The sequence below is a fragment of the Lissotriton helveticus genome, chromosome 11, assembly GCF_964261635.1.
Source record: "Lissotriton helveticus chromosome 11, aLisHel1.1, whole genome shotgun sequence".
Lineage (NCBI taxonomy): Eukaryota > Metazoa > Chordata > Amphibia > Caudata > Salamandridae > Lissotriton > Lissotriton helveticus.
Window position 1 is genome coordinate 243,342,854 of NC_136072.1, and position 144,179 is coordinate 243,487,032.

The window sequence follows — 144,179 nt, forward strand, 5'->3', positions numbered from 1 at the left end:
TTTAGCAAGATTCAGGGAGGGTAAGAAAAGGACGCAAATGTACTATTTGTTTCCCACACAGATTTATATTTACCTAGAACAGTATGAAGACCAACCCTGGCCACGGGTCAGTTAAAAGGACAGTAGAAACCCCAAGGAATGCAGTTGCCAGTAGGCCAGCAGGTGCAGTATGGAAATCAGGACAGGGTAGACCAAATTTGGATCAGAACTGGACCACCAAAAGTTAAGACCAGCACCCGCAGTTCAGTTGCAACGCCTGCGCTACTCCCTCTCTGCAGCTATCAGTCAGAACCCCGATTTGGTTATCGATTTACCCAGCAAAGTGCTTTGTCAAGCACTTAAGATCCCAGAACCCCGATTGGGTCAGCGAGTATTCTGACAGAGTGCTCCGCAGCACCTCTGTTCTCGATCAGCTATTGAGTGCGTTGGGTCAGTGATAGGTCAGCTATTTGGACAAGTCGGACAATTTCTCTAGCTAAACCTAGGCTAGTTATACTATTTTCCAGGTCAGTGTACCACCCCCAATGTTGCAAGTGTAAGGATCCCCAAATTCGATTGGACTAGAGAAGAGGACAGGTCATCACACCCCCTAATATTTTAGAATTTCGCCGTCTCCTATTCAAATTAAGGTTCACGCCCATCAAATTCAGGCTCCCATGAAGTCTTCCACTCGCAAAACAATGGATGTTCTATTCAATACAACATTGTATGTGTCCAAAGTTCATTAGGTGTAGTTCCCAGGAGCATCTTCTCAGTCAGTCAGCTCCTTGGCTGGATTTCAAAGGTCACTGCTGTGGAGACTCGCATATCTCACGCAGACGCAGTTTCAAACAAGATGGAGGGCAGCAGGGAATAATAGGCCATGTTTCGAAGTGAAACATAAAATGAAAAAGAAACAGTTTTAGAACACAGAATACCATGAATCTCTCCCCTATTCCCATTACTTTATAATAAACTATAGCATTAGGATTAAGCAGAACGAACAGCTTAGCAAAAGCCGCAGTGCAAGCTTCTCGCATGTGAGAACACAAAGCAGCCATCTTAGCTCTAATGCGCAGATGCGAACAGCTTCCCTCCAAAGCTGCGAGTACGTCACGTCACATGGGTATGACGACGCATGCGCAGTAGAAATTCCCGCGTAGCAGCAGCCATTTTATTTGCAAGCGTATTAGGATTAGAAAACACATAAGCAAGCATCACTCGGACACCCGGAATGTAAGGGAAAAGGAAAGTTTAGTAGGACAAACATGTTGGTTACTTTTTAATACTGTTATTCGAGGTTCATGAATACAAGAAAGTCGCTTTACATCCGAATCCTTGCTCCATCACTGGTAATGACTTCATGTAGATGTTGAAAAGCATGGGCAAGATGATAGAACCTTGAAGGACCCCTGCTTTTGTGGAGTACAGTTTGGACGAGAAAGGTGGGGTATGGATGACATTAGTTCTGTTTCGAAGGTAGGATGCGATCCAGTCTAGAGCAGTTCCCTCCATGCCGGTTTCATAGAGTCTTTGTATCAGAGTGTCATGGTCAAATGTGTCAAAGGCAGCTGAGAGGTCCAAGAGGAGTAGCGCAGCAACCCCGTTGAGGTCAACTGTATTCTTTAGCTCATCCCAGATGGCAAGGAGGGCAGATTCAGTGCCTCTTCCTGGATGGAATCCTGTTTGGAAGTCTGAAAGTGTGTCATTCTCTTCAATGAGTTGTGACATCTGGGTGAACGCTGCTCTTTCTATCAGTTTGCCCAGGAACGGTCCATTTGTACTGGGTCTGTAGTTGTCAGGGTTCAGCGGGTCCAAGTTTGTTTTCTTCAGTAAAGGGCATAAGAATGACTTTTTGAGTTCTTCTGGAAATATTCCGGTAGTTAAGGAATCGTTGATGATTCTTCTAACTAGAGTGGCAGCAGAGGTTGTTAAAAGAATTGTCTTGAAAGTTTGTGGCAGACGGGGTCAGAAGGGCTGCCGGCAGGCCTGCTTGCTTTGACCAGGTCCATAGATTCATTGTGTGAGATGTGTTGGAAGGAACTGAGAAGCTTGATTAGAGCATTCTTGGATTGTTATTTTGTACAAGGGTTAGTGCTGGTGCTTTGTTTCTATTTTAAGTACGATCCCAACGTGTCTGCTTTGTCCGTGTAATAATTTGCCAGTTTGTCTGTGAAATCTTGAGTAACAGGATGAGTTCCTTCTAGGCAATTTGGTTTGCGAAATTCATTGAGTATTTTATAGAATTCTTTATTTGCACATTTAGCGTTTTGAATTCTGTCTGAATGGTGCCTTTTCTTAGCTTTTTTGATCGCCGACTTGTATAATCTGTTAATTTTCTGTAGGTGAAGTTTGTCTTGTTTGGTGTTTGTTTTGAGCCAGGTACGTTGCAGCTTTCTAATTTGTTGTTTTATGTCTTTTATTTCTATGTTTCTCCAAGGTGCTTTTTTTCTTTTGTTCTGTTGTATGGTTTTGAGCGGTATCAGGATGTCAAAAGCTTCCTGTAGCCACTCATATAGATTTTGAACAGAATTGATGGTTTCTAGATTTGTACTGGATGTTAGTTGTGTTTCCAAGTGTTTCAAATTGAGTTTGTTCCATGGTCGATAGGTGGATGGATGTAAGGTAGTTTTAGGTGAGTCGCTTAGCGTTGTTTTATGTTGGAAGACAAACAAGTGGTGGTCTGACCATGTGACTGGAGTTATGGTTTGAAAGGTAACTAGTTCAGTATTAGCAAAAATGAAATCTAGGATATGTCCAGCGGTGTGTGTCGGATTGTGGACAATCTGATGCAGGTTCAATGCGTCTAGCCCTTTGATTATTGTTTTTGGATGGGTCACATTGGGTTTAACAAACCAAATGTTAAGGTCACCCAGAACACATAGGTTGGAGTGTACTGTTATCAGGTTTGAAACTGTGTCTAGAAGTGCGTCTGGGAATGTTGCCTTGCTAGGTGGAGGTCTGTAAAGGAGCAGGAAGTTACACGAGGAAGATGGTGTAGGATTGCATCTTGTTAGAAGAGCCTCACAATTCTTTATGGAGATGTCGTCAATTTTAGTGATATGTATTGTTTGCCTGAATACAACAGCTAGACCACCTCCTTTTTTGGCTATACGATTTTGGGTGATTATTTGATAGCCTAGAGGAATGGCTTCATGCAGGACTGGAGCCATATCTTCTCCCAACCATGATTCGGTTCTGAATAGTATGTCTGGTTTTGCATCGGTGAGAAGGTCGTAGATGTGATGCTTGTTTTTTTAGAGGAATCGAGCATTTATTAGTAGATAGTGTAGAGAGTGGCCTTTGGTGATAGTGGGACTTTGTTTGGTAGAAGAGTGATCAGTATTGTGTGGGTTTGTAGCAGGTGTGTTTTAGTGCTGGTATTAGCTGTATTAGGATAGCAATTGTGTAGCTGTTCTGTATCGTGTTCCTTATTAAGCATGCTAAGAAGGCATTATGATGCGTCTGCTTGTGTATGTGTTGGAGATGGTGTTTGAGAGTGAGTTGGAGTGCTGTGTTGCTTTTGTGGTGTAACATTGTTGTGAAGTAGACATGGGGAAGCAAAGTTGTGAGGTGTGGCATGTTGCTTATATTTTTGCATGTGTTTAAAACGGAAGGTGTATGAGTCAGGGGAGGTGGTGCAGCATGTGGGTCATGTAGTAATGTTCCACTCAAAAACCACCGAAATCATCTGCGGCGTCCCACAGGGATCCTCCCTCAGCCCAACACTGTCCAATATCTACATAGCACCGCTCGCACACGTCGCACGACAACATAACCTCAACATAATCTCCTACACCGACGACACCCAGCTGATCATATCCCTCACCAAAGACCCCCACACAGCCAAAGCCAACCTCCACAGAGGAATGAAGGCCGTAGCTGACTGGTTGAAGGACAGCAGACTGAAGCTGAATTCAGACAAGACAGAGGTCCTCATCCTCGGACCCACCCCATCAGCCTGGGACGACACCTGGTGGCCCACATCGCTAGGCACAGCCCCATAACCCACAGACTACACACGCAACCTGGGGGTGAATCTCGACTCCACCCTCTCCATGACCAGGCAAGTCAACACCGTCGCCGCGTCCTGCTTCAACACCCTCCGAATGCTCCGCAGGATCTTCAAATGGATCCCCCCCGACACGAGAAAAACCGTCACCCAGGCCCTCATCACCAGAAGACTCGACTACGGGACGGGAACGCCCTCTACTCAGCAACAACAACCAAGCTCCTGAGACAACTACAACGAATCCAGAACGCCTCAGCATGACTGATCCTCAACGTTCCCCGACGCAGCCACATCACACCCCACATGAGAGGCCTGCACTGGCTCCCCATCAACAAGAGGATCACCTTCAAACTCCTCATCCACGCACACAAAGCACTACACAACACCGGACCCACATACCTCAACAACCGACTCAGCTTCTACACCCCCACCCGAAACCTTCGCTCAGCCAACCTCGCCCTCGCCACAGTTCCTCGTATCCGAAAGCCACCGCCGGCGGTAGATCCTTCTCCTACCTCGCCGCCAAGACCTGGAACGCTCTCCCTACCAGCCTACGACAGACTCAGGACCTGCTGGCCTTCAGGAAACTTCTCAAGACCTGGCTCTTTGATCAGTAGCAGCCCCCCCCCAGCACCTTGAGACCCTAACGGGTATGTAGCGCGCTTTAGAAATGCAGTGATTGATTGATTGATTGATTCTAAATTGTCCAATGGATGAGAGGCGGTTGGAAGAGAGGTGCTGTATTGCTGTATCTGTGTTAGGTGTGGTAGAAGAGTGAAAGCTTGGCATTGGAGTTTGTTCCTTTGTGTGGTTTGACAGGTAGGTATTTCTATTTTGTGATGGTAAGTATTATGAGGTGTTGCGCTTTGAAGATCTTGTTGTGCTGGTGTGTGTGATATGTTTTGCTTTTGAGTAGTGAAAAAGGGTGCTGATGTATATGTTTCATCCAATGGATTTGGTTGTGTAGTATTGTTTGTGAGAGGAGGTTGTGACGTAGAGGGGGTGGTGATGTGTTTATGAGTAGAGTGTATGTTGTGTGTAGGAGGGAATGAAGTTGAGGTGAGAGTGTTTATCTTAGACTGGTTTGTTGCAAGAGTTACAAAGTGTGGTGGTTTGCACTGTGTGTGTTGTGCGTTAGTGTTATTATGGTAGAAGGGAGAGGAGGGTATTTGTTGGACAACTGATGGAAGGATGATTATATGTTTGTTAGTGATAAAAGGTGGTCTGTTAGGTGTGATTACAGCCGGGAGACTGTGTCTGAATGGGATGTAGTTATGTATGGTGTTGATTGGCGTTGTGTTAGTGATGAGTGTATTGGTTAGTGGTATAAGATAGAGTTGTGTACTGTTTTAGGTGATGGTGGATATGTGTGGTAGTTGGGATAGTAGGGTGTATAGATGTGGTTTGGTTGGGTTTGTAGTGCATGCTGGTACATCTGTGCATAGTGATGTGCGTGGTATACATTTGGTGTGAGTGTGTTGCTCTGTTTGTGGATGTGGATGGTGTGTACAATTTCATTGTAGATTTTTAAACCCATTATGAGGTGCAGGAAAGTCAGCTTTATAGAATTAAAAATTATCTAACCAGAAGGGACAAAACAGAAGCTATACTAATTAGAATGTTAAAAACAGAACATATTTGCTTACCACCAGTGTCTGTACTTCAATTGAGCTGGAGTTTGGTTTTTTGATTGTTTTCATCTTCCTAGTGAATCAAGTAACTATTGACCTTATTTAGAGTTTGTCAGACAGCACACTCCATCAAAACGTGCCGGATATCCCGTCCACCATATTACATGTTCCATAAATTACCATTAATATCCAATATGGTGGACAGGGCATCCATGTTTGTGAAAGATGGCCCAATGTATATGTTGACAGTGTGTATACTCCATCGTAATGGCCAATGAGGTGACACACCACCAACATAATGGTCTGCACATCCGAATTAATTGTAGGTTTGGCTACAGTTGTAACTACTCTGTCACCGCCATAGCCAAACCTCTTTGACTGCCCAACTGAGTAAGGGCCTCCGGAGAAATGGCTAACCATTCAGGATGATTGCAAATGCCATTTTGTTACTGTTCATCACCTGATGGTAAGAGGCTGTATAAAGCATATAATGCTTCTCCCGCCATGGGAGATGACTTCCACGCAAGGGAAGCATTATTTTTTATTTTCAAAAAGGAAATCCCGGTTTGATTTTCTTTTAGAAAATAAAAAACAAATAATGTTTGAGCAGGGTTGCGTCATGCTAACACTGCCCTGCACAAAACAGCGGACTGCATTAACAGGATCTGCCATGACAGCAGCTCCTGTCAATGCCCTATAAATAACCTTCTGCTTGGTGGTCATTTATAAATTTGGTGAGCAGTCCCTGTGTCATAGGGCCATGGGTATTTACTCTGTCTCCATGGCGGAAAAGCAGGCGATCCACCAAGAATAACTGGTTCCCAGAATATCCCATTTGCCACTTTCACCAAACTCTAAATGAGGCCCTATATGTGTGCCTTGTCTTCAAAGGGCAGTAGTGGCTTACAAATCAAGTTCATATCAAAAAGCTTTTATTTTCCAAGAAGGTTCATGAGGGTCTCACATGTGATATGTTAGGTCCACATTTCATTAAGTTCTTGAAGGATTTGTTCAAATTCCTCAGAAGAAATCATTAGATGTTAATCTCTAACATGGAAAGAAATATGGAGATTTTTAAACAGGACAGCAGGTGCAGGAAAGTCAGTTTAAAATGAAAGAGTTATCCAACAAGATGGAGTAATTCAGAACATATTGTGCTTGATTACAACTGGTCGGTAAAATTGTTGTCCTTGATATGCGAACTGTTGGTAGAGAGATTGCAATTGCAAGTGATGTGGTATGCATCACAGCTGGTAATAACCAGGTGAAACAAAGTTTGCCCAGCCATTACATTTTGGCAGGTCAAAAAGTATTTACTAGGACATGCAGATTTTGGTGTGCTAAGCACCAAAACCAAAGTCACTCTCTCAAAATTGAGAATAGGTACATTTTATTAATTCGAATAAACTTTGTGTGACAGATTTTATTTGGTTTCAAGACACCCTAACTATCCATGCAGGACACTTGTCATCCAGCCAACAGTGATAAAAATGTCTCAAAAAGAGAAGGATTATGATTGCCACCAGTAGCTGTGTAGAATGAGGGAAATACCAAAATAAACGAATAAACTAAAAGACACTGCACAGAATAGTACATTTATTTCTGCATTTAATTAGTTGATGAGGTTATATATAGGAAAAACCTAAACAGGAAGAAGGGCTCACCTTGAACCACCACTTCTTTGGACTTAGTGCACAAGAATGAAATTTTGAAGTAGTATTTAACATTCCTATCTGGGTGAGAAAAGTAGAGCAGCCTACCGATCCCTAAAAAACATTATGAATGACAGCATATGGAAAATTAATGTGCTGGAGATATGAGTTAGTGATTGTAGAGGTAACCATTTATGGTAGTTTTTGATTTTCTTGAAATGCAATCCAGGAAGTCAGACGGTTAAAGAAATATTTGATTGATCCCTTTCCTAGGGTACCTTAATATGAATTTGAATGTATTATTCTACATATCACATTTAATGTACTGCCAACTTACCAAAGGCTCAAAGCTCTGAGAACAAATGGCGCTGGTACCACATATGTCTTTGACCTCAGAAAAATTAAATGTTCCCTCACTAATCAGAATTTGTGACCTGCATCACGAACATGGTTCTGAGGAACTGACACATTTGCCTACTGAGTTAACAAATATTTATACTATATTGATCCTGTGCTCAAGAGTTATAGGCTATTTCTTATATGTTAAGCCTTTTTTTTCTGGTATATAGGGATCATAGTATGTAACACAGGACAAACATTCTTTATTTTATAATCTAGACCCAGGACACAATATGAGAAATAGAACAGCGGTTTAACAGGTCCCAGTGTTATCAGGTATGTTCAGTATGTGAGGATCTGTATCGGACAAACATTTATCCCACAAATCTCACAAATTCCCATGAGACTCACAGTGATTCTTTTGCAGTGCTCTCAAACTGCTAAATCGTTGTGTGTCACAATGCGTGTGCCGTGATCCAGTACACGTTGACCTGACATCTGTTTGCCTATTTACATGGAAATTAGTTTACCCTTGGTATTGCTATCCATGTGTCCCATAATTCTGGCAACCTGGACATTAGCATTGAATGACTATATGACAGAGGTTTGTGTGCCAGATTGAGCTTTTGTCCTGAGGAGATCCATTTAAACAGTGGCTTGGGTCGAAAAGTTGACTTTCTCAGGGGTTGCCCTTGAAAGAAAAATTATTGAATATAAGGAACCACATTTATATCGGACCTTAAATCATGTGGAAACAGGGGCCACCCCTGGTTGTATCATATTGTTTATATTACTTTCACTTTTGGGCACTGCACCTGCTGCACCACTCTATACTGTTAGGCACTCTTGAAAGGTCTCTGTTGTGGAACTCAAGTGCCTGTGGATTTGCATTTCACATAAGGCAATTCCAGCAGATCGTCTCTACATTTCAGCTTTCCGAGTATGATACATTTATTAGTATTACATTCAGGTACACTAACACATTGTTGGAAAAGTCAGAATTGTGGTATGAGTCACCATAGGAAACAAAACAACTAGTGAAAGTTATTCCCAAAAATGTGTTTTGTATATTGTGGGAGAAATTCCATTTTTGCCAGAATATTCTACTCAAAACTGAGTCAAACCCATGTCTCATTGTCGAAGTATACGTGGTCTTCATACCATTGAAAAGTACTCATGTGTGGCGATTGGAAAAATTATGACCCACTCGCCACCGGGTCGGATGATCTGGGAACACAGTCTAAAGTATTGGAAGAAGTAGGAAACCTTGGAATGACTATAGGAACCAATGTTTTAAATAGCACAGCTTTGACTGGCCCGTCCCCCTCATGGTTCTCGGGGGTCATTGTACCTATTTATAAAAAAGGGGATAGGGCTGTCTCTAAAAATTACAGACCAATATTCCTGCTGGACACAACATCAAAGTTTAAGGGACGGCTTCTCCTCTCCAGATTAGACAGTTGGGCTTCTGCAAATAAGATCTTGATCCAGGTACAGTATGGCTTCCAGCAGGGGAGGGGTATTGTGGACCAATGCTTTAACTTGTCACTGACTATTGAAAAATATACCAGTATGAAAAATGGTAAACTATACATGGCGTTCATGGACCTGAGTGCGGCCTTCGACTGCGTGGTCCATGATAAATTATGGGATATAATGGAGAGGACGGGGTTTATCCCAGCTATCTTAAATTACATTAGGCAATCGTATCTAAATGCCATGGCTTCAGTGCAATATTCTAAACCGGGAAATTGTACACATCTCTTTAAAATTTCCAAAGGAGTCAGACAGGGCTGCGTACTGGCCCCTTTTCTCTTCTCCCTATATACAAACGGAGTAGAGAAGGCCCTAACAGTGGCTACTAGGGACGTTTCTCTTTATGAAAATCAAATGCTACTGATATTATCCTATGCAGACAATGCGGTTTTAATTGCAAGAACGGGGAAAGGACTACAAAGGCTTATAACAGCATATGTCTCTTTTATGGTATCACTACAGCTAAAAGTAAATCAATCTCGGTCCTTTATAATCATAGCTGGGGGCACTAAAAGAGATAAAATCCCGTATTGTAGCGCAGATGCAGGAAAAATTGAGGTTGTAGACTCTTTCCCCTATCTAGGTATTCTTTTTGATAAAGACCTGTCATGGGCAAAATTGATGGAAGGCAGGAGGATCGTGATGGAGAGGGGCATTGCTGCCGTAAAATCGTTTGCAAAGAAATCGGTGCCAAACCCCTACTGCCAATAAAAACATATATCAGGCTAGAGTAAAAGCGGCCGTGACTCATGGAGCTGGGGTCTGGGGTACGGTTGAAGCTACACCTCTACAAATCATTAAAAATAATGTTTTCAAATCTGTAGTCGGCCTCCCTCTCTCCTTTATAAATGTGATCTTACACACAGAACTAATCCTCCCTTAGATATCAGATTACATAAAACTAGTCCCACTCCTCCTATGGCATTCCAGTTGGAGGAGAGACAAATTACCTCTGAATCAAATGATAATTAAGAGTTGCATAGAGATGGAGAAATGGAAAAGATATAAGTGCCTAAGTTATGTGGAGACAGTTTTAAAAGAGATAGGTCTTCACAAACCTTTTAAAGATCCTTTTGTCTGTAAGAGGGTGTCCAAGCAGAAAGTCATTGCTATGTTTATGTTGATGGCTGAATATAAGCGTAGGGAATACCATAAAGAGAAACATGTAGCAGAGGTCTATTATCTTAACACACCCTCAATGGAGGGAGATTTCTCTTACCTGATCAACATAAACAGTTCACAACATAGATTCGTACTGTTAAGATTCCGTACCTACTTGATTCCCTTAATGCTTGGCTACCCTGAAAAAACGTATAACTACTCCAATCTAAGTTTGTGCCAGTGTGATAATGTATCCCTTCAGACTGAACTGTTTTTGGTTTTATTTTGCAAACTCTACGAGAGTGAACGGAAGGCCTACTTGAAGCCAATTTTAAAGAAAATGGGCTTTAAGCACTCCAAACACTCCAAGGTCCTTTGGTTTCCTTCTCTGTAGCAACTTTCCTATGGGCTTGCATGAGAAAAATGGAGGGCATAACATGCAGTAAATTGAGTTTGATTAGCAATCTCATTGTAACTAGACCCATGATATGAAATGTTTTTCTTCAATATTTTTATCTCTTTTTTGTCTTTTATACACTCTCATCTCAGCTTAGGATTGTGAAGAAATATTCGGAATTTTAAATGATAATATTTTGCAATAACTTTTTTTATAGATCAATTTGTATATGCTTTTATGGTTATTTTTTTTAATATGACCGAATGAAGATGACGATGATGATGATGACTATAGCAATCTTTGTCACTTATTTGTGTGGAAAACGTATTTTGCCCCTCTATTAACGATCCTCAAACATTTTTAAGTTATAAAGAATTCTTTGTTATGCTCATCAAAATCCTTTATTCCATTTGATATTGAATTTCCCCTTAAAGAAAAGTTGAGACACAGATATTGATTTTCAATCAATTTTATTACACTGAATTGTGCTCTGTTGCCTACACTTTCTTCTGGATATAGTCAGCAATATATTTGACTGCCAACATGGTCTCTTCACATGTAGGCTTGATCTGAGATTCGGGCAGGACGAATCCGTACCTTCCTGTGTCCCGGAGCTCAAAGGTGAAGGAATACCTGATGCCCTCATCATAGGCCCAGTCATCAGAGCCACCAGCAGCTGGATCTGCAATTGGGTAATAAAATAAATCATCAACAAATATGGAACTGGAGGACAGAAGATACATATTTCATAAAAACCTTTTAAAGCAGTCAATGTTAAAATAGAACGTATAATTTCAAAATATAACGCAAGTCAATCAAAATACGAAATTGTGGATGCACAAATAACTTAGAAAGAACATCAAACATTACAATTTCATCTAACCAAAAGTTTCGATAATGTGTTCTCTTGGCTGCTCCATGAATATCACATTTGGACAAGGCACCAATATTGATCACCCTCTTGTGATTGAGATCAATTGTGCTTTGCTTTTGTGTATGGCTGGACCATCAAATAATTACTTGAACTGCCCCCTTGTACTCAGAGATTACATTTATTTTTTCCTATTTGATTTATTAAACAAAAATGTTGTATTGATTATTGAAATACAAACAAGAGAATGCTAGTCCCATAAAGAGGAAATCTCAAACATTACCTCCAAATTCAATTTAATTCTTCATCTCGAAATTGAAAAGTTATTAAATAACAAGAGTTTTACTACACTGACTTTAAAGCAACCTAAAACCAGGAACACGTTGCCAGTACCACACTTTTCTAGAAGTAAATACACATGAAACAGTCACATCCATGTATAATAATTTTTCTTAAACGTTAAATAAAATTGTGTGCGTGCTCCTTCTGATGCAAATATTTTATGGGTTGTAATTAGTTTAGCCACACGGCTGTGTGCCTTAAAAGAAGTTTGTTTCAAGGGCTGCATTATCAGGGATGCTTTGAAAGTGGATAGACATCTTTTTGATCTAATAGAAAATGAACGATTTTGCTCTGGGCATTATGAATTAAGAGCTTTCATCACAGCCTAAGGCTGAAAATGATTGTTGTCTGAAACACAGACAAGCAGATAAGAGAAATTAAGAGTCAGTCAGTCAGAAGTACTTTATTCGGTTCATAGCAAAAACCATAAAAGTATACAAACGTCAGGAATCAAGCCCAAAATACAATACAAAGTTAAAAACAATCAATACATGCAATACAGTAAATTACATCCATTAGCAAACATTTATTAGACAAGTACAGAACAGGACATTGTGCGATAGATTTTAAAATCCACTATTTACAACATGTCCACTTAATTTTTTTCCTTAGCCCCATAGCTACAGTCAAAAAGTTCGCTACATCAAAAATTTCCCAAATGTTAGACAATAGCTGGAGGTGCATATGGGCCGGTTTAACTTGTCTGAACCCTTTATTTTTAATTAGGGGTCGGATAAACTTTTTTCTGATTGAGTTAAAATATTTACAAAAAAACATAAAGTGCGTGGTGTACATAATGGAGAATCCGTCACAGGGGCAGATCTCCAGGTCTGTGGATCTAGTCCAACCTAGACGTTCAGTAAGAAGGAGGTGAAATTTGTTCAACCTGAACTTGGCCAACAAAAATCTGTTGTTAGCGTTATTGACCGTTCTCAAGTATAGTTCTAAGTCACCGGAATTTATTAGTAGCTGGTGAGCCCTTACAGATGGTTTGGTCAGCTCCTTGTCTTCTCTGTCCAGATCCTTTCTGAGCTTGTACATTTCTTTTACCCTTTTCACATCCCCCTTAACTAGATTATGTGGCTGATCAAACAATTCTGGGCGAACTAATGCATCAGCTAATATTTTGACATAATTCAGCCAGTCATTGTAAGAGTCATTGCGTCATGGTAAGATGTCTTTGAAGGTGCCAGATTAATAAAGACCCTAGTCTAAGCGTCCTACTCAAGAACATTTCACAGTATCTAGGGATTCCCATCTAGCTTGTAGGCATTTTGTCTGATCAAAGTACTCCCAGCGCTGTAGCAGAAGCACTTCCTTCAATCTCGAATGCAGAGTGGGCCACCAGCATTTGTTGCATTTCAGAAGCAATCCCCCAAAGTGGGGATCTCTTTCCAAAGTAAAATAAAAAAAACACAATGTCCTTAATGTTCAGGGACTTTTCTCCCTGTTCCTCGGGACTCAGTGAGTTTTCCCTGCACCGATCTGCCATGCCTCGCGTGGTGAGCTACATAGGAGAAATCTTCACCCGAAGGACCCTCTAAATAGGGTAAACTTCCCAAAGCACTAGAGTTGGCGGACATATGACGTACAGTCTGCCACCAAAGATTATGTGTCAGCAAAGCCAGCAGAGGCCCTAATAGCACGCAATCTGTGTGTCGCCCACCTCTAGATGGGGTGGGTGAGCTCCAAGTTAGGCAAGTAGCAACCCTGCTGGTTTACAGTAAGATTTCCACTTACCTAAACTCTGAATGAACCCCTAAATCTATTGTAGTACCTCCTTATAATGTCACCACATGTAAAACAAGTTTGTAAGAAAGTTGTGTAGTTTGTTTCTTTTTTAATCTATAATATGCGATTTATACAGGTGTAATTTAGGTGTGTCAAGTTACAAGAGAAAATACACATTAAAAAGCTGTATTGTATGTTCTTGATAATGTGTTATAAAACTTACAGATTGTTGCGGCACCTGGACCGTAAGTGTATCTTGTGTTGTACATGCTGGACAGTTTTGCGACAGCAGCTTTGGAAATGGCGCTCTGAAATGAAAAAAAATATACATATTTTACAGCTGTATTAGCAATTTGTTTTCCATTTATCTCCCAGACAATAATCTCAATAACTGTTTATCCTATACTTCAGACACTCAGTAGGAAATATTATCATGGATGGTGATATTTCATACAATAATCTAGGGTCACCAAATGTCTATTACACATTATTCCCTATGCATAGTGACATTATACACAATATCATAGGGCCCACAAACTCTCAGAGCTTTTAAAAGGGATACATAAAATCTAGCCTCAACAGGGTTCAATAACATTATTTGATAATGATGTAACTGGTCTCTGTACAAAAAAATATAGTCTCCTAATGTGTACGCCTTTCAGTCATTTAAGTTAATGGGGCAGATTTATATATTTTTTTGAATAACGCAGCAGGGGGAAAAAGTAGCACAGAACAATATTTACAAAAAATGGGCTTCTGTTATTCTCATCAACTACTCTAGTGCAAAGAGAGTCTGCCTAGAGACATGGACAGCATTTGCACCATGGTTCAAAGGTCTGTGTGCAATGTCTAGCATATGTTCTGTACTGGAAATATACCAACCCAGTACACAATCCTATGTCAAGACAAATTCTGTATTATTTCACACATTCGATGTGTGTGGCACAGTGCAGCAAAAAGCAATGTGTGTAATCTTTCAAGAATTTGAAACATATAGTCAGCTTTGCACCTGCTTGAATGAGGTGTTATTCGTTGATACAAAGCCCACTCTGTCTACCTTACTAAGGCTTTGCGTCCAAAACTATGGGTGATTGCGCTGATCTGATAAAGCATCACCCATGTAACACCCCTGTAACGCAAAGTGACACTAAGCGAGGCAAAGCACAATTTGTGCCAAGAAAAGGGCTCCTTTCCAGTGTGAACAGATCCCAAGTGGGCAAGATATCAGTTGGTGTGCTGCAATCAAAGCTGGAGAAATGACAGTGTTTTTTGCTTACAATTTAAACCTGGGGTGTGCATAATGTGGGGCTCAAATGCACACATATTGATTTTTCCAGATCTGGAACCTGATTAAAGTTTGGTGAATGGGGTACTCCATCACAAATGTAACAGCTATCCTTCCTGCCGTATTACTAGTGCATTTTATCCCAAGGCGGTGACCGTCGGAGAAACCTATCAGGCCCTACGTTCATAACTTCTACACTACTTGAGACGTGTTAATCAGAGCTGATTTCTGTGTATCAGTTGCTGCTCTAGTTTTGCAATTTTCTAACACATACTTAAATGTTGCTTAATTTATTAGCCTCTGAAGGATTTAAAGCTGAACTGACCCTGCCCAAGTTCATAAAACCTTATGACCTAAAAGATCATACACTAATGTAACCTATGACGATTCAGTGGCATTTCTATTAATAATATCCATCCATACTTGTTTTTTTTTACATATGAAGCTTCTTTTACATGTATAGTCTGTGCAATTGCATAATAACACTTCTTTTAAAGGATTCCAAGAAATAGCTACAGGCTGATAACATCTCAGTTGCCATGAGGACACTCTAAAAATCATCTGCAAATGTGCATCAAGTTGCTTTTGTGAATCATAGTTTGTCAGCTTCTGTCTCTGTGTAAGATCAAACATTTGAACTTTTAGAGTAGGGTATCAGCTGCTGGGATACATGCATTCCATCTTTTCTCCATAGTTTGCTTCGCCTAACCAGTGCAATATGTTGCTTTCAATTGGTGCAAATGTTCGGTCAAATTTACTATTATTTCATACAATACCATGAAGCAACCAAAGTTGCTAAGCTCCGGTGCTTTGCAGAAAGGAAAGAGAACTGGTCGTTCCTTGCCATAGCACAATTTGGCTCCCTTGTACCATGCAAACACCGTTCAACCATAGTGCAACAGTGTGTGTACATAATGTCCAGCCTAGATTTCTGTACGGGAAAGATAGCCTCCGAGTGAACAACACTATGCTTAGACTAACTTTAAAACATTTCCCACTTTATTTGTGTGCTGTACAGTGCAGCACACATGCAAATTGAGAAAGGTTTGGAAAAAACTAACAGCCTGATTCATGAAGAAAAGAAACAGCGACTCTCAAATAGCGATTCACAGCGATTCGCAAATGGAAAGGCGCAGATCGGAATTTATCATAGATAGCGAGTAATCAAAGCGATTCGCACACGGGCGCTAAAATCGATAGCGAGAAAATGAAATCGCCGAAAAAGTCGCAAAAACCCAGATATTCCGTCTCTATTTAGCGCCACGCAAATCCACATTAGCGACATCTCGCCAGTAGCGAGAACTCACCAACGGGAAGTCGCTTTACGAGCGCCGTGATGACGTCGCAACCAGGAAGCAGGCAGTTGCCACACCCATTGTGAACTGCGAGGCCGACCGCGAGTCTGCAGCGAAACAGAGAGCTCCTACCGGGACACCTCCAAAGTAGCGCTAGTCACCCTTCAGCGACAGTAGCAATGACAGAGGAGACTGCACCAGGGCCCAGTGACACCGGGCGCAAGAGAAAGCTCAAGTTTACCGAGCCGGAGTTGGAGCACCTCATCGAGGGAGTGGTTGAAAACCACGCAAAACTCTTCGGAAAGGACTCCCGGAGGGTGCCAGAGATGGAGAGACGTCGCATCTGGCTAGCAATTTCTGCCAAAGTGAACGCTGTGGGCGTGACACACAGGTCACTGGACGAATTAAAGAAGAGGTGGTACGACCTCCGAGGTCGTGCCAAGGAAAGGGTGGCAGAGAGGCTGGGCGAGACATCTGGTACTGGGGGCGGAGACCCTACTGTCCCTCCCAATACCCCCATGGAGGACCGCGTGGAGGACACCCTCGAGACAGAGGCATGCATAGGTGTCACCAACCTGGACTCATCCCGACCCAGCCAAGACAGCCAAGGTAAGTGGCATGCGACTGCGACCCTGTCCCCTACCAATGGCCATGGCCCTATAGCCTCCCATATGCATTCCAAGTCATACAAACAATGCACATGAGATCATGGCCACAAGCAATGTCGGACATGTAGACTGCCCATAATGTAAAAGAACCCCAAAGCAGCCACACGTAACCCAAAATAAGCTATCGCTAAGCTGTACGTGTGACAGATACATGGCATTAATGTAAGTCCAATTCCCCTCACAGGTGGCGGCGACTACAGCAGCGACAGCGACATGCTGCGGATCGATGAGTCAGAAGAGGATGCGGAGGAGGTGCCAACACCAACACCTCCTGCACCATCAGGCGTAGCCCCACACACCGCAGCCAGGCCAACACCAACAGGTCCAGCACCATCATTGGCAGCACCAATCCCTGCAGCCAGGGCCAGACCAACAGCGCCAGCACCATCCGGCGCTGCACCTAACCCTGCAGCCAGGGCGAGACAAACAGCGCCAGCACCATCCGGCGCAGCACCTAACCCTGCAGGCAGGGCCAGACCAACAGCGCCAGCACCATCCGGCGCAGCACCTAACCCTGCAGGCAGGGCCAGACCAACAGCGCCAGCACCATCCGGCGCAGCACCCAACCCTGCAGGCAGGGCCAGACCAACAGCTTCAGCACCATCAGGTGCTGCACCTTTGCCAAGCACAACTCCACCACCCGTGGCACCATCTACTCCTGGTGCATCAACTGCGGTGACTGTGCACACACCCACTGTGGACAGCCAGCAGAGCAGCCATGTCAGGGCTTCCCACCATGACACATCACACAGCGGCAGTAGGGGGATGGCTGTGCGCATGCCAGGCATGAGCACTGAGCGCCGGATGCTACGCATTCACCAACAGCAGGCACGACGGCAAGGGGCCATCCAGCTGCAACTACATAAAATTGCCCGCAATGTGGCCAATGTGGGTGGTAGGATTGAGCGCATGGCGGCAGCCATGGAGGCCAATACTGCTGCAGTTATATCGCAGCGCAACTCCGCCCGCCGACGCCACCGGCAGCTCCTAACGCGCCTGACAGCCTACACCCGCTCGAACTACATAATGGGGAATGCCACCTCCCAGCTATCACGACGGTGCCTGGCGCAGCAGCAGCAGCTGATACAATGTGTCGAGGATATTGGACGGGTGCTGGAGCAGGTCACCACTGCCGTACTGGCACTCCATCCTACTGGTGAAGGCAATGTGGGGAGGGACGACACCAGTGAGTGCGCCTCCAGTGTCAGCAGCTTGTCTGCCTCAATGGTTGGCGTGTTACGCCGCAGCACCAGGCCCACTGCAGGGACACGTGCCGTCCCAGAGGAAGAGCCAGAGCGTCGTTTGGGGGCTGCGCGGCGGAGGCGCAATTGAGTTACTTGCAAGTTGCCTAGTTAATGCTGATGATACAAGCATGTCCAGTGGCTAGTTAGGAGCAGTATGGCGCAATACTGCTGCAAAATTATGAATGTAGACTTTACGTTATTATTGTGGATTTAACAATAATATTTATTCATGCAACATACATGGGCCTCCTGTCATTTTTTACATTGCCATGCAGGAGTGAATGTTGGGTGAGTGGATTGTGGCCTTCAGAAACTGTTCATAGTGATGTGGTTGCGCCGTCTGTGTCCTTCAGCAGGGTTCTCCCCGCGTGCATGCCGCACATGTGCTGGCGGACGGTCGTCCCCTTCAGACTCACTGCCAGAGATCTCGACTGGTATCCGGCGCTTGGTTGCAATGTTGTGTAACATAGCGCAGACAGCCACAATGCGGCAGCACACATCAGGACTGTAGTACATGGCCCCACCTGTCTTGTGCAGTATGCGGAACCGGCTCTTGAGTAGGCCGAATGTCCGTTCTATACAATTCCTTGTCCGTATGTGAGAAACATTGTACCGCCGTTGCTGTGGTGTAGCCGGGTTGAGGTATGGGGTGAGGAGGTATTCCCGGAGGGCGTAGCCGCTGTCACCTGCATGTGAGGGGCAGAGGGTGAGTGCCTGTGCTGCGCAGCTACATCATTGCAATGTGTAATTGTTGACAATGTGTACTTACCAAGTAGGTGTCCTTCCCCAAATTCTCCCCTGGCCAGTCGTGTGTGGAGGCCGCTGTGCCGGAATATAAAAGAGTCATGGGTACTCCCTGGGTACTGGGCCACGATGTCAGTTATGATAGTCTTGGCATTGCAGACCATCTGTATGTTGAGGGAGTGGTATGACTTCCGATTCCGGTACATGTACTCCGTCGCAGCTGGGGGGCAGATGGCAATGTGGGTGCAGTCTATGCATCCTATCACAGATGGGAAATGGGCCACATTGTAGAAGTTTAACTTTGTCAAGTCCAGTTCCTGTTGGCTGGTGGGGAATCTGATGTGTCGGTGTAGCTGGGTGAGCCTTGCGTCAACAAAACTCCGGAGGCAGCGTGACATGGTGGGCTGGGATATCCCCCCTGCTGCGGCTACTATCCCCTGGAAGCTACCAGAGGCCAGGAGGTGCAGGCTACACAATACCTGTACATGCGTAGGCACTGCATTGGTCCGCCTTGTTGGGTGCTGCATCAGGGGGTGAAGGTCGTGTATGAGTTGGATTATCATGGCCCCATTCAACCGGTACTTCGCATAGATCTGCTCCCTGGTTTGTCCCAGCAGGGTGATCCGCTGGCGGAATATCCTCTCCTGTATTCTGCGTCTCCTCCGTGCTGCTCGCTGTAGCCTTCGCCGCCTGACCACCATGTACATTCCTGGCATTGTGAGACACCAACTGCTGCTGCTGTGTCTCCTTATGTGTGTTTGGTCAGCCCTGTCCCTGTTCCTGATTGGCCAACTGTTTTTCAGAATTTTCGCTAATCACTTTTATGGTTACCACCTGCTTTGGGTTGTCCTTAATTTGCGCGGCGCTAATGGAGATTTTGAGGTTTTTCGCTATTAGAGCATTTTCATGAATTCCGATTGCGCTAGTATTGCGAATTCACTAAATTTATTCTCTAATTCCGTGCTTTGGCGCTAACCTACTGGGAATCTGAGAATTTATTAGCGAATTCGCAATCTTTGTTTTGCGCTTTGGTTATTTTCTTCATGAATGCCGATTTGGGTAATTGCGGGCGCAATGGCATTTTCGCAGCTATTGCGCCCGCAATTTAGCTTCATGAATCAGGCTGTAAATGTTTCTCCTACTTTTCCCTGGCCTCGAAGAGGCATTTTTGTGTGTGTAAAGAGCTGTCTACAAATGTTTGTAGATAGATTCATGGGCAAAAACCATGGTTGGTGGTATGGGAACCATATGTACCAGTCATGTGGCACCCTCTTGAAGCACTGCACTTAACATAAAGTACTTTGCGCCTCTTTTATGCAAAAATGTTTGCGTTGGAAAGTAGATTCCATATCAACACTTTGCACCGGTTTGCTTCACTTTTGGTGACTGTGCACTGGTGCAAAGTGATCATAGATCTGCCCAATTGTTCCTACACTGGTCAGCCAGTGAAAATATAATTTTAAACTAATCAGTTAGTGCAAAACTGCTGCAAATTGGCTGGATAGCAGTGCAAAAGTCATCAGTCTTCTATGCAGCACATGTAATCCGGCCCTAGCATATCGAAGTATTTTTAAAGAGTACAGAGCACTACTTTCATCTGTGCATTTGTCCTGATGGCGGGTTGCATGTACTGACATTGGCGTGGCTATGCTGTTGACCTCACCCTATGAAATGTTCATCTTATTAGAAATATTTTCTGGGCCTTGTTTCCTCCAAATCAATATGTTATTTCATTACCTGCATATTTTTAACTGCCTATAGAATACGTTATGGTTATTGCATGCCTGGATATACATGTTCTATGGTAGACTGTGCATATTTGTAATTTTGATCTACCACCTATTCTATGCTTCTTGATGTGACCTCTGCATGACCCCTGTGCTTATTATTTTGTAGCAATGCAGAACACTTTGCCCCTGAGTACAAGAAACCAGGTGCTAATCCCAAATCGAGTGGCATTTGCACATGTGTTAGTGGCCCATCTGCAAAGTGGGCACCCTATGCTATTTGTCCATAAAGGAGACCCGGTGTTTTCTCTCACTTGGTACCCCCTACCAACCCGCATTTCTCTCCCTTTCCACTGCTACTTTAGCCCCTGTTATGCATCCTGCTTGTCGTATAATGTCTTTTAATATTATATGGTAGGAAATTTGACCCCCCCCCCCCAATCTTACTGACCAAGCAACGTCCCTGTTCAAACGACTGGGATTGTGAATTTTAACAACATTTTGCATGTTTGCTCCCTGTAACTCCCTCTTTTCCACTTCAGCTCCTAGGTAAAAAAAAGAAAATCCACTGTGTAGATCTACTTTACTCATTTTTAAGAGCACTTTGCGCAAAAAAAAAACTCCACTCATCTAGCTATTGGAATTTTGGAACACAATTAAAGGTTCACATGAATGCGAAAAAAAAACTGTTATTTTGGTCCAGTATGGCAGTTCAACAAGTAAATGTTGCAGCACAGCGGAAAAGTGTACAATGAGTCCTTCTTGATGGTTGCTCTCTGTTTGTTAAAGACAGAATGGGATACAAATTGTTCTGACAAATCTGGCGAATTATTTCATGCCCTTGGCCTTTTAAAGAAAACTTTCAATTCAAATTACGTGCAGCTATGCGGAAACTAAGAGAAGATTCGATTAATTTATTGTAGGTTTCTTCTGAAAAGGAGTAATTTCTTCGAAACCCAGACTGCATACATGCTCAGAATATATACTTAAGAAATGTTTTTATTAGATTTCCAGGAATCCGTTAGTTTATTGTCACATCTGGTTCTGGGATGGATTCTGGTCCCCTTGCCAGGAAATGCTGTCATGCTACGTACATATTAAAGTTGAAGACTGGCCTGTGTCAGTGCTCGAGCTGCCTTTAACAAACATAGAAGGATTCATTTACTAGCCGAATTTAGTAAAACGCATCACACGTTCTAAAGAGGCGAGTATGCGAGTCCTTGGAAGACCAAATCATCCACGCTTTCTCTATGAAAAATTTCACCCATATATCTTCTTAAAGGATAAAAAAAACTCCCACATAATATTTTATTTTAATAATCTCTGTGCATGCCACTGGTCCTATTTGTATGGACATAAAACAGTTAATTATATAAATATGCATTCATATGATAAAAGTACGAACGTTATTGTTTTCTAACATATTTTGGCGGGCTTTTAGATCTTGCTGCTGGTGGTGAAACTCATGAAAATGACATTTGCACCCATTTGCAAGCACCGATTGGGAGTTGACCAGAAATAGCACTCACTCCTGTGTTTAGAGAGGGAAGCCTCAAGTTCCTACCTGATGGTAATTGCCTATATAAATCAGTTAGACTGGGGTAATCATGTATGCAAACCAATTGCAAGTAATATTTGAACACGTTAGTCTCTATTTTCTGATATAGGCAATATTTGGGTTGATAATATAGTCGACACATAGCCAACCCCTTTTGAGCATGGCTGTTATAGATGGGATATCCTATCTAAAAAAAAATTAAAAACAAGAAAATATTTAAAGGTAAGTTATGGGTTATTCTGCTCGTAACACTTTATGCTTGAGATAATTGAGCAATTCCTGCTAAACTACAGATTTCCTTAAATAGGATTATGAATATAAGTAGCACACTATTAAATTGGCCAGTCATGGTAGCCTACACAGACCATAGCTTGTGCTCCTAACATACAAACCATAACTAGTCCATCAAATGCACTGATTATGACCTGACAATAATTATACTGATAAATAGCAGACAATGGCAACCTAACATTATAAAATAGCAACACATATCCAAAGATAACATACCGCGCCCATAGTGATGCCATCCATAATGTCAATGGTTATGTGATATGTAATATCTTCAGTAATAATACTAATAATCCAGTATTTGTAAAGTGCGACCAAATCACCCCTAAGTGTCCCAAGGCGCTGGGGGCCGTCTGGGAGATTAAGGGCCAGATGTAGGTAAATTTTATTTTACCACCTCTTAAATACCGCATCATACCGACTCGGTATTTAAGAAGTGGTAAAATAAAAGTACCGAGATGTAGGTAAATGCAGATGTGCATTTACCGATTCGGAAACAATCGGTATTTACCGATGCGGTAAATACCGACCGGTAAATGCCCATGCATTCCTATGGGCTTTGAAGCCCATAGGAATGATTGGGCATTTACCGGTCGGTATTTACCGCATCGGTAAATACCGATTGACACAAGGGTGCAGGGGGTGTCACTTTGACACCCTCTGGCACCCCCAAAAGAGGCTCGGGTGCCATGTGGCAGGCATACCTGCCCTAAGGGCAGGTCTGCCTGTCATATGGCATAGGTGTGCATGCACACATGTGCATGCACACCAGAATCGGTATTTTACCATCAAATAGTATTTGATGGTAAAATACCGATTTTTTAATGCTTGTGGGACTCAGAAGAGTCCCACCTACATATCAATTTTCCCTATTCCTTAAAAATACCGACTCGGTATTTTACATAATCGGTAAATTTACCTATCGGTAAATTTACCGAGTCTATAAAATACAGGGCCCTACATCTCAAATTGCATTTACCGGTCGGTAACGGCCGAATTCGGCCGTTACCGACCGGTAAATGCCTACCTACATCTGGCCCTAAGTGAGCTATTGCCCAGAGCCACATGATGCTGAGCTGCCTCTAGTGTCGGGGAACGAACCGCAAGCCCCAATCACTGGAGTCAGCCGCTCTGGACAATGCACCACTCCTCTTCCTCCATGTAATTTGTCATGTCGTGTCACGTCATGTATTAGTGCAAACGCAGTGCATTTTGGGGGCATCTATGCTTTTATAGCTTGGGTGTGAGTAATGTTTCGGTCAGTCGCAACAGAAGCCACCATTGCTACTGGATAGTTTTAAGAATGAAGGGGGATTTTATCAAATCTAAAAATAACAATGACAAGTCTAAAAAAATGCATTCTGTACTCACCAGTTCAGCATTGTTGCTTGCAAGACTGTAAGTGTAGGAGTATGGGTACAGCAGCAGCTGACTGTAGGAATGAACAGTAATGTAGCCCCGGATGGTTGAGAGATGGCTACGAATGAAGTTAGCTAAAGCCTTTGTTTCCTTTTCTGATTCAGGTGCTGGTCCACAGTATGTCTCATCACATGGATTTTTAGAAGCACCAACAGCTGTAAAGAAAAATATACTTAACTCAACTAACAGTTTTTACAAGGTGTATGCTTGGAAAAAAACATATGTATAAGTGCAGTGACCCTATCCGTCCGCTCAGTCCCAATCTGTGGAGGCTCTATCCAGACGGACCCTATCATCAGTTAGGATGCCTGAGTTGTTACAAGGATGCCTGAAGCATGATAGCAAGTGAGAGCAGAAGTGGACTATATCTCAATAAATAAGGCACATTTCTGCTCTCTCCCTTCCACGCAATGGAGAGTAGTGAGTAGCCTTGTTGCGTTGCATGACAAGTTAGTACTATCATAAAATGTGCCTGTTCCAAGAGACTTGGAGTGTTGAACCGCTTCACCGGGTTGGTTTTGTAACTTACTTTGTGCCCGCTGTAAAAGCCATAAAAGGAAAGGGTCGTCCCTCTGGGGGGCTTCTTATCTGGGTGGGCATTTCCCTTAACTGCCTTATTACATCTAAGCATGTTAACAGCCCAGATATACTAGCAATTGTACTGAGAAACCATAGCAGGGGCTTATCCCTTGCCTTGTACAATGTCTATGCCAGAGGAACTAAAAATGGGTCGACGTCCCTAGTAATATCTACCCTTGAAATACAATTAGGAGACCACGCTGAAGGTGATTATACCCTAATAGCGGGCGATTTTAATTGTACATATGAACCACTCCCTATGGAGGATAGTTCAGACCTAAGCGAGGACGATAGCAGATGGGGCATTCCAGTACTATCTATTGCCCCGATAAAAAGATGGACACGAACTGCAGTTCAACTAAATGCTCTAACACTGGAGTTCGGCTTAAGAGCCACGAACGGCCGTACAGTTTCTGACCGCTTAGGTGCTCCCACTTTCAACAGGGTTGATCAAACCTCGAGAATTGACGATATCCTGTTGGACTTAAAGCTTTGGGGACTGGTCAAGGATATGGTTGTCCAACCCACCGTGGAGAGCGATCATAACTCGCTCTCCTTATCTTTATACAATCCCTGGCTTAGCAAAATAATCGCTCCCCTCCCCAAACACCCTCATAAAATCACTGTTGCATCCTGTGGACGACGTCTTAAGTGGAACAAAATCGCCACTGACGCTGCTAAACTTTCTACCATTAAGGGATTACTTCAGGCTTCTCAGACCGAATTAGATGCTACCATTCTGGCCCATTCAGCTGAAATGGCGACGTCTATCTTTGAGGAAACTGTTAAGTCTATAGGAGATGTATTCCAGGGTAAGGGGTTCGTAGGGGGCAATCCACTTCAGTGCAAACCCAAGGGAAAGCACGACTGGTATACCCCAGCATGTAGACGGGCAAAGTCACTTCTAATAGAGGCTGTTAAAGGGAAATCCCAACCCTTGATACAGTTAGCCAGGAAAGAGTATAGGTTCACGCTGTCACATGCAAAAAGAGAGTGTGAAGAGGAGTACTGGCGTACTCTTAAAGAGGCTAGCTCTAAGAGGGACTCAAAATGTTTCTGGGACACAATAAGAGCCAGAAACAGACCCGACTCTGATCTGATAACTTGCAATATCCCTTGTCAGGTGTGGGTTAACCATTTCTCAAAGTTATACACTGCTGCTGATCTAGGGGCAGGGAATTTACCTGAAATTGATTTAGACTGGGCGTCCCTTCATGAAAGTTCTGACTTCACAATAAAAGAAGTGGAGTATGCCATAAGTTCTATCAGGCCACAAAAAGCTGCTGGACCGGATGGCACCTTGCTGAGATCTGATATTCAGAAGTGGGGAAAATTCATCTACTGCCTCCTTGTTGCCATCTGTAGGGGTGCACCGATTCCCACATCATGGAAAGGGGAGGAGGTTGTCCCCATTTATAAAAAAGGCGGCAGAGATGATCCATCTAATTATAGGCCAATTAGTCTGTTGGATATCAGTCAAAAAGTAGTTGGCAAAGTCCTATTGATCAGAATATTGGACTGGATAGATCAAAATAATATCCTCTCCGATTACCAGGCAGGGTTCCGTGTGGGCACTGGTACAATCGAGCAAGCCTTTAGGCTAATGATGATATATTGGAAGGTGGTGGTTATAGGCAAGGGCAGTCTTTATCTCGCCTTTATCGATTTAAAGACTGCCTTTGACCTTGTACCGAGGGCGACCCTATGGGGTGTTTTGGCAGACATGGGGTTGCCGCACTACATCCTCTCATTGCTTATAAGGCTTCATGAAAATAGTTTTGCCCAGATAAGGTGGGGCCCAGAAGGTGAAAAAACCAGCAGCATCCCGGTAGAGAGGGGGGTCCGCCAGGGATGTGTCCTGGCTCCCACCCTTTTTTCCCTTTACATCAATGGGGTGGTTGAGCACCTTCGGAGACACCCTTCAGATGAACCATCCCTGGCTGGAGAGCGCATACCAACCCTTCTCTTCGCGGATGATACGCTTTTGATGTCGAAAACCCCGATTGGCCTCCAAAGACTTCTGAACAATTTTCAGTCCTTTTGCCTTGAATGGGGTTTGATTATTAATACCGAAAAGACAAAGTATCTTGTCCTGAATCCCCCCAAAAAAACAATTTGTCCTCCTACTTTGAATGGAGAACCCTTGGGGAAAGTAGAAGTTTTTGACTATCTAGGCATACGGTTGTCTCACAAAATGCAATGGGCCTCTCATTTGGATAAAATGTTGCTAACCCACAAACGTATAACTGGAGCTTTACTGAAAGAACAACGCTCTTGTGTTTTTAGACCTATATCTACTGTTCTCGAAATCTACGCAGCCAAAGGGGTCAGCTCTGCTCTTTATGGGGCTGAGTTATGGGGCTCAGATATTACCAATGAGTTGCCAAGATCTGAGAGGAAATTTTGCAGAGCAATTATGTCCCTCCCTCAAGGTACGCCTATGGTCCCACTAATGTTGGACTTAGGTTGTCGGCCAATTGAAGAAAAAGCTAAACTTCGCCCACTGCTGTTGTGGGCCCGCCTGTGGCGTGTACAGGAACTTGGTAAATATGCACAAGGCCTTTCAGAAATTATGTCACTTCCTGGATTGCAGAAAATTAAATGGTTGAGAGACATGAACATTTTGTTATCCAATATGGGTTTAAAAGAAGCATGGCTGAACAGAACCTCTCCACCTAAAGAAACTCTAAAAACCTTGTACTGGAATTGGATAGCGTCAAAAAGGGACACTAATGTCTGCTTGGGCAGATTAACGGAAGATTTCCTGAATTTTAAGGACTTGCCAGTGCGAGAATTGTACTTGGACATAATTGAGAATCCTTTTGACAGGGCCCTATATTTCAAATTTAGAGCAGCTACTCTTCCTTTGTATGCCTTTTCATCAAGGTGGAAACCACCCGTACAAACCACAAAGTATTGCCCAATGTGCACAGGCAGACCAGAGACAGTGGCGCATTTCTTATTTCAATGCGGAGAGTATACCTTGCCACGGAAGAAATGGCTTAAACATCTATGTCGCCAGCTGGGCACTAGGCATCATGCGGAGGCTATACGCATACTCAGGTCTGATTGCTGTACCTTATATGCTTGCACTCTTGCAAAATTTTTATCATGGGCTTGGTCCATTAGATCCAAGAGGCTTAAATCAATTGTTTAATCTGTTTTTTTAAAACTAACTGTATGTTAAATCTTTTGTGTCTTGACTATTTTGCCATTTTTTTCTTTTTTTTTATTATTATGAAATTGTGTATTTTAAAAGCTTTTATGATAACTTTTATCGAAATAAAGCCTTCTTGACTTGACTTGACTACTATCAGGCTCAAATGTTTGGTTGGTGCAGGAAGATCAGAAGGTTTTTAGGCATATCTAAATTGTCTTATTAGGTTGGAGACCACAGATACATCACTGTACAAGAGGCTTCTCTGAGTGACTAAGGCAGGGACAGGTAACCCATGTATAGTGAGCCATATCCAGGAATTGGGCACTTGTTGGTAGAATGAAGCCTCACAATAATGGGGGCCATATGTAGGCACACTCCGGGTTATGCGAGGAAACCACAGAAAAGTCACTCAGGAGATGCCTTCAGAAACTAGTAAGTAAATATAAGCCTTTTATGATAGAATTTTGGGGGAAAAAAACTACACCTAGTGGGGAAGTGGAAATAGAGAGGTCTCTTTTCCGGGCTCTAATCTGCAAAAAAAGAAATTAAGGCAAAGTTCATATCATGGGATGGGGCTCAGCATGTCAAAGTAGACATATATAATATTTCTGACCCTTAAAAACCTAAATCTGAGAATGTTGTGAGAAGGCATCCAACAATGTAGATGAGCTTGCATGCTCATTACATCCCATATCTACTTCAAGGTCAATAGTGTGGCCTTTCCCATAAACCTCATACAATAAGAGCTGTAATAAAGATAATTGCAAATATGAGAAATTAGAATAGTAGTTTTTTTCTTTCAGTTAAATCCACATTTACTTTTACCAAAAGAGGCTCAAAGTAACCTTAAAAAACCATACAACTCCTTATTTCCATTTATTCCATGTGCTCCCTTGATACAGACAAGCACTGGTCTTGTGCAACTTTTGCTCAGAATTGCTGCTTATAACTCTCTCTCACTGGTATTCCTCATTGAGTATTTTGATCGTTCCAAACTTAGCATATGTTTTCACTGTCTTAAAATAGTTCCCTTGCACCATAGACCATTTTAACTAGAGCAGCCAAATTAATTCAGTGTCCACTGTTCATCTTTCTTTGTCTTGAGTACTTACACTGCACAACATTTGCATTAGTAGACATTTTCGATATTCTCAATGACGTGAAAGGGATGAGCCCATGATGTGCTTTATGCAGGGAAATAGGAAGTTGTACGCTTTTTACCTGCTGGAGCAGGGCATTTCTACTCCTGCTTTTGCCCCACTTGCTTGAATAGATCTGTCCTAATCATTTATCCTTTAATGGCTACTTTGGACATCAACAAAACAGGATGTCACCAGAATCAGACACTTGTTTGAATTTTTAAGGGGCATGGAGGAACGCGAATAGATTGAGGGAGGACTCTTGTTTTCGTAGTGCTCTAAATTTTGGTACACTAAGAAACCCTGGCAGTCAGAATTACTTTTTCTGTTATAATTAAAAATATTGATATGAATGTAATTTATCCAAAGTACTTGAAATGTAGTATTCTGTATGGTTTTATTATTATTATCTGATTTTTAGACTTACGTTTAATTGCCAAGCAGCATATGCCACAGTGACACTTTAGACCAGCACTGTTTTTGGAGAAGTAGACATTGTATTTTTAAACTTGTAGTTTCACTGCTAGCATTGGACATATATGGCAAATTCAAAAATGTATTTTTGGCCAATTACACCTGGAATTCACAGACCAGTGTGGAGACATCCACAGTAGTAAATCCAATGCAAGGGATGGGAAATGAGCATTGCAAGGCATTGCTTTCATTGTATCTTTGTGAACCACAGTTAGATCTGGCATCTTTGGCGTGTTTCCCCTGTCCTTTTGCTTTCTGACCTCCTGGTTTTGACTCAGTTTTTGCTGGTTTAGTGTCCCTGCGCACGTTCTCACTGCTGTCCAATGTTAAAGTGCAAGTGCTCCTATTGTAAATTGTTTTAAGGATTGGTGTTTCCATGATTGGCATATTTGATTCACTGCTAATTCCCTAGTAAAGTGCACTGAGAGTGCCAGTGCCTGTAAATCAAATGCTGCTGCTGGGCCTGCAGCACCGATTGTGCCACCAGAACAAGCAGACTTTCAAAAGGTTCTCAGACCTGCCACAGCAGTGTCTGCTCACAGTTTTTACTGCCATGTCAACCTGTCAAGTGCACCCACATGCCAAGCTCTAACCTTCCCTTTTATTACTTGTAGGTCACCCCTAAGGTAGGCCCAAGGTACCCCTATGGGCAGGGTGCAGTGAATGTGAAAGGTAGGACAGGTAATGGTATGAGTGCCATGTCCTGATAGTGAAAAACACAGTGCATTTAGTTTTTCACTATTGAAAGGCTATCTGTCCCATAGGATAGAATGGGAGTTTGCTTATAATATCTTATGAGTATATCTTCCCATTGGGACAAGGTAGAGAAATGGAGTTTAGCATGCCTGAACTCCTAATATAGAAATGCGTCTTTTAGTAAAGATGATTTTTGTGTTCTGTGTTTCAAAATACCACTTTTAGAAAGTACATATTTTCTTGCTTATCCATCCTGTGTGCCTCTGCTGGGTTGTGGATTGACTGTCTGGCTTTAGAATGACAGGGGCTGGGGATGTGTATTCTGTTCAGACAGCCACTGGGGGGTTGAAGTGTGTCCTGCCTCTCCTGAATGAGTCGGGGCTGGTCTGAATAGACCTGGGCTGCATTTAGAGTAGTGGGAGGAGATTTCCTTGCACCTGAATGGTCTTGGTCTGTCTTGGACAATGCTGTCTCCAACCCTGCCAGGATTCAGGACCAGAGAGGACCGAACTGGTTTACGCTGATCACAGACACTCTCTGCCCAAATGAACAAAGAGAAACTGAGTATAAATAATGGGGTCCAGATCTCACAACTTTAGAACTCGCTTGGATTAAGGAAACTGCCAAGAAGAAGTGCTGGAAGAACTTTCAGGAGGAGTACTGCCCCTTTGTTGTGTTGTTGCTTTGCTGGGTTGGCCTGCAGTCGCTGCTTCTGCCTTGGGCAGTTAAAGGACTGCACTAAACTTTCTTCACTTGTCGCTGAGTATCTCCAAGGGCTTGATTTAGAACTTGCCTCCTGTTCACGAAGTTTCAGGGAAAGCAAAGATTTCACTTACCCTGGGTACTGACTCTAGAACCATGGGTTTCAGTTGCCACATAGGGGGAAGCAGCCAACACCATCACCGACTTCGCTGCTGGCTCCGTGTCCTGAAGACACTGCTGCATTTTGCACCTCAACCCTTGTCTCAACAATGATGACGACCACCACCAAGCCTTTGCCTGCACTGCGACCTGTGGGCACCGCACTCTGCATTGCCTCACTTCACTCCACCTCCCTGGTCTCACAGATATCGCTGCACGCTGACCATGACACCTGTGACTGCACCGTGTTTTGGGGCACCACTCGTAAGTCACAAAAAACACCACCCGTCCCATACCACAGCCTTGGCCAACCGATGCTTCTACCATCAGCCTGCACTGTGGCTTACACTGTGACCTGTCAGCACCGCATTGAGCACTGCCCTGCTTCGCACTGCAGCCCTGGTCTCGCCGATGCTGCTGGACGACCATCACCGAGCCACTGCCTGCACTGCGACTTGAGGGCATCGCACACCACACCACTATGCTTCTATCACAACCATGACGGTCGCCGCAACCTTCCACACCAACGTGATTGACCAGAACCAAAGGTACTGTTTACGAGTCTGCTGACACAGACACCGGCCTGCACCGATGCGGTTGTCCGGAACTGTTGGATTCTGTTGATTTCAGCACCATGGTAGCCCCAGACTGAGCTACCAGCTTAAAGTCCTTCTTGTAAAGTACATATTTTCCATTACTGTATGATGGTCTTTTATCGTTTTGGTCTTGTTTGCACAGATAAATATTGTATATTTTTCTAAAACTGGTGTGGTGTCGTTTGTAGTGTTTTCACTCCATTACTGTTTGTTATGTGCAAATGCTTCACACACTGCCTTTGAGATAAGCCTGACTGGTCATGCCAAGCTACCAAGGGGATGAGCAGCGGTTATTTCAACAGCCCCTTATCCTGACTAGGAAGAAGGGTCCATAGTTGGACGGGACTACAATGTGACTACTAGAGACTACCATTTCTAACAACCCCCAACAATGTGGGTTTAAGGTCTAGTCATAAACTGTAATCTGATTATTTTCCATCACAGAAATCATAGGAAAGTCAGTCAGCCAGCCAATCCAAACAACTGCAAGAAAAGGAGCCTACATCAAAGTATGGAAAATAATTAAGTCACTGTCGTATAACCAACTATGCCAGAAGCTCTGGCATAAAGTAAAAGCAAATAAATATTAACTAGCTGTTCGTTTGTTGTGGGACAGCACTTTGCCCCCAGAATCATTTAAAAAAGCAGTTAACACCATCCTGAAACAAAACAACTTTGCTAAAAGATAAAGAGGCCCTTTGAGCAAGATCCCTTGCATGCATGATCCTAGGAGAATACAAATCCCTTCAAATTCAGTCCTGCCCAGACGACGGGTGGCCATTGCCAATAAAATAACTTTTTATCAGACACATCTTTGGTTCCTTCCCAGGAGAAATGGCCTTTACAATTTGGGCTGAGCCATGGGTACCATTTCCCTGCAAGCATAACAATGCTTGTCTGAACCATACATTTGCCTTAACCACGCATTTGCGTGGGTAAAGCAGATAGCGGTCTAGTGTCCGGATGGGTAGGGAGAGAAAGAGCAGGCATCAGAACAGGACACTCTAGCATCAGTTAAACTAAAATCAAGAGAACTGCAGCATCTTTTTATTGTTTTATTAAAAACCTGTTTTTAAATGAGGCTTTAAAAACAGTGGCTAGCAATGTTTGTTTCACATGCATGTTTGCAGCTTACGTATTTTTGGGTAGCACTATGGGTTTCTAAATAAAAACTTTGTTGGCAATAAGTTTATTTAACCACCACTTTGGAATAACAAACTTAGAATTACACCCCAGGTTTGCCCATGAGGCCTTCTTAGGCTAAAAGTCACTTGCACTTTATCTGGTACATTAGGAGCAACTCAGATTGTATTTTTCTATTGCTGTTTATATTTAAAATCGCATGTGCAGAATTCCATCAGCAACTGTTGTGTTTAGTGTTTTACATCATGTGTTTTATGTACTTTATCATTATAAAATTGTTATAACTTTTCAACGAAACAAGGTTAAACACTATGTTGATATTAATTTTAATGGACTTAAATGTCTAAATAAAGTACTTTACTACTACTTCAGCCAAGGGCTTGAGTGACTCCCACACCAGAATATGATGGGGAATGAATCTCCCAAAGAGTTGTAGGGTAAAATAGACAATGGCTTTCTCCACAGGTAAATAAAAGTGTTTTCCTGCTGAGAAAAGAATTGCTGTGTGCTTGTACTTAGGGGCCTGTTACGATTTTGGGCGGAAGCCTCCTCCTGACAGTCAGAAACTCCTCGACCGTGTAGGTCGGTTTACATTCCGCCTGCCCAATTACGATGTTCACAGTCGGAAGGTAAACCGCACAGTCATTCGAAATCAGTTCTGACCGGCTGATGAAGTGTTCTTGTTGGTCGCAACCACCATGTACACCCATATGAACAGCATTTCCGTCCTCCGGATTATGATGTCGATTTTCATCAGCCTTTCTGTGTCAACCTGTCTGACACAGAAAGGCTGTCAGAAAGTGATTTAGAGAGCTCCCAGTAGGGCTCCCTTCATCCAGGGGCCTCCATTTGTGGGCTGAGGGGTACCTAAGGGCCCCCCCTGTAAAACCTTCACTGTGTGGCAGGCACCGTGAGGTGCCAGCGATAGGGTTTTACACACACACACACACACCATTTCCCCATAGGAGCATATGTTACGGCTGGTTGTCGGGCAAAACAAGAGCTCCCATAGGAAACAAGGGGAATTAGACCCAACAGTGCTCAGTCGCATCATAATTGGCGGGCGGTACCGCCGACCTCAAGTCGTTTGGTCCCAATTCCGAGTCGGTGTCGGTCAGAGGCTTTCCACCAGACATTGTAGTCGCACATGTACAATTATTCCATAGGGTATTATACACAGGAGTGGCCTGTGCAGGTACAAGTGGTAGGGGGGGGGACTTAACAGATGATGACAAGGGGAAATTAAAATAATAATTTCCCTCGTCATCATCTGTCGAGTCCCCCCATCTCCCTGCCCCACCCCTCTGACCTGCACGGCCCCTCCTGATTATACAGTCTTAAAAAAGTCATAACAGGTCCAAGTCTATACCAGCAAGCCTGCATCTGAAGTTGGTTTTCAGTAGCACTCATTTGTGAATCGCAGAACAGTACTTTAACAACTTGTTTTCATGAATTGAGCCTTTAAGAACCAAGAATGCAAAGTGTTGAAGTCTTGTCATGGCTGGGTGAGGGAAAATGTGCAGAAAGAAAGAGTACAGCAACAAAAAAAACTTGTGAATTGCATAGGTTTTTGCAAATACAAAAGAATTATGTAGGGATAATGTGTACAGTGTAAAAAAGCCTTGAATGCTCTACTCCGCGTGAATCAGGGAAGCACTGAGCTAATGGTTGAATTCGTACAAGATATTTTATGACTTATTCTTAAAATAATTACAGAACAATCTGTTATAACTTCTTTAATTCCACAGCCATAGGCAAACTTGTATCACGTTTCAGCACACAAATAATAACACACATTGACAAAGTCAATAGGTCTAGCATTGGCCACCAGCCTTTGGGCTTTTTTCTGTCTTTGTTTATCATGATTTTTGCAAAACAACAGTTAAAAGCAATAATGTTTTTGTGGTCTCAAAAAGCATTGGTACAGTAGCCCATGGCACGTAAGGGAGTTTCTTTAAGCATGAAAGGGCTGAAGTGAGCCTACCTACTGCCCCATGCTGCAGGTTGTAGTGGGCAGATGAATAATATGAATAAAAATATATTAAAAGCTGTTAAAAAAGCCTTTACTTTTGCAGAGGTCTTTGTCTTCCAAGAATTCAAAATTCCCACCAGGCCAAAACATTTGTTTTTAAAATTAGAAATGACTTTAAAAACTGATTTATGTTGCTCTAACTATTAAAGATGAAAAAAGCAAAACATATCTAATTTTGAATTGAATACAAGTTTCATAAAAAAAATACACTTACTGCACCATCCTGCATTGAAATTCCTGTTAGGGTCAGTTCCGATGCAGTTGCTGTTAGCATTTCTGGATCGAGTCTTCCTCCACATGCGGTTCTACAGTCAAATGTTAGATGTAGGAACATTAAGTGAGGATGTTCTTCTAAAACAGGTCAAGTGTTTTCTGAAGGGCATCCATACTTACATTAGTCCATGTGTAGGAGTAACCATCAGCATTCACAACAGGCAAGACATAGAAGTCTAGATTGTTAAGGAGGTTGGTCATCTGAGTATCAGATCCATACGTGCGAACAGCCTATATATCAAGAAAACATATTTGGTATTTTTTATTTTATATAATAGGTTTTTAGTTCAGGTGAAGAAAGAGTTTTACTGCTAAAAACACAATAATATTGTTCCATGTAATGAGAATTAAGGCAACAAATTGGGTTCACCTGCATCTGACTTACCTCTGAGTTCACTAATGCATTATCTAGGGGTGGGTAGTGGCAGGAATATTTCTAACTTTATGTTTAAGAAGTTGAGATAATTACAGCTTAATGCAGTGATATAATCTGATGTGCTATGGTGAAATGCTTCAGTCAGCCGTGGCCCGTGCAAGTACGAGCGGTGGATCAGTGGGTCTGGGTGGAGGGGGATTTCAACAGACAACTAGGGAAAATTAATTATTTATTTAATTTTCCCTCATGGTCGTCTGTTGAATCACCCCCAACCTGGTCCCACAGCTCTTACCTGCATGGGCTGCGGCTGGCCTCAGTGTGTTAAAGAAATGCGTGTTTCTAAATTTTGAAGAGACTCCTACATTTTTATACGATGTTTGTTGCATATTTTGCACAGCAAACATTTTTATTGCTCGGTTTGTGCAAGGGCTGTTAGCGCCAAGCCACGCCCATGGCTCTTCTCTGGCTCAGCTCTCCCTATTAATTTGTTGGCTCATTCGCCTCTATTGTGAATACCACAAGATTACAATATGCAGCAGGTCACTGCACGAATACTGCACTTCTGACCACCAACAGACACTTTGTTGGGAATGCCCACAACTCAATTCATCTCTTTACGTGGTATCTATCCATGTCTCATCTGTTTATGTGGCAGCTGCAGCCATGTTAGGGCCAGATGCAAAGTCAACTAAAAGAGAGAATTACTTGGCCCGAAAATGGCCACCGTTTAAACACGAGTTGTCATGTGTTACATCCAAATGACACCACTGCTATTGCACGTGTGGCACTTACCGTGAGGGCCACTGGAATTATGTGACAGAGGAGGACAAAATTATGTGTCAGGATTGACTAAATTATACAGTAAGAAAAGGTATCAGACTGGGCTCATCATCCTGTGATTCTGGGCAAGTCGCTCCAGGCCCAAGATCACTGCCCGTGAGTACAACAACACCCTGAAGGCTGGGCTGTACGCAAGAACCGCAGAAATGGCAGGAAGATCATGCTGTTTTAATATGTGTGTGTATATATATATATATATATATATATATATATATATATATATATATATATATATATATATATATATATATATATATATATATATATATATATATATCCACAGTTTGGCTCAAGGTTTTCAGTCCAATGGCGCTCTGTGTCACCGGTGCTCGACTTCCAAACAGAGCCCCGCTTGAATTTATTCCACAACTCTCTTTAGAAAAGAGAATAAGTCGGCATTCACAAGGCTATTTTCCCAATCTTCTTTTATTTCGTTATAACCACTCCAGCATAGCAAAATTCACCAACGCGTTTCGCAACTGAAAGTCGCTTGATCACGGTTGATCAAGCGACTTTCAGTTGCGAAACGCGTTGGTGAATTTTGCTATGCTGGAGTGATTATAACGAAATAAAAGAAGATTGGGAAAATAGCCTTGTGAGTGCCGACTTATTCTCTTTTCTAAAGAGAGTTGTGGAATATATATATATATATATATATATATATATATATATATATATATATATATATATATATATATATATATATATATATATAAAAATATACAGATTAGGCTCCAAACTCGTAGTCCAATGGCGCTCTTGTCACCGGTGCTGACTTCAAAGCAGAGCCCCGCTTTCGTCTATTCTCCAAAGAGCTATCAATGATAGCATAAGTCAGCACTCAAACAAAGGATATATTTCCCAAATTTTCCTTTTCCTCGCATAGTACCAACGCGTTTCGCAACGTACTGTTGCGTGATCAAGCAACAGTACGTTGCGAAACGCGTTGGTACTATGCGAGGAATGCTGCCTTTTTGAACAATAAAAGGAAAATTTGGGAAATATATCCTTTGTTTGAGTGCTGACTTATGCTATCATTGATAGCTCTTTGGAGAATATATAAAAATATATATATATATAAAAATATATATATATATATATATATATATTCACTGAAAAAACCATAGGTTATAGATCATATATAGTTAGGAATTAGCATTTACAAAACCTTGACAATTCACTGAAAAAACCATAGGTTATAGACCATATATAGTTAGGAATTAGCATTTAAAAAACCTTATTTTACTCACACAAAACCATTGAAATTCCATATATAGTTAGTTGCACTAACTATATATCGCGCACCCGCAATCCACTGCTGATCATGTCACATATTACATCATTCATGACATGGTCAGTGACATCACTGATGACATCACTGATGACATCTCAAATGACATCACTGATGACATCACTGAGGACAACATCCAGTGACTGTATTTTTCTGTAAAGTTAAAATATGTCTTGAGTGGATGTATAAGTGTCTGGATGAAGGATTTAGTAGGTGTATGACTGACTGTATGAGTGAGTGATTAAATGTGTCTCACTGAATGCATGGGTTAGTGACTAAACTGTCTTAATTTGTGCATCATTATGTCTGTTGTTCTGTAAACTGCTGCATGTGTTGATCATTAGCTATACGAGAGGCTATATGTGTTATTAATTGGTTGCCCAAGTATTTCTATGGGAGATTGAGTTTGTGTGGGGGTGGCTGGAAGGTGTGTGACTCTATGCATAGATGTGTGAGCAGTTTATTCACTAGGTGTATGAGTTCAAGAGTGCATGTGGAAACAGCTACATGGGCAGTTGACTGTGTGCATGAGTGTATTGATGAGTGAATGGATATCTCAATGCTACATGTCATAGTAAGTACATATGTAAAACACAGTACATGTGAGAGTTGGCATATATAAATAACTGTGCATGAGAGCCACTGAATGAGTGAGTGGTTGTATCGATCATTGTGAACTTGTATCAGGGATTGTATAAGAGAGTAAATATGTGTTAGTATATGTTTCAATAAGTAAGGTGTGTTTAACTGTATAGTTGAAGAAATGGAGGTGAGATTGTTTCTTTGCATGACTGACTGGGTGTGTGAGTAACTCCATGGATGAGTGGCAGTGTGTGAGTGTCTGTATACACTGAGTGTATCTAAGGTTATATTAGAGTCTGAAGAGGTTTATCGTAATAGCACAAGAATGATGTCAAATGAGATGTCATCAGTGATGTCATCAGTGATGTCATTTGAGATGTCATCAGTGATGTCATCAGTGATGTCACTGACCATGTCATGAATGATGTAATATGTGACATGATCAGCAGTGGATTGCGGGTGCGCGATATATAGTTAGTGCAACTAACTATATATGGAATTTCAATGGTTTTGTGTGAGTAAAATAAGGTTTTTTAAATGCTAATTCCTAACTATATATGGTGTATAACCTATGGTTTTTTCAGTGAATTTTCAAGGTTTTGTAAATGCTAATTCCTAACTATATATGGTCTATAACCTATGGTTTTTTCAGTGAATTTTCAAGGTTTTGTAAATGCTAATTCCTAACTATATATGGTCCATAACCTATGGTTTTTTCTGTGAATTTCATTGGTTTTTTAACAGCTAATATCTGTAGCTGTAAAATGTATTCTTCTTTAAATCCCAAAATATATTTTATATGTTTATGAATAATTTTTTTTTTAAATATTTTTTTTTCTTCGTTCCCGCTTCGCAAATCGGGAAGCTTCCCGTTAGCTGACCTTGATGCCGCGAAATAGACCGCGAGCCGGTAAACGTTTCTTTACCGCAAGTGCCGCGTTACAAAACAACATCGTGACGCCTCCCGTCCGCATGACGTTTCACGTTGTCGCGTGATACGTCATATGACGTACTACGTTAGCGAACTGGTACGCGAAGCGAGTCGCAAAGCGCAGGTTTCTGGAAGCAAACCGGGAGGCCCTGCAAAGCGCTTAACGTAAACACAGCAAGTCATGTGACTTGGTAATAACACTTTTCATTGGTTCATTTCACTTTTGGTTTCCTAATGATGTAAGACTAGGTCATATAATCTAAAATGAACACTTTTGATTGGTTGAGAACTCTTGTTTTTCCCAAATGATGAAAATCCCTCCTTCTTTCCTCACTCTGACTTTCATCATTGTGAGAGAAAGACCCTTTGTGATCACTGAGCAATGGCTTCTTTAGTAGCTTCAGCTGGTGCTTCCCCACCACCTCCACCACATCCAAGGAAGAGTGGACCACCTGCTCAAGTTATAATTCAACAAGAAGAAGAAGAGGAGGAACAGGAGGACGAGCACGAAGAGAGGCAGTTTTTGCCTGAGCAGCCCAGGACGTCTCACCGGAAAGAAAACTTCATTTGGCAATTTTTTAAAATTCCCAAAGGTCAGAAAAAAGTAAATGCAAGATACGTAACTTGCCTTATATGTCAAGATAGACTGTCCAGAGGGACCGACAAAAAATACATTTTCGGAAACTACACAATGCATCGCCATATGACTAGGTGGCATCCTAACAACTACAGTGCTGCACAGTTTCGGAACGACCTAGATTATGGCCAGAAGATCTGTTGTACCGGAAGTAACGGGACCAGAGGGCAGGGAGATGGTGCCAAATATACAAATGAGATTTGGTGATGTAAAACACATCTGCGCATTTTGCGATGGATTCATTTCCTACGGAGAAAAAAGCATCACTCTGATCAACAGAGCTATTGACTATCATATGCAAGTTTGTCCGAAACGCCCAAAATAATAAATACTTCTTTTTTTTGTTTTGTTGCTCCTGTTGAGCCCTTTACAATGAATCGTTTTCATTGCCCCCTCCAAGAAAACCCCCAAAAAATATAAAACTGTTCCGAAAAATTCAAAAACAGTAAAAAAATGTTCAGAAAAATAAAAAAAAAGTTCTTTTCAGAACTACCTCCCCGTTATTAAAAAATTGGTACAATATTTGGAACTGTGCCAACCTCTATTTCTCTTAGTTCGCTTCCCAGTTCGCTCGCCGGTACGCGAACCGGAAGCGAACCAAAAACAGTAAGTATAAGGGAAGGAAACAGACACTTATGTTAAAAGAAAGACAGCTATAACGGAGTAAACTAGAGATACCATTACCCGTAATCCACTGCTGATGATGTCACATATTACATCATTCATGACATGCTCAGTGACATCATCAGCAGAGGATTGCGGGTTTTTTGGCAACATGCCTTATCCACGGTTTAATAACGCTGCCTTTTGCTTTATATAAGTTTTCAAATTGTATGAAATATATACCAATAGGTCGTTATGAACCTTTAGGTAGTGCTTTTCTTCATGAGGTCTGGTCGCTTCCATACACATACAGATGTTTCAAAGATGATCAAGAAGTTTATCTGAATGGAGAGGAATGCACTGAGACGCCAGATCATTCACTAATGTGTAGGCACATACAGTTACACGGTTCATGCAACAAACACCGACCAAATATGGCTTGCGTGTTGCAAGGCACGCCAGTTCCTGCTATCATCCCCACGTTCAAGTTGTTGGAAAATGGTAGTTATTTGATGCTCAATAATGAAGATTGTTCTGAGTTAATTAAAAGTATTCCTTTAATCGTAACAGTAAGTGAACGGGTTATTTGCTGCAGAAATGTTCTATTTCCTCCCACACATGAACATAGGGAGTTTTCAATCTGGCCACAAATACCAACCTTGGGACACGTTTCAACGGCATGGCAAGAATAAGAGCTCTTTTGTCTCAGAGAGAGGTGGCCTTGAGTTCGGCCCGTGAAACTTTCGTACTTTACATAGCGAACACCCGTACAGAGGTGCACACCCTTTTCAATTAAGATTTGCCTTTCAATTTCAGCAACATGTTTCCGACTATCTTTAACGCATCCTCCACAAAGTCCCTGACGCACTTCTTTAAAGTTGTTACCAGTGGTCTCGTGACTTCATTTGAGAAAATCTTTGGAGTCATCCCTGCTTCCTTTCATTGTATTTTCTGCACTCTGGTTCGTGGATTGGCATTTTTACTTGCATTACCAGCGGACGCTCTTGTGCTTTTTTACATTTTTAAATATGGATGTCCCTCCTATGCAACCTCCGACCCTGCAGCTGCTGACACTGTTCCGCAATCGCATGCTAGAATATTATGGCACAATGCCGTTGGTGATATTAAGCACGGCATATGGATTATCTTTTCGATTCTCCTACTTCACCTGTGTCCAGCCTGTATTTCACTGCCTGACCTGTGATTTCGATTGGGCCATTGATTTGTGTCTCTGCGGACCGGTTTCTCCTGACGTCGACTTTAATCAGCTGATGACTCCTATCATTACTCACGAGTTGGTTTGTCCTGGCGAAAGGATTATGGCTGTGGCATTGATGCATGGACTACTTGGTCCCTGGAATTTACTGGCGGCAGCACAGTCTTTCTTGGAACAGAGATTTCTTGAAAACCCACCGAGCTGTCCTCTGATGGTGATAGAGGATCCGGTGCTGGGAGAGCACGTATGTTCTTTTCCGCTTTTAAATTGGATGGCTGAACTGTTTTCGGATGAAGACGGTGACTTCCTATTGGAGGCTGTTGCAGCTTATTTTGCATACACAGTTATGTCATAGACCTTTTTCATGTTTGATATGCTGAGTACTAGCATTTCATTGACAATTCATTGACTTATTTGTCAAGTTTTTATTATTTACCTTGCCTATTGGCTTAAGACTCGATAAAGTACTTGGCTGTTTTATTTTTCTTTAGCATTAAATTTTCCTAGTTTTTAATGCTTTACCTTGCGGACCGTCCACATATAAACTTGCAATCTGCTCTCATGAGATGGCACTTCTATTATCTTATTCAGTTCGTTTCCGGATCATGAGGAGGTGTCATCTAGGTCCTGGATATCTTTACACCGTGTTAAGTTAGCATGGGCTCATTACCGGTTTAAACGCCATTTTTCCTTTTTTGCAACTTCTGCACACGACACTTAGTTGTTGCTTTAGCTTTCCACCTAGTAGTTCATCGTGGTTTACATGAGAATAATATGTTATTGGTCTACTATCTGCTTTACTTGTTAAACTATATCTGTACAGCGAGTGCTAAAGTTTCAAGAACAACACGATACAGAATTGTTATGAGGTCTGATCTCCACGACTTCATACTCATAACATAAGTGCAACTTCTGCCAATTCTGGGCATGAGGCGGGTTTTATATTGCTTTGCCGAACACACATACACAACAGTTGATGCGGTTCACATGAAGAGAGAGCTGGTGTATGCTGATGTGATTCCTTCAAATCTAAGACACTAAAGTATGGGCACGCCCTAAACCAACACAAAGAGACCTTCTTAGCAAATAATATAATATGTGTATTAGGGAGGGTGAGATATAAGCAGCCGCGGGCCGTGGAGGGAGTTACGATGGGGCAGGGAGGCGGGGAGGGGGAGAAGCAGGGTGGAGCCCTCTCTACCTTGCCCCTCCCCCTCCCCGCCTCCCTGCCCCACCGTAACTCCCTCCACGGCCCGCGGCTGCTTATAAGTGTTGCTAACTCTTATTCATTTACAGCATGTTAACATACTGTCACCATTCGCTTTTTATGTACTAGTAACTATGCTGGTAATTTTGCTACTGATAATATGTGTACTTGTATTCTCCACCCTGCTTCTCCCCCTCCCCGCCTCCCTGCCTCACCGTAACTCCCTCCACGGCCCGCGGCTGCTTATAAGTGTTGCTAACTCTTAATCATTTACAGCATGTTAACATACTATCACCATTCACTTTTTATGTACTAGTAACTATGCTGGTAATTTTGCTACTGATAATATGTGTACTTTTATTATCTAAGGTACTACGCCTGAGAAGACGGCATTAGTAAATAAACATTTCAAATACACATCTGTTCTTCTTAACTCCATGTTCTGGTTTCTAAGAAATCTATAACGACCGACTGTTCATGAGTTCCACGTATCCTGAGGTACTATAAGTTCATATTCTGGATTGTCTAAACATTGAGAGTTTGTTATATCCAATGTGACACTGTACCTAGCTTGCTAAGGAGTTTTTGATTACTAACGTGAGTTTTGGGACACCCTAATTCGCCGAGGTTCCAATCCTCTGTCCACAGTTCTGTGTGAGAACAGAAACCCTGCGACAGGGGCACCCCCGACCCTTGCTGGAGCTTCATCACACTTGCGATACAACTCCAGCAATGCATTCGCCGAGGTTCCAATCCTCTGTCCACAGTTCTGTGTGAGAACAGAAACCCTGCGACAGGGGCACCCCCGACCCTTGCTGGAGCTTCATCACACTTGCGATACAACTCCAGCAATGCGCCACCTTTACGGCACAGATACATCACGCATCTGTGCTGTTTTTGCCCCATGATGCGCCGCATTGTAAATGCAGCACACCATAGGTGACGGAACAGCGGCACAGAATGACTAACACATCCCTGGTGATGCGCCAGTCATCATAAATGTATCCCTATGCTTCTTATCTTGTTAGAGATGAACCGCCATATGTATCATCAAAGTTTTTTGCATTTCCTAAATAGCGAACTTTAAGGAATAAATAGCGATTCTTTACCATTCCTAGTTTGCGATGAGCTATTTGCTAATTAGCCGAATGTAGCCCAATGAAGCCCAATGTAGCCCAATGTAGCCCAAAGATGGCCGCCAGACACACAAAAAAACAAATGTAGCCCAAATATCAGCCAGATGTAGCCCAACTATAGCCCAGTGACAGAATGACCAATCAGCTTCGCAAACCTCCGTTACGCGAAGCGGAGCGCTGTTACAGATATATATCTTTTTTTGAACGTTAATTTCTCAAAATCCACTGGAGCACATATATTGAGACCTAGCAAAGGCACATCGGGCTACCAGTCCCTAATATTTTGCCAAGTTTCGTGCAAATCCATTCAGCCGTTCGATTATTATTATTATTATTTTTTTTTGCCCCGCGGGGCCCTTTTAAAACCTCCACATCAAACCTAGGGGGTCAGCGAGGATCTACTATGCCCCCTTATAGTTATTTCCCCCTTTGTTTTGACCTCCTCTTGTCTCTCGATCCTACCGAGAGACAAGATGGCGGCCGCTACGGACTGTTTGGAATGTTGACAGACGCCGGAGAACCAATCAGCTTCGCTTCACAAAGCTCCGTTGCGCGAAAAGTCCGCGAACCAGAGCGCTGCCCGGTCCGCTGTTACAGATATATATCTTTTTTTAAACGTTAATTTCTCAAAATCCACTGGAGCACATATATTGAGACCTACAAAAGGCACATCGGGCTACCAGTCCCTACAATTTTGCCAAGTTTCGTGCAAATCCATTCAGCCGTTCGGGCTAAAAGTGAGGCCAACCGCCCTATGGAAATTAACATGGGAAAAACGCGTTTTGGGACCCCCCTGTTTTCTCGGCCCCCCCTTGACGAACCCCCCCAAAATTTTCAGGGGCTGCTCAGAAACAAAATGTGCCATTTTCCTGAAAATTTCAGCCAATTCCGTCCACAAACGCCAAAGTTATTAGACATAGAATTTTCAAAAAACCCATAGAGAAAAAATCCTAACTATATATACCTACTGGCGACCGCCAGTAGGTAATTATATATATATATATATACATGCCCAACCTGAATAGCTTCTACCTTTCTTACTGTGTAATCTTGAGTGAATGTGCAACTTGTATACATGCAACTCCAACCTCTAGACTTACGTACTTACTACTATTCTTATGTGCGTTTAGCGTTTGTATCTATTATGTAATTCATGTACTCTGAAGTCCTTGTGTAATGTAACTGGTTCTATTGTAAAGCGCTCTGACACCTTCGGGTATAGTTTGCGCTATATAAAAACACATAAATAAATAAATCTTCTAAGTCCATTTTATGAATGTGGACAAGCTTCAGGGGTAGTGATATTTCTGTAGATCGAAGATACCCATCCACGTATCTTGATGTATCCCTGTGGATTTTATAGGCAAAGGTTCAGTGCTATTGCCACAGGTAGATGTGACTTGTGGTGGTTGTCTCCTTGCTTATTCCAGAATGGCAAAACTAAGCCAGGTAAACTCCTAGCTCATTGCTGTCTTTCTAGCAAATGGCAGGCACACAGCAACAGTAAGTCACAGCAAGTTGTATGTGAATCTTTCTACCAAGGAATGACTCGTATGGAAAACATGTGGCTTGGTCATTTGTGAGGTACTAAATTCAGAGCCTTAGATGTTCATAAAGACAAGTTCATGTAAATTGCACTTGCATTAAAGAACTATTGCAAAATATAATTGGAACATGGCATAGTCAATTTATACAGTGTAAGCATTTTCATGGCATTCTCATATTTTAATGTTTAAGGTTTTCATGCTGACAGTACCAAGGAGATTATAATATATTTACCTCTTTCACAAACCACTGACAGAAAGCAGGGGAAATCCACTCCCTGGCATGGAAGCCACAGTCAATAAAAATTGCTTTTTTATTTGGAGCACTTTTTCCAACCTGTTGGGCAATAAAAGAAAAAAATTAGAGGAGTTGTTCCAGGTATGGTCGTGACAATTTATCGTGTAAGGCATATGTGTGGGAGGTATTTATGACAGGCCTAACACAGGACTGTTAATTCTTCCTCAAAAAGTTTAATAGGTGAAACATCCACATGCAAGTCTCATATTTCTGCTGTACAGTTATGAGTCACATTTCCAAGAATAGCTACTTGCTGTAATTATTTTTTTTGTAAACAAATTTTATTCAGTTACATCAACTTGCTGTAATATTAAGTTATAACCAGCAGCATTTACTCTTACCGGTGTTCTTAACTGAAAAACGAATGTTATTGCTATTTCTGCTGATATAGAAATATGATTATTTGCTGTCATTTGTTCTTGGCAGCTATTCTGCAACAGATAGTTAAAATGCTGAAGGCAAACTTTTTCATGATATCCTTTGCTTTGTCACTGATTGAGTCACACTCATTGATAGTCAATTGATAGTCAAACAAGTATCTCTGTGAGATAATAATGAATGTGCTCCTTTATCTTTGTATTAAACAATGGAATGCAATGTTAGTGCGAAAGGAAGTTAGCAAACTGTTTGGTTTTGAAAAGCATCATGTAGAAAAAAATGACAAATGCAACTTTCCATTTCGACTAACTTATAGGGTACCATGGGACATTGGGCCAGAAGCACGACCATTCCATTTTGTGAGTCGCAAATTGTGACGTTTTGCGACTCGTAATTTTTGACTTGCAAAATGGAGTGCCCAACAGTGTCTCAGACACTGAATGTGATTTCTAATGGGGTTGCTAAAGACCTTTTTAGTAATGCACAAGCAGAAGGGGAGCCTTCTCCTTTGCGAGTGGCCAGCATCCGAACTCGGATTTTGGTTGCTAAACATTGCTACATCTCTTAAAGAATCACTATTTGGAAAAAACACCAACAATACTCCCCTTCCAAATAGTGATTTCTTATCTCAATTGGGCAGACCCAGCTATGATTTCAGCGCTAAATTCAGTCTTAGTAGGAGTAATATACTCCATTCAGATCTTCACAAAGGATCTTATACATTTACTTTCAACAATCCCAAGTGCCTCAATGTTACATTGTCCCAGAGTTCTGAACCATACAAAGTAGCACTAGCTGCTTGGGCCCTTTTAATTTTAAGAGCAGGGGACACAGGATAGAATATTGTATTTCTGGCGAGCCTATGAATAGCAGTGGTCCTGTGATTCAGCAGGACAGTGCTCTTCGTGATTTGTAGATAACAAAAACGGGTGTCAGATAACCTGACTTCAAAATACTCAAATTCCACAACTCTCTCAAAAGTGACGTCCGCCATTTGCAATATTTTGTGGAGATTAATTGTACAACTGTATTTTTTTGAGCACTTATCTCTAGACCAGTGGTACTGCAAACCGAGGAAAAACTCTTTAGAAGAAACTTTGAACCCTTTTGAGTTTTAGAGATCAGTAGGGTATTGTCTGTGAAGAGTAAGGCCAGGGTATTGTGATCAGCCAATGCAGGTGAATTGTTTTCTCAACTAAGAAGATAGCCAACATAACTGTTTATAAAAAGGAGAAAAAGAGTTGGTGCCAATATTCAAAACTGGCAGACTCCTCAAATAACTACTATTTCTCACTAAGTACCCTATTCGAGTCCCGTCATACCTGTAAAATGTAGCCACATTGTATTAATTCTGCACCTAGGGCCAGATGTAGGTAATTTTAATTTACCACCTCTTAAATACCGATTCATACCGAATCGGTATTTAAGAAGTGGTAAAATAGAGGGGGGGAGATGTAGGTATTCTGATTCGGTAAATACCGAATCGTTAAGATTCTGTATTTACCGATTCTGTAAATACCGAATCGGTAATGTCCATTGATTCCTATGGGCATTGAAGCCCATAGGAATCAATGGGCATTACCGAATCGGTATTTACAGATTCGGTAAATACCAATTTCAGCAAGGGTGCAGGGGGTGTCACTTTGACACCCTCTAGCACCCTAAATACAGGCATGTCTGTGTGTCAATTGGAACAGGTGTGCATGCACAGATGTGCATGCACACCTGTATTCGGTATTTTAGCACCCAATTGGATTGGGTGGTAAAATACCGAATTCTGAAGGCCTGTAGCACTGTCAACAGTGCTACCTACATCTGGGTTTTACCGAATCGGTAAAATTACCGATTCGGTATTTTACAGATTCGGTAAATTTACCGTTTTGGTAAATTTACCGAATCTGTAAAATATTTGCCCCTACATCTGGATAACCAATTACCGGTCGGTAACGGCCGAAATCGGCCGTTACCGACCGGTAATTGGCGACCTACATCTGGCCCCTAGTGTATTATGCATGTAACAACATGAAATCATATGATTGTAAAGTTGTCTAAGGGCCACAATCCTTAGGTAAGCACAAGTTTGACCTTAGTTTACCTATTGATTTAGATAATGCGCCATATCTTGTGTTGGCTGCTAAACACAACATTCAATGAGAGCGAAATGCACCTTAAAAAGGTCTGTTGTATAATGTGCATTTATGCTTTTTTAAATTAATTTTTTCTATTGTAGAATGGTGACCATTGGAAGTGGTTTGGGCTTATCATTCTGATGGTGATCCCATTTTAAAGCAGTTAATAGGAGTTGAAATGTTGACACTCTTTTTTCTAGACAGATTATAACATTTTATTCTTTGATAAACGTGTTCTTACATAAGTGGCTAAAGAATATTGTAACATTGGAGCATTTTATGTTATAATCAAAGATTTACTTTTTCTGGACAGATTATAACATTTATTCTCTGATAAATGTATTCCTGCATAAGTGCGAGAAGTGTTTAAAGAATAATGTAAGATGTTTTATTTTGTAGTCACTGTTTTCTTCACAACGTGCACTGATCACTAAGCATCTTCTTATAATGAGTGGCTTGTTATTGCTTGTCAACATTCCACATTAACTTGAATTGTTGTTAATAAAAAATGGCAATCAATGAATTAGCTTTCCCATCCTACTAAACCTCGCTGCCCACTCCTTTTTCTCCTTCTCTAATTTACATTAACTCTACTGATGCTCTGTCACTGTTAATCGAATTACTAATATAATTAACGAATACATTCAGAAATACTGTTCGATTTCTTACAATGTCAATCTAGGCCAGTTGTAAGATGTTTTTACTTGGAATAATGGGAAGTGATAATAAACAGTAATTAAGTCCTTGGTAGCAATTCAAAACTCAAATTTTAATGTGTCCAAAAAGTGAAACAAAATTGAGGGAACACAATTGGCAAATTGGCTTTTTCTGAAGGAATGCTACAAAATGGTGGCCCACTGATGAGAAAGTAGCCACACCTACGAAAGAACTAGAATGATAACCTAGCTAACAGCACATGGAAGCTCGGGGTGACATACTGCTGGGCAAAACTACCCTATCAATATTCAGGCTTCTCTTCTGCAGACTGAGCTTAGAGATGGAATTAGTCATCATCGTGCTGATACCCACTATATTAGTATAGGTGGAACTCAGAACATATTAAATATTCCTTATAAGGTAGACTTAAACACTTACAATATTGTTCTTTTTGTATACATGATTATAAATGAGGAATGTTTCAAAGTTTCAATTGTAATTTAGTATACCTTGCTCTTCATAGTTTGATGAAATAGTTTTAATATTGCAATAACATATCTGAAATTTGGTTTTAATAAAACAGTAATTTACAGTGCCAGGATACTTTCGCAGGTGACAGTTCACTTTAGAAATACAAATAACACAACTGGCTGCTTGATTAATATTGTTTCTCTCTGCTGGACTGAAGGTTTTATAATTATAATCACATTTAGAATTAAAACTACTATGAAATGTCATAGGTGTTCTTGAAATTCAATATTATGAAACCAAAAATATAAAGCATAAAAATGCAACGCAATTTGAAGCTAGACAATGCTAAATGCCGCAACCACATGTAGCTACAATTATATATACTCCTTCACTTGCTAGATAAAATTTAAAAGATAGGAATTTAGATAGAAAAATCATTGTGTGCTCCATTCTGACAATGTATAACAACATTAGTATGAAGATAAACTTTGCCTCCTCCGTTCTATATTAAACTGAGCCCATTCAGGGCTCAATAGTTTGTTAGTTTAAGTCCCATTTCTTCAGAAACTGTCGTGCAAAAATATAGATTTTACATAAATAAGCAGAAAAATAATTGCACACACAATACTGTATATATACATCATAGACATTGTGGTAAAACTTAAGACTATTGGGAAGAGTAGCAAATTGGCGCTTCTCTTATTTTTGTGTGTCTATTTTTCAAAAGACTATTTTGATGTACATATTTCTCAAATGTTGAAATTAGGACATTATATGTTTTGTACGGGATATAACGAATAAGATAACACCGTGGACGCATTCTTTTTAACTACACTGCATTGCATATTAAGATGGCCAACATGAAATGACAACATAGAGCATCTATTTTGCCATCTTCCATGTATACTATTTTCTTTTCAATTGCACTTGCACTTTTTTACTTTAAAATGGTGGTACCTTATTGAAGCTATTGACATTGACAAAGCCAGAGCGGCAAAACGTGTCTGTCAACGCTGAGGGGGGTATAGGAATGAAATAAACATATTTTTTCACAGACCCACTTGTGAGTCTGCTCCTGCTTGTTGTGGATTTATTGCTGACTGTGCTTTGGTTCTACAACGCGGCTAACCACCGCGTCCAAGAAGCACCGAAGGCGTGTGGTGCGACGGCGGTGGAAAACTTTGCTTATATATATATATATATATATATATATATATATATATATATATATATATATATATATATATATATATATATATATTACCTACTGGCAGTCGCCAGTAGGTAGTTATAGTTAGGACCTAGTTTCCATAGGAAATCCGCAACATTCTATTGAGAATAACTTTGGCACCGGTGGACGAATCTTTGCGAATTTATCAAAGAAGATGGCCTGCTCCGCTCCGCTCCTTCCCTGAAAGTTTGGGGGGGATACGTCAAGTGGGGGCTGAGATAAAAGGAGGGTCCCAAAACGTGTTTTCCCCATGTTATTTTCCATAGAACGTTTAGACACGGCTACAGCTCGAATGGCTGAATGGATTTATAAGAAATTTGGTAGAAAGGTAGAGTCCGGCTCGCAGATTACGCTTTTCTTTGAATGGTGTAATTCTGTTCAGTAGTTGCTGAGAAAATTAACTTTGAAAAAATATATATTGGGCTACATTGGGCTATATATATGTTAGAGCCCAAATGTAGCCCAATGTAGCCCAACGTAGCCCAAAGATGGCCACCAGAGACAAAAAAAACAAATGTAGCCCAAATATCAGCCAGATGTAGCCCAACTATAGCCCAATGACAGAATGTCCCAGAGTGTTCTAAAGAACAACTAGAGCGCTAACAGTCTTACTTATGACAAAAGTATGGCACACCTGAAGTCATCTTGATTGGAATAAAGTGTTAACACTTAAAACATTTAATTGGTAAAGGAACAAAATGAGGGGGTTCATTTTGCCATAGAAATTATGATTAGTGCTGAAGAAAGAAAAATTAGGGCACATTTTGAGTGACTTCTCAAATCCTTTTATATTTCATTAAAATAAATTCTGATATGCTGTCTCCCAAGATGGCCACCAGAGACAAAAGAGCCCAAATGTAGCCCAAATATCAGCCAGATGTAGCCCAACTATAGCCCAATGACAGTAGTTAGGACCTAGTTTTCATAGGAAATCCGCAACATTCTATTGAGAATAACTTTGGCGCCGGTGGACGAATCTTTGCGAATTTCTCAAAGAAGATGGCCTGCTCCGCTCCGCTCCTTCCCTGAAAGTTTGGGGGGATTCGTCAAGTGGGGGCTGAGATAAAAGGGGGGTCCCAAAACGTGTTTCCCCCATGTTATTTTCCATAGGACGTTTAGACACGGCTACAGCTCGAACGGCTGAATGGATTTATAAGAAATTTGGTAGAAAGGTCCGGCTCGCAGATAACGCTTTTCTTTGAATGGTGTAAATCTGTTCAGTAGTTGCTGAGAAAATTAACTTTGAAAAAATATATATTGGGCGACATTGGGCTATATATATGTTAGAGCCCAAATGTAGCCCAATGTAGCCCAAAGATGGCCACCAGAGACAAAAAAAACAAATGTAGCCCAAATATCAGCCAGATGTAGCCCAACTATAGCCCAATGACAGAATGTCCCAGAGTGTTCTAAAGAACAACTAGAACGCTAACAGTCTTACTTATGACAAAAGTATGGCACACCTGAAGTCATCTTGATTGGAATAAAGTGGTAACACTTAATACATTTAATTTGAAAAGGAACAAAATGAAGGGTTTCATTTTGCCATAGAAATTTTATATATATATATATATTCACTGAAAAAACCACAGGTTTTAAACACGTTATAGTTAGGAAGTAGCATTTAAAAAACCTATGAAATTCACTGAAAAAACCATAGGTTTTACACACGTTATAGTTAGGAAATAGCATTTACAAAACCTATGAAATTCACTGAAAAAACCATAGGTTTGACACCAGTTATAGTTAGCTGGAAATTTTACTCGCATAAAACCAATGAAATTCCCACGTTATAGTTAGTTGGACTCACTATAACTTGCGCGTGCAATGCACTGCTGATGACGTCACATATTACATCACTCATGACATGGTCAGTGACATCAGTCATGACATCACTCATGACACCATCCTTGTGACAGAGTGACAGACCTCTTTTCACTGTAATGTAACCCTTGAAACACATATTCAAAAATAGAAACAAAAATTTTCAAAAAAATGGAGATACCCATACCAGTTACAACAACCAATTCAATAATTCCACCATCTATATACACATCCACTCATTGATCAACAGGTCTATATAGTCACTCGTACATATACTCACTCATGATATGTAGTGATACACCTATACATCCTGTTACACACCGACAGTCATCCAAAAGATACTCTCACACATATTCACACATGCAAATAAACTATTGAACATACATTTATTTGCATATACAGCTATACACACACAACCACCTTACTTCTATGGAAACTTACACATACTTACTCTCTTAAACAATCACTTATAGAAACACATACTTATCTAAACAGGAACTCTTACAATCTCTTTCTCTCACATATACTCACTTATATACATCAATATTCACATATATTAGATTAAAACATATGTAGTTACTGATAAAGACACTAGTAAGACAGTCATTCACTCACGAAGACACACATATACACACTCTTCCACCCACACAGTCCTGCACATATGCTGTCTTCAAAACACATACAAAGAGAGAGTCAGTCATTCTTGCATCTATGTGTTAAGTAATACCCCCACCAAACCATACAAACACTCATACTCATACTAACAAAAACATCTAATAACCCATATACATACACATGTAGCTACTCACCAACCCATGCATACACGAAGTGAAACACTAATACATATATTTAAATATTTAAACATTACTCTCTAATATATGTATTCACTAAGATACACTTAATAAACCAGTTAACCAATCAATTTTTTTTTTAAAACATCCAAGTAATCACTTATTTAAACATTTATTCTTCCATCAACTTTTACATATACATATATAACACATATTTATTTTTTAAAAAGACACACATTCACTGGATAGTGTCATCAGTGATGTCATGACTGATGTCACTGACCATGTCATGAGTGATGTGATATGTGACGTCATCAGCAGTGCATTGCACGCGCAAGTTATAGTGAGTCCAACTAACTATAACGTGGGAATTTCATTGGTTTTATGCGAGTAAAATTTCCAGCTAACTATAACTGGTGTCAAACCTATGGTTTTTTCAGTGAATTTCATAGGTTTTGTAAATGCTATTTCCTAACTATAACGTGTGTAAAACCTATGGTTTTTTCAGTGAATATATATATATATAACCACACACACATATATATATATATACACACATATAGACACAAATATATATATACCCCATATTTTCTTACTTTCACTCAATCCACCACTCAGGAAGTGCCATGAATTACATGTCTCCTGGTACAGCTTCATGACGGAAACGGCTACCTTGATTTTGTTCTTTCCTCATTAGAAAATGTAAATACTTAGAACTTTATTAGGACTCAGAGCTAGATGCCTGGGTGTTCTCAGGGATCCTAGTGGCTTGTTTTCATTATAATATTCCCATTTCACAGGCAATATCCTTCTCGGGGTGTTAGGTCTTTATTTAGCCCATTATCACTTTCAATAAAACATGCACATACACCCATGATCTGATATGTATGTTACTTACATTTGAATGTAAAATACAAACTGTGAAATAGGGAGTTCTTGAAAGAGCTATTGGATCAAAGAGTTCCAGAGAGAGACCATTAAATAGAAGGTGCATTTACCTTGGTTGGCCAGCACAGTTTTTTTTAAAGAAAAAATAACAAATATTCTGAAAAATACCTTGAGAATGTAGATCGGGCGATTCTCATATGTTGTTCCAATTTGTGAACGACTCACGAGAGATGGATTCTGAGAAGCAATACTCGCAGTCCAGGAAACAATCTGTGCAAAGATATTCAGATAGGTTATGGGATATCAAGGGGGTTGTGCAACCATACAAATCATCAATACAATAAAAAATATATGAATTACTTATTTTACCGTATTATAGTCATTATATTTTTCATAACTGTGAACAGCACGATTCTTGCTATCACGCTCATTATCCAAGGCAGCTTGCAGGTCATCAATCAGTATTCTACAATAAAATTGGACATATGAGACATTAGACCTTCTGAAGATTGAGAAAAAATAATGTAGTGGGTTAACTATGTGAGCGAAATACGATCTTATAATTTTGTGATGGGAACAAACAGAACGAGCAATTCAATAATACACCAAGAAAACAGCAAGAAATCAAAAAACTCACACAAAAGCAAGAGATACACATTGAATAAAAATCATGAAAGATAGTATAGTTATAATCTGCTTTCATATGCTAAAACATTGTGGTGTAATAAGTAAGACATTACTTTCAACAATGATAATTATTCCAATTACAGGGCTCCTTGCTCAATCCCACTCACGTATTCCCTTCGTTACACCGAACACATTTAGCTCTTTAACATGTCTCACAGCGCTATATAGTACTATACATACTATGTTTTCAACAAAAACCTAAAACATGCCTTTCGGGCTGCATTTGTTGGAGGTCTATGTGTGTTTGTAGATCTGTGTGATCAAGTGCATATTTGCATGCATGTTTCAATATGTGCATGGATTTGTGCATGTGTGTAGGCACGCCACAAAACTCATTCTTATTCCCATTGCCACTATTTGTTTTCTAAGAACGTAGCAATATGGTAGTCATAAAATTCTATCAATGTGAATTAAACCTTTTCTATTCCATTCAATATTATGAAATTTTAAGAGTGTATTGTCAGGCTTTCTTGCGCCGAATGGCACCAGAAGCATTTTTTTATATTCTGAATAATTTGACTAGTCCTGATTGTGCTAAGAATCAGACACCCCATACTCAGGATCTTTGTCATAGCCTGGCAAGGTTTTTCAATGATAAAATTAAAATCATAATTGATTGCCTTGGAGGGGCTATGATACAGGAGGGTGTTGAGGGCATAGAATATAAGGGGCATGTCGAGGGAAATCCAGATGATGTTAATGAGGTAGGAGGTGAAGAGACAGAGATGTTGCCCACCTTAACTGATTTTGAGATACCATCGGAGAAGGAGTTTGGAAAAATGGCTCTGGGTATTTCTTCGGGGTCGCTTTTGCGTCCCTTACCACATAAGGTGTGGAAGAAGCTGGGAGTAGAACTATTCCCTACTCTCCGCCTTATTTGTAACCAATCTCTTCTTAGTGGGACAGTACCTACAGTGTGGTAACCCCGCTAATAAAAAAGACAACTTTGGATCCAGACTGCCCTAAAAATTACAGGCCGATCTCCCTTTTACCTTATCCCGCTAAGATTGTAGGACGTCTGGTCTATAGGTCTCTCTCTAAGTACCTGGAAATCAATTGAATCCTAGAGGATGTGCACTTTGGGTTGCGTCCAGCCCATGGTATGGAGACGGCAATAGTGACGGGGATGGACGAGCTTCCTATGCATGCAGATAGAGGTCAAGCTGTGGTTTTAATCCTGCTTGACCTGTCTGCCGCCTTCAACACGGTCAACCATGCCACTCTTTTGGAGAGACTTAAAGAGGTGGGAATAGCAGGCATGGCTTTGAGCTGGTTCCAATCCTTTCTCTCTAAGAGGAAACAGGCAGTGGCGCTTTCCCCTATCAGTCGGATTTTACTGACATCTTGCATGGCATTCCGCAGGGCTCTGCGCTCAGCCCTATCCTTTTTAGTATTTATTTGAAATATTTAATTACTGTTATAAGGTCACACAATATTAACATTGTAAATTATGCGGACGATACCCAACTGATTCTCTCCTTAGAGGAAGAACAGTCCACAACGCTCGAAGTGTTTCATGAGTGTCTTCGAGATACTGCCCAATGACTGAAGGAGAATTTGCTTCATTTTAATTGAGAGAAAACCGATATTCTCTATTGTCCAGTAGGGAAGAACCCCACGGGGCTTCCTCCGAACTTCTGGTCATTAGCATCAGCCAGTCCAGTGGTGCCTGTCGAGAAGGCCCGTAACCTGGGTGTTATGTTCAACAGTAAGTTGACTCTTGAATCGCAGATTAAAAATACCATGGGGAGTTGCTTTTCCATTAATAGAGACCTGCGCAAAATTCTTCCACTTCTGCCAATGCATGCACGAGCATTGATAGTGCAATACACCATTGTAAGTAGAATGGACTACTGCAATGCCTTATTGCTTGAATCCCCGAGATATTTACTGGATAGGCTCCAGAGGATTCAAGCAATAACAGCTAAACATGCCCTGGGAAAATCACGAAGTTCTTCTATCGCCTTGGCTTTGGCTGAGCTGCATTGGCTCCCGAAATTTCAGAGAGTCCAGTTCAAATCTCTTTGTATAGTTTTTAAAGCCCTGCATGGACTTGGGCCGACACTGCTGAGGAGGAAACTTGCTTGGTATGTTCCGGAGAGAAGCCTTTGCTCTCCTACAGCGAGATTGGTAAAGGTGCCTAGGTTTAAAAAAATAAAACTAGGAGGTAGGGCTGTTGGCACCGCAGCTGCACAACTGTGGAACAGGCTCCCTTTGGAACTGAGACAAATGGAGGATCTCCTCCTTTTCAGAAAGAGATCCCTGTCTGGGGAGGGACCGTCCGCCACAAGGGCGGAGGAGCCGTGCCCCCAATTAGGATGCACCCGCCACATTTTTAACATTGCGGCAGACGGTGCTGAAAGCACCGGTCGCCGCAATTTCAAAAATGCATGTTGTGCGTTTCACAGCACAACATGACAGGCACCGCGGGGTGCCTGCCATATTGTACTGTGAGAAGCAGGGGGGTACCATAGGTACCCCCCATCTGCACCCCCCTGCACCCTGGGGGCCCGCAACGGGCCCCCAAAGCAAAGACCGTATGCCTTTCCACGGCGGCAATGCCGCCGTGGAAAGACATGGGACCACGGCATCATAATATGGCTGGCGGTATATGTATGCACTTTTTCCTCCGGTCGCGAAGGCGACCAGCGGAAAAGCGGCAGGCGGTCTTGCCGTCCACCGCGGACCCCCCAGCCAACCTAATGTGGCGGGGGGTCTTTACTGTGGGGATGGCGGACGGTTGCCTCCGCCGGGCCGGCGGTGGCTACCGCCGGCCTGGTGGAGGCAATCCGTCCGCCATCCTAATCAGCCCCTTGATTCTTTCCTAGTTCGTAATTGGTCACTCTTGCGTCTCCCAGAACACTAGTCTGATTGTACACTATTGGTTCAGCGCCAGGATGCCTGTTAGGTGATAGAGCGCTCTATAAGTGTTATAAATAAAATAAATAAATTAAACCCACCCAAAATAAATGAAATGTATAATCACTCCCACTACAGTCACAGAACTGCTATCAGATAAAGAAGATAGCAGTTCCCTCAGAGAAAGAAGTAGCAAAGTTAGGTAAAGATGTTTGAAAGGAAATTCAGACAACCGTGCTCGGTGGCAACAGGTAATTGCCTAATTAAGAGGGTGTTATGAATGTAGAATAATCATTTAGTGGAATCTATCTAAAGCTTTAGGAACATTGGTTTTTCACAGAGAAAAAACGATGAATTGCATTTTGGCATGTTGTCTACAAAACATCTTATTTTTCTCTTCGCCAAAGACTTTATAATGTCTTAAATTCAGTTAACTCCTTTAATTGCATTTTAATTTCATATTGAAATGAGTGTCCATTTGTAAGATGTGTGTCAAAACAATGTAATCCCATGTTATCAGGATGTCTTAGGTGGGGTTGGGAATAATTTGTATAATTTGCAGTAGCGAAATTAAGTGGAATTACAGCAAAATAACTTGAGGTTATATGGAATTACACGAAGAGCGTAACCAGGGATTTAATGCTTTTTTCAGCGCAAAATGCATCATTGTGTCGAAAAATGCACACAAAAATGCCTTTTACAGTAAGAAAATAGCAGAAATTCAACAGAACACAAACAGTAGCAGCCACTTGTGTTTACTAAATTCATTGTTCCTGGGCATCTGCAAGAGGATCTTTGACCCCAAATCACTCTTCTTTATGTGAGCCGGTGTAATTGCCCAGGCCTAGCATTTAACCCTTAAAATACGGGGTTATACTCTAGCAATCTTGGACATTTCACTATTTTACCATTCATGCCTTTATTTATTACCTTTCTTTACCAGTATTAATGGCATAAACCACTCAGAGCTTTGTTGTTCTTTAGCAAGGTAGTTACTTGACAACAGCAAACCACACTGGAGTATATTCACAAGAACGTGTGATAACTACCACAAGTGTAGCGTATCACAACTTTGAAAACCGCAGCCTATCGTGGGAAAATAACCCTATGTCAACGTGGAATTCACAACAAGGCGGTAGCATGCGATAGTCTGCCGTAACCGCGGACTATGTCCGCGATACAACCACTTCGATGGAGACAAAAACACAAACCACAACACTAAAAAACCTGCAATGGGCCAAAGTGCGATGAGGAAATCAGCAATAAGCAGCGCCAGGCCTGCAACACACACACAAACTGACCAACCCCCAAGCACTACGGAGGCAGTCGGAGCAGGCGCAGCGGACGAGCGCAACCCAACAAGCACCCCGGATGACCAGCCCAGGACCTCGGGGACAGGGAAGAGCAAGGACAAGAAGAAAAGGAAGACGAATTTCAGTCCGCAGGCGAACAGGATCATAGTCACGAGGTGATGGAACACCATCAACAACTATTCGTCACCTCCAACATGTCATTGGGCACCAAAAATGGAATATGGCGGGACATCGTGGACAAGGTGAATGCCGTCGGAGAGCACAAGAGGACAATGGACGAGGTCAAGAGGTGATGGAATGACATCAAGCGGAGGACTTGAAAGGACATCGGAGGTATCTACCCCGTAGGGGCACATGTGTTAGAAATAGTTTATGAGAAATTACTGGGAAGACATTATATGTATTCCTGATGAAGGTGGCTTTATTAGAAGGTCCGCCGAAACGGGTCGATGCAAAAAAGAAAGGAGGATTATGTTCTATATTAACTGAAGATAACTCTGACGCTCTGCTGAATTAGGTGTCTGTTTGTGACCTCCTTTTTACTAATAGGAATCTAATTGTTTCCTTATTTTAACTGTCTGTCCCTGTTTTAAATTATTTTATGATCTATTGTAATATGAATAAACTGTCTAGTATTTTCTTATAATTTTGTTTGTTTGTACATTCTGCCTCGCTAGCATAGTATCACGTCAATGTTGTTGTTTCCATTCATGTGTGTTTGAGAAACGTGTGGTCTAATAGTAAGGTGTCCCAAAGGGAAATTTTTGCTTGACGAAAGTCTATTGTGGTACTCCATCCCTTTGGGTGTGGGGTCCCTCTCTCTTTTATTAGAGAAACTCTCAGCCAACCAGAAGACAGCAACGCAGACTGGAGTTGGGGGCCCAGCGCCACAGCTCGAGCTTGATGACATCGAGGAGCTGGTGTCGACAGTCATCAGTGTGGAGACTGTGGCCGGAGTCGGGGGACCGGACACTGCTCGACAGGACACAACACAACCGCAACAGGGTGAGTGACCACCAGGTACTGGGGGGATGGATGGAGATGGGCACAATGGCACACATGCACCATCAAGCAGAGCACAGTCTACACCCACAATGACTCTGGGTCCTCGCCCAGATCTACAGACTGTCACAATGTACAATGCAATGCTGTCTCAATGTCAACATGTACCATGCGGCTACATACATGTGGACACATTGTAATACACCATCTCCTCTTCACATCGCAGGGGCACCATCAACAACTCCTGCAGAGCAGTCTCAACCACTCTTCACTGATGACGAGGAGGACAACACCAACATCGACACCCAAACCATCCAAGACATCATTGACCTCACCTGCCACTCACCTCCAGGATCAGGCCAACACAGCTACATCGAGGAGACCCCACCCACTACCCAAAGCACCCGGCAGGAGGCACCCACAGCCCCGGAACTCCCGCAAGACCCTCGTAAAAAACACATGGCCTTCCAACGCCGTGTGCTGGAGTGCCAAAGGGAAACCGCAGAGCAGGTGCGGTTGGGCTTCGGCATCATGACAACCAAACTTGACGCCATCCTTGGGTGTGTAGGCTCGCTCCATGGTCTCCAACGAGCCCTGACTGACATTGCTGGAGTCATGACGTGGAGAGAAGAACACCTGTCTGCTCATAGTGGCTCCAGCATACCAGCTGTGAGCTGGCACACATGTAGAGGCTCATGGAGGACATGGTGTGGATGGAGGCGCCAAGGATGGCAGCCACCACTACACATCAGTGGAATGTAGCTGGGATCTACCATGCCCTGCAGATCCTCATCATGGCATTGCTGCCACAAGGCGTGGTGATGATGAATGCTGCTGTCCCCCCACAACATCCACATCTCCACCCTCTGGTGTGTCTCTGCCTCCTAGTACGGCAGGCCTAACCTTTCCAGCACCTGATGTGTCAGTGCGAACACAGTGCAGCCAACAATCCACCCACAGGTGGGGCAGAGCACTCATCCAAGGACGTGGATGTGCCTGTGGTCAGAAGGACTCAGTAGCATTCATTTCCTCCACCTAGCCTGTTTCTGCTTGGTCCCGCACATGGCCTCATGAACTTCCACTGCCCCTTGATTCACTCAGATGCACTCACCTTGGACAACAACATGGATTGCCACATCCTGTTTGCTGACCAATGACACGGCGATCAGCCTGCAAACTGTACCCTTCCTCTTACGTAGTACTTGTCATCCCCGGATGGACTCTGGCTGGCCCTCCATGGGCCCATATTGTGTAGTGTGGTCGGCATTGCCCAGTACCACTACAGCTGCAGAACTGCACTGGATGTGCAATAAACATCCAGTGACGCACTGCTGTGTCATGTCTTTCATCATTCAAGTATGTATGTGTGGATGAATGTAGGGACAGTGATTTCCCTTGCATCAATGTTGCTCATCCTGTGGGATGCCAGTCAGAGGGTGCTACATAGCAATTTGTGTAACGGGTCCCGTGGACACCACAACAGGGACACATGCATCAGCCACTTCCTTGTCCGGACATGGACTGAACCACGCCCAATACCCACAAGTCATTTTTGCAAGCCCTGCGCTGTTCCGGCGTATAGCATGCCAGACCACTCTGCTAACGCTCCGAGGGGGGGGCCCTCATTGCTACCCGTCGCAGGTGTACTCGCTGGTGGTGTGCAGGTCACTGGTCTAGTTGTCAGCATGTCACAGCCACTCCCCAAGGGCAGGTTTACACACAAACATCAATCCAGCACAGGCGTCACATGCCATGTGACCCCACAAATATAAGGGGCCGACGAAGTCACATACCCCTCTGCCGGTGGTGACTGGATGACGGAACGAGGCCTTGAGTCCGGCACAGTCCTACCACCATGTGGCGCTGGCTGGGGTTGAACAGGGTTTGTGGCACACACTGCAATGTGGCCGGCACAGGCACCCTGCCACGGGACGCTGACTGGGGTTAAACAGGGTATGTGGCACACGCTGCATTGTGGCCGGCACAGGCACCCGCCACAGGACGGTGACTTTGGGTGCACTGAGTCATTGGCACCTTAAGCTGCTGAGCGGGTGTGCAGCCTGCGATGATGCCCCGTCCCGGTGGTCCGGACTGCTCAGGATTTGTGTACCTTGCTGGACCGCAGTGTAGGCCGAGCCAGTGGGCTGCGCGGGCCTACCGCCACGTGGCCTCGCTTCCAGGATCACAGAGTTAGTGGCATCCATTGGGCTGAGCAGGTTTGCAGCCTGCGATGGTGCCGGGTGCCCTGGTATGTTCTATGCCTTGGAGTAATCAAGACCCAGCACCAGACGTGAGACCTGGTGGCCTGCGCAGCGTGGCTGCATGGTGTGGAGAGTGCCATGTATGCGGGTCCGGGCTTGTGGCTTGCAGCGGCTCGTGGTGGGACATCCTGTCCACACGCCAGTGGCGGAGGGTGAGCTGTGAGGCCCGGGTGTGCATAGGCGGGCATGCTCCAATGGGCAGCGGGAGGGGCTTGGGTGCCTCTGCCTGGCTGTGCATGGGCAGGCAGGCAATGTTGCCGTGTGCAAGTGTGGGTACTGTGCCAGTCATGTATCTGGACTCTTTTTCAAATGACGGCTCTGACTCTGATGTGTGACCTGGTGCACTGCTATGCATACCGGCAAGTGGTTGGAGACACACCGGTGGCAGCAGGTGAGCAGTGTGGCCTGGGTGCGCAGGGGTGGCACTCTCTCTCTGCCCCTCTCTTCTCTCTCACTGCCCCACTCTTATTCTCTCTCTCCCCCTCTCTTCTCTCTCTCTCTCCCTCTCTCATCTTCTCTCTCTCCCCCTCTCTTCTTCTCCCTCTCTCTCTCCCTCTGCCTCTCTTCTTCTCTCTCTCTCCCCCTCTTTTCTTCTCTCTCTCCCCCTCTCTTCTTCTTCTCTCTCTCCCCCTGTCTTCTTCTCTCTCTCTCTCGCCCTCTCTTCTTCTCTCTCTCTCCCCTCTCTTCTTCTCTCTCTCTCTCCCCCTCTCTTCTTCTCTCTCTCTCTCTCCCCACTCATCTTCTCTCTCTCTCTCCCCCTCTCTTCTTCTCTCTCTCCCCCTGTCTTCTTCTCTCTCTCTCCCCCCTCTCATCCTCTCTCTCTCTATCCCCTCTCTTCTTCTTCTCTCTCTCTCTCTCCCCCCTCACTTCTTCTCTCTCCCACTCTCTTCTTCTCTCTCTCTCTCTCTCTTCTCCATTCTCTCGCTGTCCTTTGATGTGCGTGGGACACACCTTCTCATCATGTTTTTTGTCTTGCAGGCTGTGACCTACAGATTGTGTCCAGGGGAGCCGCCATGTGCCTTCATTTCAATAAAGTTACATTGGTTGCTTCGAAAATGTATGTGTGATGCTCATTTCTGTGACGACACATGCATGTCACCAGTTGTGATTGTGCAACATCAGGCGGATTATTTCGTACATGTTTAGGTGTAGCTGATGTGGCATGTGTTTGGTCAGGGGAGTGCCAGGGAGGGGTGGTCCTGGGTGTGGTGTCGGTGGGTGTTGTGGCCCTCTTGGGTGTCCGTGCTGCATGTTCAGTTGCTCCATGGCATCTGTTCGTCTTCAGGTTTAGCTCTGGCTGTGCTATCCTTTGTGGTGTAGACTGTGGTCTGACTTTATACCAGGTCAGAGCAGATTTTAATTTCCTGCTGCTAACGCGCCTTATCGCGTGTTTTGAATTCTTATCGCCGATCTGGCTGGTCATTGTGAATGTTGAGGTGTCGTGTTGTCGCAGCTTTTGGCACGGGAACACCTACTCTGCATCTCGTTAGCAATAGTTGCGGGGGTTCTCAGTGGCAATGTTTTTTACGGCTGCTATAGCGGGTAAACTGGTGCTGTGGGCTGTTAGCACCAGCTTGTGAATGGGTGGTAAATTTATCACGACTTTGGTTGTGATAAAGTGGCGTTAATTCAGCATTAGCTCCTTGTGAATATGCCCCTGGGTGTACTAAAGAAGTGTGATTGTTTACTATCTTCAGGAAATGTTTGTCTTTGGCTGATGAAGTTTGAAGTTATGCTTGGGAGCTGCAGGGGCAACAGGGTTTAAACAGGGGGAAATCATGGTGGGTAAAAGACTCTGGGGCATGCTTCATTTCTTACTGCACCTCAAAGTAGCTGGTTTTGTAATTTTTTACTTAGCAATAATATAACTGGATGTATGTGCATCAAACATGGATAGTCGTCAGTAGCAGATGGCAACACCTGGAACAGAAAGTTAACATTACGGTAGGAGCCCTGTTGACTTCCTCTCTTTCCCCTTAGCCTTGTCTCTAAGCAGTAAAAGAAAACCTGATTAGTAGGCTGTGGGGTTTTAGGTTTAACCCTATAATAACTGATAAAAACCCCACTGAAAGATAAATAGCCCTCACCGGTGAAAACATATAAACACTGAAAAAACACCTGCACAACCACAAACTAAATGCCATTCAAAGAAGGGAAAAAGAGAGTGAAAGAGTATTTTTTTTCTTACTGAAGGTGTCAATACAATGTAACTTTGTTATACAAGCTAGCAGTAAGGAAGACTGGCTAACATTTTTCTGCTTGAGTTTTGTTCTTTAGGGATGCCACTAAAATGTTGTTTCTTCTTCCTTTTACTTTTTTCAGTTTTGTGGCCTTTGGTCTGAAGATGCAGGGTTTAGTTTCATGTTTTAGGACTAGTTTAATTATTTTATAAACTGTAGAGAATCAGAAAATATCAAACTCATATTTGATATTTTGGCTGCATTTCATAAAAATCTTTCCTAATATGTGTCATCACATTTGCCCACAGAGAATGGGTAAAAACCCTTAATACATCAGACCATAGTTTCTAGTGGGTCAGTATTGATAGGAGGGGAATTGCCAACACCTCAGGCTTTAAACATTCAATGCAAGGTATAGTGACAAGTATATATATCACCAAGCATCTGGGATAGTGGTGAAAACATGACACCAGACTTTTGGAAAGCATTTAACTCAGTGTCACTTGTAATGCTCTGCAAAAAAGGTTCTTTCCAAGTTCAACAAAGATTGGAGTGATATTGTTTGTATTTGCAGTGATTCAGCTATGTATATAAAAAAGTTGTGTGATGACCTGTCAAAATTGATACCCGAGCTTAAGTGATTTCCTGTAGGAGATCCTTGTCACTTGTTAGATGGTATGCTGAAAGCATCTTTACCATCTTCAGAGTTAATGAGGGATGCTATTGACTTTTTAGTCCATTCTGGTGCACTGTTTTCTTATGGACAGGAACTAAAACGCAAACATTTATCATTTCGAGCTTTATGTGACATCAAAAAAAGAGTCATCCCAACTGTTTCCCTTAGGTGATGGTTCTCAGCCCAAGGGGCTATGAATGCTGAGAGGGGCTTTTCACAGAAGATTACATGGGAAGGAAAGAGCGAGCGCACATGACCCAAAGACTCACTGAAGAAGTATTGTATGGTGTACTACAATAAGATTAATTTGCAAAAATCTATTTGGACCTCATATACACTATAAGTACACTGTATATATACCATGTTCTTTCAGGGCAGAAAGCAAGCACTAATAAAAGCAAAACATTCCATAAACACTTGAAAAACACTTTTTCTGTTGTTTTAGTGGCGCGAAAATGTGTAACCACTGTTGTATGATATGTTTACACATCAAAAAAGCTTTGAGGATCACAATAGTTCCCCTGCACTCAGACTTTTTTTCTCTTGGAAATGCTTGACTATGTCACAGTTAAGCCTGTAGTAGGACACAAATTATCATATCAGATTACCACCAATAGCCTTCTAGAGGCGGACCAAACCTTATTCAGACCGCATAGCAGCACAGAGACTGTGACCTTTAAAATAGTTGATGATGAGCTCCTGATTGCTTTCAAAGAAGAACCCAAACCTATTGATCCTACTTGACCACTATGCAGCTTCCAATACAGTTAAAAACAAGCACTAATTCAGATGCTGCAAACATGCATGGGCTTTTATGTCATGGTCATACTATGGTTCATTTCCTACCTCACCTACTACCACCAGTTCTTTCAGATGTGAACGTCTCAATCCCGGAAACTGCAAAGTGCCCAAGACTCTATCCAGTCCCCCAGCATCTTCAATCTCTTGTAACCCTCTGTTCAAAAACTGCATCAAAATCCATCAATATGCTAACAGCAAATAACGCTACCTTAAAAATTCCACTCCTCGCAAAATCCATTGGCTCAAAACATGCCAAGATCTAATTTCCAATGTGATCTCAATGCTTACCTAATATTGGACATAATTAAGACAGAATTCCTTTAATTGGTCAATACTAAAATCAAACGCAAATGTTAGACCTCCAACATTAGATGGTTTCATCTCCCAAGTGACAACAATTGCAAAATAACTTGGCTTCACCCTTGACACAGAATTCTGATACAAGGAATAGAGTGACAAGAAAAGCAAGACAGCATGGTGCCATCTCTCCCTCATTAATGATGTAAAATCCCACCTCTCAACCCCACTTCATAAAATCGTCAGACTTAGGGCCTGATTTAGAGTTTGTTGGACAGAATTTACATAGTCAGGATGGTTGTGGAAAATAATTTTGCCATCCTAAGGGACCGCCACCCGCCACATTTAGGGTTGCCCACAGGTCATATAGAAAACTCTCTAGATGGAGAGTATTCACCGTCAAGGCAGCTTTTGTCAGCCTAGACAAAGTCTGACAGATGCTATGATAATCCATGATGGCTGGTCATCAAACTTTTCAAATATTTTTGTTTTTCAAAAACAAACTCCTAAATAATAATTTGTTTTTTAGTTTTCTCCCAGGAATAAGGGGTCATTATTGCTCTTTTCCTGTTTCTTGTCCTCATAGTGATGGACAGTAAAAAAAGATTTAACACATTATATTCTAATTTGGGCAGGCAGTGTAAAGTCCTTTCCCCAAGAGGCTGTACTCCATCAGGTCAATGTAGGCAGTAGTCCATCCATGTTCATCACAGAATTAGTGCGGACAGACGTTGCCTGAACCTGACTAGCCTAAAACCTGAACCTCAGCTTTTTATCATTTTTTTGAATCTAAGTTATATATTCAAAGAAATGTTTTTGTCTATATTCTTGAGGGCTTCTGAAGGGTGGATATTCATTTATACCATATTTTGGCTACTATGGATCTCAATCAATAAAACGCAAATGTCCTGCTAAACATTTCTCTATAACTACAGTAGTTTGATTACTAAGATCACCATTGTACAGCAAATCTTAAGAAGGCCTAAAATATATAGATTATTACTGTAAACTACTACCACTGATTTACGATATTAAGAGATCACCTGAGTTGCTGTTGTCATTAAAAACTATCCCATGTGATAAAATAGCCGCTGACTTTAGAGCAGATTTCTAACTCCAATAAATTGTGTGAACAGTGAGTTACAGAAAATGAGCTATCATTTTTTTTTTAAAGAAGAAAATCATGCAAATAAGAATGTCATGTAAAGGAGAGCGTACTTGTATTGTATTCCACTTTCTGCAAGAATTCTCTCCACCCTGTAGGTTTTATGGGCTTCGACACGGAAATCCACATTAATTCCAGCTGTTATCAGTTCAACAGATTCTGGGTGCCAGAAGTCAACCTAAGTAGAGGGCCCAAAAATACATTAAAGAATGAAAATGTTTGTGATCAAATGACATTAATATTTTATCTTCTGTGTGTAACTTAATGATCTATCACATGAGTATCTATCATTAACTGTATATGAATGTTTCCATTGAATAATAGTCTGCACTGAACACATCGAAGGAAGGAATAAAAGTAAGGGGACCTTTAATAACCAATAGTTATGCCATAGTTCTTTATGGTGGATTCGAACAGACCAGAAAGATAAAGAAGACATACAATTTCCAGACCAAAAAGTGTTGGAATAATTACACGTATATAGCAAAGAACCATGGTCCACCATACGGGCATTTTCAATATAAAGGATATTTGTTGCTTCACATGCTAAGGCCCCCATTGCCACCATTGCGGAAAACGGGATCGCCCGCCTTAAGGGCAGGGGTCCCGATGTGTGCATTAGGATGCGCCCGCCACAGTGGCGGGCGCATCCCCCATTTTTAACATTGTGGCGAGCGGTGCAGTGAGCACCGCCCGCCACAATGTTAAAAATGTATGAGTGCATTTGCATAAAAAATGCTGGGGGGTACCACAGGTAACTCCTGTGTGCACCCCCACCCCTCCTTCACTCTGGGGGCCCGCAGGAGGCCCCCAGAGTGAAGACCGCATGCAAGGGACCGGGGCGGAAAAGCGGCGGACCGTCCGCCGCGGTACCCCCGCCATACCAATATGGCGGGGGGCATTTGGGAGAGGATGTCGGGCGGATTACCCCTGCCAGGCCGGCGGTGGCTACCGCCAGCCTGGCGGGGGCAATCCGCCCGACATCCTAATGGGCCCCTATGTATCAACATAGGATGTGATAGTGAAATGTCAACACTAAAAGGCCTTTTAGGTCTCACCTACAAGCAGCGTTATCTTTGGCTGTCATCAAAGGACCTATTTTATCCAATACACTTTAACATATACTGAAAGGAAGATGGTGGTTATCACGCTTTAGTCATTGTCTTGTGTATATTTTGTTTCAGCCAGTAGCTTCAGTTATTGTCAATCACAATTTAGATAATTTTAGATTGAACCTTTCACCTCATGTTCTCTAGGTCCATCCACCTCCTATCCAGTTTTATTGTAATGCAGTTTACTAGATTGTTTTTTCTCTCTTTCCATCTGTCACTCTCTCTGGGGGCCCCATTATGAGATGTACAGAGAGGTGTCGGTACTGCTATGTCTCTTCAGTTGCGTATGTTTCCAGGATTATCTTGTTTGTAAACTTCAGACCCAATAATCCCTGCCCCAGGGTCATCAGGCCTGAATTTAAGGAGCTGCATGTAGTTGCATCCGGGTCCCCTCTGTCAGCATCTTCAGCTTGGGAAGCAGAAGAAACTCCTCCTAACTGAAGTTATACAGAAAGCCCTGTGGGAGGGTGGGGAAGGGTCTAACAGCTGACATGGGCACTGTGTGGTCAATACTATGGACAGAGAGTGGGGGCTGCTGCAATGTGGTTGTAGTCCACCCACTACCCTTTGCGACGGCAGCAGCAGCAGCTTCACATAGTGTCCACAGGAGCACCCCCTTTATTTTAGCTTCCCTAGCTCTGTACTGCTCAAACATGCAGACATTTAAAGAAACGTTCAATCTTGCGGACTAGGCGACTTCTCAGCAGCCCTGATCCCTACTTTCAATTCACATATCTTGCAGCCACTTTGGAGGAAGCAAAAGTTCAGTGGAGAACGACACTAATTGTGAACACACTGGAGCTGTAGTGCACATTTCATTTTGTATTGACCTCTGCACAGCCAGTTGGAACAAGCGACTGCTGCAAAATATTGCACCACTAGTCAACAGAGCAGTTTATGTAAAATGAGACATATTTGGGAAAATTATTGAAAATTGCACCAGTGGATATGGTATAAAGCTCCAGATGACCTAAATGAATTTAAAACTCCTTACCTCGTTTATTAGAGATCTTTTTTTTCCAACGGTGGCTCCCTTTTTTTCATGCCCCATTTTTATCAAACAATATTGCAAGTATCTGGAAGCGCGGATATGGTAATTTTTGCAATTCAGAGGACCTGATTAGGAGTAGGGTGGTGTTTTCCTACTAGTGCGTTTAGGCAGGGGTCGGAATTGAGTAGGAAGATTTTTGACATATATGATAATTTTCTGATTTGTTAAATAACTTAACTTCTGTTTAATTTTGGGAGGTCAAACCTCCCGAAATTTAAAGGGGAAAGGCTTACTGTACTTGCTGCATCATGTGAATTTTGGTAGGTTAAAAACCCGATAAATAAGGTACCGGGTGGCATCCTTATTTATAGGGTGTGATGAATAGCGCTTATACTCGCAATCAGGGCCTTAGTGTGAGAAAATCAACTTCCTCTTTCACAGTTGAACTGTCGTGTGCGCATCTGTCTTCAGTTATAGCCTCGAATTTCTCCTTTGCTTCCTTAGATTAGGTGTCTTGTTTACTTTTTGCTACAACGCGCCTGAAACTGTGTGGTGATTTTGTTGGCGCTGCCTGCATTCTGAGGCAGGGAGCGGTGCCCCTGCTGGAACCAGAACAGCCGTTTTCATTACCATGAGGGGTGTGGGGGACAGATGCAAGGGAGGGGAACGCGTCTCGTTAATTGCAGTTGTTTGCATTTCACGTTGAAGTCAGTGACTCCCTCCTCCTCCTCATCCAAGGATAATTAAAAACGCCAGTCTGAAACGGTCAGCCCACGAGCGCTGTAATCAGTATTTTGCTTTGCATAGCCATTTTACACCGTGAGGAAAACAATGCAAGAACATTCCCTAGTTTTACAGTTTTTCTTTTTTTAATGTGACATGTCACATATTATGTTTCCAAGGTAAGAGCATCAAAATGGGAGAGTGATGAGAAAAAAAAGAGAAAAAAAATCATAAAGAAAAAACTGGGCAGCACATGACAATGTGCAAGCATATTTAACTTCATTTCTGATGCAAAGAATTCGCTATTTGCTTCCATATCTATCATTAACTTATGTAATGCCGTTAAAAACCTCACAAGTGAAAACAAATAGGCGATATCACACCCTTGTCTGTAGCAGGCTAGCCAGTGGCATAACATTAACCCCCGCAGCCCCTATGGTGCGGCTGTGCCACCACCGGCACTGTGCGTGGGCGATGGGCCTTGGCCTGAGAGCTCCTGACTCCATGTACTTTGCAGGGGGACCCCATTAAGTTTCGCTGCACCATTGAAGCTAGGGGGCAGCTTTCACAGTGGGGTGGGCTACCATGACCCAACCATGGAAGCCCCCATGACTCTTTTCTAGTCGAGGTCTCCTGCAGTTTCTTTAGGTTTCAAAAATTTTGTTAGGACTGGCTTTTGTTTTCAATACCACCCTGTCTGAAGGTTACACATTACATACATATATTTTTCACTCATGTGGATCCCCCCCCCTCCTCCCACAGCAAACCTGCCAGGATTCCAAGATATCCTTTTGTTGCAGGGATTCTGCTCAGGAACAGAACTATGCTTGCGACAATTGAACATCAGTAAATAGGGACTGAGTCACCATACCACCTCTATATTCATGAGCCAGATTCCGACTAGCTGTGGTGTCTCATTTGCCCTCCTAAACATATCCGGAGAGACAAGTGAATTGACACCCCAGAACACAACACTCCCGATTCTCTTAGTGATCGCGGTAACAGGACACCCCCTTTCGCTCTAACACTCCTATTCAAGCACAATAAGATATAACAGAGACACAAAGGAAGTTTGAACTGTTTATTTAAACTATTATGCTCTAGAATGCAGTATTCATGACGCAATTAGAAAACAAATGCCTAACAAAAATACAGTGGGCATAGCTAGTAAACCATATATTATGAAAAGCTCTGTCATATTATAAGACAGACTGCCCAGTCCCCTTCCCATCCACAGAAACAGAATGATTATACAGTAAAGATCACTGGGCTTAGTAGGGAAACCGTACCTTAGCATACCCAGGTGGATGTTATACATCTCAGGTTCAGCAGTCATTCCCTCTTAGAAAATTACTTGGGGATTCAGACCCAAAATTACAGGTTCACTTGATTATTCTCATTGGAACATCAGGGTTCTACTCAGAGGTAATAGGACACCCGTTAATGTTAGATTCAGTGGAGCAGATTTACTGGGTATGGGTCCACACTACTCACAACGAGGGCCTTAGTGGAGGGCAGATCATTCTCCCTCTTTGGTCCACCCTTCACACTTGTAGATTCCATTTTGAAGTCCCCTTGTGAAGTAATGTGTCACATCTGCAGACCTTAGAATTAATATAAAGATGTTAGTTGGGGAACTGAGTGGTTAGGTTATAATTGAGATCTGACCAGTTCAGTTTCTCATGGGCAAGCTTTCAAGTTAAGGCTTGGTATTTCATAAAAAAATCTGTTTGATTTAATATGTCTTTAACTACAATGATGTGAAATCCAATGCTCGTTTGCACTTCAAATTTTTGCATTGACCTCTGGGATCATGATTATTAAAAATAATAGTATACTGTTCACTCTAACTGATAGTTTAGAGGACAGCATGCAGATGAATATATATTTTGTTTCTATGATGTATGAAGTCGTTTGTGAGCTGCAGTTGAAATAAGCTCACTTGAAAACACATAGGTCCTGATTTAGATCTTATAAGACGGGTTACCTCATCACAACAGTGTTTGTAATATAAATCCCATAGGATAACGGATTGCGTCAATTAATGTTTGTGGCCTCAATGATCACGCTAAAAGGCAGCAAGTTGCTAGTGTGTTAAAGGTAATGCTATTAGACTTGGTATGCTTACAAGAGACTCATATAGAGGGGATGAAGGGCTACCTCCTGGAGCATTTAGGATTTTCACTCTTGACGCATACCAAGCAAGGTGCCAAGACTAGGGGAGTAGCGGTATTAGCCAAAAGGGGCGACATCATAGTGAACAGGAAACTGGAAGATCAATGGGGCAGATGGGTTCTTCTTGAATGTATAATGCACTACAAAGTATTTTACCATAGCCTCAGTCTATGGGTCAACAGATGATGATCCCAACATCTTTGAATACTTGGATACAGAATTAGCCCTATGGCCGGAACCAATAATCTGTTGTGGAGATTTTAATATTAACGGTTTGGCTGGACTAGGGATTGAAGGGGGACAGGGCTATATAAGCCGTAAAAAAAAGACATGCCGTGCAATAGTTAACATGGCCCAGCATAACTCTCTAAATGGTGTCTGGGCGCATTTGAATCCTACAGGTACTGGTAGCACATATTATTCAGCACCACATAAAATTTGCGTCAGGCTGGACTATTTCTTAGTCACCAATTCTTTAATGGAAAGAACCCAGATAGAGAAATTTCCTTGGATCATATCCGACCATAACCCATTAGTTATTACCCTTAACCCCTTCCATGCTCATGAGTACAGTGCTCCTGTGCTCATGACGAGCTGAGCTCGTCATGACCACACCCATTTTTATTGCTGTCCAGCACAGCAGGAGAATCTCCCTAGCAGCGATGTGGTTAAGATAGACAGGCCAGTTAAAAAGTAGAGCTCATGGTGATTTGAAAGGGCATTATCAAAAGACGATCACTACATAAGCTATATGACCAACTGGATGGTCGCCTTCTGGGATATTAATAGGGGGAGCGCCTCCCCAGGAATGATATGGGATGCATTTAAGGGGGTATAAGAGGCGAGACTTTGAGCTATAGCCTACACAAACAAAAACATGAAGGAATAAAAAGAAAAGAACTCTTTAAGGCGGTAGCCGTAGCAGAGGAGGAATTAAGTATAGCAATCCAGCAGGGGGTATCCCTAGAGCAAATACTCCTTAAAATAATATCCGCTAAAGCAGATGCTGTTGAAAATATTGCTAGGAAGGCAGCAGCTAACTTTTTGCTCAAGAAAGAACTATGTCACGAGTTGAGCTAGAGGGTGGGACACACATTGGCGATACGCACAAGACAGAAGGCTGCAGCAGGAGAAATAAGGGCTATCTCGGATGACAGAGGTGGCACTATATCAGACTCCAGTGGGATTCGGGAGATCTTTAGGCTATTTTATGCTGAGTTATATAAAGAGTTATATAACAGATCAGCTAAGGGATGCAATCACGACCGATGCATATCTTAAAGATATACTACCCACTGGCCTCTCTGAGGACGAGAAGGCGGCACTGGATGTCCCCATAACTATGGAAGAGTTATTAGCGGCATTAAATAGTCTCCCATCAAGCAAAGCGGCAGGCCCTGATCAGGTGCCCCTAGAATTTTATAAAGTCTTCCAAATTAGTCTAAGTAAAGATATGAGGGATACGATGTTGCGGGAACAAATCGGAGAATCTATACCGAACTCTTGGGCAGGGGCAAAGATAGTAATCATACTGAAGAAAGGCAAACCACCACTAGAGCCAGGATCTTACAGACCCATAACACTCATGAATACAGATGCAAAAATCTACTCTAAGATATTAGCTGCAAGGTTAGCTAGAGTGATAGAGGGAATGGTTAGCCCTACTCAACATGGCTTTATAACAGGAAAGGGGACGGCGCACCACATAAGACAGGTTGTCACTCTCTTTGATGCAGCGGAAGTCTCAGGGGACCCTATGGCTGTTCTGCTTTTAGATGCAGAGAAGGCATTCGATAGGGTCTCCTGGGACTATCTCTGGGCAACCATGAGGTGGAACGGTATTGGGGAGGGATTTATAGAAGCCATCCAAGCTCTATATAGAGGCCCTACATCCCGGCTTAGAATGAACAGTGGATATACCGCGTCCGTACCGATTAAGCGTGGGACTCGCCAAGGGTGCCCGTGCTCGCCACTCCTGTTCGCCCTCTATATTGACCCACTGCTACGCAGGCTGGAATTAAACAATAGGATTGAGCCTTTTAAAACAGAAGGGCGAGATTTTAAAACATTTGTATACGCAGATGACGTGACAATTGTAACTGCAATGCCAGCTGGAACGGTTGAAGAGGTAGAAAGAGAAGCTCAGTGTTTCGCGCAGGTTTCAGGATATGCCCTTAATAGGGCTAAAACCCAGATAATTAAGAATAACAAGGCAGTGTGTGATGATGAGAGGGTGACTGATTCAGCTGTCTACCTTGGGATCAACATCTCAGCAGACCTGGACAAAACAGTGGAAAGGAATATAGGGCCTATGATCACCAAAACTAAATGTGATCTCGACAGGCTGCATAATCTACACCTGTCATTAGTGGGGCGCGCTAATGTGATCAAAATGATCATTCTGCCTAAATTCCTGTACCTATTTAGGACAATTCCACTCTTTTTCAAGGCCAAGTGGTTTGTGGCATTAGAACAAACTCTGAACAGGTTTCTATGGGCTCATGGCAAGACAAGGAGAGTGCTGCGGTACATGACTCTCCCTAGGGCTAGAGGAGGCTGGGCGATTCCGGATTTTAAAATGTATTACTGAGCGGCGGCGCTCCACTATATGCAGGGTTTGCTAGGGGGACCAACAGGGGATTTTAGAGTAAAGATTGGCTCTACTGAAGTATATGCAGCAATTCTGGGTGAAGAAGCAGAGAACTGCCTTCTCAACTTTGCAGATTTTATCTATTATAAAAGAGCAAGGTTCAAAACACTGCAGGCAGTTTGTAAGATATGGGCGGCATTTTCTAAAAAATACAGTCTTGGCGGGTTTACTCACTATACGCATTTGTTTAGGAACGTGTCACTCCCAGGAGAAATATTTGCAGATACAGTAATGGCTGAATGGGGAAGACAGGGTATTTTGAAACTGGGAGACGTGATGGAGCCTGATGGGATCCTATAATTCACTGAGCTGCAGCGGATTTATGGGATCGACAGGAGCTTCTTTAAATATTTACAGGTCCGGAGCTTCTTCTGGAAAAAACAGGGAGGCTCTGCAGGGTTTAATAAGAACAAAATTATCGAAGCTATAGAGATTAGGGCGAACTTCTCTATCCGCAGATTCTACTCAGAGCTCTCTGCTATTAAGGCGGGCGATCTGGAGAAATATGGCACTAAATGGGCGGATAAGCTGGGGATAGAGCAAGACTGTTTGCAAGAATCACTAGAATTCGGACAGACCTTACTGTGCTCAGCTGGGTTGCAGGCCCAACATTATAAGACAATATATTCTCTATACTACACACCGGCAAGGATAGCTCAGTGGGGGGAACCACAGGGATTAGCTGCCCGCGCTGTGATTCCCCGGAGGCAGACATAATCCATATTTTCACCCGTTGTTCCCAGTTATTTACGCTCCTAAAAGCCATAGAAACTTTTCTATCCAGGTCCTTGGGAATTGAGCTGACACTTACACCGGCCTGGATCACCCTTGGGGTCAGTGAAGAGCCTGAGAAAGGGTCTGATACCCAGTTTTTATTTTTGGCTATGGCTGTCCTACGGCTGTGCATGGCGAGGGCGTGGTTGGATAGAGCACCACCAACTCTACACCAGTGGTTGGCCTGCCTCCTCGCTGCATTTAACCTAGAAAAGGGCGTATATGCAAGAAAAGGTAAAAGGGGTAGATTGCTAGGGAGGCGAATATGGGAACCTATTCAGAAATGGAAAGAAAATGTTAAGGAACCCTCGGTAGGGTCTTAGCCATGAAGGATTGTATGGTTTGTTTTTGTCTTTTTTTCCCCTTTTTGATTTTTTTTTCTTCTTTTTTTTGCTCCCGACTCTCTTTTCCCTTCTCATTGTTGTCGTTTTTCTTTCAATTTTATTGATTCATGCTGTCTGTAAATTCTAGAAATATGCTGAGGAATGAACTACAACTTATGGAAATTTTCTTTTTTCTTTTTTGCTATGCTGCAACACCAAAAAACTTTTAATAAAATATTTAAAAAAATAAAAAATAAATTCCAATAGGATATAATGGGATTTATATTTTGGCAGCCGGAATATCCATTACTGTTGTGACTGAGTAACCAATCGCCGAGATCTAAAGCAGGCCCGTACTCCACAGACAGCACAGCTCAGAGAGAGTAGGCAATGGTTGCCTCTCTGTTTCTGTGCTGTGTGTTCAAGCACTACTTTGGAGAAATTCTGAGTTAAATGTGTGAGCCTGATTGCAATCCATAAAACCAGTTGTGTCCTGCATGACCTCAGATATTCATATGTATATTAAAAACATGTGACAACAGCAAACATTAAGGAGAACATTGATTTGAAGTATGCAAGTTGTTTTGTAATAACTATGCAAGAACACTGTACCTGCATTGAACTGGTCAGATCTGACACAAATGCTACCTCTTCTTCATTTTGCGGGGTGACACGAAAAACCTTATCCCTAAGGATTTAACACAAAAAAAAATTCAAATATTTTGTTATACATATATCACACCACTAATTGTAGATACACTTGTGAATGTTTATTTTGCCTTAAAATGTTTGTTTATCTTTCACTAATTAGAGAAAGCTCTAGCAGTCTCATGAGTTCGAAAAGAACACAATAAAAGACCTCGAGATATATATATATATATATATATATCCACGTTGGTATTAATTATAAATGTACCTCCGCTATAACATTGTACCAAACTGCAGTAATGTATTTTACACACTCAATTTTCTTTCAAAATGTGACGTTAAAACATGTTTTATTTAATTTCTTCTATGTCTATGTAAGACAAATCAAACTGTACCTTTATATGGTTGCACTGTGGAGACGTGGGTCATGTGACCAAGACCACGGACATGGTCGAAACGCGTCGTCTTTGCTGCCAGGGATAAACTTCACCTGCTGCATCTACTTTGTGGGCTCGCCTGATTTCCTTATTGTCGCTAGATTTCTGCTCGGTTATATATATATATATATATATATATATATATATATATATATATATATATATATATATATATATATATATATATATATATATATATATATATATATATATGCAGAAAATACGTTTCCAATGGGAACAAAGAAAATGCGCACTCCAGACTAGAATCCAAAATCCAAGCGATTTATTGTTCCAACACCACACTGGTGTTGTAATAATAAATACGGGTTTTCCATTCCTGAGTGCGCGTTTTCTTCGTTCCCATTGGAATTTTTCTCTGCGTATTTGATGATCGAGTCCACTCCTGATACAGCACCCTGTTCAAGTTGGGAGCAGCATCCTTATAGTGGAGCTAGTTACATACATAAATACAGAGACTTTTCTATAGCACTCTTCATCAATTGGTCTTTTCAAGAAGCAGTCACATTTTGCTTCTCCCCACCAATGTATAGCAGGGCACAAAGGGTCTCCTCCAGTTCCTCCATTGCCTGTCTTGCACTGTGAATGACTGTATTTTTCCTGACCACCTGTGCACAGCTGCCTGAAAAGAGTGTACTTCGGTACCAGGTCTGGTTTGCATGGGCTGCTGCACCGATCCTATATTTGTATATTTTTGTTGATCAAGTTTGTATATTGAAAATGATTACAAAATAGATAAAACAAGTGTTGCACGCTCGCCAAGGCCTATCTGCTTTGTCAATGTTTGTTTACTATTTGCCTAACCCCTAAGGCTGCACATACTGCTTCATGGTCTAGCAACCACAGACGACCAAAACTGTCTTTAAAAACAGCAAAGAGGAGTTTTATTGTAGTAATTGTTGAACAGGATGTTCTCCTCCAAAACGGATCAACTGAGCTATGACCTCTCACATAGCCTAGGTTTTTTTGAGACACAATATCCCGAGCCTGAGACCAATGCAGCTATAGCTCATTGCATAACTTCTGTCTGGCAAAAGAGTAACATGCAATGCAATCTGTTTTTTGAAGTTTAAAAAATACAGGCGTACAGAGAAGTGTGTAGTATATGGACATGCACTCAGTACTTACCTGTGGAAGTTGTCAGGTTTCGCAGACACAGCCGCAACACTCACAAGGATGAATATGGCCCACATGTTGACCACTCAGGCTCTCCCTGCGCACCTTGCTTCTTAAATACCCTGGCGCGATGTTTGGTTTCCCTATCTAGAACACTTGCCATTTCATAATCAGCCTGACCCTGACTTTTTCCAAGCGAGACTGTGCACACCTGCGAAAGTGGGTGGAAGTTCCCATGTTTTATTTCACCATAATATATCCTGCAGAAGGTCTTGCACGTGTAAGTCCCTATTCACAAATGTTTTTGAAAATTATTGCAGTGGAACGAGAAAAGAGAATTGTTTTTCTAAAGCACTATAGAAAAGGAAAGGGTAGTCCTGTGTGAAGTGTGGCTCAATGGTTAGAGCAGGCAGACCTTGATGCAGAGCTCTGGCCAGGGACCAGGGTTCGATTCCCGCCTCGGCGGGTCTCCGACTCATTATTTCCCCTGACTGGATATTCTCGCCTCAGTACCTATTCTGATCATGGGTCCCACGCTGCAACTCTGGGCAATAGCTTGCTTAGTCTCCACAACGGCCCCAAAAGCGCTGGGATGCCTGACTGCACCTGGGGGGTGCCCAGGAGTGGACTTTTCCCAGGAAAGCCAGGAAGGGTTCCTAAGCGGTATACGGACAGCGCCGGGACACCTCCGGTGGAGGTAGCTGTGCGCTTTACAAATTCCGACATTTACATTTTACATCATTGTTCAAAGTAGGGGTGAGCGTAAATCGCATAATTTGCTGTCGCATAATTACACTAATTTACCAACTACTTGCCTACTCTCGATGTGTAGCATTCACTAGCTTCCCCAGTTTTAGTAAAACACTATTCATGAGGTATCTTCCCAAAGGAACTAACTCATATATAACTATGCAACGTTTGTTAGCTGATCAAATAGAGCATGTCTCCAAATGCAAAGCTAGTACCTACAACAGCTCTGTCTCCAATTAAATTACTTCAGGGAGTATTGAATATCTTTGCACATCATCCCTACTGGGTGAACACTCTGGCTGATAGTGTTAGGGGTGTAGATTCAGAAGTGGCATTATGAGCACTGTGTGCCAACTTTCCCAACCGTTTGTGCTGGTGTAAAGGCACCACAAGTTCTGCAGCGCTTCACATAGGACCTCATTATGATACCATCTATCCAACCGCCAGATTACAATGCATGCCTATGCACAGAAACTGACTACTGTGGTTCATCCAACTCTGTCAGGAATTTTCTACCATGGTGGTGTCAGAAACAACTAATGGAGCTAGTCAGAGAGCGGACTGCTTCACACACCGTCTGCCCAGTTACGATGTGCCTTTCCGATGAGACGATTTTGGGGGTTCAACCACTTCATCAGAGCTGGTATATAGGGATGGAAAGAAGGGTAAAACACATCTGTACAAAGCTCCTCACTTCCTGAGGAGCCATGGAGCTGATCCACATGTCCTACCACTGCTATATCTGCTCAATGCCGCCCAAATTAGACAGCGTCATGGCGCACACATACCCATCTAAATGGAGTCCTCAGCAAAGCTTGCTCAGTATGAGTGGAGGTGTGTGAGCAACATGTTTCCACGTCATCACACTGGGACATCTTGCCAATGGTTCACTGATAGAACATCGATGACACAAATATTGTTAAATATATTGATTACAAAATATAGACTACAACAATATCAACTCCCATACCTAACAGGTAAGTACAAAAATATTGAATCAGAAATATAGATGTAAAAAATATTGATATTAAAAATATTGCTTTAAATATGTATATAAAATAGAATAATATAATAAATAATAATATTAATGTTAACAAAATAAATTAAATGTAATATACATTTGAACAAAATAAAACAAATAAACTTAATTAAAAAAGATAAACACGCACACATAAAAATTAAAAAATATATATATTTACTTTAAAATAATTAATAAACTATTATTTTTAATTTATTTTAAAAGTTTAAATTCATATACAAATACACATACATACATATATATATATATATATATATATATATATATATATATATATATATATATATATATATATATATATATATATATATATATATATATATATATATATATATATATATATATATCCAAGCTCCTTGTTACACCAATAACACGAGTCACTCGAAAGCGGGTGCTGTTGCGCGGTGGTGCCCCGCGTAACAAATAATGGCTCCAATTCCACTAGGATATCCAGCCGGGTCAGAAGAAATACAGCACTCACGGGGTTTTCAGCATTCAGCAAAGGATTTATTCAAAGAACAAACGGGTTTCGGGAATGAATCCCTTTGTCAGTGTTCACATATATATATATATCTCAATAATGTAAAATATAAAACAAACATTCCATAATAAAGTAAAACATTAAACTATTAAAAATATTTAAACTTACATTTCTAAATACAGTCAGTGCAACTGGAGGAAAAGTGTTGGATAGTGGAGGAATTATATTTACTAATCCAACTCCTGTGAGTACAATAGTAGTGGAAAGTGTTGGATAGCAGTGGGCTGAAAATTACTATTCCCACTCCAGTGAGAGCAACAATTGGGAAAGTGTTGGATAGCGAAGAGGAAAAAATTACTATGTCCACCCCAGTGAATGCAACAGTAGGGAAAGTGTTGGATAGCGAAGGGGCAAACATTATTATTCCCACTCCAAATAGAGAAACAGTAGAGAGAGTGTTGGATAGCGGAGGGGTAGAACTTACTATTCCCACCCCACTGAACGCAACAGTAGGTAAAGTGTTGGATAGCAGATGGTTAAAATTTGTGTTCACACTCCAGTGAATGCAGCAGTAGGGAAAGACTCCCAGCAGATTTAGGTTACCCAAACCAGAGGAACTCTTGGAAGGTAACGGGCAAAGGCCACATTCCATATTGTACCTTCTTCAATGTCTCCATGTGTACAGGACCTGGGGCATGAGGTATATCAGGGACAACCAATATAGTCTCAAAGTGCCATGCACATGTTGCTAATGTGTAAGTGCAAGTCCGGAGAAAAAACACATCAGCAATAGCAATTGTCAGACATCAATTACAAGTATGTGGAAATGACACACATGAAAAAGGCACATGTGCACTCAAAGTACCAATTTGGTATGATAATACAATACCCCACATGGATGGAGAAACACATGCAAATGTTGAACACATTAAACACATAGCCACCCCTCATCTCAGGTAGTACAACAAGCCGAAATACATGGACATTGGCCAAGTCATGCCGCAATACTTAGCATAGCAGATCCCACCTAAAGCAATGTCAGCCCTAATTGGAATTAATACCACATATACATCCATTGAACATTGACCCTCGTCGTTGGAAAACCATAACTTGTCCCAAGGTCTGACCATACTTACCACTGCAAAAGAACCAGCTATTATGGTCAAACAAACACAACTGTAATCACAAATCCCAAATAAGTCAATAACAACAAGTAGCAAAAGTAGCAATTTGTAGACAAAGGCTTCACATCAAACCAAGTTGTTTATTATGTAGTACAAATTAGGATCCAAGAAACAAAGGCCAATGGTCAGTCTAAAATCCGATATGTGGTTCAGCACACTGCTGTGCCACCTAAATTGCCAAACAGAACACTGCCAGGGAAACCTCCCCGGGATGGGGCATCTAGTGGGCAGTCTAGGCATCTCTTTGATGTTATTTGGGTGGGCTGGCGTTGGGATTGGGAGGGCTGGGTTGGTCCTTGTGAGGGCTGGGTTGGTCCTTGGAAGGGCTGGGCTCAGATTGGGATGGTTGGGTTGGTTTGTCGGAGTGCTGGGCTCTGGTTTCGGAGGGCAAGGTCTGATCATACAGGGCATTTTTTTACACTTGAAGGGTAGTGATGGATGTAGGGAGGGGTAATAGCTTTAGTACTTTTTTTGTTTAAAAGATCTGTGGTGGGTGGAGAAGAGGTCTTTTGGCTTTTGGGTGTGGTGTGTCGTTTTTTGACGGATTGGTTTCCTTTTTTAACTGCCCTATATGGTAGGGAGGCATTTAGTGGGGGGGGGGGGCAGGTGTTTTTGGGTGGATTTGGAGTTGAAGGGTAGGGTAGGGGTGGTAAAGAAGACCTTTTGGGTTTGGGGGACCGGTTTGACCGGGAAGAGGTCAAGGGCTAACATGGTAAATTCTATGGAAGACTGGAGAGGAGGTAAGGCAATGTGTTGGTTGTTGGAGGCAGAGGGATGTGAGGTCTGAGGTGCGGATGTGCATGCTGTTTGTACATGTCTGTGTGTGTTTGGCTGATGAATGTTTGTTTCCCTTGCCAATGTGGCTGATAGTGTGGATGTTGTGTCTCGGTGTGTGATGTGGGTAGTGGCTGTGGCTAGTGGTGTGGGTGTGGTGTCTGGATGTGTGATGACAGTAGTGGCTGTGGCTGGTGGTGTGGGTGTGGTGCATGGGTGTGTGATGTCAGTAGTGGCTGTGACTTGTGGTGAGCATGATGTGTCTAACCTCTCTGTGTGTGATGTCAGATCGTTCCGTCTGAAAGTATGTGACTCAATATTGCACTTCTGTCTGTCTGCAATCTTGGAGACTCAGCGTATCCCAACCACCCATGGTTGTTGGCACCCCTGAGGAATCCGACAATGCCAGGAGAGTCTGCTTCAATAAGGCCCATGGAAGAACATGACAGCCAGTGGAGTGGGCTTTTGGAGTCCAGAAAGCCAGATTCATATGTCTGGACAGGACTGGGGAGCCCTCCTCTACTCACCTGCAAAGGTGTGTCAGATAACCATAGCCTCCTGCATGCTCCACAACCTTGCAATGCAATGGAACAACCCTCTCTTTGCAGAGGATGGGGACCAACAGGAGCTAGTGCGTGAGGATCCTGAAATGGCAAATTATAATGATAGTGGCAAAGAGGAAGGAGTTGGTATGCGTCAAGACTTCATCAACAACTTCTTCTCATGAGTGTAGGTATTTTGTGAGATGTCATGACTTTGAATGTTACAGTGACTGTTGTGATGCTGTGAGGAGGATGTTCATGGATACATGTTAGGTATGTTCAGCTGTGGAAAACTCTGTGCACAGCTGTTTGTGGAGGAAGGTCTTGAATCATGCACACATTGTTGATGTTGCCCCCATGTCCTGGCCACCCCAGAAGTGGACTGTGATTGATGTCATATTTATGGCTTCCTTGCAAATCCCTTTGTATTGGTCCTTTTTAGGTACCTTCACCATGTCATCCTCATTTGGACATTTTCAGAGTTGTGACATCAGCAGCTATATGATGCTGTTTCAAATTAAGAAGTGGAAATAGTTTGTTCTTCCTGGAACTGTCTGGCACAGACTTTGGGTGTTCTGCTCCAGTACCAAGCCAGCTTGCACGCTGACAGGATGGAAGTTGCAATGATTGCATTGGGTCTGTTCCCTGTAGTGCGGTTTTCCTATTGCAATATGTATACCATCATGTGCTCCAACACAATGTTGTTGTTGGGCCAAATCATGCTAATCTCCCTTCATGGTGGCTAACTCGTCAATGTGTATGAACGAGATGTCGCTGTTGATGTGTCTCATCATTGTATGCCATATGCTTGTGCCACACAACTGAAATTTGTCTGTGACATTCCACCAGATGCCATAACACTGGATTGGAATGAACCTGTGTTCAGAAACTGTTGCACTGTCATTTTTTTGTTTCTTGTTTTCAATGATGTGGGATTCCTATTGTGAGGTAGTCAATATGGCTCCAGCTGCTGAGCTGTACCAATTGTCATTTGCCTTTTCTATTTGGCAATATCATATGTATCCCCTCCACCCACGTTCTTGAGGACTTGACATAAGATTGTGGCCACTGACACAGATCATTTCAGTGATGCCCTATTTTGCTATGTTTTTGACATTATTCCAGCCTAAGGTTGGAACTATGGAATAAAGATGTCATGAGACAATACACGTGTCTGTCTTTGCTGGGGTGACATTTATTTATTTATTTATTTATTTATAGTGTTTTATATAGCGCGGACATGACCCGTGGGTATCAGAGCGCTTAACATATGGAAAACAGATTGACATAGTGATAACATTTATAACAGCAAGACATATATAGGGGTAGGGCAGTCTGCTTAGAAAAGGGATTACCTAAAGACATAGAAGAACTAAACAGTTGACATTATAATAGCAATTATAGCAGAAAAAACAAATCAGGTGTGGGAGGTAGTGTGCTGTCTACGGTGATTAAAGTAAGATATATTCCTAAGGTCTAAGTTGTTAGTATTAGGATGTGACTATGTTTAGGTACGGTCATAGTCATGCAGTCACGTTCTATGAGGTAGTATGGTATATTATTAACAAGTCAATATCGGCGTAATAAGCCATGAGAAAAGTATGGGAATCGTTGGGTGCATCGAACATAAATATTAACAGGTTCAGGTATGGGTGATATCTTCCGGTGAGCGGTATGGAATAGATATCACCTAATAATGAGGTAGCAATAGGTTGTAAAGCCGATGCTTGAGTGGCATCAGTCGTTTGTCTAATTGGTCTTCCAAGAGTTCGTGGTGACTCCAGTCCTTTTTGGCAGAAATGTTCGTATCACAAGTCTGTGGTCATCTCAATATAGGGTATTTACTCATCATGTGACTTTTCAGTTCCCTTTTAAAAGCTACGATATTTTGAATCCTCCTGATGTAAGGAGGGAGTGAATTCCAGACTCTGGGGGCCGCTCCTGAAAAAGCTCGGTCATAAGTCTTTTTTTTTTCTGGAAGAATGCCGGCCGCAATAGCAGCTCTTTGGAGCTTCTTGTTGTTCTATTACCTCCCGATATCTTAATTTTCTTGGCGAGATATCTCGGCGTGTTGTAGTGAACCGCTTTATGTGTGATGCAGGCCATCTTCATTTTAATTCTAGCATCATAAGGTAACCAGTTTAGGGCCTTCAGGTGCGGAGATATGTGGTCGAATTTCCTAGTTCCTGTGATGAGTCTTGCCGCTGCGTTGAGACAGGCTTTTAGTGGTGCGGTGGATGTTTTTGGTAGGCCAGCTAATGTGGTGCAGCCATATTCGATCCTCGACATAACTAACGATTGGATGGCAAGTTTTAGGTCTGCTTCGGAGATAAAGGGCTTCAGTTTCCTTAGATAGTTTAAATGGAAGCGGGCGCCCTTGGCCATCAGGTTGATGTGTTCTTTCATGTCTAGGTTCTTGTCTAGTGTAATTCCTAATGATTTGGCTGAATTAACTAGGGTCGGGGTGCAGTTCAGCGCAGTCACCAGTTTCGCCCATTCCTTTGCCTCTGTGTAACTCCTTGTCGGTGAGATTAACAGGAATTCAGTTTTATTGGCATTCAGTTTCAGGTGGTTGGCTGTAAGCCACTGCAATGCTCTTTTTAGCGTTTCATTCATAAGATCAATGTCTTCACTGCAGGCAATCTTCATGTATATTTGGGTGTCGTCTGCGTACATGTGATAAGATATCTGTGAGGTCCGAAGAATCTCTGTGAGAGGTTCTACATACAGGTTGAATAGATCTGGGGATAGCGTTGAGCCTTGAGGGACCCCTATTGTGTTAGGGCATGGGGAAGAGGTTGCTTCGTTGACCCTGAATAGCTGAGTCCTGTTCCGCAGGAAGGAGTTAAACCACTTCAGAACGTTACCGGATAAACCCATCCTGTCATGAAGTCTGGTCATCAGAATCGCATGATTTACCGTGTCGAATGCCGATGATAAGTCCAGTAGTATCAGTAGGCACGCCTGATTTTGGTCAAGGGCTTGTAAAGCGTCATCAACAATGTGTAATATCGCAGTTTCCGTGCTGTGACCTGTTCTGAAACCTGATTGGCAGTCGTCTAGTAGTGAGAACTTAGCGATATGTTGACTCAGTTGATCTTGTACACATTTCTCAAGAAGTTTGGCCAGTAGAGGGATGTTGGTCACTGGTCGATAATTGTTCGGGTCTGTTGCATCAGCTGTCGGTTTTTTGATAATGGGAACTACCTGCCCCGTTTTTAGGCAGTCAGGCAGGGTCCCTTGTATTAGTGAAGCATTTATTATCTCCGTCCAGATTGGAACTAGAGTGTGACTGATTTCTCTTACACATTTTGCGGGTAGCGGGTCTTGGTAGTGATTGTTAGGTTTAAGTTTCGCTAGCGTTTTGGCGATCATTTCCTGGGTGTATAGTTCAAATGTGTCCCAGCTTGCCTTGTTTTTTGAGAAAAAATCCATCGATGGCGCATTCGTCTCCTTTTTTGAAGGGGGCGGGGTCGCGATGTTAGCCGCTGATTTTGTGAGCTCCGCTTCTAGCAATTTAGATTTGTCCGTGAAAAATGCGGAAAATTTCTCACAGCTTATAGGGTTTTTTGGGTTCTCTTGGGCGGTTTTAGTTAGTTTGTTTGACTGTTGTTTTAGGATCTCGAAGAGTTTTCGGGGTCTGTTTGAGGCATTGTCAAGTTCAGCCCTTATAAATTCTTTTTTGGCGTTGGTTATCTTTAAGTTATATTGTTTCCTCGTTTTTCTAAGGTCCTTCAATTCGGGGGAGGCGGGATGTTGTCTCCATTTCCTTTCAGCCATTCTCAATTTTCGCCTGTCCTCGTTCAGAGCCTCATTAAACCAAGGATTTTTGGGTTTTTCCGAGACTCTTTTCAGTTTTTGAGGCAAGGTGTCATTGACAATATTACCGATTGAAGTTATGTAGTGGTCAGTCAGCTCATTCACATTCTGCCAGTTGTTAGGAGGCTTGAGGTCTTTCTCACATCTTTCAACCAACCTTTCAATATTAGCTTCTTTAGTATCTCGTATCAATTTTTTGACCCTGTGCGGTTGTATGTTCCTGCCCTTTTTCATTGTAGGTATCATGAAAGTTATAGCGTGATGATCAGACCAGTCACATGGGTCTATATCGGTAATTAGAATTTCTTTGTTTCTAGAAATTATCCAATCTAAAGTCGCTCCTTGTGAGTGAGTGGGCTGGGTGCATATTTGAGTGAGGTTTAGCTCATTCAGGAAGTCTTTGATCGATTTAACCATTTTGTCATTGCCATCATCCCAGTGTAGGTTAAAGTCACCTAGGAATATGTTGTTAGCGTCTGGGTTAGAATTAGCAGTTATGATCTCCATGAGATGCTCTGTGAACTTTGCATTATCTCCAGGTGGGTGGTAGATCGCATGCAGGTTGTAGCTCTGATTATTTGGTGATCTTATATTAAGGCCAAGGTATTCACATGATTCTATAGGGTCTGATTGGAATTGGTTAACCTTTATCTCTGAGCGGTGAATGCACGCTATACCTCCTCCCACTTTCCTTGGTCTGTCTAACCTGATAATGTTATATTGTGGTGGTACTAGAAGATCCATGGTTGGGGAAGATGATTCATTGAGCCAAGTTTCCGTGAGGATGGCCAGGTCGATTTCTTTGTTGAGTATTAGAGCGGCTATGTCGGATGCATGTTTATTAGCTGATCGACAGTTAAGTAGTAGGCAATTCAGTGTTTTCAGTGAGTTGAAGTTGTTTCCGCTTTCAGCTTCGGTTGCATTTATCTGGATGGGTTGTAGGTTGTGGAGGATTGCTTTCCTATCCTTTGTTGAGGCCGTTCTATTAGGGTCAATAGGTACAACTTCGATAATCTCTTCCTTTTTCGGGGCCTGTTGTTCATAAGATCGAAGTAGGGCCTGAGCTTCTTCGTTTGGAATGGGGTTGGTCCTGTTTGGTCGGTTGGGTCGAAGTATAATATTCTGGATGTGTGTGATCTTGGAGTTCGTGTTTATCGTCATCTCCCAAATTTTCTCAATTGTCTGTGAGACTTTTATTGAGTCTTGTGCCATGTAGCTTATTAGTTTTCTAAGCTCCTTCATTTCTTTCTGTGTTCGGGGTAGCTTCTTAAGTGAGGTAGGTCTGGCAGTTTGCGTTCTGTATTTGGCTCTCCTCCGTGATCGATCTGTTCTCAGTGTCCCAAAGTTTATCGTTGTATCCTTAATTTGGTTGTGATTCTGGATTCTATTAAGGGTGACATCATTATTTTCAATATTGTTAAGTTTCGGGGGTGTTTTTGTGGGTGAGGATCCGTGGGCCTCTAGTCTCGTATTCGAAGGGTGTAGGGGAAGGTAAATATTCTCTACTATGTTCCTTTCGTAGTTCTCGTCGTAGAGGGGCTCGCTCTGATCTGAGTTGTCCTCTGCCGTTGGAGTTGCCACGTGTGATGGTATCAGCGGTCCTTCTAGGACTGTCAAGTTCTTCTCTTCGTTTCCAATGCTATGATCTACCGTTATCCTTTCATTTTCATTCTCCGGTATTGTCATCACACTTCCAGGTAAATCTCCGGCGTTAGATGTTTGGTTGTCAGTTAAATTGACATCTCTAATGACTGGGTAGTTGTTGTCAGGTGTGGTCTCAGGAGGGGTCACGTTTTGTTGATGACTAAGTCTCACTGTATTTTGCAGGCGATTTGGTCCTACTATGGATTCCTTTAAGGCTTGGAAAGTTATCTCAAATTTCTCAAGTTCTTTGTTAGTTCCTTGTATAAGCACTATTCCCGTTTTGTATATAGTCACGCATACATCTGTATTACCTCTTTGAGTTAATGAGGTCGTTATTTTCGTGCCATGTGGTATATTTTTTACCGTTTTTATGAACAGTCTTTTTGTAATGATATTACGCCATTTAGCTGTTTTGTCTGTGTGGAATATTAGGTCATTCATCATGATACCTTTAACTCTATCAAAGTATGGGTCCACGAACAACGTGTCCGGGTTTTTTCTCAGAGTTGCATGTTTGAATTTTTTGGCTGCATTTTTTGATAGGGTGGAAGGATATTCTATATGTTTTGCATGAGATCCGGGCGACCCGTGGTATCTGCCCTCCATTTCCGCTTCTCCTTCACGTTGTGGGTCTCCAGCAGCCCTTTGTCTATTTAGGGTTGAGTAGTTCACTGTTATGACTCACTCCAGACTGAATATTGACTATGGTTATTTCGATGTGTCAATATAATTCATTTTAGAGTTTTCAATATGGCAGTGATGTTACTTTCATTTCCCATTCGTTATTTCAGTGTGACCATATAATTGGCTTTATTTAACATTAACTTTAGTTAATTCAATGTGTCCGTGCTGATACTTCCACATTCACGATATAATTGGCTTTATTTGACTTTTGTTAGTTCAATGTGTCAGTGCTGTTACTTCCACTTCCAAAGCATTTCTTGCGCCTTGAGTGTTATAGTTTCTGGTGACACTACAGGTTACTTTCTCTGTGTTGTTTGGTAATTCTTAGTCCTTTTTCAATTTCTTGTGTTATTGAATTGTTTCCTTCCTTCTGAGTGGGCAGGGTTCGATGTCACAATGTTATTTGGAGTTTCTTTGTTCTTTTTGTCCCTTTTCAGTTTCTTGTTTTCATTTTGTTTACTTCCTTCTGTGTGGCTTCGATGTCTCAAGCGGCCGCCATTTTAAGGTCAGGCGCGCCGCTTTTGAATGCTCCCGCGTTAGTTTTCTTAGTCCCAGTTCTTTCCCTTTGTCCTCCCGTAGTGCCGCTCACCCGCTGTCTCTCTCCGCTTCCTGTCCTCGTTCTTCCTTCGCTCCTGGCTCCCGCTCCTCACCCGCGTCTCTAGCCGCACCGACAGTGCTCACTTGTCAGCGTTCCTCACCGCCTCGCACCTCAGCCGGTCCCCGGTCCCGGGCCTCCGATATCAGTGTCGCTCTGTCGTCGGCGCCAGTGACCCTCTTCTCTCGACCACCTCTGGGGACATCGCGCAGCTAGGGCGCCATGGGCGTTGCCTCCCTCGTGACCACCGCTCCAGCGTGGGGGTCGGTCAGTGCCCCTCTGTCCACTTCCCCTCACGAGTCACCGGGCATGGAAGCGCTGCATTCGGTCCTCCGGGCCGTCGATCCTCCGTCTGGCAGTCTGACATGGTTGTGATACTCAGTTACACATTGTTGATAATCCACATGTTGATGCTTACACAAGTAGCTTCTACTTACATTTGGTAATTTACACATGGATAACTTCATATCTTGCTACATGTGAATGACACTACAGGAGCTCATGATTTTGTGAGGAGTGAATTATTTCACTGCCCTATGTGAAATAACTAAGCCCAGGCAGAGCGGGCGTAGTGCCTCTACGCAGAGTTCCATGGAGTTGTAAAACAACTTCGTGGAACGCTGCTCCACTCCGCTCCCTCACCCCTCCTGAAATAATTATAATGATAAAAAAGGCACTTACCTTCTGTGGCTCCCTCCTTCTAGCCGTGGCCACTCTCCTTTCACGTCCTCGCCATCCTTCTTCTTTGATAACCCCTATGTTGTACGTCTTGCGATAAAAACAAAAATACAGAGAAATAGTGACAACACAGCAGTGTAGTAGTCAGTGTGACAATTGTTGTAGGAGCCATATTGTCTAAAGTCCAAAATCCATCATACACATCCCATCAGAAATGGGAAAATGTACAGAACTAGTCAACAGAATGAACGTGTTACACACATAGTAAGACATAAGACCTCAGGAGCGACTTTTCTTCCTGGTGGTGATGGGTGCCTTGCCAACCAAACCCCCTGGAATTTTCTTTGGATATCCTGGCCGACTTTGGGGGCGGGGTTGCTGCAGTGGGCTCAGGGATGTCTAACGTGTCTTCATCTGTCAGGGCCTCCCTTCCTGTGGCTGCCGTAGATGTAGAAGGTTATTTTCCAAACAATGGTTCTTGAGCTAAGTTAACAAACTAAACAATTGAATAAAGAATAATTGAAGAAAAAAAACTGTGTATAAAAGGGGAACACCACCCTATATTAACATAATTTCACAAATAACCATGTACATAAGTGATTATATAAATACATTTTATGAAAAACAAAGGGCGCTCAGACAGTTACACTTACAAGTGTGAACTCAAAAAGCAGTGGCAGAGGAAAATATACATACAACAATTAACACATTACACAATCAAATAGTGGTGTCATCTCTGATTTAGGCCATGTTAGAAGCGTCAACGGCGTTTTGACCCGGAATTGCTTTAACCCCTTGGCTGCGGCAGCAATACCGCTGCAGCGCTAGGGGAGAGGGGGGGCCGCCCGGCGCTCCCATGCTCGTGACGGAACTGCTTCGTCACGAACCTCGGGCGCGCTGTGCTTGTGACAGAGCGGTTCTGTCACGGCCCTGCCCGCTCAATGGAATGGGCCGCGCAGGCGCGCCGAGCGGGCCGTGACGGAACCGCTCCGTCACCAGAACAGTGCGACTGAGGCTGGTGACGGAGCGGTTCCGCCACCAGCATGGGAGGGGTTAAGGGTTATCATCAGGACAATAGACTTCTTAGAGTGAAAGTGACCACTTATTTAGGTTCTTAACAATCTTCCTGCACGCAGCAGTACTCATCCCTTATTCGACCAAGATTCCAAGCTTTTTGAAGGGGAGTCCTGTAAGTGTGAGAAAATCACATTGAATGGCAATTCTTTAGTAAAAGCCAATCAGACTCCGGTTAACACTGTAGAACCAGGATATAGAATTCTTGTAAAAGTCCAGGAAGGTTTAATAATTTATTTATTGGAAACCCCTGTGTGCAGTATCCTGTCCTCCGATAAACATCCGGCAGAAAGATGTAGAAGGGACACATGTAGTTGGACCACAGGAAGGGGTAGGTGGTAGGGGAAAGACCTGCAGAGTGTGTTGTTAATGTCCCTCAGCACCCCAATGAGATGGCCCATTTTGTCTTTGAGGGTATACAGCCTCTGGTCTATGGACCTCTGCAGCTGCTTCATCTCCAACATTTCCTCAAGTACATGGCCCATCACTTCTTGGTAGTCCTCATAGACGCCCAGGACGCAGGCAAGGTTGGTGTGGGCATCCGGGGCACCAGTGGCCTCACTTGTGTGCCCACAATTACCCTCCAACCATGCCTGTCCCTATATGTCTGTGTCCTTGGGCCCACCTGCCCCCTCCCACTGGTTCCTCCATCTTCAGTGAGAGTGCTGTCAATGGCTACAGCCAGAGGTAGGAGTGGGAGGCAGGAGATGTTGCTGGCCATGCTAGGACCACATGCTGTTGGGGCAGAGGTCAGCAGAGATGTTGCAGATGGTGTGGAAGGTGTGGTTGTGGGTATAGTGAGACTCAATGTTGCCGTCTGCCCAGGCTCACCAGATATGCCAGGTTGGTACTCTACATCCATATGTCCAAGAAATTCAGCGTCCCTGAAGGCTTGATCCAGGGGTGGAGATGGAGTCTGGGCGGTGTCCTGACTCTGGCCAGATGTTGTGCCAGATCAACGTGTTCAGCCAAAGAGTAGATTGTTGTTGTTGAAAATGTGGTACGTACATCCACATCATTTGGACTATGGTGAGTTCAGGCCTGGGAAGGTCAAAAGAGGTGGAAGTTAACAATGTGTGCTCTCCCCATTGGGTTACATTTATTTTCAAGCCCTTGTTCGACATCCATCACATGAAGTGGTATTGGCCTGATCACTTGCTGCGCTAATCTGCTTCATGTTGAATGATGGATGGACATGCCATCTCCAAAGAACTTGAACACAATACACTGTAGAAGTAACATGTGTATTAGCGCATTCCAAGAACTAGTTGTGTACAAAACAGGTATGCACACAACTTGAAGTTGGTTTAGCATTGGTAATCATGTGTGCTGTGCAGTGTCAACGGGTTACCAGGCAATTCATATCAGCTGGGTTACCATAATCCGTTACTGATATTTCATATTCACGCTTGATCTGGAGTCACTCATGGCCCCATTGGATGGAGGCCAGGGCAAGTTCAGGCTAAATAAGCAGACAAATGTCTGAGCAGAGTATTGTGTAGAGTGTTCAGTCCATATGATCTGGGAATCAGTTGATACCTGACTGACAGGTGAGTATGGACAAACAATACTAGTGCCTCTTGTTCACAGTTAGAAGTACAGGGCCTCATGGGAGATGTAGTCTTGTCATTCTGTTGAATCCCACACTTGAACAATGGCTACCTACATGTGAGGTGAACTTCAGTTGAGACATGGCTGACAAGTGAGTATGGACAAACAACACTGGTGCCTCTTGTTCAGAGTTAGAAATACGGGGGCTCACAGGAGATGTAGTCATTTCTCGTACCCCACAATTGACCAATGGCTACCTACATGTGAGATGAACTTCAGTTGAGACTTGGCTGGCAAGTGAGTATGGACAAACAATACTGGTACCTTTTGTTCACAGTTAGGAGTACAAGGCCTCATGGGAGATGTAGTCTTGTCATTCTGTCATATCCATCACTTGAACAATGGACACTCAAATTGAAGAAAGAGTGTTCTTTCGAGGTGATTGTGTATTTTGAAGTGTTGAATAGTTGCAGGCGAACTTGGCGCCAAAAGCCCTCTTAGAGTTTATCCATTCCGTTTCCAATAGATGCCAATTTCTTTATTCTAAATGTAGCCAACAGAGCGTCGTGCCGGCCGACGCTCTGTTCGTTTGAACACGTATGTAGGGATCGAACCCGGCGTTCCAAGAAAATCCCGAAAGTGAACTAAGCCACTTTTGGCTACATTTAGAATAAATAAATTGGCATCTATTGGAAACAGAATGGATAAACTCTAAGAGAGCTCTTGGTGCTAAGTTCGCCTGCAACTATTCAACACTTCAAAATAGACGAGCACCTCGAGAGAACACTCTTTCTTCAATTTGAGAGTCTGGTGATTAGAACAGCGTTAAGCTACGTGGTCCTGATGAGAACTCCATACCTTTTTGAGAGTTCGAAACGCGTAGACCAGTTCTTCTTTCAGCTATAGGAATTTTCAATGACGTATAATTGTGAAAAAATTGTTTGATGTACTGTTATATTGCATCCCATGGCTGTTTTCTGTAAATAACAAATGCAAAGTTTTTTCTTGTGGAATCAAGACTTGGAATGTGTGGGTAGGTTGAGTGGTGAATGTAAGAGAGTGCGATGAGAACATGAGAGAACGATAAAGACAAGAATGTTTTAGGTAATATGATGTTGTTATGAGGTGAAAATGTCAACTATGTGTTATAGTTGTATAAAATGTGTACATTTTGATATGTAAGAAATTGAATAAAAAGAAAAAGATTCATTCTAGACAGAAAGAGAAGTCTAAGAAACGTATTGTTGGATATTCAATGTGTCTTTCCAAACCAAAGGCAGAAGTAAATTAGCAGTACTGGCAGTTGTTCAGTTGTGTAGTTTATTGGCCTTACTGTTGATTGCCCCAACCCTGTGGTGGTATCAGGTTTTGGAACACAGCAGAAATGTCACAGTAGTAGGCAGCCATGGCAGCCATTTGGGAGTCCTGCCTTCTGGTCCATTGACTCCAAGATTGTTCAGATAGCCCCCAGCTCTTTGGCCACATCGCTGGTGCCACTTTGGCAGGACAGTTGTTTATGCCTCTGCCTCATGACACCAGCGATGTCAGCCAGGGACTGATGGAGGCTATGGAGCGGCGAGTAGGTGCGTCTGATGGTGGCAGTGTTGTCCCTGTTGAATCACCATGGTTTCCATCCACCCCCGGACCTGTTCTGCCAACTCCTGCTGGACTCCTACTGCAGTCCATTGGAAGGTAACGGTTGGGTCCTCCGAGTCCAGGGGTGTGGGTATGGTGGGAGGTGGTGCCTGTTAATTGTTAGGTGGGGTATGTGGAGACCCCTTGTCACTGCTGACCCTTCCCAGGTCCAGATATAGCGTCCAAATGGAGTCCAGGAGCTCTTGGAGGGATTCATGGTCAAGGTTGGTAGGTTGTCATCATCGCCATCATCAGTGATGTCCGGGACAGGGTGCTGGCCAGGGGGTAAGGGTTCATCCTCTGCAATGAGATGGGAAAATGCTATTGGTGATGTCTTCTACATATTGACATGGTTTAAAGCAGTTGACAAACAAAGTGCATGACATAAGACTTTCAGTTCCTCATTGATGCGAAGGACAGCTGTTACGCTAGGGTGTGGATGGCAGATAGCACTGTATTTTCATTTCAGATGACAGGACCTCAGCATTGTAACCAGTGCCACTGGGTGCCTCCTCATAGTGGAGGAGCTGTGTCCTAGTTGGTTATATGCAGGGTGTCAGACATGTCTTTAATCTGATCCATGCATTTATATGTGTCCATGCCTCCTCTGGCTGTTTCAAATTAGGTCCTGGCAGCCGACATATTGCCACACAGTGATAGGAACCTGATCATATGATGACTCTCCAGACACCTACATCATGTGTGGCCATTTCCAATGGGCTGACATGGCAGGCTGTTAGAGTGGCATGTGTCAGGAAGCACCCTGGATGTTAGTATTGCTGGGAATGGTGACAAGTACCTACTGAGGAGCATGTTCACATTGTAATGGCACAACACGGTGCTGCAGGCACTTTATGTACGCAAACCTGTGTAATTCCAAATACACAGGGTCACACAGTATTCACATCGATTGGGCTCACACCATATGTTTAACCCTTACGCTCACACCGATAATGAGAGCCAAGCACCAACACAGACACCCTTGTGCATGGTGCAACATTGCCTGTGTTGGTGCACAGCTATTTTTTTGCATCAGTGCAGGGGTGTGCACAGGGGTGGGACATAATCCAGTGCATACAACACATACATGCATTTGTGAAATGATGCATGTCGGCGCTGCAGATATGTTAGCATCAACACCCTGCACCTTTTCACTTAAACTATAGCCCATGTGCTGTGGTGTACATAAGTTGCATTCACTTCCCACACACAGCCATATATCTGTAGATGAGAGAAGTTCAGGTGGTCCCTACCATGGACCATGGCAGCTGACACCTGTGTTCTGAGCCTGCATGCCAGGACAGCTGCGTGCCATGCAGTTTGCTCTAGGCGAGTATGGAAGTGGCACTATAATTGTCCCTATGTTGAGGTAGTAGCCAAGGCCCACAGCCCTGCATCCCACAGGTGTGTTGTTCATCCTGTGAGATACTAAATGTATGCTACGAATTTGTAGCCTAGGTTAATGTGCATGTGCCCAGATATGACAGAGGGGCATCTTTCATAAAACATGTGGTGCAGTACAGCACAAGAAATCACCTTGCTGCGCCCAGCTGTGTGGATAGGAAAGTGCAGAGTTGCTCTGCGTTTGGGCAGGTACTACTCATTTATGTGCTTTACTTTCTGCTAATGCACATTCAGCTGGCTACAAACAACACAGACACCCTTGAACCATGATGCTGGGGTGTCTGCTTTAGTGTACGTCTGCTGTATGTGCCCCAGCTCATGTAGTTTATACATTAATGCACCGTATTGTGGAGGAACAACACATTGATGCTCTATCAATTTGAGCGAGAATATCCCAGCTATCAGTCTTGCAATGCTGTCCTTTGCCAGCATGTGATCAAAATGCCTATGAGCCTTCAATTGATGTCATGCCTGAGCATAGCTGAGCCAGGTGCCTACCGCTTGACCTGCTGGCTGTGCAACAGAGCGTTTCGACATAGCTGCCTGGACTGCACAACATTACGTAGTTACTCCCGTTGTCTCATGTTGGTACTCACCCTCTTAATGATGTAGTTGGTCATAGTCAGCAGTGTACTGTGCAGCAACTCCAACCACTGACTTCTCAGAGATGATAGGGGACACCCGCTCCTCCAAGGGATCCAGCTCCTCCTGGGGCGCTGGACTACCACCTCCTGTCTGCAATGCTGCTTGTAGATTGGTTGCCAGTTTCTCCTTAGTTCTACGCTTGACATCGTGCCAGTGCTTCTGACAGTCTGTCCTCTTGACTTCAGCTACACAGGTTCATTTTTTTCACTATGGACTGTCTTATGATACTTTTCTTCCCCAATGACACTTTGAAGCTGACAAAGAGCTGATATTGGTGCTCCGTCACCTCAGCGATCCAGATCCTATTCTCCTCCTGACTGAACTTGCACTTCCTCGTGGACTCTAGCTGGCCATTTTTGCTAGTATCGTGATTGGGAAGTTGTTGTCCTGTGCTGTGCTCATCCCTAGCTGTTCCGTACTACTTTCAGGTAAGTGTAACTTGTTTTCTTCTACGCAGTGTTTTGTGTATTTTTTCCCACTAGGCGCAGAAAAGTGACATTAGGCCAGCTAGCATGTATTTTCTAGCAGCTAATTGGCCGAACGTCAATTTTTGTTCCATAGCGTCTTTTTTTTCAATCAAGTTGATGCTCGTGTCAGCGTCTTTCTTTTCTCGCCGCTAATCCATCCTAACTCTATGTAGAGTGTATTGTAAATATGCCACTCACATGGCATTAGGAATTGTATAGCGGCTGTAAAACCTTTGATGCTCTTCTACGTGAAAATAGCAGAGTGCCATTTCTTGTAAATATACCCTTCAGGTTTCTAAACTCTGGTTGTCCAATGTTAACAATTATAATTCCTTCTTTACTAAATATAATTGTCGTGTTTTTTCAGATTCATTACTAATTTGTAGGTGCCCATCGAAGAGTGTGTGGCCAACAAGTGAGATTGCTATTATACACCCCTGTTTAAGGCTGTTTTCTGGCAAAATTAAGGAAGTGTTCTTATTCTTGGTACTCAACATTAGTCTAACCCTGATGCTAGCATAAAGTTAAATTATCAGATTCCCTGGTGTGTCAAATTACCCCATAGAACTGCACAATCTGTTCTACCAATGATGCGTGATAACTCAATAAAGGCTGCAAAGGTCTTCGAATCGCACCTCATATTTCCTTGAGAGTTAGCCTTTTTTGCTCTCTCCCCATGTGCTACTTTCTCCCCTCTCACCCCCGTGCTCCACGATCTCTATGTTTCTCCCCACCACTCTCAGCTCCTGCATAGATGCACAATAACAGCTACATTTTTGCAGAAATTTGACTAATGATCTGACATTAGTGGGTTGTTTCTTGTTTTATCTCCCTCATTCCTCCTATTGCATGGAAGCCTAAGCCTTGGCACACAAGAACAGCATTGTTGCCATTTGGAGATTGATGGGCTGTGTACTCACTCAGGATTTGAGCTAAAACGTGTGCATTGCCCTTGGGCTGCTGCAGAGCACCAAATCGCCTGAGCATTTATTCCAATTGCTAGTTGGCATCTGCAAGCGTTTTTCTTTTATTTCTGACACTTTCTTATTGACGGTCTTAGACAGCTCCTATTTTCCTCTTTCAAAGCGCTCCTAGCCTCCTTTGAAATTAACACTTGTAAGTAACAATACAGTCTGCTTTGAATGTCCATTCCATTCTTGGACTCTTTGGTGTAGTCATCCCTGTGCCCCCTTGTACTCAGGTATCTCCCTCTCTATAGGATTGAAATATGTTACATATAGAATTTCCAGGTTGATCTATGTCCGCTGAGCACTGAACAACAATCGTGGGCTTTTACTCAGCAAATCATGTTAGTAAAGTGGTTGTGGAGAAGTGTGGCTCAATGGTTAGAGCTAATTTGCATGTAGCCAGGTTCTGAACTGGGATGGTGCAGTGAGCTAAAAAACGGTGATGGATCAGGCCCTGATCTGTTGACTGGGTAGGAGTGTTCTGATTAACTCAGATACTCTGTCCATCACCACCCCCTTTTTGAATCAATGGTTAGAGCGGCAGACCCTGATGCAGAGGCCTGGCCCGGGACCAGGGTCCAATTCCTGCCTCGGCGGGTCTTGGGCTCAATTTCATCGGACGTGATAATTCTCGCCTCGGTGCCTATTCTAATCATGAGTCCCACTCTGCAACTCTGGGCAATAGCTTGCTTAATCTCCGCAACGGCCCCAACAGAGCTGGGATGCCTGGCTTCACCTTGGGGGTGCCCAGGAGTGGACAATTCACAGGGAAAAGCCAGGAAGGGTTCCACAGAGGTATGTGTTACAGCGCCAGGACACCCAAGGGTATTAGTGCGCTTTACAAGTACAAATTACATTTACATTTACATTTAAAAATCCCATCTGCGTTGTGTTTCCTTGGATATCTCATTAAAGGAACAGTAGGTTTTGAAATTTAAATGGGGCCTGAGGCCTGCTAACCAGGCATTAGCTTCTTTGTATTCTGTGTAAAATATCATTTAGCTTTTTTATCATAGTTTCAAAGACAGCTAGACATGCTTGACAGAGTCAGGAAAATAGGGTGACATGGAGTGTGGTAGTACATTAACAGCTTGTCCAGCATGAAGCAATATGTGCTCCATTCATTTTCCATTAAGACTAATCTGACACTATTGGGATTCATATAAGAAACATTGTTAAAATATGTGTCAGGCTGAAATGCATAAGCAAGTAGCACTTTTGACTAACAATTGTTTCTTGAGGGAAACAGTAAAAGACGCATAAATCAGAAACTGGACGTGGGCGACAACAAATAAAAAACGAACTTGTAAATTGATCTGAAGATGCAAGATTGCCCCGACCATTTTTTTTTTTTTACTAATGCTGGCTGTGTTAGTTTTTATAATTTCATTCCTAGCTACAGGAGTAGTGACATTATTTTGCAGATTCAGTATAATAATATACTTATGCTATGGAAAGAGCGGGCCTTGTTGGGATTCAGCAGAACACTGGCCAGTGAACTTTGATGCCAGTACACCAATCCTCACTTCCTAGAGTTGATGTGTGCAGGGTGACCAGAAAACCTGCATTCCTAAAAATGGGTTATAGGGACAGAAAATCTAACTGTGTTCTTATAGACACTAATAATCAGTCAAGCATAGGGGCCCTCAGACCCTCTCAGTGAATACCTGAAAAGCATATGAATATATGTGCATCAATAGAGAACATGAAAAAGCACACGCATGATCATATACAGCTGATAAATACTTGTTTCAGGAACATTACCTAGAGTAGCTTTAACAAGCACAGAAAAGACTTGCAATACTCAACCCATTCAGAAACACCCAGGTCAATTGTGGTGGAGGAACTTTAACTAAAATCCACTCAGGTTACTCCCCGAAGAGGGACAGATTGGAGCTACAAGACCCAGGGATAGACCAGCAAATTTACATGCAGGAAGAAGGCAGAACCCACAGGAAAGGGGAAATATAATAGTGAACAGCGGAAACAAGTGTGACCTCATAGACAGTGGAAACCCAATAACCAACTGAAGTTGCCAGGTAATTTAAGTTGTGGGCTCCCACTACTCATTGTACCCTGGAAGCATTTGCTCGCTGCACCTTAGGATCTAAGTTATGCCTCACTGATGATGACAAACAAGGCAGAAACCAGTCTGGAATTGCTTGTGGTCCCTTCTGGAGCAGCCCTCATCTGGCAGTGCAAGAAGGACTGTTCCCGTGTGGAGCATGGTCTGTACTGATTTATATATGGTGGGCCTTTGTCTAGAGTGGCACAGTGGACAAAAAATTATGGGTTGGAACACTACCCAGAGCGACTGCTTGTAGTTAGATTATTTGAGCAGCCCTACCATCACCTTTTGTGTGATTGAAGCATTTGCCTGTGTATCTTTGCTCTCACACCTCCAACTTGAAGTGCTACCCTCCTGATGCATGCTTGATTGACCGGGGTCACATGCTCTATTCTCGGATTGACCTGGGTCACAGGCTCTATTCTGTACCACCTAGTCAACTCTTTACAGGCTCTCTTCTTCATGCCTAAGATATGGTTTACATCAGGAGAGTGTGATGAGAATCTGATGGCAGTTGGTCGTAGAACATCATCTTTTTTCAGATTTCATCCCAGGCCACAATTTCCTATATACATGGCATTCCCTGTCTTTCAATGGCTCAGAGGTGGCAAAGCGATTAGATTCAAGTGTCCCCATTTGCTGGACATGAAGGTGCCTTGGATCTATTGTTATACCTATACATACGACCTGTCTAGTGCGCACTTGTCTTGAAGACTCTCTGGGAATAGACTCCATATGTTGCTTCTAAAGATGGGGAAACTTTTAGCAAACTTTGTTTACCTCCGATAAGCTTCCTGTTCAGGAACTGAGCAAGCTCAGTGGTAGCTCACATTGAAACTATGATGTCTCTTCCACACAGCCTGCCAGGGTCACATAATAACCAGTGTGATAGTCAAGTTCGGTCATAATAATCAACCAAGGGCTATAACTCCCAGAATGTATTGGTTTGGTAAATGAAAACCCAAGACCAGAAACATAGTATTTAGACTAATAGTAGAGGTCCAGCAATCCTAGTTGCACACTACAGTCTGTGTGCATTAATTGTACCAGATCTAAATGTATGCATCAAAGAATGAATTTACAATTCAAAGTAAATTTGCTTTCTTTCTTGAAAAGCGTTTCTTCCTGGCTTGGCATTTTATAACTTGCTACATACAATACAAGTATTTAATTGTATCTCTATCTTCTTCTGAACTTTAAGTTTATATTTCGACAGTGGCTGAAAGGGTTCCTTACATTAAATATATCTGAAAGGCTATTTAGAATGGCAGAATATTGAACTGCATGACTTGTTGCATTAGTCAGAGTCAGCACACTCATACTGCTGCTCAGACAGGCATTGATCCAGGGATGTCATTAGGGCGGTGAGACCGGTGTGACCGCATTGGGCGCTGACCTGAAGGGGGGGGGGAGTGGCACTGACCTCTGGGGGGTGGCGCTGTGTATAGCAACAAGTTAAGATTTAAAAGCGCAGGCTACAGAGTTCCTTGTGCGTCCAGCTTTCAGGCAGCAGTAAAAATGTCAAGATAACTCGTGATTAATGTTCCTTCTAGAGAGAAAGAGATCAAAGTGTTGTCTAGTGGCAGTTATGCTTGTCATAAGTTAGTGCAGAGGTTTAATATAACCTGCTTCAGAGAACATGTCTGTATTTTATGTGGACAGCTGAATCGATTAGTGAACCTACCCTTTGATAGTCTTTTATTTTTTTTGTAAATTGTTTTTATTAGCATTTCATTGTATAATACAGTACATACGAATCAGTGATCTCATAAAGAAACAACATGCTACTTGTACACCATGGCGTGCATTATATCCTGGTCATATCATATAACCCATCCATCCTTTCATTAAGTAACCTCGTTGGTGTTAGAAGGTGCATGGGTATAGAGCATGTGTCCATGAGAGGTAGTCTGTGGCCTGTCCTGAAGCCCGGGCGTAGGCTCTCAATGCTTGCCCAGTAGGCGACTTGATGCTATGTTTGAAAATAGCGAGCTGAACCCTTCTAAACTGGGAGGCAGAACTGGGGTATACTGTGTCTATATTGGCGTTGCATAATATGAGTCGGGTTAAGACATCCAAAGTGAGGATCTGGTTTGTGGCGCTGATTTACCAGTGCTTAACAACAAAATGTATGTGAGAGAGGGACTATAAAGAGATAAGGGGTACTTTAGCCAGGTGGTAGTGAATGATTCCGAGGAGGCGTAAATGGAAAGGGGTGGGGCAATATAGATTGTCGCACCATGCGCCACCAGTGCTAAAGCTGACCCTACATTGACCGTCTAACATCACGAGAAAAAGAGAAAGCTGATGGATGGAAGGCTTTAATTAATCACTGACAATGGTAATGAATCTGTGCCACATTTCAATACTACGTTTGTTTTTCCCATTGTGCCACTAGCGACAGTGTCTAACTGTTTGCAAATCAGTCATGGTACTGAACCAGCAGGGACAGTCCAGTTCAAACAGCCAGGAAAAGCCCAGGTGAATGCAAAGAGAGGAACCCAGGCCAGTCTCAGCCCCCCCAGGGCCTCATCAATATGGTATAGCTTGCAGGGCCAGACTGGGGACCAATACCGGCCCAGGCAAAGTGCTCGGCTGGCTCCCCAGGAGTTTGGGGGTGCGGCCGAGCTATTTGTCATGGCCGGTTTATCCGATTTTGTCACAGGGGCCGAAATTGCAGCTATGCTGCAAAAAACGGCCCTGTGACAAAAACGGCCCCACAGGGGCCTAAAATCGGCCCCCAAGCTGGCTGTCCACCGGGGAAATGCCCAGTGCCCGCTGCGGCCAGTCCAGCCCTCGTAGCTTGGCTCCTTGACCTCTGTTGAGCGCAAGCATGTCAACCTTCTCATATCGTTGGCTATGCCTACAGATCTGGATGAGGACTGTCAGGCCAGGGCTGGACCGATTAGTGATTTCCTCTAATTTAGCAACTAGATGGAGGCAAAGTTGGGTTCTACTTGCAGATCCTACATTCATCACTAGGCTTTGTTTAGGACACTGGATTTAGCTGGGTTTACTGGGTTTTGATGTGATTATGGTCTTACAAATTATGCAGGAATTTTGGAAGTCATAGGTCCTGACGTCTTGACTCAGAGAGTCCAGTCGGCGGCTATGTCGCTAGGTGAGCCTTCTAAGAGCCCAGTTCAGGTCTGTCCTTCATAAAAAGGCTGATTAGTTTGCTGCTTTGGATATCTGCATTAAACAGACTTCTATTCAACTACCGAGCTCTTCGCTGGCTTTCACCAATTGTACGGTCTCTACTCCAGGGCTGTCATTTGGAGTCTCTGGGTGAGGAGGCTCTGATGTTTTGTCAATTCATGCTCATGATCTTCTCTTATCTATCTATGTAACCCAGGTCTCTTGCAGTCAAAACCCACTTCATAAAAATATTTCCAGACTGGGCTGTGTTTTTGGACTAGACAAGGCTTAATTTCGAAGATGCCTTCCGTAGAAGCCAGGAGATTGTTTTGACTTCCTTCTACCCTTCATCCTCGCTGGGTGATGGGAACAGGTGGAAGTTGCTTGATGCAAAAAGAGGGAGAGTGCATTTATGTGCCCAGCTTGGCTAGGTTTCACTATGCAACTAACGTTTTGTAAATATTGTTGCATTTCATTTGAGCAGAAAGGTGTCTACTCCAAGATCAGCTGTTGGATATCCATCTCTCTGGTGTAAGAGCTCTCAGGTTGAAGGCATGCGCATGGCCATGTTTATGCCCCGGATTGCTTGGAATGTTACAAGGAATAGAATAAGGAAGTGCTGCCCAGAAAACGTACCGGTAATCCCCATTACTCATAGTTACCCCTTTCACATCACTTACTTACACATAACTCTTGATTCTGTCTTCTTTTCCAGCCACCATCTCTTGGATAGCTTGGCTCATCATTCGTGTGGATTCCTGGGTGGAGGTTCCCTTTGTGAAGCCTCCATCAGAGAGAATTTAACCAGATTATGGACGGGAGCGGTTTCTTAATGCCTGGAATATGTCAATAGGTATAACACTTCACGACTGAAAGGAGAGAGACAAGGAGAGGAGAACTCAGTGAGAAGAAGATTACTATTAAGTATTTTGGACATTCACTCCATATAGAGGTTGTCTTTGTAAGCAGGGCTGATAGTGGGGCATGAGTTAAAGGATGTCACAGATGGAGCTCTGCTGGCCTATATAAGAAGTCCTAAGTCGTAAAAGATCAGGGGGATGTTAGAGAAGCCACCACAACCTAATAATGGAGTCCATAGATTGGTTTACGGTCCTTGGTCCTCATTAGTCCATCGAGATTCTCACTATCATATGTAGAAGCCGGAGAGCACAGCAATGCACAGGTCTTATCGGGGCACGGATCCTAGGGCCTCATTTATGAAAAGTGACGCATCGCTGCTTGAAATCAGCGATGCGTCACTTTTCATTGCGCTCTCCTTGCCACATGCTGGATGCTTCATATTTACAATATGACGCATCATGTTGCAAGGAGTTACAGATACATCGGTATTTCTGACGTATCTGTTGGCGCAAAAATGACGCATTGCTGGAGTGTGTCACAAAAGTGACGCAACTTCAGCAATGGGCCATTTATCATGGGTAAGTCCCATTTCAATGTGCCTGCGTCAGTCTTACGCCTGCTGTGAGGCAGGCGTAAGAAAATGACGCATTTGTGTCCTAGAAGTGACGGAGTGAAATCTCATAGATTTCACTGCGTCATTTCTACGAGGCTTACTTGCGTCTAAATGCCCACCCTGCATACATTATACTTGGCGGAGGTATAATGTGGCGCAGGGGTTTACAAAGTGACGCATCTACCTAGATGTGTCACTTTGTAAATATGACGCAGCATGGCACATTTTTTACCCTGCTGGTGCGTCACAAAAAGTGACGCACCAGCAAGGCAAAAGTGACGCAAGGGCTCATAAATAAGCCCCCTAGAGTTTAAGTACAAAATAAAAACTATGCAACTTACTGCAACCTCATGAGGTCGGAATGATTCCTTTCTAGTTAGAGTTACCATTAATTCCAAAGGGAAAGATAATTTGTATGCTGAGTCAGAGTCCTGTGTTCATTGTGAAATTTGGCCGAAAAGGTAGTTTGCATTCCATGTTTGTCACACATTGCCCTTGGACCAGGGTTTTTATAGGCACAAATACCTCCCAAATTGTTACATGTTTCATAAAACCATGGCTTCATTGCATGGTTTGAATCAAACATATGTGTTTCCGTTCCACTGCTTGCCCCTGGAAATTGCAACCCACCCGTATGTGTTTTTTTGTGGAATGCATGCATACACCTATTTCATAAGGCTTTGTCATTGTTTTCTAAAATAAATTGATGTGTATTGACTAAGATGTGTTCTGCTTAGGGATCGAAACCTCAACATTTTAGTTACATGTTGTTAGATTCTCTGGAATAGATTCCCACACAACTGTGTTTCCTGAATATATTTATTTGATTTTCATATTTTTATTTGTTACACCATTATCATTATTGCAATTGTTAATTTCTCAGTTTTTATTCTGTCACTATTTTAACAAACCAATTAATATGAATGTACAAAATAAATTATGATCGACTGACACTCTTCGCTTTGGTATAGCAAATATAAGCTTTGGAAAAGGTGTTGCAGTTTTGATAATTAATTTTCTTGTACAGGATGTGCTTAAAGCATAACAAACACATCCAAATGGTCCCGCGGAACAATATTGTTTCTTTACCTCACGCAAAAGTAGCACGTTCAGGAACAGAATCTCACTTCATAATTGTAGCACATCAAAAGATTGCTGCACCACCCAAGGAAGTCTATCCAGCAATGCACACCTATCCTTGTCTCCTCTGTACTGTTTGTCACACAATACCACATTCCACCCTTTAATAACTTCTTTTTTTGTTCGTGGAGTTTTATATAGCGCTAACTTGACCTGGATGTATCAAAGCCCTTTACATGAGCACCAGCTACTTTACATACGGATGCATACATTTTTGTTAGGCACAGGGAGATTAAGCGATTTGCCCAGAATCACAGAATGTTGAGCGTCCCTGCCGAGACTCGAACCCGGTTCACCAGCGTCGAGGTCGACCGCCCTAGCCGTTAGGCCACATTCTCCCCCCAGGCACCGCAGACTTTTCTAGCTCTGACTGCAAGCAGAGGCACCGCCCATTAATGCACTGAGTTTGTCTTCAAGCAAACTGCAAGTCATTAAAAGACAGCGCCAAAGCGTAAAACATGGATCATCAGTTATGTCTGAGCCACACATTATGGATAGACCCTAGGCCACAGGCAGAGTTTGAATAGAACAGGTAAGAAGACAGTAGACACGTGTTATCCAAAACCACCGTTCAAAGACTGTAACCCACACAGCCCATCACAACTTCACGCACACACACCTACTTCAGATGCCCCACACTTAAACATTGTACAAGTCCTCACTGTAGTACGAAGGGAGTGTGAGTGGCTGCAGAAATGGATGAGTGAGTGACAGTGATATTAAGCACAACCAGCCTGGTAGTGCTTAATGTCACTGTCTGACTCACACTGTCGGTCCGACATGGCCAAATCGAGCCCAGGCCTGCCCTGAGCACAACGATTCTCAGTCTCTCCGCATAATGCTTCCCTCTCTTCCTATTACTTCATCTCTTATTATCTTGCTCCTCACTTACTGAAAACCATGACTTGAAGAAACGGTTCACAACCTCTCTTTCCTTCTTTCCTTTAGTTGCTTCCCTGTGAAATGGATCCAAAAAAGAAAAACACTCTTGCAGGACATGCCCTTTTTCTGACATTTTTCTATTCCAAAGGGCAGTCTCGAGATGGAGAGAAATGAAAGGTTTTAAATATGAAAAATAAATACAGATGGATGAATGGGTAAATGAGATGATATTTTGTATGGCTGAGAAAGGGTGCTAGGAAGGCTGCAGTCCCTGGACAGCAGGTGGCTGCTCTTTCCTCACACTGTGCTACTCACTCATCTGTACACTCAGTCCTCAATTCATCCATCGATGCCTCATGTTAGATACCCATTGAAGTGTCCATGCACTAAGTCACCCGCCTTCATACCGTTTTACTCACCGAGTCGGTCACTCTATTATCCATCCTTGAACAAGCCCATCCATCTATTAATTCCCTCATAGACTCGTTCTCGTATTCACCCACTCAGACAATAAAGTAGAAATGTAAGCTATTACAAAGAGCCTAACTGGACTGTTTTGATTTAAGGAACTGTTTATTTTTGAGGAAATACAAGAATACAGCAAGGATCCAGTATTCACAAATCAAATTACATGAACAATGTAAGGGAGGTCAATGTGATCAATAGGTTTGTCAGTTACTGCCTTCCTTTATTGAAAGTTATAATTAGTGGTGAAGGAGCGACCTCTGACCCTGCTCGCAGGCAGGTCGCTCCCCATGCCACCACACGGCCGCCAGCTGCTTTGTGCATGTTCTCTGCCGCCCGCCTTTTTCCCTGCCGTTCCCGCTCCTCCCGCCGCTGCGTCCTTTCGGCCCCGCCCCCCTGCTTCATATTGGCCACCCCGCTCCCGCCTCCCAGCTGCTCCTCCCTCCCTCTCCCCCTCTTATGGAGGCCGCGCAGCGGACGTGCGCAGCGGGCGCGCTGCTGGCGTGCCAAAGGCAAGCTCGTCTGCGCCCGTCCGCACCTGGACCGAGCCCAGCACCAGAACCCTCGGCCCCGCGAACGCCACAACACCAGATTCCGCTACGACGCCAGCTCCCTCTACGCACTCAACACCGGCCGAAACCACACCTGCTTCCAAGCCGCCCCGAAACGGACTCACGGACCTTTCTCCTGCCATACCTGCAGCTTCTCCTGCGACAGAACCACCAAACCTCCTAGGACTGGACCCAACCACCACCGCTGAATACTCCTCAACACCCGATCAGCACGCAAACACGCCGTCGAGCTCTGGGATCTGCTGAACACCTCCGCCCCAGACGTGGCCTTCCTGACCGAGACCTGGTGGAACGATTCCTCGGCGCCCGACATCACCATAGCCATTCCAGACAGCTACATAATCACCCGCAGGGATCGCGCAAACGGAATCGAAGGAGGAATAGCCATCATCCACAAGTCCAAACTGAAGGTCGCCACCCATGCAGACGACACCCTCAACACCTCCGAACACCTGCACTTCCGGATCCACACAGACCCCAACACCACCCTCAGAGGGACACTCATCTACAGACCCCCCGGACCCCAGGCTCAGTTCAGCGACTCCATCGCTGACCTCGCCAGTACCCACGCACTCGCCTCCACGTACTACATCCTCCTCGGGGACCTGAATTTCCACCTCGAGAACAACAACGACGCCAACTCCGCCACCCTGATCAACAACCTCACCAACCTCGGCCTCAGACAACTCAAACCCACCCACGCCGCCGGCAACGCGCTGGACCCCGACTTCTCCACAGGCACCCACATCGCCTTCAACCACACCACCGAACTCCACTGGACTGACAACCGCTGCATCCATTTTACCTTCAAAAACCAACCATGCACCACCGAACCCAACAGCTACCTCGCTGCTGCTGGAGCAAAGTCACTGAAGACCAGCTGATCACCACCCTCGCCCAAAACGCACCCACCGACCCCACCAACCCAGACTTCGCAGCCCGCAACCTCAGACAGTGGATCGACGACTGCACCAACACCCTTCCCCACTCAAAAAACTCTCCAACAACCACGCTAGCAAGAGAGCCACCTGGTTCACCGTCGAGCTGCAGACCTCCAAACGCGCATGCTGGAAACTGGAAAAGATATGGCTCCACGAACGCACTCTGGACAACCACGCAGCCCACAAGGACGCCACCCGCAGACATCACCACCTCGTCAGATTAGCCAAGAGATCCTCCTTCAAAGACCGCCTGGATAACAACGCACATGACAGCAAAGAACTCTTCAGCATCGTAAAGGAACTCTCCAACGCCAGCGCCAACACCAACGACATACCGCCCTCACAAGAACTGTGCAACTCACTAGCCATCTTCTTCCACTGCAAGATCGCTGACATTCATGACAGCTTCAACACCATGACCTCCCCGACTTCGCAAGACCCCACCTCCCCTGTGAACACCACCAGCGTCAACCGCCTGACCTTCTGGTCCAAAGTCAACGACGACGAGACACACAAGGTCATGAGCTCCATCCACTCAGGATCTCCGTCACCACACCACTTATTCAACAAAGCAGACGCAGACATGGCACCCCAACTACGGAAGGTCATCAACATCTCCTTCGAAACAACGACATTCCTGGAAAGTCGGAAACATGCCGAAATCAACGCCCTCCTCAAGAAGCCCAAGGCGTACCCCAAGGACCTCAAGAACTTCCGGCCCATCTCCTTGCTCCCATTCCCGGTGAAGGTCATCGAGAAAATCGGTAACATGCAACTGGCCCGCCACCTGGAAGACAAAAACATCTTGGACCCGTCCCAGTCCAGGTTCAGACGAAACCACAGCACCGAGACAGCCCTCATTGCCGCCACAGACGACATCAGGCACCAACTAGACAACAGCGAAACATCAGCCCTCATCCTCCTGGACCTGTCAGCCGCCTTCGACACGGTCTGCCATCGCACTCTAAAGACACGCCTCCTAGAAGCCGGAATCCAAGAGAAGGCCCTTGACTGGACCGCGTCCTTCCTCTCTGGCAGAACCCAGAACGTCCGCCTCCCGCCCTTCCGATCCGTAGCCACCGACATCATCTGCGGCGTCCCCCAGTGCTCATCCCTCAGCCCGACGCTGTTTAACGTCTACATGGCCCCCCTCACACAAGTGACCCGCCAACACGACCTCAACATCATCTCCTACGCCGACGACACCCAGCTCATCCTCTCCCTCACCAAGGAGCCGCACACCGCCAAAACCAACCTCCACGAGGGAATGAAGGCCGTCGCCGACTGGATGAGCAACAGCCGTCTGAAGCTAACCTCGGACAAGACGGAGGTACTCATCCTGGGACCCACCCCCTGAGCCTGGGACGACTCCTGATGGCCGACCACACTGGGAACAGCACCAACACCCACCGACCATGAACGCAACCTAGGATTCATCTTTGACTCCTCCCTCTCCATGTCTAAACAGGTCAACGCTGTCTCCTCCTCCTGCTACAACACCCTCCGCATGCTCCGCTGGATCTACAAGTGGATCACAACCGAAACAAGAAGAACGATGGCACAGGCCCTCGTCAGCAGCAGACTGGATTATGGCAACGATTTCTACGCAGGAATCCCAGCCAAACACCTACACGACTACAACACAATCAAAACGCCTCCACCCGACGGATCGTCAACATCCCCTGCCGCAGCCACATCACCCCCCACCTGAGAGCTCTACACTGGCTCCCGGTCGACAAGAGGATCACCTTCAAGCTCCTCACCCACGCACACAAAGCACTCCACAACGCCGGACCAGCCTACCTGAACAGCAGACTCAGCTTCTACACCCCCACCCGCCAGCTCTGCTCCGCCAGCCTCGCCCTCACCTTTGTCCCCCGCATTTTACAAACAACCTCCGGTGGTAGATCCTTCTCCTACCTCACCGGCAAGACCTGGAACACCCTCCCTACCCACCTATGGCAGACCCAAGACCTATTTGCCTTCAGAAGACTCCTTAAGACCTGGCTCTTCAAGCAGTAGCGGCACCCCCTCCCCTCAGGGCCTTGAGACCCTGACGGATAAGTAGCTCGCTTTACAAGTACTCTGATTGATTGATTGATTACCCGATTAGTTAAGTTCTTAGTAACCTTTTAGCAAAGGGTATGTGACTGCTTTTACTCTTCTTAATAGTTGGGTGCTAGAATAATTCAGTGAGATGATGACGCTTCACATTTTCTTGAACATTTATTTGGTATGGCTTTTTAAATAAAAAAAGAAAAAAAGAATCTGAGAGCTATATTCCAGCTTTGCCTTAGATTGGCACACTGTTTACATTTGTTTGTGATTTGTCTTTGCTATTGGCACAGGAACACAACAATAGCTGGGGGACGCATCCAAATGTGGGTTCAGCAATCATTTGAAACCTTATCGTTCTGCAACTTTGCTCAACAAATAGTTCAATAAATCACTAGGTCTATAAATCCTGTGTGTACTGTTTAACTATTACCAGATGCTACCATTGATTCGCAAACCAACTACTTCTTTAAAAATATAGCAATTTTCATGATTTAAGTAATACATTCTTCCCTTAATGCTTGTCTTATGTCTCGATCATACTTTGGTTCCAAAGCCCTCGGCCCTTGGCGCTGAAAGGAAAGGACACCTGACTACTCATTTAGCTTATATGACATAACTGGATTTGAACAGTTCATTATCTCCAAAAGATGAAACAGAAAGTTATGGGGCCACATTGAGATGGGCTCTGCTAGCTCAGCATAGAGAAGAACATTTGTTTTTATGTACCTGCAGTGTGCAAAGTGAATTCACATAACCTAATATTTTTCTTAATTAATGCATTAGTTTAGACAGCACCCCTGTTCGCAGTGCTACATTTGAGCCGGTGGTTGCAGGTGGGCCTGACACTTATTTTTCCTCAGTAGTCAGTGATCTAGAGCAAGAGAGAGAATACAATAGAGGGAAGGAAAGGTGGTAAGCCCCAAAAGATCCTGGTGAACGTTTTGTCCTATAACTTGAAGGAGCTGATTTTGGGTTTAGCCTTGAAGGAGAAGTTATTGCAAGCTATGGAGGTCACCTTCAATGTCAAGTCGGATATTACCCAGGAGACAGTGGACAGACAGTGGGAACTGGGGAACTGAATGGAGGAGTTGACGGTGTTGGGTGTTAATGTGCAACTGAGGTTCCCTGCTATTCTGAAGGCCATGTGGCAGAATAAAATGTATAAGATTTTAGATCCAGAAGAACAGACACATTTATAGTACAGGCCAAGAAAGGGGGGGCGGGGGGTTCAGCCAAATAAAAAGTAAGCAAAATAATGTAGTGTTAGTTGTCACTCTGAGGAGATGAGCTCAAATAGGCACAAGGAATGCCTAATCATAGAGTTGGGAGGGTTCCCATGGGAGGGAGCATTCGTAGTGGGGAGCAAAGAGAAAACAAATTACAAAATCTTTTTATGTCCTCAAGTTATGAGAAATGAATCATAAGAACATCACCAAGTGACATCACTCAGATTAAAACTAAGCATGAGTACAAAGATGGGGGCAGGTAATTTGAGGAGTGTGCAGGTCCTTGCAATTCTATGTTGGAATGTAAATAATCAGTAGGTAAAAAAGTCAACAACTGATTCTGCAATATCTAAAAGAGAATACATCTAAAATCATTATGATGTGAAACCCAACTTCTGAGTCAGGAATGTAGGGATCTTTTTTTAAAACAAAGATGGGCGGAGAATATGGTCGGTACGGACCAATTGTATTGCACTAAAGATATAGTTATATCATTTAAGGCAAATTCAGGCATAAAGTTAGTCAGGTATAGAGCAGATGAAGCAGGGCGTTGAATAATTGGCAAAATAAAAGTGCCATTTTTTTTTATACTCTTGTAAGTTAATATCAGTGGTGGCTTTTCCGCTAAGGCAGAGGAGCGTCCCTCCACTTCTCTCAGAGCAGTGAAAAAAGGAAAAATAAAATGATAATAACACAACTTTATTATCATTTTATTTTTCGTACAGTCTACGTGCCGGGTTAGGGCAGGGCAGAGCTGGAGTCATAGGTGGGGTAGTGGTTGGTGACTATCAATGTGCATGACAATTCCATTTTCTATAGGAATTGTGCATTTCTCGACAGAAACGATTGTTGCTGTATGCTGTTATGCTGGTGAGAGCAGCGTTGTGATTGGCTTTGGGGAGCCTGTGTGCTGCTATGAAGGGAAGAGAACATGAGGAGAAGCTACGGCCAAAATCAGGTAAATGATTATTTTCTTTATCCTCCCCCCGCCTTGCCTCACCACCCTCGTTATGTAGCAACCATCACTGGTTCTTGCGGTCCCTATATAGATAATGTCACCCCTCTGACTCAACTTTTTTTTTATTTGGCGGAATTCAATGCCCCCATTATTTTGGGAAAGGGATTTTAATATTCAGCTAGATAATTATGTTGACAGGCCTTCAATGCGTATCCTGATCAGTTCCCCAAAAATGAAAAATGAAGGCATAATCAATCAATCAGGAAATTTGTATAGCGCGCTACTCGCCCGGAGGGTCTCAAGGCGCTTGGGGGGGGTCCGCTACTGCTCGAACAGCCAGGTCTTGAGTTGCTTCCTGAAGGAGAGGTGGTCTTGGGTACAATGGTGGTTGATGGGGAGGGAGTTCCAGGTCTTGGCTGCCGGGTAGGAGAAGGATCTTCCTCCCATGGTGGCTCTTCGGATGCGTGGAACGACGTCGAGGGCGTGGCTGGTCGATCGTAGTTGGCGGGTGGGAGTTTAGAAGGTCAGGCGGTTGTTGAGGTACCTTGGGCCTCGGTCGTGGAGGGCTTTGTGTGCGTGAGTGAGGAGGCGGAATGTGATTCTTTTGCTGACGGGGAGCCAGTGCAGGTCTTTCAGGTGTCCGGAGATGTGGCTGTGGCAGGGGATGTCCAGGATGAGTCGTGCGGAGGCGTTCTCGATGCGTTGGAGTCTTTTCTGCAGTCTTGCTGTGGTTCCGGTGTAGTGGGTGTTTCCGTAGTCCAGTCGGCTGGTGACAAGTGCCTGGGTGACCGTCTTCCTGGTTTCGGTGGGGATCCATCGGAAGATCTTTCGGAGCATGCGTAGGATGTTGAAACATGAAGACGAGACGGCGTTGACTTGTCTGGTCATTGACAGGGAGGAGTCCAGGATGAAGCCCAGGTTGCGTGCGTGGTCTGTTGGGTGCGCTGCCTAGGACCGGGGGGCACCAGGAGTCGTCCCAGGCAGATGGTGATGATCCAAGGATGAGGACTTCCGTCTTGTCTGAGTTCAGTTTCCGGCGGCTGTTCTTCATCCACTCGGCTACTTCTTTCATCCCTTCGTGCAGGTTGGTTCTGGCGGTGGCGGGGTCGTTGGTGAGGGAGAGGATCAACTGGGTGTCGTCGGCGTAGGAGATGATGTTGAGGCTGTGTTGGCGTGCGATGGCTGCGAGGGGGCTCATGTACACGTTGAAGAGGGTGGGGCTGAGTGATGATCCTTGTGGTACGCCGCAGATGACTTTGGTGGCCTCAGATCTGAACGGTGGGAGGCGGACTCTCTGGGTTCGTCCGGCGAGGTACGAGATGATCCACTCCAGTGCCTTCTCTTGGATTCCGATGTTGCTGAGGCGTTGTACTAGGGTGCGGTGGCAGACAGTATCGAACGCTGCGGAGAGGTCCAGAAGGATGTGGGCCGCTGTTTCCCTGTTGTCGAGCAGGGTTCGGATGTCGTCGGTGGCTGCGATGAGGGCGGTCTCGGTGCGGTGATTGGCTCGGAAGCCGGACTGTGAATGGTCGAGGGATCCGTTCGTCTCGAGGAAGGCGGCCAGCTGTCTGTTGACAGTCTTCTCGATGACTTTGGCAGGAAACGGGAGAAGCGAGATGGGGCGGTAGTTCTTGAGGTCGGTGGGGTCTGCTGATGGTTTCTTCAGGAGGGCGCTAAGTTCGGCATGTTTCCAGCTCTCCGGGAAGGTGGCGGTGTAGAAGGAGCAGTTGATGATGTCCCGGAGTTGGGGTGCGATGACGGAGTTGGCCTTGTTGAAGACGTGGTGAGGGCATTGGTCGGTTGGTGATCCGGAGTGGATGGTGTTCATCGTGTGGATGGTGTCTTCGGTGTTGATTGGGGTCCAGTCACGAGGGTGGTGGTGGGAGGCGTCGGTTCTGTGGTGGGGTGTGTGGTCTGTTCGTCGAAGCTGTTGTGTATGTCTGCGATCTTGCTGTGGAAGAACGTGGCGAGTGAGTCGCAGAGGTCTTGAGAGGGGGTGACGTCGTTGTTTCCGGCGCTGGGGTTGGAGAGCTCTTTGACGATGCTGAAGAGCTCCTTGCTGTTGTGTGCGTTGTTGTCTAGTCGTTCCTTGAATGCTGTCTTCTTGGTGGTGTGGATCAGCTGGTGGTGTTTGCGGGTGGCGTACTTGAGGGCGGTCATGTTGTCTGTGGACGGGTTCTTTCGCCAGGCTTTCTCGAGGGTGCGGCAGTTCTTCTTGGAGTTCTTGAGGTCGTCGTTGAACCACGGGGCTTTCTTGCTTCCGGGCCTGTTGGGATGGGTTTTCAGTGGTGCGAGGTCGTCGGCACAGTTGGTGATCCACTGTGCGAGGTTGAGGGCTGCTTGGTTGGGGTCTGTTGATCTGGCTGGAGGGTTCTGGTTCAGTGATGTGGTGAGCTGGTCGGTGGTGATCTTGTTCCAGCTCCTACGGGGAACCTGTTGCGGGTGGTGGTGAGTCGTGGTCTTTCTGAAGCTGAAGTGGACGCAGCTGTGGTCTGTCCAGTGGAGTCCAGTGGAGTGGCTGAAGGAGATGTGCTTGCTCGAGGAGAAGATTGGGTCGAGCGTGTGTCCGGCGTAGTGGGTGGGGGTGTTCACCAGTTGCTTGAGTCCGAGGTTGGCGAGGTTGTCCAGTAGTGTGGTGGTGTTGTTGTCGTTGTTGTTCTCCAGGTGGAAGTTGAGGTCCCCTAGCACAACAGTGACAATCAGGGCACAACAGGGCACAACAGCGGGAGAAACAGAGTACTGGCACAATACAATAACAATCCAACAAAACCAAAAACAGTTACTGGCAGTGGCGGCAGTGGCGGTGGCAAACGGGGACTGGGCACACGCAGGTGGGCCACGTGGCGGGTGGAGCGACCGGCACTGACCAGGTCAGGTCAGGTCACATCCCCCCGCCTCGCGGACCCCACCTTAAGTACTCAGTGGGAGGGAGGAGCAGCTGGGAGGCGGGAGCGGGGTGGCGAGTGCGGAGGAGATCGATGCGAGGTGAGGCTGAAGGAACGGGGGTGGGGCCGCGGGGGAGCAGCGGCAGGGAGCGGGGAGCAGGGTGGATCAGCGGGAGGACGGGGAGAACAGAAATACAATCAGGGGCACAGCAGAGACAAAACAGGGCGCAGGCAAACAGTCAGGGGCACAACAGCGGGAGAAAAACGGCGATGGAGCGGACAAACCAGTCAGGGGCACAACAGTGACAATCAGGGCACAACAGGGCACAACAGCGGGAGAAACAGAGTACTGGCACAATACAATAACAATCCAACAAAACAAAAACAGTTACTGGCAGTGGCGGCAGTGGCGGCGGCAAACGGGGACTGGGCACACGCAGGTGGGCCACGCGGCGGTTGGAGCGACCGGCACTGACCAGGTCAGGTCATATTTGACTAGCAAGGCATATTTGCTAGCCAAGGCAGAGAATTGTGATATTTGTGATGTTTGGTGTAAAGTTAAAGGGAGATGCAGGGATTATACTTTTCATATTTTAAAAAATGGTCACTATTTCAGATTGGATGATTTTTTCACAGATAGCAAGCAAATGGAGACGGTAGTGGGGGTTGAACATCTTCCCGTTCTCCTGTCAGACCGCTCAGTAAGGTTTTTGAAAATTGGGCTGAATAATTGTCATTGTATCAGGAGGTGGATCGTTACCCAGAGAATTATTTTACAGCCTGAGATAACTGCTGAGATAGTGCAGGGCAAAGAAGAGTTTTTCTCCTGGAATATGACATCAGCACCCAACAATCTAGTTTGGTATATTTATAAGGCTTGTTTTAGAGGAACCCTTAACAATCTCTCAGTAAAGTGAGCAAAGGAAGATTAAGGACAGTTTTCGCAATAAGAGGAGGTGATTGTAAAAGCAGAAGTGCTAAAAGCTAAAATATTGACTGAAGAAGATAGAAAAAGAAAGTTAGAAGTACTTGCAGTCCGGAAATTAAAGTTTAGATTAAAAGTAGAGTAGAAGGTTTAACAGCAATGGGAAGCCAGTAGAGTAAGAGATATTGTACATGGGGAATGTTGAGGGTAGCTGTTAGCTTGGAAATTGAGGATGGCTAGGAATTGGAATTAGACAGGCGATTACTGAAGAGAGCAGTAAAATCGAGGCTGCATTTAATACATTATTTTCAGGAACTTTATACAGAAACATTAATTGTAAGCAAGGAAGAACTGGACAAGTGGCTCTTGGAAAAATACCTCTCGAACTCTCCAATAAACAGCAACAATACTTGTGTCTGTAAATTACTGGTAGTGAAATACTCGAAATAATTTGAAATTTGAAAATAGGAAAGTCTGCAGGGCGAAATGGGATTCCCAATGAACTCTATTCTTTAACTGCTGATTGGATTATTCCAGTTTGGGTTAAGTTGTTCAACTCTATAGGTAGAAGGCTTGCCAACCACAGAATCTTGGAATAAAGGTGTAATTTAGTTAATTCCAAAAGTCGGTAAGACTCCTCTACAATGTCAATATTTTTGTCCTATCATGTTACTTAACACCCTAGCCGCGGCCGTTATTTCGCCGCAGTGCGGCGGTTCAGCGGAGTGGGCTGGGCCGTGTCGGCCATTGGACGTTCGCAGCACCAGCGAGGTAGTACTCACGACGGCCAATGGCCGACTGCAGCAGGGAAGGGGTTAATTGTGACTATAAAGTGTTTACTATCATTTTAGAAGGTCTACTGATAAAAGTAGTGGGGGGGTCTGATACACGATGATCAAAAGGTTTTTCTGCCATGGAGGAACATGATTTTTTCTACAACATTAGGGGGTGACAAATGCAAAAAGAACAATTGATGGAAATAATGCAGGACAATGTCATACATTTACCTCAGTACAGAAATCTGGGCATAAATCCATCGTTTTTTTTTACTCCCAATGTGAACAGTCCAGTACGAACTGCCAGGCCATGTCCTCCATGGACTACAAACAAGCAATCTAGGATCGGTTACAACATTAGGAGGTCCAAAAGCATTTGATCATGTCAGTTGGTGGTATCTCATGACCGTCTTGGATCATTATGGGGTAGGAATAGCCCTGATAAATACCTTATCTAAGATTTATAGTTCTCCAATTCCCAGGGATTTGTTAAATGACAATCTATTGACACCAGTGAAAATAGAAAGAGGGACCAGGCAAGGTTGCCCTTTCTCGTCTAATCTTTTCGTTCTTTATATTGAACCTTTTTCTCAAAGTTTAAGATTAAATGGGGAGTTAAAACCTTTTGCTGTGGGAACATACTCCAGGAAAATGTCCCTATAAGCTGATGATTTAATGGTTGAAACCTCATATGTTGAATCTTTTTTACCACATCTTATGACAGAGTTGAGGAACTTTGGAAGATTTTCTGGATATCCTAATAAAGTAGAAAAAATGGAGATAATGCTTTGGAATCAGAGCTGTGGGGGGCATAACAAGTGTGCACCACCATGCTTACACCCCTAGATAGCTGCGAAATGAGATTCTTAGGGGTAGTGATTACTCAGGATGTAGGGAAAATATCAGCTGGGAATCTTGAAAGGATAAGTCTCCAGACAGGCGAGCTGTTAAAAAGATGCAGAACCTTTCTTTTCTATATATGGACGGATTAATTTAGTGAAAATGTCTGTTTTACCCAAATTTACTTTTCTGTTTGATAATATCCACTAAATCTTTATAAATGGCCCTCCTCAAAATACTAGGGAGAATTACATACTTTATTTGGGGTAGCAGGGGAATACGACTCTCCTGGAAGAAATTGAGAAGGAAATTAGGGGCAGGAGGTTTAGGGCTCACCGATCTGCAACTTTATTGCTTGGCCTCATCAGCTGCAAAATAACAGAATGATCAGTGATGTAGCTAGACCATGGGCCTCCTGTGGCAGTCTCTTTTTTTTCAGTCTCATTTGCTGCCCCACGTTGTCCACATTGAAGAGCGGGGGAGGAATTGGGTGCTGGTGAATGCTGCCACGAGTCGGCAGGTAAGAGCGGGGGAGATCCCCCTTGCTACGACACTGAGAATGCTTCTCCTTCGCCCAGATGAGCCATCACTGGAGGTGATATTTAGGGCCATGCTATCTGGCCTAACAGAGGAAGGCTTCTCCTACATGTTTCGGGCACCACATTTTAAAAAAAAGGTCAGATTAAAATGCCTACCGGCAGCAGCTAAAATATGGTACGCAGTCAGGTCACTCCAGGGTATTGCATATTACAGCAAGTTTTCCACAATTTGGGATTCCCCACGGACCCCTGAGTGTTTACTCGACAGCCTTATAAAACCTTTACACAAAGTGGCACGAAAAGATGGGGCCAGAAGGTGGATGATGGACAGAGGCTATCCTGGGATTACTGGAATAGTAAAACAAACGGGTGATCTCCAGGTTTAAAATCTATCAAATAAATACTTGGCTCAAGAGCTTGGGTTGTTCTAATTCCGAGCCTGGTCAAATGGAAAAGAAGCTGCAAGATCATCAAATTATGAAGAAGGAAGTGGCATGCTGGTACCAGCGTATTGTGAAGCCAGCTGAGGAAAATATTAAATCTCCAGATCTCATATGGGAAGGATACATGCTGTGTGCGGAGCTGAAAGATATATGGCAAGTATATATTTCTACACTTTCTTGATGATTAAACCTGCTGCACTACAGAAAAAAACCTTATTTTGCCCTTCATAGCGTCTACTGGACCCCGAGCAAATTGGTGAAAATAAGGGGGAATGAAGACTTGAAGTGTAAACGGTGTGGCAGCTGTGAGGCTGATAATGTGCACATGTTTGCTACCTGCCCAAACCTGGAAGAATTTTGAATAAGCATGGATAAGGCCATTTCTGACTCTTTAGAAACCACCATGGAGGCAAGCCCTACTTTAGGTAAAGCCCCAGTAAAGCACCAACAGGTGATTTTCTTTAAAAATGTTACTTTCAAGAAGGGAATCTGCAAGCTATGGAGCGGACCTCTTGCCCTAGTTGGAATCAGTGGTGTTTTTTATGGAGATGGATAGGAAGAGAACAAGTTGGATTGAGAGAGAAGTATCCTGGGACATGTTGAAGATATGATGAACTATCTAATCCAATGATTACACCCTCCCAAATCAGTAATGACTGGGGGGGGGGGGGGGCAAGACCAGATGATGTAGCCCAGCAGACTTGTTTGAATTGGAGCCCGATATTGAGCACAATTGGTGTCAGAATTTCAGTTAGTGCTTCTAGGAGGTGATATGAGCACATAGAAGAAAATGGAGAGATGAACAGAAAGACGGAAAAACAGTGCCAAAGGGAGGAAGCAGGGATGAAAAGGAAACTGCAAGAGAAATGTAAAGGGGCAGCGAGAGTATAGCGGTGCATTACAGAGGCAGAAGCTGGAATACTGACCAAGCATTCTTGGTATTCCAAAAACCCAATCCTCAGTAGTGTGTAGTGCTGCCTATCGGACCAGCACTTATTGTGTCCAAACTGTACTGCCTGAAAGTCAAGATGTAACTAACATAAATTCACTTTAGAAACTGCAGGTGCATGCAAACTGCCACTCTCTTCTGTGCTGAGCTAGTGAAACCCATCTTGATAAAGTCCCCGTTGTAAGTGTATGATGGCTCTGAGGTAGGCATGTTTTTCATGGTGAAAAAAAATCCAAACAGCTTGAACTAGTTGCCAACTGTCACAAACTCCCAAAATAAACATGCAGGTCTAGCTTCACAGTATCCACTGAATAGATGGACACACTGAAAGCATAGAAATCAATTACTTGCAGTTTGGGATATATGATGTTTGGGGATGGTCCTCTGCTGGGGGAGGTGAGGCCATAGCCAACTCTGAACTGACAGCTTTTCAGCTGCCTATCAAAGAGTAATTGACCCCATAGGTCTGCCAATGGTAGACATAAATCCCTTTTAATTGTTGGAATGAGCAGGGAATACCTAAAAAAGTTAGGCTGTGTGGAACAGGGGTTCCACATAAGAAAATATTTTCCCAGTGGAAACAAACAGAAAAGTGACTATTCTTGCAAATGTAATGACTTTTCGCGGAGTCTGTCCAATTATGAATGCAGAAAGACTTTAGCATGATTCATATTTCACCCAATATTTCCAAGCATTCTTCTGGAAGCCTATTCTCCATACAGTAATTCCTACTAGTTGTAAATCAGCAGCCATTTAATGGTGTAAGCATGGTGGTGCACATTTCTTGATATCTTTGAGAAGTATTTTTTCTGTCTTTAGTCTAGGCTGACATTTTTCAAAGCCCTTGAGCTTGACTATTATTTTCACAGCTAATCAGTGAGTAATTTGTCCAAGCTATATCCTGGCCATCATGTGTGTTACTTGAATGGCAGCATTTGATACCGTTGCACACCCGATTATGTTCTGGAGATTGAACCAGGTGGCTGTCCATGGAAATACATTGTCCTGGCTGCCGTTGTTCCTGGAGAATCCTTCCCAACAGGTGTCTCTTACTTCTTTTCTTTCGTCACATAAACCTCTGGAGTGCGGGATGCCTCAGGGATTGGTTCTGAGCCCACTGCTTTTCAATACTTAGCTCGCCCCATTGGCCACTCTTTTTGTATATTGGAGTGTGAAGGTAGTCTCCTATGTGGACGACACACAGCAAGTATACGCTTTCTGCCAGAGGAATGACGTCAGACTACAGTCCACGCTCTGGTGACCTCACAGCTGGACTATGTCAATAGCCTATATCTAGGGCTACCTGCATACCTTACTCGCAGGCTAAAAATAATTTGGAATTCCGCAGCAAGATTGGGGCACCATATCTTCCCTCATTTGAGACACCTGCACTTTCTCATAGTAACCAGGAGGATAGAGTTCAAGTCATTGACCTTGGCTTTTAGAGTCACCAGAGACATAGGCCCTAGGTACCTCAGTCAGAGGTTGCATTTATATCATCAAGAATGGGTTCTGAGATCCAACCACCTCTGGTTCCTTCGGTTTCCGCACTTCTGTAAAGCCCGGCAAGATCAGGTCCTTTCCGGTAGAAATAGCACAACTTTGGAACTCATTGCCAGTCCACCTTCACCTGATTAAAAAAGAACTAGAATTCAGGAGAGCTTTAAAATATTGGCTCTTTACTCTGGTATAACTGCCGACTTGACCCTTTTGTTAGTCTCCTGTTAGTCCTGGGACATGTCTTCTTAGGTAGCCATCTGATGGAGCAAGATTTCGCACGTAAAGAGACTTGCTTGAATTCAATCCTCTCAAAATAACGTGTAATGTATTAATCAACGTGTTTTGTCTCATTAATTTTGCACCACACGACATTTCTAGCATCTAGGGGAAGCTTGACAATGTGCTTTTACTGTAAGTATCAATGGGGGCTAGCTAACTTTAAGGGGGAGAGAAAAAGGGGGGGGGGTGACTCAGGTACGTCAGACAATACAAGGAAAACGCAGTGTTTTCCTTTGAAAGCCCTCACCCACCGACCTAGTCGGTGGCATGCTTCATCATCGGGCCCACCACAGTGGCACCGAATGTGCCCCGGGTGTGCTGCAACGCCAGGAGACTGCGGAGCTGGTATATTGCTGCGTGTGCAGTGATGGGGTGAGAAGTGAAAGTTTAAAAAGCTATACAGGTGGTCCCAGCACCCGAGGGTTAACAAGTGTTTAATAAACTGGGCCTCCGTTAGCTGTTTAAAAAGGCAAGAGGACAACGTGGAGTGATTAATGATCTCCCATGTCCTGTGTGGTCTACATGTTTCTGCCAGTGCCTCTTCTATTATAAGCTGGCTTTCCTCAGGACCAAAGAGTTAAGTGAAAAAGGTGCAAATTAAATAATAAACTAATAAACTATATTAAGTGATTGTGTTTTTGTTGACTATGTGTCGCGCTCGCTAAGGCGCTATAGCTGTTAGAGGGGGATTCCCTCAAGCTTGTTCTGTTATTTCTCTGTAAAAAGCCTCATGGGTCGCCTGGCAGAGAAAGAGACCGAATAGTTCGGTCTGGTTCCTCCTTGGACCTATTCGTCCTTCCGCGGCGCCCTCACAACGGGCGCCGCGGAAGGACGAATAGGTCCAAGGAGGAACCAGACCGAACTATTCGGTCTCTTTCTCTGCCAGGCGACCCATGAGGCTTTTTACAGAGAAATAACAGAACAAGCTTGAGGGAATCCCCCTCTAACAGCTATAGCGCCTTAGCGAGCGCGACACATAGTCAACAAAAACACAATCACTTAATATAGTTTATTAGTTTATTATTTAATTTGCACCTTTTTCACTTAACTCTTTGGTCCTGAGGAAAGCCAGCTTATAATAGAAGAGGCACTGGCAGAAACATGTAGACCACACAGGACATGGGAGATCATTAATCACTCCACGTTGTCCTCTTGCCTTTTTAAACAGCTAACGGAGGCCCAGTTTATTAAACACTTGTTAACCCTCGGGTGCTGGGACCACCTGTATAGCTTTTTAAACTTTCACTTCTCACCCCATCACTGCACACGCAGCAATATACCAGCTCCGCAGTCTCCTGGCGTTGCAGCACACCCGGGGCACATTCGGTGCCACTGTGGTGGGCCCGATGATGAAGCATGCCACCGACTAGGTCGGTGGGTGAGGGCTTTCAAAGGAAAACACTGCGTTTTCCTTGTATTGTCTGACGTACCTGAGTCACCCCCCCCCTTTTTCTCTCCCCCTTAAAGTTAGCTAGCCCCCATTGATACTTACATATAATCCAGGGGATACGGGCTAGCATATCTAGTCCTCTCTCTCTCTTTGATCTGAATAATGTGCTTTTACTAACAGTAACTCGAATGCATCAAAATAGCCGCCGCAACACGGGAATTTCACTACGCATGCGTCTGCCACACTCACGTGGTGTGACGTACTCTCTGCTTTGGTGGGAAATCTTTGCAGCTGCGCACTAGAATTTAAGATGGCTGCTTCATGTTTCACATGTTAATGCATCTGCTTATGCTCTCACTAAATCGTGTTCGTTCTGCTTAACTGTTAATGCTGTAGTTAAAATAAAGTAATGGGAGTAGAGTAAAAATAAGTGGTATACAGTGAATTCATTTATTCTTTGTTCTAAAACTGTTTCTCTTTAACTTTGCTGCTAGCTTGTATCTTGGACTGATGTAATCTTGCTGTACTCCATATTAAAGGGGCTGATTCTGCGCAGAAGTGCTCAAGAGTCCTCAAGCAATGGCATTGAACCTGTGCCAAAGACAGTCTTGCCTGCGATGCTCCTGGGAAAACGACCATGTGAACTTCCAAGAGGAAGACAACTTGCTAAATTGTTTTAACATTGTATTTACTATTGGAACATTCAATGTTGGGTGGAATAAAAGTGCATGGGAAAATAAAAGTATGGGCGGGAATGATAATTTGCATTATTTGATAAAATGATCTCATACTGGTATGGTGTGATGACCTCTCTTTACCTTTTGACCAATCACATTGTGGGAATTCACAAATTTGCAACACTTGGGGGGTGGTACACTGCCCGTAAAATGGTATAACTAAGGTAGGCTTAGCTAATTAGATTGTCCGCATCGTCCGAATAGCTGACCTGCCACTGACCCAACGCACTCAATAGGAGATCGAGAGTAGAGGTGCTGGCCGAGCACTCTGTCAGAAGAATTGATAACCGAATCGGGGTTCTGAGGGAGAAGAATCGATAACCCAATCGGGGTCTGACTGTTAGCCACAGAGAGGGGTGTGATGCTGGTGTTGCACTTAGCTGAGGGTACCTGTCCTGACCTGCTTCCATCTTGGTTTGGTCCTTACCTGTCCTGATCTGAACCTGTCCTGTCCTGTGGACACTTGAACTATCAGGAAGTCCTGTTTCGTTGTCCCAGCCCATGGCCAGGGTTGGTCTTCACACCATTCTAGGTAAATATAATCTGTGTGGGTATGTCTATGAGCTGTGTCCCTTTCTCATCTTTCCCAGGTATCAATGCTTAAGAGAAATCTCATAATATTTCTACACATTATTGCATTAATTATTATATTCCTAATTGAAAAGGCTTTAATATCGCTTGTATGGACATTGACATTTAAGAATTTACATAGATAAAGTGTTGAAACTTTCCAGAGTCTGTGGTTATTATATGAATGAAATTTTTATTTTCTACCTATTATGCTAACTCTCTTTGATCCCTTAGGACTTAATACAGTTGACAAGGATTGGTAAATCAATGTGTATAGGTTTAAGTCCTAAATGAAATTAAATCCTGATTGGCAAAGATAGTTGCCGGATTTACCTGTTCATAAGTGTGTATGTTTATGGGCCCAGGTGAGTATGGTAATTGAGCAGGTAACTCTGCGCGCCATCACATGTGCTCTAGAAATGTCTATTACATTACATTACAGTGGTGTGTTCCATGATGCGATAATCGTGGTCCTTATACTTTACAGCCATGTCCAGTACCTGGCAAGTTTGACAACTGACATTGTGTTAGTAGTAGGTCCTAGCCAAAGGTTTGTAATGCTTACATAATTTCTGGTATTTTGGGTTTTGCTTGTTTCATGAAAATCATGACATTATACAGTTATGACAGGTGTTATAAATTGAGTGTTTAATTGACTGGGGGGTGAGCCCTGGTAGAGTAGCAACCACAATCCTTGTCATGGTATGACACAAGCAAACCCTAAGGCTGATCATCTAACAACTAGTCTAAAAACAAGGTTTGTAATGGAATACTGTTCACGTAAAAATCCTATAATTCAAATGCTGGAACAATGCAAACAACAAGAACGTGAGTGGCTCTTGTTCACTGCCCTTATTCTTTTCTAGAGTGAAGTGCCTGCTTTTGCACTAAAGCATAGCACTAAATCCAAGATCTCCATTTTACATTCTTTTGCATAATTTTCCAGAATTTTCACATAAATACACAAAAGAAAATTGCACAAATTTCACAAAACCCTACTTAAAATTTCTTATCAGTAGGGCATCCTGGACTTGCTGAAGAGAAGAAGAACACATGGTGCATTATCTTTGTAGACATTCTGACTTAAGCAGTGAGAACGTCATAATGTTTCACTGCAGCAATAAAATCACATGAATCAAAAATAAGCAGATTATTTGCCAAACAAACACATGTTAATCCACGTTATTTCTTGCATTTATTCTTTGTTGGTGCTAATTCTTTTGTCTGTGCATTCATTATTGTGCTCCAGCAATACAAAAAGTGCCTTCCCTTGATAATGCCTTAGTAGCTTACCTTCTCAAGGACTTCCAGAACGCATGAAAAACTCAGGGCTCTGTTAAATTATGAGCTTCATCTTCTTGTCTTTGAGAACATGCGTTGTTTATAAGTGTGAAAAATGATCTTTTTTAAACAATGCTGATTTCATTATTTTTTTGCAAACTGGCATGTTACATCTTCTGACTTTAGTTTCAATATCACATTTCTTTATGCTTTTCCATGGAGGTTGCCTTTCATCCTTTATTATCTCCAAAAGAGTAATTTATCCAGAGTAACATTTCTTTACATTTCGGTGCAGTGGTGTAACCGTCTCTCTTGACTTCTATGATTTAGTTGTTCATATCAACAAACAGTAATGAAAAAAGAAAAAGTAATTTGCATGGTGGGCGGAAGACTGAAATGTTACCCTTGACGGTACTAAGGATAAGACAAGGACGTGATGTGGAGGCATGGTGTCTCATTCAAAAGATGGAGGGCATTCGATTGAGGAGGTGGGATGGCTTACGCATGGTGCCTTATTATCAACTCGCATACACTAGACTACTCACAATATTGAGCAACTCATAGATTCTACACTAGTATGCATATGTCAGTTTTGGAGCAAACACTCCACCACAAGGCAACTCAAGTGAGGCATTGAGTCATCTTTATGTTTGAACCTAGCCCAGAAATGGACCTCCGGGGTTGGGACAATCTTGGGCCAAAACAAGGCAAAAGCTCGTAACTGAATGACACAGTTTTACATCATGGCCTTCTGGGAGATTTTTAGCACTGAGTGTTTGGCCCACACTGGAAAACCATCACGAAGGGCACTGTGCATAGCACAAGTGGGTGCTGCTTCTTTTTGCAGCTCAAGTAGATGTTCTACTCGAATGACAGTTTCCTCAATGTGAAAAAGGTTTCTCAATGCAAGCGTTAGCGGCCATCTGCAACCACCTGCAATGAGAATTCTCGCCGGGAGGTGGTCTGGGGTAAAACCTTTGCTATGCGGAGTGGAGTATTTTTGGAACTCCAGGTGCTATGCAGAGCACAAAAAACTCCCAGAGCAGAGCGGAATTTCATGCCCAGGCCTAGTTTTGGGTAACTGGACACTAAAATAACTGTAGCCAAAAACAGTTAGGGAATGTCTCTCATTCGATGACAGGGAACTGTAGCTTGAATACAATTTAGGGCACTCTGAAAGCTGTAGTCAGGGGTTTGTTTCACGTCAGTACGCTCCAGTCTTAACCGGAATGTCCGCCGCGGTGTGGACGTTCTAAAGGGTGGGCGGGGCTGCATCGGCCAATGGTCTTGCGCAGCACCAGGGAGGGAGCGCTTGCGTCGGCAAACAGCTGATGTGAGCACGGAACGGGTTAAAAAATTAGAGAGCAACACTTCAAAATAATCTGAAGGTAGCAGAACCTTAATATAAGAGGACCCAATTGCAGAAGCTGTGATGCAAAATCGCCAATATTTTTGGTGCAACTCAGAATGCTTGACCTCCACAGGGCAGGGTATTCCTCTGCTAAGCTGGGACGGATATATTATGTAGGGGGCAACCAGCCTGGGAAACTGTTGGCATTCAGATTAAAGGCCTAATGAAAGAAGAACCACATAGGGTCAATTAAAGATAAGATGGGCAGGCTACTACTCTGACAAGGTTTGAAGAATACATGGATTCTACTCCTGGCTATCTGAGGCTACTGCAGCTTGTTTGGCATCCAAATCTAAGTACTTAAGGAAGGTGGACCTGGACGAGCTGACTTCAGTGCAGCCGGCAATGCTCAATCTATCACTCTAACAGGAAGAAGGAAAATGGCAATAAAAAAGCTGAAGCCTTGCAAGGAATAGGGAATGAGTGGCTTTTTCACCACTCTTTTAAAAAGCCTTCTAGTCCTTGATGTTTGATCTCATGATGAGAATATTGAACTCATTCACTGTCTCAAAAGGACTCACCAGCTCCTTGGCGGACTCAAGAATATGTGTGATACTCAAGCCGGGAAAGGAAGATGTTGAGTGTGAGTCCTGCACATCTGTTAGAAATGGAGTTTCTTGTTGGCAGCCGGTATACACCCTGTCCAAGTAGGGTCCCTCACTCTGGTCAGGGTAAGTAGGTTACACAGGTAAGATAACCCCGCCTCACCCCCTTGGTAGCTTGTCACGAGCAGTTAGGCTTATCGTAGAGGCATGTGTAAAGCATTTGTACATACACACAGAGTAACACAGTGAAAACACTACACAATGAGTCCACACCAGTTTAGAAAATAGTCAATATTTATCTGAGTGAAAAAAGACCAAACTGATACAAATCCAACATACACAAGTAAAGACATGAATTTTACAAGAATAAACTTACAAATACAGATCCTTGAAGTCAAGAGCACCAACACAGCTATTGTGGCGCTGTGGCCAACACAAATCGAACAGTTCAGTGATACGGCATTAGACAGACTGGCAAAACAGTACCTTCGGCAGCTTAGAGACCTCAGGGACCTTGCGATGAAATCCAAAGAGGAGGCATCACCTGCATAGGTGGGAATCAGTCGAAAACTCAGTCAGAAGTCGTTGAGGCTGTGGAATCCCACATGCTGGGGATGTTGAGGTCAGGAGCACTGGTGTCAGCGGAGCCAGGGCAACGATGTCATATCTGTTGATGCGTTGTGCTATTCACAAGCAGTTACCATGGCTTTGTTGCCGGCAGCGGTGCAGCAGCGTTGCTGTGCGCGGTCGGAGGCAGACCTGGGGCTGTGATGTGAGAAAGGGCGATGCGTTGCGCTCCTCACCAGTGGTGCCTTCAGCCATGGCAGTGGCGTCGGAGATTAAGTCGGAGTCAATGACACTATTGTCGGCAAACCAGGGGCTGTGATGTCGTCGAAGTGATGCTTCGTGTTCTTCATGAGCGGTGCTCTTAGCTTCGGTGCAGGCTGCGGCATCGATGATGGTGTGGAATGATGTTGTAGGTGAGACCTGGGCTGTGATAGGGAAACGAGGGGCAGGGGTATTGCAGTGATTGTTAAATCTCGCTACTCGTGCCTTTTTACTAAAGTTGATATAGAGGGGTGCGAATGTGCCCGTTTTAGCATCTTGATAAACCCCCATCTGACCCTCTCTGGGGTGTTGGTGTATAGGCCGCCCGGTCAAGCCAGTAGCTTAAAAAATGAATTCCTGGAAGCAGTTGGGACGCTGGCTGTAGGAACCGCTAATTTTAGCATTTTTGGAGACTTGAATCTCCATTTCGACCTTATTCAAGATAAGAATATTGGCAGTTTGCTAGCAGATTTAGCGGCATTTCAGCTGCACCAGTTAGTTGCGAGCCCTACCCACTGCGGGGGACATCTGCTTGATCCCATCCTTTCCAACATTGAATCAGCCATAGTAGCTGCCCCCATCCCGGTCTCTTGGTCAGATCATATGTTGGTCGGAATGTCCTTACCTCTAAAGGAACCTTTAGGTATGATCACCAATCAAACAGTTCGCAAGCGCCCATGGCGGAAATTACGTCTTGACGATTTCTACGCCCTGCTTAGAACTGACCCCCTCGAACCTTTTGACAACGCAGAGTCCGGGTACGAGTTGTTTTGTGCCTGGATAACTCGGGCTTTGGACTCTTTGATCCCGGCCAGCTGAAACAAAGGGCGCTCTCAAGAATCCAGCCCATGGTATAATGATTGTCTAACTATACTGAGGAAATCGTGTAAAAAAATTTGAACGGGACTGGAGGAAAGGTTATGACCCAGAAATAAAAGTGCACTCTATTGCAGCACTTAAAAACTACCATAGAGCTATCTGCAGAACACGCGCAGCCCACTATGCCAAGAAGATTAAACTCAGCCCGAACCCTTCAAAATGCATTTTTAAAATTTTAAAAGATCTTAGTGCCAGTAGATCCTTGGCATCTGTTACCACCTCTGAATTACACTGTGAAGAGTTGGCTTCCTTCTTCGTGGAGAAAGTGCGTGCAATTTATAGATCTTTCCCACCTATACCAGGACCTTGTAAACCTATTCCTTCCAGTCCTGAGCCGATTACCAAACTCATGGCGATCCCTGAAATCTTCCATGAAGAGCTTAACAGACTGTGTGGGAAAATTAAGTCTGGCTCTCCTGCTGACCCCCTAAACCCGCCCAATTTAGAGAAGCGTCCGCGCTTTTGTTAAATCCCCTTCGTCAGATAATCAATTCCTCCTTTTGTCGGCTGTGATAACAGCAAACTGGAAACAGGCGTGGGTATCCCCTATCATTAAAAAGCCAACGTTGGATCCCACCAGACCACAGAATTTCAGGCCTATCTCCCTTCTTCCTTGGGTGGCTAAGGTAGCAGAATCTTACGTCAATAGTACTCTTACCAGCTTTCTGTGCTCCAACAATACACTGGATGCCTCTCAGCATGACTTCCGCTCCGGCTACAGCATAGAGACGGCGCTTCTAGCCATGACCGAACACCTGTGGACCATTCTGGACTCTGGTCAAACCGCGGCACTGATCCTGTTGGATCTAAATGCCACCTTTGACACGGTCTCGTATGGTGTTCTGCTACATCGTCTGGAAGAAGAGGGTGTCATGGGACGGGCATTGGAGTGGTTCAGATCTTTTTTAACTGGAAGATCTTTTCGGGTTTCCACTCCCATGAACGATCCATTGAGCAGGGGGTCCCTCAGGGCTCGACGCTCACCCCCACTTTGTTCAATCTCTATGTTCAGCCACTGGCTGCGGTCGCCAAGCAATGGGAACTGTCAATGATCTCATATGCTGACGACACGCAGCTAGTGGTTGCCCTGACGGATGATTCCACTCTGGGCGCCTCCAGGTTTAAGAATGGCCTGACGGCCGTGGCTAACTGGATGACTGCAAATTACTTGCAGCTAAATGCGAGTAAGACAGAAGTTCTGTTAGTGGGGAAAAAAGCCAACTCCTGGGGTGAACAATGGTGGCCAAATACACTAGGGAAAATCCCGGACCCCAAAACAGAAGTTAAAAATCTCGGTGTATGGATAGACTCCTTCCTCAGTCACTGCACCCACACTAAAAAAACGGCAGCTGCGTGTTTTGGGCTCCTACGGAGTCGTAGGCCCATTCTGATTTTTTTTTACCCTCCTACCCGCCAGCTAATAGTGCAATCGACTATCCTCTCTCGCCTGGACTATGCTATCTCCTTGCTGCTAGGGCCCAACCATGCAGAGATTAGGAGAATGCAGCGCATACAAAATGCGGCAGCGAGAACTCTGGTAGGTCTCCCTCGTTTCCATCCTATTGCCGATACTATTAGCAAACTTCATTGGCTTCCTGTGGCCAAGCGGATCCAATTTAAAGCTCTCTGTCTCTCTTTCAAGATTCTAAAGCTCGCTTCTCCACCGATGCTCTGTACGCTACTGACCCCGTATGTTCCCCTGCGAACACTGCCCTCTGAGGGCCAGCACTTGGTAGCAGTTCCTCGGGTGAAGCGCTCCCGTTTGGCGGCTGCTCGTTCCGCTATCTTGCCGCTAAACTATGGAACGCTTTGCTGTCCCAGATCCGTGGTTTAGAGGATTTTCTGACATTCAGGAAGGCCATTAAGACCCACCTTTTTCCTTTAGAGTAAGCTCCAAATGATTGTTTGTTGAGTTCCACTGTGCTCTCAGTGGGGACAGCTGCCCTCCTTGTCAGTGACAGCACCAGGACGCCCCTTGGCTGGGGCAGCTGAGCGCTACACAAAACCATTTAACATAACATTAACATGTCATCCCGATCGAAGCGTTGTGCTCCTCATGAGCGGTGACCATGGCTTTGATGCAGGCAGCGGCTTTGGTGACATCGTCAGGGATGCTTTTCTTGGTGTTTCAGCACAACAACTCAGTTCCAAAGTCCCTGGACTGTTTTCGGCACCAATTGGCAACTCAGGACTCACAGCAGAAGAGTACAAGTGCTGGCAACATGATGTGGATGAAGTCCTTGGTGTCCCTGAGAATTCTGCAACAGGAGGCAAGCTCAACTCAAGCCCTTGGAGAACCTTGAAAGGCAAGATACAGAAAGCAAAGTCCAGTCCTTTGTCTGCCCAAGACGAAGCAGCAGCAGCAGGCCAATAGAGCAAAGCAAACAGCGAAGTGGTAGCCCTCCTAACAGCAACACTGCTCTTCTTCCTGGCAGAATGTCCTCAATCAAGAAGTGTTTTGAAGTTATGGTGTTACCGCTCCAGTACTTACAGTAGTTTCTGTCTTTGAAGTAGGGAAACTGCAAAGGAAAGTCATTGTAGTGCACACAACCCTGCCTTTCCATGACCTGTCTCCAGACACACTACAGGAGGGTAGAGGCAGCTCTGTGGGAGGGCAGGCACAGCCCTATTCAGGTGTCTGTGACAACTCCAACCACCACTCTAGCTCAGGAAGGCCCATAAGCCTGGTTGTGGCCCGTCAAGATATGCAAGGCAGATCTCTGCTCCCTTTGTCTGTCTAGAGTGAATCACAAACAGCTAACTGTCATTCTAACCCAAGTGTGGATTGTACAGGCAGGCAGAGGCACAACATGGTATTTTTTCTGGAAAAGCTTACGGGGCCCCCTGCTATTAAGGATAATACCCTTACAAGGAATACCAACTTAAATGGAAAAAGGAATTTGCACTGGGCAGGAGTGCTACTGCTTAATATGTGTTACAACTATATCATAGTTATATGAACAAAAACTAAACTACATATACAAATTATGCAAAAATATATCTGTTTTTTATTATTTCTTTTACTATTTCTTTAATTTATTTTTTGGTTATTATCAAAAAGTATATCATACAAATAAACAACAGTAAAATTACAATGGAAAAGATTTTTAGAAAAATTATTTCATTAATATATCTGATTTTGCAATGATAAATTTTGCCTTTGGAAACCTGATTAATGTGGGGTGGGTGGGTCTCTAGTCTTTCATTGTCAGTCATATGCGTTGAATGTGCTCTGCATCTGTATCATGGATATATGTTCATGTCATTTCTTTTTTCTGTTTTAGTATGCCACTGGTAAATTCACCCTGAGGAAGGTTTTACACCGAAACGCGTTGGTGACAATTGTGTTTGGTGACAATTGTGCTTTTCAATTAGTGTTTCCTACATAACAGTGGATATTAACATGTAGCTCCATTGGTTAAACTTCAGGATTTACCAACATATTATTGTATTTGTCAATATTTTTTCAATATTTGTTTCCCCCTTTTTCTGTTGTGGATTGTCTTTGTGTGGTCATACTTCATTGCAAAATCAGATATATTAATGAAATAATTTTTCTAAAAATCTTTTCCATTGTGATTTTACTGTTGTTTATTTGTATGATATACTTTTTGATAATAACCAAAAAATAAATGAAAGAAATAGTAAAAGAAATAATAAAAAACAGATATATTTTTGCATATTTGTGTATGTAGTTTAGTTTTTGTTCATATACCTATGATATACTTGTAACACATATTAAGCAGTAGCACTCCTGCCTAGTGCAAATTCCTTTTTTCCACATAACCAAAAGGTGTATTTTTAAATTGTGAGTTCAGAGACCCACAACTCCAATCCTCTATATTTTCCCAATTGGAATATACACATTTAAGATGTTACATGGTAGCTTCAATGATAACCTATTGGAGAGATAGCCCTTGCAATAGTGAAAACGAAATTAGCAGTATTTCCCTATTGTGACATGTAAAACACCACAGAACACATCCTACCTTTTAAATATATTGCACCCTGTCCATTGGGCTACCCAGGACCTACCTTTGTGGTGCCTTACATGTTGTAAAAGAGAAGGTTTGGGCCTGGAAAGTAGTTGCAATTGCCAGGTCCACAGGTAAGTTCAAAACTGCCCACACAGGCACTGCAGTAGCAGGTCTGAGACATGTTTACAGGGCTACTCGTGGGGGGTGCAATCAGTGCTGTAGACTTACTAGTACCATTTAATTTATAAGCTCTGGGCATGCACAATGCACTTTACTACGGACTTACTAATAAATCAAATATACTAATCATGGATAACCAATTACGGATACACTTTACACAGGGAGCACTTGAACTATAGTACTGGACAGCAGTGGAAAAATGCCCAGTGTCCTAAAACAAGCAAAAACTAAATCAGAAAAATACAGGAGGCAGGCAAAACGTTTGGGGATAACCTTGCAAAAAGGGGCAGGCCCAACAAAATCCATTTCCTTAAAGAACAGGGACAGCAAGCTGCATTCCTGGCAGCATGAAAGTATGAAGTCTTTCTGCCGCAGGTTGACACTGACCAAAGCTGGTTTGTAGATAGATGGAGCTTCTGTGACAATACAGGACAAAAAACCCTGTTTACGGAACCATGGGCACAGATCGTAAGCCAGGACATTGACAAACGAGGAATGCAACTGGGCCATGATGTTTTCAAACCTACGAACTTCACAGATGACATACTTGTATCATTGACAGAACTGGTGACATGTCTTTCAGGGCTGCCGCACAAGCTATATGCATTTAGTAGTGTCTCTGGTTTCAAAATAAGTATTAGAAAATAGGAATTGCTGAAGCTCACTATCATCCCTAAAACACTGGACAAGCTATGTTAGATGGAGCTCCAAGGTGATTACATACTTAGACCTCAATGGCCCTCTCTCTTGCAAGGGGCTTTAATCTCCAACTATTAGCAAAGATAAATTCCATCAAAAAAGACCCACAAATTTGGGCTAAAATGGCACTTTACAGATAGGGCTACCTGGCACTTGGAAAGATGACAGTCCTTGCAATGGTGCGGGCCCCCCCGCCCCGCTTATCCAGACCCTTTCCATTCTGGTGGCGAGAAGGAGGCTGCCTAATAGGCAGAGACTAGGTACAATTCCTGGGCATGGGAGGAGACTGAGAGTAGGGCTTTGGCAGGGCTTCCTTTCCCCCAAATATGTGGAACTGGGAATCCCAGATTTCAACACTTCTTACACTACTATATGTGGGAGAGGTCGAAAATAGAGGCAACTAAACAGTAGTTTTATCAGCCAAATGCTAGCAGAGAGATTGCTATGGGAGGTCAAGTTGATTAAGAAAACAGATACATCTCCTTCTGCATTTTCTTCCATGGCTCTGGTGGCTACATTGACTTCCTGGGATGCTGTTGATATTGTAAGGAACCGACAAGCTTCTCTGTTCTTTTCAATCCTCTCTTGAATAACTCAGACTGTCAGTAGGAATAAGTGGAAAGGACTTTGAAGAGTGAAAGATGAATAGATGCCTGAACTGTAGGGCCTACTCCAATAGGGAATATTACGTTGTTTGAATAAATCAAATCAGAGGTTACCCTAAATGAAAATGAAAGACTCAGGTAGATGTGAATATGCCATTAGCGATTGCGCTGCTCAGTGAAGGTGGGAGTCCCGAGAGTAAATACACTCCTTCACAAATGCTAAACGGCAGAAGCAGAAAAAAGACTATAACAAATCATGGCCGAGGGGGAGGCTTCCACAGGTGGAGCTTCCAGAATTTCTGATAGAGGTATTTGGGCACCACTCAGATGGAGAAGGAGTGGTCTGAGCTCTTGTGTGATGCCACAGAGGTACAACAGGCACCTATAGGAGGGAAGTTCCTGTATGGGTGGCACTACATTCTAGCACAAATGCTTTCAGAAGCCATCACTCAGACAAATGCTGGAGGTGCAGCAACAAGCGGAGAACTCTGGCACGGTCAGAAAATGATAGCATTCTGGGAGAAGGTCTTAGCTAACACATACCTGAGGTGCCTGAGATTTTGCTGGGATGGATCCTCAGTGTGAAGTGGAGGAAGAGGAGAGCCTTTGTAAGACTGGTACCGAAGCTGCTGTGTGGATCTAAGCAGTCACTTGGGGGTGCCTGATCCTCCTGTGGAAGTAGATTGGTACAAGAAGCTACGCCTCATTTTAGGGGTAGAGAAGATTTCTCATGACCTCACGGGCATAGAGGAGGACTTTGCAACACAATGAAGGCTGCTACTAGATTTCTTTGCAAATGATGCTATGTCACTCTCCTGCCCAAGGGTGCTGAGAACGTTAGGGATCCTGCCAATTGCACCGCTGGAGATGGACCACACAGAGACACTGTGGAATTTTGAATAGTCATTGACATAATTTAAGACAAGGCTGGCTTGGTCTGTCTATTTGGCCTGAAGGGGAAACATGCCTTTACATCGCAACTTTTACAACGCAAACCATTACAACGCATTGCGCTGGGGGCGCTCTAGGATAGGGAATAGGTTAATTTACTATCCAATAACCTTCCCTAGTGTCCACGGGGACTGGAGTTGGAACAGTAAATTAAACTATTCACTATCCAGTGCCCAAAAGCACTATGCGTTGTAATGGTATGCATTGTAAAAACCGCGTTGTAAAAGCATGCGATGTAAAAGCATGCGTTAAAATGTCGTACATCCGGCCTGAAGTGCAATGCAGTGGTATCCTAGGAGTGGTTGGTGGTGAAGAGATCATTGCTGTTTTGTAACCTTCCACCAAGCTCGGGTCCTGCGATGAGACAACGCCGGACAGAGCGGGGCCTCCCTTTTTCCTGAGCTGGGTTCTAGGAGAGCTGAGGTACACTCCCTGTACTATTCAGATGTAAGAGACACCGTTTGGTACAGAGGAACACGATTTTGGACTATTTATGTATATCCTTTACAGATTGTCGTTACGTTCATTTTATGTATGCAGTAGCTAATGCTTAGAACTTTGGCCCTGAAGAAAGCCATGGGATCTTGTCCCTACCGGCTGAAACATGTTGGCCTTCTAAATGCAGTCATATGTTTAGACTGCTTCCTCTGCATTGTTCTTGTTTGTTTGAGGGAAAGGACAAATTACATTAGAGTTTTTCGCCTATTGATCCTTTTACCCCTTGTTTTAAATTCACACATCTTTGGATTTTTGCACTGCACTCGATCCCATCTTTATCATTTGTTCATGGGTACCTTCGCGATTGATGGTGCGACCCAATTGAGTAAGGGCGATGGATGGGTCTCATTGAATAAGAGACATACCACCCCATTTTTGGATGACCAAATGAGAACACTTGATCTACATACCTATTTGATGGGAATCCAACACATCTCTGTACGGGTCTTACCAACAATCTCAGTAGGTCCTTCGACAGGTTTGCCCTGGCACACATTCTGATATAGAGACTTATGTAGCTCTATTAGCACCTAACTCACTTATGTAGGAGTTTTGCAGCAGCTCGGAGTACTTGAAGCTCCGTTATAGACCCCCGGTTCTTTTGTTGTCAGGATTACAGTTAGGGGGATACGAACTGGGCAGGTCTTTAAATTTCCCTCAGACCCTTCTTCAATTGTTTGTGTTTTACGACTTAAAAATATTTACACAAAACCTATTTCTCTATTAGTTTTGTAATATAGGGCTTAAGAGACTACAACCAAATTACAAACTTCATTAAAATGTTGTATGGCCCTGTTTGTGTTAGCACATATACCTAAGACATTTGTCTTGCGCTTTACTGCAAAAACTGCACAGTAGGCTCAGGTGCGGGCACACACTGTTGCATTGTGGAGCTGTGCAGCAGAGCACTTGTTATACCGTCATAAAGAGCCATATTGGTTATTATCGCTATATGATGTGTACTGTCCCTGACCGCGCACCAGTGGCGTAACACAGGCCCCCAAAGCCCCCGCGGTGTGAGGCCGAGCAAAAGGGGCCCTTCTTAGCACAATACTCTGGCCTGAGAGCTCCTGATTAAATCAGGAGCAGGGCCCCCTCCATGAACCTTGCAGGGGGACCCCTCAAATTTTGTTACGCCACTGCCGCACGCACAATTGAAGTTTGCACAAATCCCACTTAAAGGCAGTGCAAGTGTATGGTACGCACAAAATCAGCAAGCAAAGCCTTGCACAAGCAGGGGCTCCTGACCTGGCTTTGGGAGGTTTCAGGGACATCATACTAAGAGGAAGGATCCCTTGAACTTTACTGCTCCAACACCTTTCCTAATGGAGTGTGCAAAATGTCCACAACCTCATTAGATATTGGAATGTTTAGCTGTCCCCAAACTCTGTTCCCAGTCACAGATTTTGCAATGGAAAAATGTTTCGTAACAAACAGGACATCTGTTATTTGAATAAAACATGTTAGCTTCTAATATAAGGGAATACCCTCTGCAGAATAACTCCTCTCTATTTTTCATTACATAAATCTGTTACTTGTGTAATAACAATCGTGCCAGCATGGGGTGTTTAAAAAACGTTGCAGCTTCACCATTTGCTAATCAAGTTTTTTTCAGTATTATCTCTAGATGTCATTTAATTTACTATGACACTCTGATTAAGTGGGAGAGAAAGAGCTTTTTTTGCCATCTGGAATGAATACAAAATATAAAGTCCTTGATACTTTCAGAAACAGGTAATTTTATGATTATTTTTTATGTTGTATGAAGTTCTTTACCATGCTAAGTTTAATACTTTTCATCTTGACAACTTTTATGTTCTTAGGCTATTTTTTAAAGTATCCATGTCTTAGCCTAACACATTTGAGATTGTTCTACTTCTCTAGAATATGAGTTCTAATTAGGTGGGAATTTAGGATTTTAGGAAGCGGTGGTCCAGCTTCAGAATGTCGGAGGCCCAGTTCATGTTTCTCTGACTCATTTGGAGGTGGCAAATTGTCCAACGATCAGCCGGCTATGCTGTCAAAACCTCTTGACCCGACAGACCATCTCCTACAGGGCCGCCATGTCTTAATATGGGAAGGGTATCTGCCACTGATATTTCCTACCAATGGCTTACATGCGAGTCATGGCTGATTTAGGCAGGAAAATAGCAATGATATAACATGTATTTGTAAAGCACACGTTCAACCAAGGGTATCTTAACGTTGAATAATAGTTGTTTATTGTTACCCAACTCAAAGGTACTCATTTTATCAGCCTTAGAACGATGATAGGCTGAGTGGACCCAATAGATTTTTATCCTGTGACCATGAGGTCGAACACAGGCCCCTATAGTGGATGCTTCAGTCCACTGAGCCGCCAGACCTGGCAATTAGACCATTTGACCTATTATTTTGAGCAGATTAGACTTTCATCTAATCTATCGAAATATGTTTTACACATTGATTCTGAGCTTCAGGACCCAAAGGCTCTCAAGCCAATATTGCACCTTCTCAGCAATTTCGTGATAGCGTTTATATTTTCGATTCAGTATTTTCAAAAGTTTGGACTCTATCAGTCAGAAAAGGTCCAAAAACAGCCTAAACTGTTTCACATTTATCATACTATCAACAGCAGTTGCCCATCGTCCTGCCCTAAAGAGCAGTGACTGCTTCAATTGATGAAGTAATTTTTGCTGATCAACAGAGGCAACCTCCTCTCCCTTCTCTTCAGCTCACTGAGTCAGGGGATCCTACGAGATCTATGGAAATCAGCGATAGTTAGGCCCTTGTTAAATAAAGCATTGCACAATCTAAATAATGTCCACCCTATCTCCCTACTTTCTTACCTGGGCAACCTGTTAAAAAAACGCGGTTTTGTCACAACTACAAAAAATGTCTGCCGACAATAGTAGACTCGATGATCACCAAGCCAGTTTCGACCTGGTCACAGCACCATGCTGGATGTGTTATCTGCCTTGGATGACCTCTGACCGGTAACATACGGTCCCTTCCCCTGCTGCACACTGTGCAGGAGTGTGCTTGTACATGCACGCTGATGACATTCAGCTCATCTTCTCCTTGATGCAGGTGAAGTACAAAAGTTGCCCGATAAAGGAATACATACCCAGACAATAATCCAGTGGTGGACATCCACCAATTTTCTGAGGTTAAAGCTTTGAGAGTGGCAGTGCTTTTGGTTATGGTATATATCTTTATTTGTAGGTATTTGTATTTATATAGTATGAAGTTGGATCAAATTCTACGGAGCAATGTACATTTCCAGGGCGCACAGGATGGCTAGTAACAGCACAAAGATCTAGATATTGTACATTGATGAGGTCTTTCTAGGATAGCATACTATTGTTGCAGGACATTGGATTCCCATGACTGAAATTATATCAAAGGTTTTGATTTTTTAACCTAGTGTCCTTAATTTTACAATAGCCTTATAGCCCGCGGGCTAAACCGACTATTAAAGGCCCGCTGCAGTGTTAAAGGCCTGAGCCGAAGGTGAGGGACTTTAACAAGGCAGCGGGACTTTAAAAGCCGGTGTAGGCCTGCTACAAAGGGCTATAAGGCTATTAGATCATTCTGCCACTAGAAGGTAGAATGTTCTAACAAATAAAACAAAGCCTTCAGGCAGCGCAAGGGGATTGAAATCCCCTCAGGCTCCCTGAAGCCTTTGTTCACAGCCAGAGCTGTGAACAAAGAAGCATTGGAGTGTTGGAGCTCCGGGCTTATACCAGCCATTATAAGCCTGGAGCACTCCATTGTTTTCAATGGAGCTACCAACATTCCAATGTTGTAATATAGCCTTATAGCCCGCCGTAGCGGGCTATACCGGCTATTAAAGGCCCGCTGAATCGTTAAAGGCCCGAGCCGAAGGCGAGGGACTTTGACGAAACAGCGGGACATTAATAGCCGTATAGCCCTGCTACGAAGGGCTATAAGGCTATTAGAACATTCTGCCACTAGAGGGCAGAATGTTCTAACAAATTAAACAAAGGGTTCTCGAAGCTCGAGGGGATATAAATCCCCTCGAACTTTGAGAAGCCTTTGTAGAACATTGGAATGTTGCTCTGCGGGCCTTTACCGGCCCGTAGAAGCAGGGAGCACTCCATTGTCGCGATGGAGCTCCCAACATTCCAATGTTCTAATAATAGGTGTGCCATCTTGCACAGTCCTTCATGGATGGACTTGAAAAACGTTGTGATATATTTCCGGGACAGAAATGGCCCCCGCATGTCTCTGAGAGCATAACACCCTGCTATATGTTGTTTCCCAGCATTTAGCAGTAAGTTTTAGATTTTCCTCAGTTAGCCGGACAGTCCGGAATGTACAATGTTGAGTGTCACTTTTAAAGTGATTGAGACCCCAGATCATGGCTCTGAGGTCAATTGGGCAGCTAAAGTGCAGTCATTTTTCAGAGAGATAACTGCTGGTCCCCAGTTGGGGGTACTAGCACTCAACAGAGTTTGGTCCAGAGCAAGATATATAAATACATAAATGGGACAAAGATAAAAAGTCGGAATAAAAAAAAGAACCTATTAGACTGGAACAAAAAGGAGGCAGGAGCGTCTGGTGGTAGATAAAAGAGGCATGAGGTGCAATCAATACAACACAGCCTTGGCATTTAGCATAGCGACTTTCAATAGTGCACTGGGCTTTTAAGCAACTCTTTGGGTCCAGGATCTAAGGGGCATATTATCAAGAATGGCGTTACCGCCGCTTTAGCGTCAGAAAACTGCCGGTAAAGCAGCGATAATTGGCTCGATAATATGCCCTGGAGAATTCCAATGGAGGCCCATGTTCACACCAGAACATGGACTTCTATTGGAATTCTCAAGGGCATATTATCAAGCCCATTATCGCCGCTTTAGCAGCAGTTTTCTGCCGCTAAACCAGCGATAATTTTGAACGCAGTCCTTGATAATATGCCCCTTATTCTTTTAAAAATTACCACTTGTTGGGGAGCCAGAGGAAAGTAGTGAGAACTAGAGGGAGAACAATTAGGAGGTTAGAGGAGAGGAAACATTAGTATATACGAGCTAGAATAGAATCTAAAAGAGCGTGGGGGGTATGCCTTGATAGCACCTTTACATCAGAAACAATGGTTAGACGCAGTTGAAAAATTTGAGGGGCATATTATCAACAGCCAGCGATAATTATCGCTGGCCGTACATAGCGATTGAAATATTATCACTGGCTATCGCTGAAAATTATCTCCATGATAATGCTACATTTACAATGCATAGCACTATGGCGATAATATTTCAGCGATAGCGGTGTTTTCAATGGAACATCGCTGGTTTTCCAGCGATGTTCCATTGAAAACAGCGATAACATTTCTGATACGACCCTGTGGTCGTATCAGCATAATCCATCTCCCATTAAAAGTATGCCTTAGTCAGGAATTTACCAGATGTTAAATTCCTGAGGTAAGGCTGAGGTACGGGGATTTTTTTGATCGCTGCACCTCCTTGTTAATATTGCGAAGCTGCCTTCACGATATTAACATGTGTTGTTTTCACAGCCACGCCATCTTTGCATCTCATTAGCGATGCGAGGTGAGGCTGTGAAAAAACGGGCTCTACATCAAGGAAACACGCGCTAGCGTGTCCTTGATGATATTGCGATATAATTATCCCCGTTTTCCGCCCAAAAACAGACGCTAAAGCGGCGATAATTATATCGCCAGCCCCTGCTAATATGCCCCTGAGTCTTTAGAAGATGGTGAAAGGACTGCTGATTGATGGATCTTGCGAACAAAGGCCTTGCACATTGTTTATTACTAGAAATAGTTGGCTTTCTTCTCAAACTATTTTTTATTTGAGTTTGAATCAATTTCGTCAGGTTCTAGCTCTACCGAGGAAGGTTTCACTGCATGAGAGGTTTAGCATTTTATTATTTTTTATTTGATCTAGACACATTTTATTATTCAGTAATATATTTCAGACTCTTATATCAACAAATAGTACATTGTCACCACTAAGCAAAATATGGTCATAGAATTATAACAATTGCATTTCTCCTTTCTTTTGGTAGTCTTTTTTTACTTGTGTTTTTTTTGTCAGGAACAGATTTCTATCAATAAAAATTGTCAATACTAAATAGTCTGCATGTATTTGTTTCTCCTAATTAGCTCTTAAGGTTTGGATTGATGGGACACATTCATTAACCTTTTATCCACTTTATATACAACAGTTGCATGTTTCTAGTAATCCCTCAAAACACTGTTTTATATCATACCTCTTAAGCATGCATTCCATCAAAAATTAGGGGGCACAGAGAAACATACGAAATCATTTAGACCTCAATTGGTGGCCGGTATGCCTGCTAGGTCAGCTCTACTCCTGTTTGGCGAGGTTTTCACTGCCTCCAGTGCATCCATATTGTATATTTTTACATAGCGCGCACTCACTCAGTGGCTTTAGAGTGTTTTACGTGAGCACTAGATTACATTATGTCACATTTTGTTAATGCACTTAGGGGCTCGCGGCCGAGCCTGCATTCAGATTATTCCACTTGTAGCAGGGATGGAGTTGAGTCTCAGACATGGAGAGTTGGTCGATAAGAGACTGGAGGGGTGGTCAATAGAGCAATATATATTTTCACTGTGACACTGTATCCACTTATGCACAACTGCTTTAGAAATTGCCTCTTATGTTAAGCCTGCATCACCTCAAGAAACTGATGCATCAGAACCCCATATTAAGGGCTGCTTCAACACACAGGCATACATACATCTTCGTTAACGCCGCAATGAACGGAAAATGTAACCTTCAGGACAACTGGACGGGCAGCTTCCGATCGACATGCCAATGTTATTTAATAATGAGGCACACCTTCCACGATGCACACAAGTGACTTACAGTCCAGTCCCAGTCATCAGAAGAACACTCGTGGGACTCGTGATATTGCCCCAAGCATGCATTGTGACTACCAAAATCAAAAAGTCCTTTATTCGGTTGTCGTCATATAAATTAGATAAGATTTAACTGTTAAAATCTTTCATTTAAAATTTCAATTATTTAAAAAGTATTAATAAACAAGCCGGCGGTTAAAGTGTTAAAGTGCGAGATCTGATATAGATAAATGTTCAAGGATTACCTATAAATTCATCGACTATTCTAGATTGGGCCTGTGTCTTACACAAAGCTTTAAAAATTGTACAATGTTTTTAGCAGCACATGGTTCTTCAAGAAACTGCAAGGCGAGATAGGCCGATCGACATCTACGAAGGCCCATAATTTTTAAAATCGGGATCAGCCATCGCTTCCTTAAATCTTTATAAAATTTACAAAATAGGACCAAATGCATTGTTGTTTGCGTAGAGACTTCATCGCACGGACAGGATGGTAATTGTTTTGACCAGTCATTCACTTTTGGGAAGGTCAATAGGCGACGGAATATGTCCAACCTAAATCGCGTTAGGAGACACCTATCATAGCTGCTTAAATTAAATGTAAGATAGGGCTGAATAGTCATTGTAGTTTGGATGATTAACGTATGTTGGACTGAAGGTTTGGGTGCCTCAGTGGACAGCCGCAGTTGATCTAGATGACTTAGACAGAGTTTTTAAGACCCTTTCTAGATAGCTCTGAAATTGTTGTCGGGGAATGATAGTATCTGGCATGTCCCAAA

The 144,179-nt window shown here is 43.5% G+C and overlaps 1 protein-coding gene across 1 annotated transcript; it reads right to left on the reverse strand.

Moving 5' to 3' along the window:
- Positions 1–11,100: 11,100 nt before the first annotated feature.
- LOC144792867 (carboxypeptidase B-like) lies at positions 11,101–78,131 on the reverse strand. The gene is made up of 11 exons (XM_078668061.1): positions 78,023–78,131; positions 76,404–76,479; positions 67,097–67,221; positions 54,172–54,268; positions 53,971–54,072; positions 45,371–45,472; positions 34,893–35,003; positions 34,714–34,804; positions 23,772–23,974; positions 13,815–13,899; positions 11,101–11,329 (listed from the first exon to the last, which is right to left on the reverse strand). The coding sequence occupies exons 1-11, from the start codon at positions 78,085–78,087 to the stop codon at positions 11,145–11,147; spliced, it is 1,242 nt and encodes a 413-aa protein (XP_078524187.1). The 5' UTR covers positions 78,088–78,131; the 3' UTR covers positions 11,101–11,144.
- Positions 78,132–144,179: the final 66,048 nt, after the last annotated feature.

Bases quoted from the DNA above. Each gene is read 5' to 3' on its own strand.
- LOC144792867 (XM_078668061.1), bottom strand. From the start codon at position 78,087: ATGTGGGCCATATTCATCCTTGTGAGTGTTGCGGCTGTGTCTGCGAAA. The intron at 67,222-76,403 runs GTACAGTGTTCT...CCCTCTACTTAG, and splicing joins ATCTGACCAGTTCAATGCAG to GTTGACTTCTGGCACCCAGA. The intron at 35,004-45,370 runs GTAAATATATTA...CTTGATATATAG, and splicing joins GTCAGTGGTTTGTGAAAGAG to GCTGTTCGCACGTATGGATC.